This window comes from Vigna angularis, chromosome 4 (genome assembly GCF_016808095.1).
Source record: "Vigna angularis cultivar LongXiaoDou No.4 chromosome 4, ASM1680809v1, whole genome shotgun sequence".
Lineage (NCBI taxonomy): Eukaryota > Viridiplantae > Streptophyta > Magnoliopsida > Fabales > Fabaceae > Vigna > Vigna angularis.
The window spans coordinates 33,655,784-33,763,377 of NC_068973.1; the positions used below are offsets into that span (position 1 = coordinate 33,655,784).

Below are 107,594 nucleotides of genomic sequence, written 5' to 3' on the forward strand. Positions count from 1 at the left end.
ACATACGAGCATATCAACCATACCAAGATAACCATAAAATACATGCTATGACCGACCAAATAACTTGACCATCCGGATTGTATGAATATGTAGCTTGAGGCCGTTCATGCACTCGGGTGGTGTAGTAACTAGAAAACCATCAGCTGCCACCTGAGGTTAGTCCGTTATAACTCACCCAAGAACTTATGGACTAGGACCTTCTGCCATTCTCACACAATGCATTACCCATCTCTACTTGAGAATTGGTAACCATCAGAATTTCAGGATGAACTCCGTGGATTTCGTTGTCCATACTCATATTTTACCACCTTGATAACCAGCACCGAGACATCCCTCCTTGGAATTCTCTTTCATACCAATAGGAACATCATACCTTATTTGAATATCAATATAATTTCTAATACACAATAGATCAATGCAACTATAACGAGCAATCAGAACCAAACAATGAAATCAACATTTAAAGACTAAATAACCTTTCGTAGAAGAAGACCAAACGACAACAACACAAACCCTGAGTACAACCGAACGGAAACTCACTAACTATGACAAAACCGAACACCATTACAAGACTGTGTACCAGTACAAGGCCGAACGCTAGCACTAAACAAGATACTAATACGAGACCGAGCGCTATGACATAAGACGAACATCTACAACTTAGTCTGAACACTTAAGATTGATATTGAATACTATTCATAAAACCTAGCACTACTGAGAGACCGAGCGTTACAACAATATGACCGAACTGTATACAAGAATTACTATCCAATCATAACCGAATATTCACGAACATGTAAAGCCCATGAGAAGCCGAACACCTATAACTTAGACCGAACGCAATTAAGCCGAATACAAGTACAAGGTCGAGCACTAGTATAAGAATGAGCGCTAATAAGAGACCAAACACTAGTGCGAGAACGAACGCTATAAAGAAACCGTATACTAGTACGAAAACAAATGTTATGCAAGACCGAATACTACTAAAGCTGAAAGTTAACACAACACCGAGCACTAATCAAACAGAATACTTACAAGATTGAAGGTGAATACAAAGCCTAACACTTACATGAGTCCTAACACTACTAAACCGAACGTTAATACATAGTACTACTAATAACGAACGCTAATACCTAGTACGACTAAGAACGAACGATAATACCAAACCGAATACCTGACCTGACCAAGCATTCAACAACGAGCGCTCGACTTTCTGCATAATTCTGCATAACTTCTACATAATGAAATACATACTAGAATTTACTGCAACTGAATATTTTTCTCAACCCAGAATTCACCCAAGATCGGTAAAATCTACAACTCGACAATCACAACATTTAACATGTCAAACAACAATGTCGATCACCCAAACATTCAATTTCACTCACATGCAAAACCATCAAACAACATTTTCATACATCACCAACCAAACAATTAAATTAACTAGCTTCCCTTACCTCTTAACCAAACCGAACGACTTTTATCCTTCCAAAAATTTGATCACTTCCAGAAAATCCTAAGGACACCTATAACTCACTGATTGGTGAGAAGAGACCCACCAAAGTACGAAAAAGGAAGTTAGAAAGAGAAAGAAAAGACTGATGAACACATGCAAACAACAAAGTTTACTTGCATGTGCCAGAAATTCCAGAAATTCACAAGAATTAAAGGAATGAAACTTACCAGCTTTAAACAAGAGTTTGATCGGTAGAAATGGAAACTCTTGACACCACGATTCCAGAGGCACAGTCTGATTGTAGAATAAATGAAACGAGATGAAAGAAATCTAGAGAGAATGAGGAGAAAAGAAGGATTCAGAAAGTTAGAGTGAGATGATGCATGCAGAGAGTGAAACATGAAATTTAAAATTTTCATATATATATCATTGCCAAAACCGATCGGTCCAATCAATTGCATACACTTGTCCTTCTCCACTTTCTATGTATTTCTTAGTCCTTACAAAGATGATTGACAAGCGTTCAAAAGAATACAAACACTAATAAAAGTATATGTAACAATTTCTGACCTGTTATTAAGGAATATGATATTGGATGATGGTTGTTCATGATGGTATAATATAGTATAGTCACAATAAAAATGACAATTTTTATTCTCTCTACACAAATATGCATGCTATAGTTTTTTTATTTGTTAATATAATATTTGAGTTTTGTTAACGAGAGTATCAATTGTATGGAAATAATTAAGGTCAATTAAATGAAGGTTAGATATGTTTAAGTTAGAATCAGATTTAGTGCTTTGAATGATTAGTTCTTTTAAATAAAAAAAAAAATTGTAATCTAATTATTATTTATAATTTTTGTCCACTGATAAAATTTTAGTTCTTACTTTAAATTAAGTCATAACATATTTCTTACTTTAATCTAAGTTAAAATTCAATTGTAAAAATGACAATTTTGCATATAAATAATTTTAATTAATTAATTGATTAATAATTTTAGAATTTGTTTTAATTGATAAACTGATATTTTTATTGGATAAGAAGGAAATTAGAGGAAGACGTTAAAAGATATAATACTAATAAATTCTGAATTTAATTTTATATGATAATTAATATCACTTTTTATTTAAAATTTTAAAACAATATGTTAATGAGTTTTACTTTTACATACTGTTTCAATTTCTCATTTTTATCAAAGATTCATATTGGATTCACAATTTTTGAAATGGGAATTGTTTTTAACTTAAAAATAAGAAATGAAGTGATTTAAAATGTTTTATTGGGCTATAATGGTTATAGAGAGTTTCCATTAGAATGGAAGGCACGATATCGATGGTAATCCATAGTTTTATGAGATTGGGAGTGGCACTTTAAATCCTGTGGTCTGTTGGTAGTTTATTATTAGTGTGTGGATGGAATTAGGAAATGGCAACAAAAGTTGAAAAATATAATAAGCAAGCACAAAACCCTTATTATTCGTTAATTAATGCTGCTTTTCCATAAAGTTCTCCACTAACTATTATTATTATTTACGGTCCATTGAAAAGAAGTGAGTCCACTCTGAACGGTATATAATAATGTGTGTCGACCTACCCAACCAAACTCAACCTTTGTGAGTGTACATCAGTGTTAAGCACGGCTGCTTATAAAGCCATATTTTTCACATAACACTAATCTCCATTTCTAAAATCATTTACTTAAATTTATGCTAATATACAGACTAATAAGATTACAATTAGAAAAATATACTTTCACACACGTAATTTTTATATTCGTTTAACAACATTCTTTTTTTAAAAAAAAAAAACTACAAAAATTTATTCTTTTAAAATTATTTTATTCTTATTAGGAATGTTAAATGAATGTCAATGTATGTTATGCTATTTTTACTCCTATAATTATACAGTGTAAAATAAAAAAAATAATTCTTTAACATACTTAAATTTTTACGTTTATTTAACGTTATTCTTATTTATTTTTTTCTTTTTTTTTTAAATACAAAACTTTACTGTTTTATAACTATTTTAAACTTGTATCTTATATTAAATAAATATAAAAGTATCTCATAGCAGTGTTTATCAAATAAAAAGAGTGACATATTGATTCCGTACTAAACGGAAAATGTACCTCCACCAACTCATATTCTAAAGTCACATCAAACATCTATCTCTAAAAATCATGTCACACCCCACTAACCACTAAGTGCACCCGTTGTCAACGATCCAATGAAACCCTTCGCACTCTCTTTCTCTTTCTTATAAAAAAACTCATGCTTTCTGTGACTTCATTCATTCATCCATTCAGGTGAAATGACAGCAGAGAAAAAAAATGGAGATTGAGGACGCATCAAGTGGAGCATCCATTGCCTTCCCTCTTGGCTTAGCTCTTCTCATTGCCGTATTGTTCTTCTTTTGCACCTTCTTCTGCTGCTGCTTGCATTGGGAAAAGCTCAGACCTTTCTTTCCATTTTCTTCTCGGAATATCACCACTCTCCCTCATCACCCACTCACACCCATAACTCCCCCTCCTCACAAACCAGGCTTTCCCGTCTTGGTAACCATTGCTTTCTAGTTTTAATTTATCATCATATTGTTTTTCCATAAACAAAGCATGTTTTTTTTTTAGGATATAACTGATGGGATTTGTTTGGTGGTGTTCAGATGATGAAACAGAACAGTGGTGAGAGCTTTCCGGTGCTGATGCCAGGAGATGAGGTTCCAAAGTTCATAGCTTTAGCATGCCCATGTCAGCCTCCGACAAATGAAAGGATCACAATCCATGTGCACAAGGCAGAACCAAATGATTTTTGTTGAGCAAAGTAAAAAACTGTATAGCCTTGCTTAAATACCAAGTTGCAATCAGCAAACTCATCTCAAGTTCCTGCAAGAAATTTCGGCTCTACAAACTCAAACATCTGTGGATAGCTTTGTGTTGAGTTGAGAGAAATGATTAACAAAAGCTCGCGGAGTTGAAGTGATGATTGGAAAATTAAAGCTGTGCATCATCATCATCTCTAGCTGTTTATAACTTTCCTTCTGGATGGCACAGCATAGAATTTTCTCTTCTGTAGAATTTGTAAGTTGGTAGGAAGATGCTTTAAATGACAGGGTAGAGGTTGGTGACAAGATCTTGAATACGACAGGGTCCTTCTGTAAGATTGCAGAGATACGGATTGTTAGCTAAGGAAATTAATTTTTCTGAAACAATTCAAACATTTGCACGGTACAAATGTTTTGTAAATGAATAAATGTTGTGTGTTTGAACATTATAACATTTTTTTTTCTTCTCGAGTTTTGCATTAAATTGTGGAAAATCAGAAACTGGAAAAAGAGAGTAAAATATTAGATTTTTTAATTATGTGAAAAATAATGAAAATGAGATATTTTTGAATTTTTACTATTATTATAAAGAAAAATGTAAATATCAATAACATTAATTGTGTCGGATTATGTAATATATTTATGAAATAATCACACGTAAGGCAAATATTAACTTAATGAATTATGCAATTTTGTAGTTAAATTTCTTCACTTTAGAATGAAAATTTTAAGGAGTTTTTTTTCTGCCGATACATAAATTTAATAATTCAAACTTTGCCACTTATTAAGAAAGTTTTTTTTTGTTGCTTATTAATTTAATTTGTGTATTTGTGTGTATTTTAAAATGAGGGAAAAAAAAAAGAAAAAGCCAGAGATGGTTTATATAAATGAACAACAATGAGTTGTACGGTGGACATCGACATCAGTTTAATTAAGTGACGGACTTTTGATAGGAACGAGGAAAATTTATCTAACAAGGTAAAGTCGTTGTGACTTTCCTTCAAAGTTACATATCCGCATGCTTTTTCGATATGTTTGTTAAATAAAAAATAAATAAATATTTGCATATAGATTTTCTTTTTCTTTTAATTATGAACTCTAGAGAGCGCATATGGTAGAAGTTACTTACTACTTATGGATGGTAATATGTTTTCATCTAAAAAATCCCACCTACTTTACAATCTATATTAATAATAGAATAAATAATTATTTCAATATAATGAGTATTAACTAGTACAATAATTAAAAAAATTATAATTTTAATATACATTTTTTTATTTCACTAATTTAAAAAATATATATAATATGCATATGTATATCTTAAAATTTATTAAATTAAGATACACATATGCGTATTTAATATTTAATAATCATCATGTTTATAATAGAAGAAAAATTAACACTAATATACAATTAATTTTTTAAATTATTGTTTTAAAATTTCATGTTATAATTTCAATAACTTTTTTATTTCATTTTTATACATATTCCTATTAATTTATTTTAGTTTCTATAAATTTATATTACCGGAACTTAAAAATTAAAAAAAAAATTGTATTAGACTGGAGAAATTAAAATAGAATGTGTAAAAATTAAAATTCGTAACTTTTAAATATGGACACAAAAAATTGTAAAGTTTGTATAACTTGTTAAAGTTAAATGATTGGTTTTTTTTTTTAAACTCGTTCTAATTTACTTAAATAAATTATGGCTTAAAAATTCGTATTATGGTCATTGTCTTAAAAAAAATAGTGTTTTCGAAATTTCTCTTTTTGTTTTTTTTTATTCGCGGATGTCTAACTATTTTTATTTAATTAAAATATTGCGATTATTGGGCACGTGGTCTTCGAGAGGACGACATTAGCCCAATATGAAAGCCCAAGATTCAGCAGGTAGTATGAATTTGTCAAAGGAAGTGAATTAGAAGTAGGCAGTTTCTTTCTCCACCTTCCTGCACTTTCATATAAGAATATTTCCCAATTTTTCCTTTTCCAGATTATATAATGTTAAAAGAAAAATACTTTTGTATAATTTGAAATAAAAAATAACTTTTAAATAGTATCATTCAAAAGTTAACGACTTTCATAACCATTTTCAATCTTGTTGGTTGGAATTGAATTATTGTTACTCAAAAACGATAAATCTACTTGCAAAAGATTGTATGACGCTCAAGTTAGTAAGAAAACTTGAATTTTTTTTGAATATACACTCAAGTCAATAAAAAAGTTTAAATCTTTATCAATATATTAAGGATTAGTGACTATTAAGTTTGTATTTTTTAGAAAATACTAGTTGTATTTATAAGATTAATACGGGTTGTAAACTTATGTTATCATTAATACTTATCTCAAGTATGTAATAAAAGTATAATAATGACATTATGATATCTTATTATAAATAATAAGCATAATATCAAATTATCAAAATTAGTTATGATAAGTGGATATTGTTTCAATAAACATATGTTTGGATTGTTCCAAAATAAAAAGACTAAATAAACCTTATGAGGTTGTATTATTTAATATGTCTATTGAATTAGATAAAAACAAATGTTATTAACGAATTTTAAATTATGTGATTAATGAATTATTTTTATTTTTAAAAATTTTAAATTACACGATTTAAAGAGGATAAAATAAAAAGTTCTTTTTAATATGGGGGAGCATGAAGAAGCTTATGAAGGTGGTGGAAGAAAGTGCGATAGAAGTATGGTATAAGATGTAATTGTTATTTGGTCAACTGATTAAATACTATTGAAGTCCGTCTCCTTATGTCCTTACTTAAGTATCTTGAACACCAAAGTCCTTATGTCGAATTAAATTTTGAGTACAAGAACGTTATTTATTATACCTTATGTGAATAAGCACGAGGAGGGAAATAAAACTACATTTAAGGATTATGATTTTTGTGTGTTTAAATATCATGTGTGTAATATTTTATTAATGATAGGTAAGTTTGATTAATCTTAAATTCTTCACGTAATTGTTGATATAATGTGTAGAATTTTTACGTAATAGAAGTCAATAGTAAGAAATATAATTTTATTTTAGGAGGATTTCCTTTGACTGTTAGGCTTGGATATTTTGTATACTTTGGGTTGTCTGCGAATGTAACAAAAGAAAAGGTGAACTTAGTATATATTTAGAGTACCATCAGTATGGATATTGATGGTTAGGTTGAAAAGGAAAAAACGCTTAACTCAATAAAATTTATCTTTGTGTTCTTTTCACTCCTTTTTCTTAATATTATTTGGTCTAATAAATTATTAAAGAGAATGATTTTAAGTCTCTTCTATATATAATGGTTCAAACCTGTTATATTTTAATCATATTTATATATCATAATTAATATTGATACTTTAATATTATAATTATTATTTATCATTCTATTATTATTTATTACAATGTTATTATACGGATGTTAAGTAAATATTATTAGTATAATAACATAAACTCATTATTCATATTTATCCTATAAATAATATTAATACTTTTAAAAAAATATTTATTTCATAATTACTCATATTCCTAAAATCTTAAACTTTTTTACAACAACAACATAACCATTTTTTTTGGTGTTTTTCTCAATCCAAACCAACTACTCAGATTTTTTTTGAAGTTATTTTTGGCTTAATTAAGCTTTTACTTTCTCTTGATTCCAATCCACATTTTTCTTTACAGTTCTGCATGTAGTCTTTGGAGTTTCAAAATCTTAGTTTTGATGCTTAGGAATCAAACTGCTATATGACGAAGAAGCTGTTGTAAATTGTGTTTCAATCACCTATTTTCAATTCTAGCTTCTTCTTTGGAGCACAACAAAGATAAGGGATGTTAGTGTTTTGTTTGAATCTTAGATTATAATTGAAAAACCTAAAATGGTTACGAGAAAAGTGTTGCAAGTGGTGTTCTGTTATCAAATGATTGAAATTTAGAATGTTCTGTTACTGTAGGTGCTATAATGAATGGTCTGGTTGAGTAAAGAAAACTTTCTCTTATTTGATGAAAGATAAGAACATTGATTTGTATTAGCTTATAATGTAGATTCATAGAGAAGGAATTTTGATTATCGAATTGATAAGTTTTTTTACTTATATTATTATTCATATTCGATGAATTGAATTACTTGGTTTCAGAAAGAAAGTATTGTTTTAATTTTGTTGATATCAATATAATTAATTAGTTTAAGTAATAGATAAATGTACGAAATCGAAAAAAAAAAAAGGCTGTTAAATAAAACGTTTTTTTTTTTATTTTGTGAAAATGAAGGTTAAAACGTAATGAAAAGAGTCTGAGAATGGCGTGAGTGGTATGATTGAGAATGTTTAAATCCAACGGTGTTGAACAGATATCATAATTAGCATGCAGCACCTTCCAACATTGAGCATCATGCATGGTTTTATTTAACAGCAGAGCGTGCAAATGTAGCACTTCTTAATCATTCTTTCTCTTAATCATCCAACACTCTCTACTTTTTATAGTTAAACATTACTTATGATTACTGTATTTATTTCAAAATGTTTTCTTTCTTCTAAATAACATTTTTTAACTATTTCTTAAATCCCATCTCTTCAGTTATGTTTCACTTCAAAATAATAGACCAGTAACATTTCAACTACTAGCAATTTGCAATTGAGCATGATTCATTTTAATTCAATTGCTAATATTGAATTTGAATTTAAAAGATGTAATTGTCTTAAATATTTGGATATGAAGGTCTGTCATCTACAACAGCTTTATTTGTTCTAAATATATTTCTGATAATAAAAAAAGTAATATATGCGATCTCTTAAAAAACGTACTGGTGATATATGGGTATAAAGTCGAACACTTTAAAGTAAAATAAAAATAAAAGTGAATGTCTAATATAATGTGTAATTACAATTTAATGTTAACATGAACAGATGATTTTGAGAAGTTAACTATACATTCATAAATTACAATATTAATTGAATGATTATATTTATATTTATATATTGTTTATAATTTTAATAAAGATGTTCAAAAGATAGATAGTTGTTTATTTAGAAATAGTTCTAAAAAATTGTTAAAGAATGAAGGTGTTGGATTAGGGAAGAGAATGGGTGAATACATATTTTCTTTTTTACTTTTCTCTTTTAAAATGTTTTATTTCTTTACTCGTTAATTATCAATAAATCTCTTTCTAGTCATTCGTGTGATCGACAAACTATATCTATGTTGAGTCTATCGAGAAAGAGGTTCACTAAAAAGATACAATCATCAATAAAATTTAGCACAACCATATAAGAGATTGATATCATTCTCTAGCACAATAAACTAATGAGTCTTTCATCTTTATATATTGTTTAACTTTCTCATTTCTCTCCCAAACTTAGATTCACGTTTGGATTCTCAACAATAAATAGTTGTAAGAAAATAAAATAATTTAAAGTTTAAATTCAAATAAAATTTGATCCTAAAATATATTTTTAATAAAATTTCTATAAGTTAATTTTTTTAAAGTAAATTTACATAAGTTACCATTCTAAAAAATTCCATCTTTAATATTTTTCTTATAATTTATTATCTTGTAACTCATTTTCTTTCTAAAATTCAATGACTATGAATAACGAGGGTTTACATATTCGATGGGTAATATTTATGAATGATCTAATTTATTAATAATACTTATTAATGAATAGATAATAAAAATATTTTAATTATAATATTACATTTAATATAATCTTATTGGGCAGATAACTTAATATTTTTTTTTTTGAGAGGTTGGATATTGGAGAATGAAGTGTTGGAACATTGTGGTTGGAGAGTGGAAAAGAGTGACAGAAACGAGAGCGTGATAGAGAGACAGTGAAGAGAATAGGTTATATGTCGCACTCTGAACCCGACAATCCAAAATTAAAAGCCGCTTTCTTGTCTCCCAAAACATCATTTCACTTTATACTCTTTTTCCTCTGTCTCCAAACACACTCTTTCTATTTTTAATCCTTCATCCTCTTTCAACTCTCACACTCCGACTCAATTCATTTTTCTTCCTCACCAATTTATGCTCCACACCACTATTTTATTACACATATCACTCAATAAATAAAATATTACTATCATATACAATAATCTTACATGATTTAAAAGATAAAATTAAGTGTAATTTAAATATTGTTTTTACCTATACTTTTTAGAACTGTATAAACCTAAAATAAATGCAATTATATAAAGATAATGATATTTTGATAATATTTTTTGACAACATTTTAACATCATCTATGTGTCATCATGTGATTGATCCAAAATTACTTCACAATCAATAACAATAATCATAAACATCAACATAAATCACAAAATGACGCGTAAATAGTGCTAAAATGTTATTAAAAAAATGTTGTCAAAATATCATTATCCTTATGTAAAACATTTATCTATCATAATTAAATTTTAAGTGTTGGATAAAATCTGCTGATTTAAGATTATTTCTTTGTTTATAGTTTTATTGTTGATACTATATTTATATAATACTCAATTAAAAAAAACGTTTTTAGTGTTTTAAACGATGGCTAACAGATGCACCCTAGATTTATAAATGAGTTAAAAACAAGTTCAATTATGTCACATTATATTTAAGTAACTCACTCATATCTTATTTTGTTAAATCACTCGTATCTTATTTTATTAAAAGACAATCCGACATTTTTATTGATTCGTTAATCTTGTTAAATAAATATATATAAAAAAAATCTTTCTAAAAAAGATCTATATTCCAAAAAAGTAAATTACTGAGATAATAAAAGGTGTAGTTGTGACAAACTACATTGTTTTCTTTGTTTTTTCTATACAGTGAAGTATTTTTTACTGAATAAAAGGGTACTAAAATTTAGTGAAGTAGGTTGATAAATTTTGGTGTTGTATTTATGTTTCCTATTTTGGATGAAATTGTGTTGTTGGAGCACAATGCATTGAAATTTAATATGGTGGCCTAGTGATTCTTTTTCAGGTTTGCTGTATTCCTAGAGCACTATGAAGAGGGAAACAGTTTGAATAATGAAAGAATGTAGAATTAAAATACTTGATTGTTGTTTTCCTTATTTGCCCTTTTATGTAACCTAAGCGCCTTACAAGTATGACCCACAAGATGTATGAGAGACAGTAATGAGTGGGATCCATACAGTGGTGATGCTTCTGGCTTTGTGTGGACATATATGGTAATTGTATTAACTTAGCGTTTTGTTTAAGTAAAATAATATTTTTTCAACATTCTTTTATAATATTTTAACATTATTTATAATTGGTTTATATTAATGTTTATGATTATTATTATTGATTGTAAAATCATTTTGGACCAATCACATAATGATACATAGATAATATTAAAATATTGTAAAAAAATATTGTCAAAGTATCATTATCCATGGTACCTAAAACGTGGATGAACGAAGTGGGAGAATCTTACCACTTTGCTCGGTTAATGAGTGGAGTTTCTTCTTGTACAAGCATTTCAAATAATTTTTTTTATCCATTAGTTAAACCTTCGTAACTTTTATTTTATTTCCTTTTATTTCATTCCTTCAACTTATTTATCTCATTTTTACCAAACAAATTAAATATAATTTCAAATTTCAAGTGCAGACGTCCTACAAATAATTTAATAGTTTGTAAAGTTAAACTTAAATTCATATATACTTCAATTTCATATCACATCATATATTTTATATATCAAGTATTAGTTTAAGTCTTATATGAAATAAAAATAAATTAAACTCATATTTCAATGTTATTATATTTTCCAAGGGAATGATAATCAATAGAAAACTAAAATAATACATTCAAAATTTATAGGTTTAAAATTTTATTTAATATGGAATTTATTTTAAATAAGTTTTTCTAAATTCATTTCTTTGATGTTTTTATATTTGATGATCTTTTTTTTTATCACATTCTAAATAATTAATATCAAATCTTTACCTATAGTTCTTTAAATCTTTAAGAAATAACTCATCTAATTAAACAATTAGATAATTAATATCATATTTAAAAGTATATAAAGAAAATAAGTTGAATGTGTCTTGTTTTCTTCTTCACAACCAATTTTTCTTTAATCACTTTTAAAAGATAATCTATCTTTTTAAGTTTAAAATTAAAAAACTTATTATCATAATCTAATTGAAATTTCGTAATTACTAAAAAATAATCTGTAATAATTGAGCCACAACAAAAAAATGTTATGAAGAAATACATGGTATATTTATAAAAATTAAATATACAAAAACTCATGAAATAAAAAAATAATAATATGAATTATTACACTAATATTTCATATCAAGTCAAATAAAAGAGTTAATTTTTTTTCTTCAAATATGAAAAAAAGAAGACATATAAAAAATGGAACAAAAATAGTGAAATTATGTCTACTTTTTTTCTTCAAAAACAAAAAATAAATAAAATTGAAAAATAAGTATAACTTATGAAAAACTCAAAAAACAATAAAAAGCTAATTTAATTTTCATATATATTACATATAATATGAAAATTTAAATTTCTTTTAAAAGTTTCTAATTTAAAAGTTTAGAAACTTTAAAAAAAAATTGGGAAGACATGATTTTGTGTTGAAAAACTCATCCGAATACCGACTTTACCTGAATAAATGAAAACAATATTTTGCAGCAGAATGATAAAATACATGTTATTTTCTTTCTGTTTCATAAAGTTTTGCATTTTGTTATTTTGGAAGCACACAAGCATGGTTCAGAACTCTGCAGAATTTAGATCAGAAAAATACTAAATTGGGTCTTAAAATGAAGTTTTGGCATGTAGCTCTTAGTTTCCACAGATCAATTCATACAAGAAGAATAAATCAGCCGTGGTGCGCTCTCAATCATCATAAAAGCAGGGCCATTCAGGACTGAAGGTGTGTTCCATAGTATATGTTCGGCGGAATATTATTAAAAAGGTGACAGTACCTTACTCAAATTTAAATAAATTTAAATTAAAATTAAATGAAGGGATACTGCAAACAAACAAACTTTGTCTTGGACATGGGAGGAAAATTGAAAATTACAGAAAGAGAAGTTTTTTTTTTTTACAAGAGGCTTTCCTTTTTATTAAAGTCATATATTTTAATGCATGGAGTTTCACATCAGACAGCAAAAGCTTTAGTTACTTTATGCCCAATGGAGGGTCCTTAGTTCTCTCTCTCTCTCACTCTCTATCTTCTCTTCGTCTCAAAGTTTCAATCACTCTTCTTCTTCATCTTCATCCTTTCTGATCTTCTGTTTTTCTCAGGTAAAATGTTTTCATATTGCAGCTTGTGTGCTTTGCTTCCACGTTTTGTTTTCTTATGTTGGTTGGACTAAGCAATTGGACCCTGAATTTCTGGAACCTTTCTGCAACCAACCCTTTGTCTGTGTGTCTTTGTTTTTACCCTTTTTGCTTTCATGCCTCTTACTTTGCCATGGGTCTTTGTCTTTCTCATTATTAATGGCCGAAGATAGTTTTCAATCTTTCTTAATACTTTCCCAAATTCCTCTCAGACCATTCAGACAAGTATGATCTTTTCTTTCTTTCTCATCTTTTTTGAGAGTTTTTTTTTTTTTACTTAATGGTTTGTGATCTTTCCCCCATTTATCTCTCTTCAAGGTCTGCGCATAAAGAACTGATCTTTGTTTTTTTCTCTTTTTCTAAAGTTTGTTTATAGAAGATTTAAATGATTGAGTGAAGAGTATGGTTCACGAATCCAGAATTCTCCCTTAGCCATCAATTTCTCTATATATTTTTTGCTCTCAAGATTTATCCTTTTGGTTATTTTTTAGAACTTTTTAACTTTTTTTCACCAGAAAAAGTAATAATTACCCTGTTTGCACACTATGTGACCATAAAAGATTGTCGTATTTTCTGATATTTTTATTGTTTGTTTAATTATTATTATTATTTTTGTGTGTTTCTTCTAACTCCCAAAACTCAAATCCTTAGTATCTAATTTGGAATTTGCATTATTAAAACGTTATAGAAATGTATAGTTTGATGATTGTTATTAATATCATGCATTTTGGGGATAAAGCAAAGAAATTTTGAGAAGATAGGTATACTTGAGTTCAATACATTGTAGAAGTTCTGAGATGAATTGTTTGTTAGGGTTGTTTACAGATTAGAAATCAAGTGTGGCAAGCTGTTTTTCAGTGTAGCTTTTACGTTTTCTGTTTGTTTGCTTGCCGATCTTGAAGGTTGTGGCATGTAAAGTTAGATAGTTGAGATTACCGAGTTTGGTTTATGAAAAATGTGAAATGGTGTCATTGCTTGATAGGGCATACAAAAATTGAGTGCTTTGGGTTAAAGTGTGATGTCTCCACCATTGCTGGGCATAGGAGAGGAGGAGGGTAAAAGCAATGTCACTATGTTGGTTTCCTCATCAACCACCATGGAAAGTGTGTGCCTGAAGACCTTAGAATTGAAAGAACGCAACTACATGGGGTTATCTGATTGTTCTTCTGTAGACAGCTCAGTTCCGTCTTTCTCAGAAGAGACTAAAAGTAATCTGAACCTGAAAGCCACCGAGCTCAGGCTTGGGCTTCCGGGATCACAGTCCCCTGAAAGAGATTCCGATTTTTGCTTAAGAAGCTCAACTCAATTTGATGAAAAACCCTTGTTTCCTTTGCGTCCTCTCACTGACGATCACCATTCTTCAACCAAGACTGCTGTTTTGGGAAACAAGAGAGGGTTTTCAGATGCCATGAATGGCTTCTCGGAGGTAAACACCAATTCACTCGAAGGATATGTACTTTTTAAATTTTTGCCTTACCCTAATCTATCATGCAGGGGAAGTTCCTAATTGATTCTGAGAACAATCCTATACTATCTCCGAGGCCCGGTTCTAACTTGGGATTAAACCCTGGTTCTACACTTGAGAAGGCTGGGGCTCAGCAAATCAAAATGAAAGAAGCAGCAACAGCAAAGGAGCCTCATTCTGCCAATGAAACTAGACCAAGTATTAATTGTTCTGCAAATAACAGTAACAGTGCACCAGCTACCAAGTAAGTGGAAAACTATAACCGATCACATTAAGTTTGGAAGTTGGTTTTAACTGTGGGAATCACCTCTAACCATATCATGCTTGCGTTTCAGGGCTCAGGTTGTGGGGTGGCCCCCTATAAGATCATTCAGGAAGAATTCATTGGCAACTAATTCAAAGAACAATGAAGAAGTTGATGAAAAAGTAGGGGGTGGTGCACTGTTCGTCAAAGTCAGTATGGATGGTGCTCCCTATTTAAGGAAAGTGGACTTGAATAATTACTCTACATATCCAGAATTATCTTCTGCTCTTGAGAAGATGTTCAGCTGTTTTACCATAAGTAAGACTAAATTAGTTTTACGAGGAAAAATTGACCTTAAAACTTGACCTTTTTCAATTATTTACATGGACAGTCTGCTTGGATCCAGTTACTGCTTGTTTTGGTATGATAACAGGTCAGTGTGGATCTCATGGAATTCTGGGCAGGGAAATGCTGAATGAAACCAAGCTGAAGGACCTTCTTCATGGATCAGAATATGTTCTTACATATGAGGACAAAGATGGAGATTGGATGCTTGTGGGTGATGTTCCCTGGGAGTAAGTTCTAACTCATATGCACTTACTTTTCCACTGCCTTTTCTTTAAAAGAATAAAGTCCTCAGTGACAGCAACTTTATATTCGTAAAATGCGTATTCTCATGATATAGTTTTGATTCCTCTTAGCTTGTCTTGGGAAAGAAGCTAGGAAGCACTAAAACTTCAAAATGATTCCATAGTTAGATTAATATAGTATTTTACCGTGTCTATATATTTTTGTCTTAATATTAATTTAGGATTTCTTATTAATGATAATTATATTACTTTATATGGTGAATCTTAGCTGCTTCGTGTTGTAAAATTTTTAAATTTATCTTATCCGCATATCAGTTTTTAGTTCTTCTATACGTGTTTCGTGTCTCTGTTTTCTGGGAAGGAACTTTGATAAATTGTTGAAAAATGATTTGGCGTGTAAGCTTTGTGCACGAGACATTTGAGTAACTTGTAGCTTATTTTCATAAGAAACTTCAACTAACTTATGAAAGGAGCTACTAGTTACAACCTGTAGGTGTGGATCTGTGGAATGCATTTCCTGTTTTGTAGGGGACATCGAAGATTAAGTTAGATTCCCGGGAATACCATTATTACTAGGAATATTAGTCCCATCCAAATATGGTTGGTAAATACTAGGAAACATCTTCCGTTTCTATGGGAATATATGATTCTTGTTTGAGATTTTACGTCAACTAGAAATAAGACCAATTTATAATATATAATTAGGAGCAATTCTCATTTTACAAGATGGTTTTGTAAGGATGAGTTAGGTTTAAACTCATTTTCTAATATGGTATCAAAGTTTATCCATGTGAGGTTTGTTGGGAAACAAACTAGTCTACTGTTAGTCCATGCCATATGAACCTCCATATTCTTACATGCTGAGTAACTGTCCTTCCTGTGCTATTATCAGTTTATGAATTTTCAAAGGAATTTTTTGAATGCATAATGAGTTAATGAGTAGTTTAACATTAAATTTTAGTACTGGAGAAATAAATTTCAGTCTTGATAATATATTTCCAGGGATTGCCACAACTTTTATTTTTTGAGCATAGTGATAGAACTATGCAATTTTATGAGATCATGATTTACTTTTGCTGAGGTAATGGATTTTGTAGCAATGGCAACTTGTAGGAGTAAGATTGATTTTTTAACTATTTTGATATGTAAAACCATAATGTAATTTAGGTTTTCTTTTAAAGAACAATAGATACTCCTTTATTTTTTTCGGCAACTGGGCTAGCTATATTTATTTACGTTTAATTTTGGTTTAATGGCAATTCCCAAAATCTTACTCTTATCTATGAATTATATGGTGTAACGGTGCGATGGTATAAGAACATTTAAAAACTTTTGCTACAAGTGAAATGTTGTGGTTATTCAATAATGTGGTATCTCCTCGTCTTCTAATAATAATAACGTATACTTTTCCATTGATAAAAACCACTTTCATATATATTGGTCAAGCTTTTTGCATGCCTAATTTAATCTTTTCATGAAATGAAGTTGCATAATGTTTGTTTCCCAGCAAACGAATTTCAAAAATGCATCAACTCTTTGCAGGATGTTTATTGAAACATGCAAGAGGTTGAGGATCATGAAGAGTTCCGATGCCATTGGTTTAGGTATGTTTTATCGAACACATCTATCTTATAAGTATAACTTTGAACATACTTGTCTGAAAATCGTGTATGTAGGAAAGGAAAAGCAATGAAGGAACAAGCCTCGAGTTCGTCAATTCAATGCATATATAACATGGTTAAATGGTTTATCAGTCAATAAGCAAACAAAAATTTCAAATTGCCTGGTAGTTATTTCAATTGTGCAGTGGTGGTGGCAAGAATACAAGAAGAAGTTATATCTATAATCTTAGTAATAAAGTAGTCTTATGGCTACACCTACAGTGCTAAGACTTGTAGTTCAAATAAAGTTTGAAAACAAATAGCTTCTACCCAATGAGTTTATTTTGCATTGATGTCAAAAATGCTTGAACATGTTCAGAATCCAGATATGGTTAGAAGTGAGCAATTTTTTCAAATTTTACGAAAATGCTTATAAAAAAAATGAATGTGAACTATAAAAATTGTGAATCAGTAGATAATCATAGAAACACAAGTTGAAATTATTTTACTGTCACAATTGTTTGAAATCTGATTTCAACTTCTGTTAATGTCCCTGAGTTACACGTACTAGAAAATTTAGTCTATTCATATCTTGTTTGAATTTACATTTTTTTGTGCCAACTTGCAGCTCCCAGGGCTGTTGAAAAAAGCAAAAGCAGGACCTAGGAAGTGCCAGTGTTCCTCTCTATCCATCAAACTGTCTGTGGTATTAAAAGCCTCTGGGCTATTGGGGGCGAACAAATCGAGGGCGTGGTGTCTTGGAAGCGAGAACTGAAGGCGTTTTTGAGTGGATAGAATCTCATACTAAGCTGCATCAATCCTTGTATTGTTTATCATGTATGCTTTATGTTATGCTTAACAAACTTCTTTTAAGATTGTTATGTTCAAACTTACAAAACCTCCAAAGATTTGACTGTGGGAGTGAGTACCTATATTTTACGATGTTGTTGAAGGATCTGTGATGTGTAAATTTTGCAGCATACCTTCAGCAGGGTGTTCTGTGTTTGTGTGAAAGAGAAAAACAAGTTGTATGTCAGTATGTTCCTTGCCATGTACTACTGTTTACCACTTATCAAAATCATTCCCAAAAAAGCATACTGTTTGTAAGGATCTAACAAAAAACTGACACCAAAAGGCTAGAACTCCCAAGCATGTTTTCTGAAACAAATATTAAAAGATTATGCTATGTGAATCTTTGAGATTTGAGCCTTGCCATGAACTATTTAGATTTTGTCTAGACATTTCAGATATGGTTGTTGGGGAGTGTAGGATAAGCATGTGAGTCTCTGACCATTGGTTCCAGTGCATTGATCTTCTTGTTCAATCAAAAACAACACACAGCAATGGCGTGACATTATGGGCAATTTTTTAGCCATTTGTGGCTCTAGTTCTATGTTAGCGTACAAAGTGGTGTCTTTCATGCCTCAGCTAATGGGGAATTAAAGTAAGTTGAGTAATGGGCTTTTCACTATTTTGTCTCCAACTTAATGCTCCATGAAAGGAAGAGAATGTTGATTTGACGTTTTCAAATTTAGCTGTTTGTTGTTACCATGATTTACTATGTGCAAAAATGACACAGGCAATGCAAACACCCAAACAAAAGAGGGTTGATTTTAGATACCCACTTGCTTCATACCAATTTTGTCTACTTGTTTTGGGTAAAAAAAAGTGGTTTTGCTGTTTTGAAAGAGAAAAGAGAAAAAAATTATTGGCATATTTATGGTCTAAGTAAAATTATAATTAATGATTCGTTGGATTAACCAAAATTTTGACATCAAGTTTGCCGTATAGTTTCCTCATTTTAATAATTAGGTTCATCAATTGAAGGAGGTAACTGGGTTTATCAATTGAAGGATGTTTGTGATTAGAGAAATCACTCTTATATTTTTGTTTTATTTTAAGTTTTTCTTTTTCTTTTTTCTTTTTATATTTGAGAATATTGTTGTTTTGATGTATTGATTTATTATAAATATTTGTTTGTGTTTTTTTATATAACTATCTTCAAATTATAAATGATCTTAATGCAACTTGATTGTAGTAATGAGTTTTTATTTTCATTTGAAAATATTGGTGTTCTCTTTTATAGTTATTATTATTGTACTGTATAAGCGTTTAGTCAATTATGGGTCGGATGATCAACCATCCAATAACAAAGCGGGAAAATCGATCGGTTAAATTAAATTATAGTAGCTATCAAAAATAATTAGATTAATCATAATTCATGTTATGGGTACATGGATCATAATTGGATCAATCTTAATCAGAGGTCCATTATGACAGTTTATAAATACATGTTTGATATTCTAAGTAGTTGGTTATTTTTACTATGTATTTATTGTTAAAATTATCCAAATAGATATTGACTTTAACATCAGAGTGTTTTCTATAGTGACGTTCGAGAACAAAACTATAATCTAAAGTATGAGTTAGAAAATAAATGAAGATTTAACCTCAACTCCACCAACCGAAATGATTATCATTTTCTTTTGTTGTTTTTCATAGACTTTTGCAAGTTTTTCTGTTATTATTGTTTCCTCAATACCACTTTGATGCAAACATGAAGTTATGATTAGAAGATTACAAATGAGGTGTATGTAGTGAGTGTTTTGCTCTGAATTATGTTGCAAAAGTGTAGATTGAGTTGAGGTATGCATTCTTGGCATGCATGGGATTCTCTTAAACAGAAGCAAAAGAGCATGTGCCCTCTAGTCTAATCGGTTTGGTTCATCGTATTTGATGTTCCTGGAAAATATTGCAAATCTTATATATCCACGGTTTCTCTTTGCAGTTTTAACTTGTGATAAAAATCCAAGGGTGTAAGTACCAAGATATTTTAAAGTACCGATAGAAAACAAAACTTTAAATAGGAAATAAAGAATCCGGCAAAATAATCTTAATCTATCTTATCTCCTATCTCATATCCACTACTCCTTACCAATAAAAAGAATAAGAATATGCATTGGTTTAATTTACAAATGTATCACTACGAATATGTACTGTGTACGGACTTAAGAGCCTTTTACCAGAAGACAACCAAAAGAATAATTTTGAATTTTCGACTCTATAATATTCTATCAGTATATTTTGACCGAATAAAAATTACTTTTTCTAACTTTTCCTTTTTTATTCTATATTATAACATTTTAATTTCAAATTCTTTAACCTTATTGTACTATTTATTTTATAACTTTTTTCTGATCCTTATAGAGACTGCAAAAAAATAAAATATAGTATAGATAAAGAATGACAAGAACTTTTTTAAATATGAATACTAGAATTAAAATCCCGTTGACCTATAAATACCAAATACTAATTTAAACTGCTGAGAATATAATAATATAAAAATAATAAAAAAGCCTAAAAATAAAGAATTGTTTTAGTTTCATGACATTTTGTAAACCCATTTCATAGTTTAAATTTTCACAATCAAGTGTTAAATGAATTTTACAAACTAAATAGCTTATTGTTTTTCAAGTACTTCGTAGTAATCCCTGAGTTGAAATATTACTTAATATGAAACTATAAAATTAATAGTTTTTCACTAATAAAAATGAAATTTAATTTAGTTAAAATACTAGTAACTTTGAAATGAAGATATTTAAAATCCAGAGGCAATTTGCCCACATTCGTACACGTGGATCTAGCCGTGGGATTTTGGTTAATAAAGACGAAATGCAAAGTGGGTTTAGTTTGGGTTTGTTTGTTTGGTTGCATTTGCACCTTTTGGGCCCATCTCCAAACATCATCTTGGTATGGATTTTGGTGGGCCTGGTGGTCATGGCTCTTTCTTCTGGGCCTACTACTACTCTCTAAATATCAATAATTATATTTCAAATCATAGAACTCCCTACGGGTTATGTATAAATTGATATAAGCCTTGTTGAGTACTAATCATGTATGAACTCGTTCAAGTATTTTTTATTTAAAACATGTCAAATATACAGGATTTTTCACATTAAATGAATACATATATATATATATATATATATATATATATATATATATATATATATATAGGATAATACATATTATATAATACTTTGTTGATGAGCTAATTAATAATTAGTACCTGGTTTAAAAAAAAAAGGGATTTGAGAGTGATTATAATTGTGATGAGAATATAAGGTGAGTTTTTTTAGGGCTTATGGGAAAAAGACAAAAGCAATACTAGTTTGTGAAAATAAAAAAACTAAAAGATTCTCATTCAATCAAAGTAGAACATGATTTATGACAGGTTCGATATGCACTTGGTATTATTAGGCATTTATCTATTTTTCTATCTTCTGGGAACCAATCAGATTATATTGTTTTGACAATCATCCCATGTGGTTTCAAGACAGATGCAAAATGTGGTCTTCCAGCATCACACAAGTCAACTTCCTAATGCATGCACCATCATTACATCCCTTCACATTGCTCAATATATTACTAATTATATAAAATATCACAATTTATTAGCAAAAAAAGTATACATATATTTATAAATAAACTTAATGCAGCAGATTTGTCTTATTCAGGAACCCGTCAACGCTTAACAAATCCATGGAAAAAACAACCTAATCAGTTTTGGCATATCCAACTGCTGAATTTTTTTTGAAGTTTTTACACGCATAAAAAATAATTCTAAGATTTGTTGTGCTTATTTTATGACAAAGTTATGCAGTATGATTACCACAGGTTGTACCTGAACAGAATTTTCATGATTATTACTCATATTTGCCTTATTTTCTCACTGATTCACTGGTAAATAATATAAATGTAATTCAATTCATAAATAATTATGCTTCTTTATTCAATACTTGATTCTTTTCTTACCATTTATTGTCCAGCAACTAACCAAGATCTATGCCCATGCCTTCAATCATTCACATGGAAGAGCTATTGTGGTAGAGCTTGCTGCAATTCAGCAGCAGCATGGGATGGCAAAGATTAACAAACACCCATACTTTGCTGGATGTGAAGCAGTACTGTTACCAAACCAAAGGAAATTGAAAAATATTTTTTTTACATTATTTTCATACATTAACAATTTACTTTTAAAGGTATTTTTGGTTGTAAAAATAATAATACCCAAATAAATTATCTCCAAAAAGTTGATGATATGCGAAAAAAGTGCAGTCATAAAGAAGTCCAAAAGGAGAGATATTTTATTGTGATGATTCAAAGGCCTATTAAAATGACATAAAAATAAACTATTTATTTGGAAAGTAGTTTAGAATATCCTTGAATTTCAACAGCAAAGGGACCCCACCTCATCCCAATCTCTTTGTTTGAAAACTTAATCGAAATAAAGCTTGTTATAAAGAATTGAATAGGAGAAGGAATTATGTGAAAGGTGCAAAACATGGCCTAAGATGGTAGCCAAAGCCAACTATAGTTCTCTTGGACTTGCTCTACCTGCCTTATACAATGCATGATTGAAGGAAGTTGGAGTGGTTAGAAATGGTAGTTGCAATTAAAAGTCATCAACCAAGGAGATCACAGAATAAATTATTGTCACACTATTAATTAATTAATTGCCGACCTTAATCACTTCCACTACAATCTAAAAAGTGGATTACTTTTGACAAACTACAGCTACTGCACAAGTGATCTTACTGTAAAAATTATGCAGATGGAAGGCCAAAGGGTGTGTGCTTTTTTATTGACAGCAAAATAAGTGGTATCAGAGTTATGCTTATAACTTATCCTAGTGATATTTATTGTTTTGGACATATTATTTTATTTGCTTCGATCTCTCAAGTAATATTTAATTTCACGTTTGAAATGTATATTTATCGACGTGAGATAATAGGTTGAAAGTCTCTCGTCGACTAGAGATAAAATCAATTTAAAACATATAAATAAATAAAAATCTCACCTTACAAACCGATTTTGTCGGATTAAATTAGGTTTAAATTTATTTTTGCGAACCTTATTAGCCATACTATATGACCTTAAAATCTCATAAAGTTGTTTGTTAAAGAGAGTGTATAGTTGTGCACTTTACCAGACCTTGATAGTTCAAATCAGCGTTTCAAATCAGACAGTGATAGAGGAAACACAACCATGCGGGGTCGTCGCTAATTTTGTGTAGTGTGTCTTGAAATCTAACCTGCTGCCAAAGCAATGCACATGACCGACCACTAATTGCAACATTCTTAATTATGTCTTTCTGGAGTAGTGTCCTCCTCCTAATCATTACATTATGCAACACAACGTTTGAACCCCCGTTTTAAACTTTGAGTTTAAGTGTGAATAATGAATCAGTGAAAGGCTTTGCATCACTCTTAACAAATTGCAGTTCATGAAACTGTGTCTTTGACCAGACCTCAAACAAAGGAGTTCATGACAACATTAGACTAATCAATACACGGTACGAGATGGATTTGAGAGTTTCTATCACTGCCATGTTCATCACTCTTACATCTGAAATTAATGTCACTTTGAGAACTCCCCAAGCTCTTGAGCGTGCGGCCCAGAAAGCTCCTTTATCTGTGCAATTGACAAGCGACAACTTTCACTTAAATTGAAAGATGATAACACAGTATCATCATCTGCTATTATTATTATTATCATTACCATCCCAAATGTAAATGGATTTTCTTTTTCTTTTTTCTGGCTTGTTTCATAAAGCTACATAGATTATTTTCCCTGAATTAAATACAATAATTGTTTAAAATTTAAGTGTTAGTCAATATATGTATAAGAAAGTTGAACAAACAAAATTAACAAATTCTTTCATTTAAGATTTTAAATTAAAAGTAGAGTTCCTCTTTCATTTAATGTGAATAGTATTTAGGTCTCATCGTTATCGAATCTACATGATAAATCCTATTTTGAAATACTCAACATTAGTTTATTTTTCCAAGCATATTATATATTGAAAGTACACTAACACCTAAAATATTTTTTACATACGATATTTTATTTCTTTTTATATCTTACTTAAATCAAATGTAATTATGGAAGACAAAAGTTTACGTACGATGAATTTATGTATAACATACGTAAATATACGTTTGATGTTTGTACTGCAGACATAAATTTAAGTATGCTATACTTTGGTAAAACGTAAACAATGAAATCTACATATGTTAAAAGTGTATAAAACATAAATTTTAAGTAAATATTAAAAAAAATGTCAAATTTAGGTGTAATCCTTATGAATGAGACATAAATTTGATGAGGAGAAAGGTTTTTTCTGTATTAATTAATAGAAATTAATAAATATTTATTGGAATCACCATACAAAATGTTTTCAAGACAAGGATTTGCTTATATAATTTGAAGGTTGAATTACTACAAGTTGAAAAGGATTAAGATGAAAGGGAAATAAAAGATATAGAAGAAGTATATATATAAGGTGGTTTTGAGATTGATGTAGTGTGATGAATAGGGGCGAATATTTGAAACAGAAAAGCATGTCCGAGTGTTGATGAGTTTGAAATGGTGATTGTACTTAATGAGTTGCATAGTGTTACAATTTACAAACATACTTAGATAATTTGATAGGGTGTGTCGGTACGTGTGTTTGTAAGAACCTTGCAATATTCAGGACCCAACACAAAGAGTCACATCCTCATCGATGAATATCCTAACATGCTTGTTCAGAGGGTAAAATACAAAAATCACTTTCATCTCCATGCTTCTGTACTACACCATCTCGACCCTTCATTTTAAATCAATACCTCCAATGCACTGTCCAATCATACATGTGGGTCCCATCCCTTCCCTTCCTTCTTTTTTCAACTACGGAACAAAATTTCTCAGAGAATAAGCTATCAACTAACAAAGGTTAAAGTATAAGCAAACCAACTATTATTACAGTTTTTCTGCTTTCTATTTCTTTTCAAGGTTGCAAAATTATTTTTCGAATCGTTTAATTTTGTAAACTTGGCTTTTATTAAAAGTTTTTTGCAATCAAATAATTTATCTTTGCACAACTTTTTTAACTTCTTTATTTATTTATTTATTTAAAGAGAAGTTTAAAGGAAAAGAACTCCTCCTTTCAAGAATAGGACAGATTACTATTCTCAATGACAATCTCATTACATACTGCAAAAACTCTTCTATTCAAATCCGTCAACAAATGGTTCAGAAATTAAGCTAAATTAAAAAATATCGTGTGATGTTTCTCAAAATATCACGTTAATTTTCTCAAGAAATATTATATTTATAATTTATTTCCTCATTTACTTACTTTGCGTTTTGATACGTAACACAAGCACACAAAATATCGACCATATAAAGGACCTAACAATAGTGTGTATTGATTTCAACATAAATGAGAAAGTGTGTAAAAAAGAAAACGAAAAAGTAATACCAAACTCACTATTGCTAATATGACTTAGTTTTTAAATTCCTTCAACTCGAATCATTTTAGTCATATAAAACGATCTAAAAAAAATTATAATCAATAATTAGGCCATAGAATTTGCTATCAATGACTAAATTAAATAAGTTTTTCAGAGACCATTAGACCCTTTTAGTCAATGGTTTAATTCATTTAATTGATACATGTCTTTGTGTTTATTAAATATAAAGGCTCAAAATATGATAATTAAATATTTCATCCCTCTATGCCTACCTTCTCTCTAGGCAGAAAGTGGTAGTATATATCAATCAATGAATTGAAAAAAAAAATACGTGGCCTTGATAGATTATTATAAATGCCAATTATATTGTACTTTTGGCAGGAAGGCATGTTGGTTTGTGTGACATGCAACTATCTAGCGAACTTTTATATATAGGAATAATGTTATTTTAAAGAAAAGGAAATAATAATATTTGAGTATATTATCTTGTGTTTTTAGAGGAGAGAAATAATTTTAAGAAATTAGAATATATAATATTTGAATTAATTACTTGTAATTAAATATATTTATTTTTTAAATATTTTATTTGGATAAGATAATTAAAATATTTTGCATCTTTTTCATGAAGTAATTTTAATTTATCTTTAAAGATAACATTTCATTTAAAATTATAATTTACAAACAATATTAATTAAATTTAAATATTCTAAATAATATTTAACAATTTGTTTAGGTTTCATTATGTATCTGTGTATAGAGAGGAGTGATTAGTCGTGGAACTTCAAATTTGTTGCTTTTAATTTTTTTTAAAAAGTTTACTAAATGATAAAATTATACTTTTGCATAACTTATTCTTATATACAAAGTGATTTTAAACGAAAGATGCTGATATTAGTGAAGATTCATATCAATACGTTATTAAATTTAATCTTAAGGACTAAATAAGATCAAATATCAAAATTTACATATACTTGCAACATCAAATTTTTATATATAATAAGTAGAAGAGTATCAAATCATCATATATAAGAAGAGACTATGGTCTATTTACATATAAACTAAATTAATTTATAATAATCAAGATGTTCTCTTCTAAAACAAAAAATAAAAATAAAGTTGGTACAATATACTTTGCATAAACTATTAATTAAGATAAAACTAATTTACTAGACTTTGTTAATTTGCTTTCTTCAATGGAGACCACGAAGGTCTTCAGCTGTACCTATCCTATAGTCTTACAAGGCAATGATTTGGGACTACTATGCCACAATGTCAATACAAAAGAGTTGCAAGGATTCAACATGTTATTTTCAGCCCAACAAGAAACTTTATATATATACTGAATAACTTTTTTGCCATAAATTTTTTTTATCATGGTTAAAGACTCCAATTATTTTTGGAAAACGAAATTTTCCTTAAATTTCAGTGAAATCAGTATTAAAATTAACATAATTATAGCAGGTACACACACTATGTAAAAAATAAAAAAATATCATACTGTTTCTTCTACCTCTTGACAGAAGCGCAGAACGATTGAATTGGTGACAGGAAAACTTAATTTTTCTTAGGGATATGGAGCCCAAGATTCGAACCTAACAACTCTGGACCGTCTCTTCCATCTTTTATTGTACTGTTTCTCTCTTTCTTCTCTGCTTATCTGGGTAAGATGGGCTGGGTACCTGCAAAGGCACTCCGACGCTCAAGTCAGAAAGGGATATGATCAATCAGATTAGGAGTAATCTTTCTTAATTTTTCTCTGTAGGTCAAACGTACCTTTTTTCTCTTGTGTTTCGTATATTTAAAACAGTAAAACAAATTGTTACCTGAAAATCCGGACAGTTACCGAAGTGGACTGTGTAGAAGTTGTAACTGCTAGATTGTGTGTTGATACTGAGTCAACTGCTTCCGTGATTCGCGGCGTTGGTTAGCTAACATGTGTAACTGCTTCTCTGCAACCGCTAAACCGTATGCTAAGATATCGCACGCCGCATGTCGATCGTTTTGTGTGTCGACATGGATAGGCGACATGTCGTATGAGCGCTTCGCGTCGCGACATATTATTTTGGTTGTCGAGCACCAAGTGGTCGACGACAATGTGCTACTGGGTTATCGGCCGACCGTTTGGTTTAGGTGTCGTTAGGTCGCCCGGGTTACCGGTCGACCGTTGTAGGATAAGGCATAGTACAATATAACGTTTGGAGGAATCGTGCATATGAAACCTAGGTTTTGGTTTTTTGTGTTCAAAAGTATGAAGTGAAAATGTGTTGTGCTTTAGCATAACTGTGCAACACTACGACACACTGCTACTAAGCAGAGCACATGGGTTGGCAGCGTCTATCACACATGAACTTCAACTTTATTCAACAAATAGCCCTGCACTTTGCAGTCGTATGTAAAATTGTTTCATTTTTTTTTAATTATATGATTTTGTATTTTCTTTGAGTTTTTTTTTTTTTTGTGATGTTGTCAAGTATAAAAACTTATCCTCAACATAAACAAAAAAATGTTTTAGATTTAGAAAAAACAATTTGTATTATTGTATACTATTATTTAAAATACGTTAATCTGAAATAAAAGTAAAATGAATTATATGATTGTTCAATAAAATCAAATGTTCTTGTTCGAAATGTTTTTGTATAATTCTTAATATGGTCGAAAAAGTTGGATATCTATAAATATTTTGATGCTCAAGTTAAGTGAAGTAATATAGATAATATAATCTAGTAAGGATAAATTTTCAAGATTTACCTAAAAATGAATCACTTTATATATATATATATATATATATATATATATATATATATATATATATATATATATATATATATATATATATATATATATATATATATATATATATATATATAAAGATTCTGTATACTTAACTTTTTCCATTTTGTATTTATCAAAACTCACGATCCTAGACCTTTTAGAAGTCCTTGTTGGATGAAATTTAAAACAAATGTGGAGTTAGTTATTGGATGTCAACCTCCCTCTTCCATAGGATCTATGAAGATTAATTTTTATATTTTTTTTCCTTAGGGCATTAAAGATGATACCAATCCTAAGCAAAATGTATTCCCTTTATAGATTTGTGGAAATAAGCTTGATAAGTTATAGGCAATAACATTTATGTAAGTAGTATTGAATTTCAAAGTCTCCTTGCACATGAGAGTTTGCGTAAAACATAATAAAATAATAAGTATTTGGGGTACTTGATTGGTCGTTTGTATTATACTATACTAAATTGTTATATTTTGGAAGCTAAAAGTACGTGGTTGTTATGGATTGTGTGTAATTAACAAGTTCATGGCATGTGACCCAATATTGACAACATCTCAACAACCAGCCAGAAACAAAAGCTTTTCATTTCAAGCCCATCCTAACATAATAATATATGACCACTTTTTTAGTTGTTATTGCTCAAAACGTATTTTCCACTTCTCTCTTCTCAACATATCATCAACCTCACTCCACCAACCAATTTCTCTCATTAAAACCAAAGCCATTAATAATAGATAATACGTATCATCGGTTTTAGTACAACTTTTCTTTTGCTTTTTTATTCATCGCCAATTTGACTATCTAGCTACCTAAGCTTAATCACCAAAGTTGGCTACCAACAACAACAAAATTTGAACACAATTTAATAACGATCTTCAACAGAAATTAAATGATTTTTCACTTTTCTTTTTTCTGGTAGGGGCAACCATTTCAGTGCTTTTCGACTAATCAATTCCTGGGCGACAAACAAGCAAATCCAATTCATTTGCATTCAGACAAGCAAAATAAAGGTTATTTTTTTGTTTTTCTTTTTAATATATAGATATATACCTAGACACACAAAAAATTAAAAGAGATAAAACAAGGAAATACTCTCATACCATTCCTTTCAACCAGGTGATTGTTACCATGCCCATTTTTTTAATCGCTGTTTTAAAATTATCTTTATGTATCTCCATTTATTATGTTTTATTTTTATGTATACGAGCAAATACATCACATATATTATGAGAATGAACAAATTTTAAAAAATTTATAGAAATAAACAAGTTGTACAGTTTTTCCACAATTTTATATAAAGAAGTCCTACATTCTTAAAACGACTTTACTTCTGTCATATTTAAAAAGTTAAAGTCGTCTTGTTCCTTACGACTTCATTGCAATGTAATGATTTACGAAATGTGATAACCAGTTACATTATGTTAAAGTAAAAATGATTTTTTGACACGTTTAAAGTTTTTGCATTCTTTTAACTCTATCATTTCTTATTTTTTATTTTAAGAAAAATATAAAATTTTACATTTGTATGACAATTTTACTCTTATACTATATGTCAAATGAATATAAAAGTGTATTATGATACTATTACTCGATAATGGACAATCATCTACGAAAATGTTGACACTCACAAGAATTTGTTGTAACTTGAAAAGTAAATAAGTTCAAATATAATCAATATACAAAAGTGACTCATGTAGCCATCAGCTTAAACTAAATACTTGATTTAACTCAACCAGAACAAATTCTTAAGTATTTTTTACTCTTCTAGACCGTGTGTGTCTGAGGATGATTTTCTTTGAAAGATTCACACACTAGTCAAATCTTTGATACGCGATGCATATGATGAATTTTATATTTGAAAGGTGTGAAGTGGCTTTGATTAATAAAGAGTAGAAGGCATTAAATGAATGAGTTTGAATCTGCAATTTGCAGGTAGCTTATTAAATAACAGACAGGGGAAAAAATGTGACAAACTTGGAGTATGTAAAACGATGGGATCTCTTCCACAATAGTTTGTCAAGAACTCCAATTTCAGTTCTTTAAAAGACCTAAAACCTTTAAAAATGGCATCATGTGCATCAATAACTCTAAATTTAAAAGTGTCATAGCATTAAACAATCACATTAATTATATCCATTCTCCAGGCAGAGGCTACTAGACGCACCTTCGTTTCTTTTATGAACACCTGTGAGTGGGTCCAACTTTCACAATGCAACTATTAATATAGAAGAATGGTGTTTAGGATAGTGATTTTTTTAATCAGGATTCAGTTTTCTTTTTTAATTTTGTGTTTAACCTACCAGTCTTGACTGTCGTGCCACATGTCAATCATTGGCACGAATAATGCCTCTATTAATTACAGTTGCATCTCTTATTTATGATTTATTTTTTCTGTCAAATAAAAAAAAATGATAATACAGAAGGGGTGTTTGGGATCCTATGATATCCAAATTTTTTAAACAGCTTGGTATTAGTCAAAAAGGTACATGGAGTTTGGTCATGTTACTCCATCATTCAGTATTAGTTATTCTCGTTAAGATGATTAATAAATACTACATACTTAAAATATTACATTAATCAATGATTGAAGATTATACATTAGTGCTAGATGAAATATTTGATATTTCAAGAGGCATAAGTCTTCACGTAACCATGTTCGTAGAAGATATTATAAAATTTTACTAAATAATCGGATATAATGCTATAGATTTTAGTAGAAGCAATAAAGTAATAACTTTAATAAAGTGAGTGTTTTTATTTTTACTTTCTTTTTTAAATACTTGCCACACCATGAGTCACGTCTAGTTTGTATTGACCACATTCAACGTTATTGATGGTTTGACTTGTATTTGCATCATTTGTCTTAAATCTTATTGAAAAAATGGTTTTTCACATTTGCACAATTATTTATTATAATATTTAAAAATTGTAATTAGTATCAGAAATAAGTATTTATTTATTGGGATTTTTCTGATCATCTCAACTTATAATTTAATGACCAAAATCAACTATTAACATTGTCTGCGAGACAAATAACTAAAGGTAAATTGTCAGGAATATATGTATGATCTAAGTAATTAAACATCTGCCTCGAATTGATCTAATTTTAATTTATTTTTTAAAGATCATGATAAAAATAAACTTATTTCATGAACATACATTATATTTCTATTTTAAAGGTATTGTCTTATCTCATTAAGAAAGACAACTTTTTAACTTACCTTTACGAAGTCTCATTTATCATTTTTACAATAGTTTGGCTCTATTTTTTATTAATCTCCGTGTACAAGATATAAGAATGATCAGACTGAAAAAAAAAACATAATTAAAAATGCATGTATACCAAATGTCATCAAATTAAAACCATTAACTCAGCTTAACATAATTGATATTATCAAATTAAATTCAGATTCATATATATTCACTAAAAAATAAATTTTAACCTATATTATTTTTAGCTTTTTTAGTATGACATAAATGTTAAAATAGGAGACATAACTTTACAGTCCTATAAATAATCAACATAAATTTACAAGATACAATAAAACTACAATAAAATGAGCATTGAAATAGATTTGACCACTAAGAAGAAGATTAAGTTATATAAATTCAAAAGCATTAAAGTATAAGTTCATCTTTCATTTAAATATTCTTAAACATGTATAATTCAATATTCTCTTGACTTGTAAATTTAACTTTGCTAATTACTAACTTTTCTTTAACTTAATAAAAAATCATTTACATGATATCCAACACACACAAAAACTAAAACACTGTTTAAAAAAAAACTCGTTTCATCATAGCTTATTTTATTGGTTAAACAATGAATTAAGGTAAAAATCAAAGTTTAATATTAATAAATGAAATACAAAAAAAACATTTATATAAAGTCATGACTGAGTTTTCAAAAAAAAAATAAATAAATAAGTTTCACAAATATAAATAGAAACTTTAATAAACAAACTTCCATTTCGAAACTCATTAAAAATACTTATTATGAGATGTCCATCACTAAAAATAAAAATTTATTAAAAATTATCACCAAATCACCATCATTTCAACACCAAATATAAATCCTAAATGGAAAGAATCTTTCAACATATTTTTTTCACAAAAAAAAGGAGGAAAGAATATGTGAATCAAAGTATAATAATAAATTTATTCATACCACGCATGAGTCGACGGTTTTAAATTAACGTATGTTGAATTGGGTTTGATGTTAAACTCTTCAAATTATTCGCAAAAATGCCACTGTGATTTTTTATACCACTGACATGAAAATTGTGATATGGATAAATGATTTTATATTAGTGATTGAAGATTGATGCAAACAAAACTTTTTTCATATTGCGAAGTTAGGAAATGACTTTCATTACCAATGTCAAATATATATTTATAAACTGAGGATTGCTATTAATTTATATAAAATATTATCTTTTAATAGTCGAAAAAGGTTGGCTAATTTAAAAAGGTATTCCACGTATGTCTTCAACTTAACTAATTGTGTCATCCATGTCCATCCAACACTAACTATCCTAAAAGATCTAATGGGTCATGGATGTTAGAAAATCTTCTACAAAAATCTTAAAAATTTATCTGAACAAAATCTCCTCTTTTCTTTCTGATTAATTAAGACCTTATCGCTCCGTACAGTTATCATTTAAAAAAAAAAAAAACCCTTAATTGATGGGTAACTAGTAATAATTTATTTTGATGTTGTAAATTACTAATTATCTATTAATTATGTGGTGGCTTGAATGAAATCAAATAAATATAAAGAGCGGGAGCATTGTATTATAGGACAACAATATTAGTGAGGAAGGATTCAAGTTTAAAGGGAAAAGGCAAGTTTGTAATTTCTTCCCAAAATATTTTAAACGTTTTTCCGTGTTAAAAAGCTTGTAATTAAATAGCAATTTAGCACTATATTTTCTTTTTTTATTAGTTATCTAATTACAATAGAAAAAGTGGTCAAACTTATGTACAAATTATTGATCAATTTAAAATAGTTTAAATAATCTATATATAAAAAGTCTTTAATTTTTACTATGTATGTAATAGAGCCCCGTTCCAGAATAAAATTTTCATTTAGTGAAGCAATGTTGGGAAACAGCGGTACTTGTTCCCTCCTCTGTGAACCCCAAAATGGGCACTATGCGGAAGCGTAAAAATGAAAGCGTAGGAAAAGAGAAAATTAACACTGGAAATTTTAACGTGGAAAATCCTCTCGGAAAAAACCACGGGACCTAGTCCAGAAAATTATCTCCACTATGAAAGTAGGATTACAGTGTTTCTCTCACTCTCTGAGGATCTCTCAATAAATCTCACCCTCTCGGATGGTATACAAGACTCTCCCTGTATCACACACTCACAAAATAGACTCTCTCTATTTTTTTTCTCTCTCACTCAATCGTGGCTTCACTTCTGAATTTGGTGGCTTTTCTTCTTTCTGTTCGTTGCATCTTTTTGCTGCTTGGTTTGCCTTCATTTATAATAAATGAAGGAAGGAGAAGAAAACAAGAAACATGCTGAAGATGTGCACTCATTACCGTGAAACAAGGAGGAATGGGACTCATTTTCTCCCACTTTCGGTGGAGGAGAAAAACATTGACCCCTAAAGTATGGTGGATGGGTCCCAATCTTTGTTTTATTCCAACAAAACTCCCCCATAAAACAAACAAATGGGGCTTCCATCCCGTCTTCGTATCTTGACTTAGTTGGAAGGTACCACGACACCAGCACCTTGACAACAATCTTCAACCTTCTTGGTTGGTATTGACTTAGTCATCATGTCAGACCAATTCAAGTCTGTATGGATTTTCTCTATCTTCAATTTCTTCTCATCCAGCGCTTCTCGTATCCAGTGATACCGCACGTCGATATGCTTCGAGCGTGAATGGAACATGGGGTTCTTGGTTAGATGAATGGTACTTTGATTATCACAATTCACCACATAATCATCTTGATCATGTCCTAATTCACTTAGGAAATTCTTCATCCATAGCATCTCTTTAGAGGCTTCAGTCACTGCTACATACTCTGCTTCAGCGGTGGACAATGTCACACATTTCTGTAGTTTTGACTGCCAAGAAACAGCTCCCCCTGCAAAAGTAATCAGATAACCTGATGTTGACTTCCTTGAATCGACATCTCCAGCCATGTCTGAGTCTGAATATCCGATTAGCTTTAGATCTCCATTGCCAAAACACAAGCTTCTTTTGGCAGATCCTCTTAGATACCTCAGTATCCACTTAACAGCTTCCCAATGTTCCTTTCCTGGATTCGACAGGAATCTGCTCACAACTCCTACAGCATAGCCAATATCTGGCCTTGTACAAACCATTGCATACATAAGGCTACCCACGGCAGAAGAGTAGGGTACCTTGTTCATTTCTTCCTTTTCTTCTTCATTCTTTGGACATTGAGACTTACTGAGTTTGAAATGTCCAGCGATTGGAACACGAGCAGGTTTGGCATTGTGCATGTTGAACCTTTTGAGAATCTTCTCAATGTAATCTTCTTGAGATATCCATAGCATTCTTCTAGAACGATCTCTGGAGATTTTCATTCCAAGTATCTTCTTTACTGCACCCAGGTCTTTCATGGCAAAAGACTTGCTCAATGCCTTCTTGAGAGCAGCTATTTTAATTTTGTCCTTCCCTACAATCAACATATCATCAACATACAAGAGAAGTATGATGGACTCACCATTTTCATAATGCTTCACAAACACGCAATGGTCTGCGGAGGTCTTCTTGAAATTATGTTGGATCATGAAGGAATCAAATTTCTTGTACCATTGTCTTGGAGCTTGCTTCAGACCATAGAGGCTTTTCTTCAGACGACACACCAAGTGTTCTTTGCCTGGTTCTTCAAAACCCTCTGGTTGCTTCATGTAAATTTCTTCTTCTAGATCTCCATGTAAGAATGCTGTTTTGACGTCCAGTTGTTCAATCTCCAGGTCTAGTGTTGCTGCCAGACCGAGAATCGCTCTAATGGATGTCATCTTCACCACTGGTGAAAATATTTCGTCAAAGTCTATTCCTTTCTTCTGGTTGCATCCCTTCACGACAATTCGTGCTTTGTACCTTGGGCTTGGATTGTTCTCTTCATTCTTGAGCTTAAACACCCATTTGTTCTGCAATGCTCTCCTCTCTTTTGGTAATTCTACCAAATCATAAGTCTCATTTTCCTTTAAGGATTGCATCTCTTCTTCCATGGCTTGCAACCATTTGCCTTTGTCTTCCGTCTCCATTGCTTCTACAAAGCTTTGAGGTTCACCTTCATCAGTAAAATTAACATATTCATCTGAAAAATACCTTCTTGACGGTTGCTTCTGCCTTGTTGATCGTCTCAATTGGGGTTCTTGCGGAGCATCCTCAATTGATTGATCTTCTTCCGTCAAATTAGGTTGATCTTCTTCTTCATCCATTTCATCAGGTTGTAACTCTGGTTCGGCTTGATGAGTCTCTCCCCCTGAGTTGTTTATCACAATAGGGCTTTGATCACTTATCAGCTTAAGTGTTGGTTTCTCCACTTTCTTGATGTCTTGGATTGTCTGATCTTCAAAGAACACCACATCTCTGCTTCGAACAATCTTTCTGTTTGCAGGATCCCATAATCTGAAACCAAATTCATTTCTTGGAGAACCAAGGTATATGCACTCTTTCGCCTTAGCATCGATTTTTGCTCTTTCATCTTTCGGAATGTGAACTGATGCCTTACATCCGAAGACTCTCAAGTTGCGATATGAGGCATTTTTACCAGACCATACTTCTTCTGGTATCTTACCGTTTAATGGTCTTGACGGTGATAAGTTGATCAAATCAGCTGCTGTCACCACTGCCTCCCCCCAGAATGTTTTGGGAAGTTTTGCGTGAGACAACATGCTCCTGACCTTCTCAGCAATTGTTCTGTTGAATCTTTCAGCTACTCCATTCATCTGAGGTGTCTTGGGAGGTACTTTCTCATGTTTGATCCCATGAGTCTTGCAATAGTGCTCGAACGGACCTCTATACTCTCCACCATTATCACTTCTCAGACATTTCAACTTTCTACCAGTTTCACGTTCAACTGATGCGTGAAACTCCTTGAAGATTCGTAGAACTTCATCTTTTCTCTTCAATGGATAGACCCACAATTTTCTGGAGTGGTCATCAATGAAGGTAACAAAATACTGAGCACCACCAAGGGACCTTTCGGATGTTGAACAGACATCTGAATACACAAGATCCAAAATATGCTCTTTTCTTCTTCCATTTTCAGATCTACGGAAGGACACTCTACGCTGCTTACCTGCTAGGCAGTCTTCACATAATTCAAGTGGTTGTCCTTTTATACTTTGGAGATGATCTTTTGCGAGGATCTCTAATCCCTTCTCGCTCATGTGGCCTAGTCTTTTATGCCACAACTCCTTACTTTCTTCTTGAGCAACATTCGTCTCTCCTTTGTATATTTTTCCTTGCATGCAGTACAAGGAGCCTTCCTTCTTGCCTCGAGCAACAATCATGCTTCCTTGACAGAGTTTCCATCTTCCATCGCTGAATTGATTGTTCATTCCAGCATCATCTAGCTTACCGACTGAGATAAGGTTTAGACGTATCTCTGGTACATGTCTTACCTCCTTCAGCACAAGTTTGTTTCCATTTTCTGTCGTCAAAGTCACTTCTCCTATGCCCACAATTTTGCTTGTGACATGATTACCCATCTTCACTGTTCCAAAGTCTCCTTTTTGATAGGATGAGAAGAATCCCTCGTGAGGAGTAACATGGAAAGATGCTCCGGTATCTACTATCCAAGTGCAATCATCAAAAGCAATATTTAGATAGTTTACCTCAGTGATAAGGAACACATTCTCATCATTTGATACCACCGCTGTTGTAGTCTTTTCCTCCAACTTCTTTTTGGGATCTACCACATCAGGGTGTACAGTTCCATTCTTCTGATCTCTTTTCAGGAATCTACATTCTTGCTTCTTGTGACCATCTTTTCCACAATAGAAGCATGTCAGACCTTTGGAACGAGACTTGAATCTTCCTCGTGACTTTTCACGTTTTCCTTTGCTTCTGTTTTCACTCCTTCCTCTATTCTCAACAACATTGGCTTCTGAGTGACTACTCGATCCCCTTTCTTTCCTTCTGGATTCTTCATTCAGTAAACTGTCTGTGATGTTATCCAGACTGAGCTTTCCATCTGGTGCTGAGTTACTGAGAGTAACCACCAACGTGTCCCAACTCTCCGGTAGAGAACTAAGGAGTAGAAGAGCTTGTAGCTCGTCATCAATCTTCATATCCGCCTTCATTAATTGATTCACAATACCTTTGAAGGTGTTGAGGTGCTCGATCATATTCTGGTCGTCAGTGTACTCCAACTTTACGAGTCGTCTGACAAGGTGAGCTTTATTTCTGGGAGTCTTCTTTTGAATCAAAGATTCAAGCTTTGTCCATAACTCATACGCATCGGTATAAGTCGATACATGCTCAAACAAGCTTTTGTCGATGTATTTCCGAATCATAGCCACTGTTTTACGATTCAGAATCTCCCAATCTTTTTCGGCCTTCCCTTCCGGAATTTCCGAATTTGTGATCGGCTCATACAAATCCTTGCAGTATAGATGATCTTCCATCATCGGCTTCCAGTAGGAATAATTATCCGCAGTTAGCTTGAACATGTCTCCTTCCATCTTGAGTTTCACAGGACTGTGACTTTTCGAACCGGTAGCTCTGATACCACTGTTGGGAAACAGCGGTACTTGTTCCCTCCTCTGTGAACCCCAAAATGGGCACTATGCGGAAGCGTAAAAATGAAAGCGTAGGAAAAGAGAAAATTAACACTGGAAATTTTAACGTGGAAAATCCTCTCGGAAAAAACCACGGGACCTAGTCCAGAAAATTATCTCCACTATGAAAGTAGGATTACAGTGTTTCTCTCACTCTCTGAGGATCTCTCAATAAATCTCACCCTCTCGGATGGTATACAAGACTCTCCCTGTATCACACACTCACAAAATAGACTCTCTCTATTTTTTTTCTCTCTCACTCAATCGTGGCTTCACTTCTGAATTTGGTGGCTTTTCTTCTTTCTGTTCGTTGCATCTTTTTGCTGCTTGGTTTGCCTTCATTTATAATAAATGAAGGAAGGAGAAGAAAACAAGAAACATGCTGAAGATGTGCACTCATTACCGTGAAACAAGGAGGAATGGGACTCATTTTCTCCCACTTTCGGTGGAGGAGAAAAACATTGACCCCTAAAGTATGGTGGATGGGTCCCAATCTTTGTTTTATTCCAACAAGCAACTATAGACAAAAACAGATATTTATCTTATAGAATCTGTACTTTAAGTTATTATCAAAGATATCAAACTATATATTATCATCATTTGGAATAATTGACAATTAAAAAGCTTAAGAACAAAGTGTTTTAAAATTAACATGCATAGTTTGTTATGGAAAAAAGTGGTGATTTTTATATTTCAAATTTAAATTATACTTGTACGTAGTGGTTGAGAGGCCAATATATTATCGAAATTGAGAAGTATCGAACTCTTTATCTTGGTATTATGTAATAAATTTTTGTGGGTTAATAATTAAATGTGAACTCATACTCATTTAGCAAGTCATTTTCGTGTTTTCTTTTAACATATGCCCCTTTGACGGTCCAACTATTTGTGAAATCATAGAGAAAAAAAATAAATGTGCACTATAAGTAAACACTTCACGGGTCTACTATTGTATATAAAAATAAATATATTAATTAATGTCTACAGCTATAAAGATAGTTAATTGCAAAAGGAAAATGAAAGTGTTGGAACATTAAAAATGTAGCATATCTTCTCCCTAAAATTGTAGGTACCTGTAAGATGATTATGAAAGGCACAATCATAAAAGGACTAAAATACCAAGAAAAAACTGATACGTACATTAAGGGAACAAGAAGTCACAAGATTTGACATTAAAAGATGCAAATATGGACAATAAACCTCAATATCTAACAGGACTCACCAAATTATTATTCAGACATTTCCACCGAAACACAACAACCTGTTCTAAACCTATAATTTTTGTCTATTATTTTCACTTCTGTAAATAAAACTATGTTTATGTTACATATTGTCAACTGAGATTGTATATGTCTTCGAATGAGATAAAAAAACATCCAAGCTTTTCAAACTGTAATCAATCTTGCTTTGTGTAGGCTTTAGAAACTTTCTCTTTTACTTTGAAAAGGATATACAAAAAAAATAGCAGCAAATTAGTTTCAAAATTAACAAAGTGGACAATAGTATGTACCCTTTTATGAAAAAAAAAAATCTTTAATACTAATATTAGAATATATTTGTTGTAATCTTTGCAAATATATTGAGTGAATAGTATAACTAATAATTAGTTATATAACACCTAGTTATAGTCTGTTTTGTTAGAAGTTTCACGTTAATTAGAGATAGAGTTAATTTAGAGTATATAAGTGAGTGTAAATATCATCTTACACGTTGGTATTTTGAGATTAAGTTAGACTTAAAGTCTACCTCTTAACATAGATAAAAATGAGAAAAATTAATATTAATATCTTGGATAGAATATGTTTTCTATTTTCAAAAGAAAAAAAATCATTTAATAAAGAATTATTTACTATTGGAAAAACATTTCTTCCACAGTCATCAATTTGATTCTTGAATTTATAAATTTAAGAATGAAATCTTCAGAAGAGAAGTAAAAGGTACTTCTTTTAATTTTGAAGAATTAAAATTTATTTTATTGGAATAAATTTTATCTGAATTGCTTAAAAATAATGTGACAAAATAATTCCTAAACCCTAATATGAGAGTTTCACGCCATATTTTATTGTTTTAAAAAAATAAAATCCAGATTCAAAGAAAAGAAGAACTGTTATTCAATCTTTACCGATTGTGCTGCTAGACACTTGCAGTACATGTTTGACAATGAATCATCTGCAATAGTGGGAGTAGAAAAATAAAGTGTATAAAATATGGTTTGGTGAAGATGCCTAATTATTTTATTTGGAACACTTGCTTCTTTAGACAGATATTACTGTCTCCAAACCCATTACAAGTAAAATTAATTCTTTTTGTACTCATTAAAAATCATTCTTAAATTTTTTTTATGATGTTTAAAAGTAATAATATGGAATGAAATAAAAAGAAATTTAAATTTGTGAATATGATTTATTTATTTATTTACTATAGGGTAGCAGCATAGATGTAGCATTAATTGGAAACAAAAGATATGCATATCATGAGAGATCCGGTGGTGGGCACTTACGCATGATATCATATGGTCAACAAATTTAATGCATGCACATCACTACATCATTGTGAGTACCGAGGTAGTTATGTGTTCTTTCACACACATTTCTTCCTCTGTCATTTCCCCTTTCATATAAAAATAATTCTCCATTTCTAACCATTATCCATACCATCTCCATACACTGTCATTCAAAAAGTCAACAAAGTTAACCCAATTCCTAATTAATTAATCACTAATTTAAAAAATCAACCCTCCTCCGATGCTAGGCATAAATATTTTACGGAAATTAAAGAAAACAATAAAAGAATAAATTAATCTAAATAAAATTAAAAATAGAAGAGTTTTATTTAATTTTATTTTTCTCATTTCCCCTATCCACCCGCATAACACAATAAAAAAGGGAAAGCCATAAATAAAGGTGGGTTTTTAATTTTTACAGAGGGGTTTGAGTGTTGTCTCCCCAGACATGGGCAAGAACCAAAATATGGTTTAAACCAGAGCTAAAACCTACCAAACTTTATAGGTACAGCCTCGTAGCCATTCTTAAAAAGGCCATCACAACACAAACTCAAATCCTTCATTGTCCATTCTTCATCGCTTTTTTGTATTCATTTTCATCACTCTAGTTTAGTTTTCTAAACTCTTCATATTCAAATCCACCAAAGCTCTAATGTCTAATCATTATTTTGTTTTCCTTCTCATTACATTTCAATATTGAAAACAAAATAGTAATTAACTTTGAATACCCTGGAAAAAAAAATGCATAATGAAAAGCATGTATAATATGTTAATATTTAATAGTTAATCTGTGGGATATATACTTCGATTTGTGGAAAGTTGACAAATGAGATTTGACGCACGCAGTTATACGAGTGGGTTTGTTTTGTTTTTGTTTGCTATGCATTGCACGAAGGAACACGCACAGGTACTGATAGTAGCATACGAAAACGTCATCAGCTTAGGGTTTAGATGCGAAACGGCGTTGAAAGTCTCACCCTAACCTAACCTCGCGACGTGCGTGTCGAAATTATTGACTCTTTGATGATACTTGCAGTCAAATCTCTCTCTCCTTTTCTCTCTGTTATGTTCTTTTGGGAAGGTACCAACCTACCTCTGTGTGCGAGGCTGTGATTTCTCTGCCTAGGTTTCATAGCTTTAAGAAATCTACCCCTACTGGTTCATTTTGGTGGCTATATATGCATTTGTCAACAACGACTTTACCTAGTTCTTTATTTCTCAATCACACCACACTACTATACTTAACCTATAATCAAACCCCACTGATCAACACTTCACTAAACCATTAACAAACCATTCTGCTTCGTTTTCAAGGACATTTACTGTATAAACTGTTTTTTTTATCCAATTTTTAGGGTTCATCGTAAGTAAAAGTCGTGGTTTGTAAATAAAGTTTGAATCTTGTAGATGTGTGAACAAATATATGATTGATAAAGGTGTTAGTGTGAGAAAGAAGAGTAGGGGTGGGTGTGAATTATTGAATAATGTTGAAATAATATAGAAGAAGTAACTGGGTAAATGTAAGTGAGTGACATTGTAGGGCAAGGCCCATGCACAGAGAAAAGGGAGGGTATGGGGTTTGTATGTAGGGTCTGTGTGGAAGGGGGGGCTTTCTGCGTAGGTCTCCAAACTACTGACACACCAAGAAAGGACGGGTCATGTGGATGTCTGATGAGTGAGTGTTTTATTATACAATGTAGTAGTAATAGTAATTCTGACTTTTTTATGGCAATTAATGTTTTCACCTTTCTGTACTCTATTCTACGTTCTCCTAGCTCCTGCTCAAAAAAACATTGCATGGAGTAGAATTAGCAGCAGTAGTACTGGTGTACTCCAAAAGTTGGGGTGACATCTAGGTTTTACTGTTTATGAAAATTACCACACTGTAATCCGAGGTTAATGTCAGGGTAAATTTGGAGTTGTACACGTCCTCATACCTTTCACACCAAACCCCACGAATAATTCAAACACTGTACTGTGTCGTGTGCAGCAGCAAGGTATATGCATTGTTACGGTGAGTAGTAAAAATTAGAATTGGCTTTTGTGGCAGTGTGGCTGTGTGGCTGTGGCTGGAACACACTGAATCTTCTCTCGGTGGTCCCACTTTGATGCCCTTGATGGTGATGCATCAAACGGCCAACATTGCATGAGAGGTGGGAGTAGAAGTAGATTGGAGTAGGAAGGGTGTTTTTGAGTCGAAGGGTTGTGTTGTGTGTGAGCAGTGTATGGCACGTGTTGGTGTGTGTGGAGGTGTCACAACACTACACAACTAACAAGGTGGTGTGCATGGGAACTGCGTCATCTGTTCGGTTATCAACTTCCCCTCTCACCTATGACTGCCATCTCACATACATCATCAACAATATCTTCAAAACAATTACTGCTTAACCACAAATTATTATAACTTTTTCTATATCTTTTCTTGGACTCCAAATGTTTTCTTTGATTATTATGTATTGTGAAAGGAATATTCTGAATATTAACGCTCCAACCAACTTTACCTCAAACTCAAATCCCTTCGATTCAAGCATGATTTTAAGATTAATGAATTGGTCTTGTCAATAATTTATACTTATCCGAAACTCCTAAAAGAATGTTATCTTTTTTTAACTTACGAGGTTTACATATGCCGAATTTAGCATATAAAAAGATTTCGGAAATTATAAGTAGGTAAAATTTGAAAACTTTGGAAGAAGAAAAATAAGGTGAAGTCTGAGATTGAAGCATGGAAATCTTAGATTACTACTATTTGTCTGATTTGAAAATACTAATAAGCATCTACTTTAAAAATTAATGATGAAAAGTATAAATAAGACGGAGATTTGAGTTAGCGAAAGATTTTTATGATTTAAAAAAAATGTTTATGAAAGAGTTGATTTTTGAGTTTTAAAAGTGTAATTTTGAAATGGGCGAAGGTCTGAAGGAGGAATGAGGTTTGTTGTTTAGTGGATGATGTTGAGTAGCTTTGGCAATTGTGAGTGATAGGTTAAAGAATAATAGAAATGATTAATGATTAGTTAGATAGTTAGGGAGGGCGGGGAAGAAAGAGGTGGCAGTTATGGTGGTAAAAAGTGTGTAGTAAATGATGGGTTTAGGTTTGATTTGTTTAATTATTGGAAGTAGATGTAGATGTAGATGGTAATTTGCGTCACTGTTCTCCTTCCAAAAGCACCACCATATATAAATATGCAGACGAAGCGGGCCTTCCCTTTTTGTACAAATTACACATATACAGACACATAGAAAGAGAAAGAGAAAGAGAGACAGATCTCTCTCAAGGCGTTTAATTGCAGAGATCTTTTGGGTTTCTCGATATAAGAGAGAGAGAGAGAGAAGTGAAGATCGAAAGAGCCATCCCTGCCTCTCTCTGAATATCTCCTTTTATCTGAATCCATCCCTTTAGTTTGTCTCTTAGCCTTATTTTCGTTTGATCCCATGCCCCTCAACCAAAATTCGTTTGTCTTCTGTGCCACCTTCAGATTCATCAGAACAAACAAAACTTGTTTTTTCCCCATCTTTCTCTCCCTTTGAGAAAAGCGAAAGGGATCCATTCTCTGTAGATATATATATTCCTCAGGTGTAGCCATCACTGTAAACATGGGTACTGGTTGGAGGAGAGCCTTCTGCACCCGCGACCCAGCTTCTACCATATCGGATAAACAGCCCGGAAGCCCAAGCCCAAGCCCCAGCCCGAGAAGCTGTGCCCGCTTGGGTTTTCTCTCCGGAGGGAGCAACCCTTCCACCCCACGCTTGCGGTGCACAACTACACCAGAATCTGCTTCTCAAACAGTTACTGTAAACGAAAGCCCCAGAGTTCAAAGCAAGAACACCTCCAGAACAACCAAGTCTCCCAAAACGCTTGCTGTCTCAAATCCATCTTCACCGCGTTCTCCTCTCAAGCTCTCCCTCTTCAAGAACAGTTTCAAATTCAGGGTATGTTACGTTCTCTCTGCCTATGCGGTGATTGATGATGATGATAATAACAATAATAATAAAGTATTTGAATGTTGTTGTTGAACAGAGTAGCTGTGGAATTTGCTTGAACAGCGTGAAGACGGGACAGGGTACGGCTATTTACACTGCGGAATGTGGTCACGCGTTTCATTTCCCGTGTATCGCAGCGCATGTGCGCAAACATGGTAGCCTGGTGTGCCCCGTCTGCAACGCCACGTGGAAGGACGTCCCACTACTCGCGGCGCACAAGAACCTCGCTGCGCAATCCGCCACGAAAAATGACGTCGCTCAGAGGACCACCGAAAACACCAATGCCAACGTCAAAAAGCCAACAGAAAACACATCCCCCGTTTTCAAGACCTACAGCCAGGTGGAGACCCCACCCAAACATACAGATTCGGTTCGGTCCTACGACGACGACGAGCCACTCCTCTCTCCCACCTCGGGCGGAAGGATCATTCCTATTCCCGAAGCCGACGAGAATGTCGAAGAAGACGACGAAGAAGAAGACGCCGGGGAGTTCCAGGGCTTTTTCGTCAACACCAAGAACTCGTCCTCCTCCAAATCATACTCCGATTCCTTCCAAACAACTGACGGAGATTCCAGAACGGTTCAGGTGAAACTCATGCCGGAGTGCGCCGTTATCTCGGCTTCCCGAACGCACGAGACCTACGCGTTGGTGTTGAAAGTCAAGGCTCCGCCTCCACCATCTCCACCGCGGAGCAGCACGGCGCCATCGCAACGTGCGCCGATAGATCTCGTCACTGTGCTGGACGTTGGTGGAAACATGACCGGAGCGAAGCTGCACATGCTAAAGCGCGCGATGCGTTTGGTTGTCTCATCGCTTGGCCCCGCCGACAGGCTCTCAATCGTCGCTTTCTCAGCCACTTCGAAACGGCTATTGCCTCTGCGCAGAATGACGGCCCAAGGACAGCGCGTGGCTCGACGCATAGTTGACCGGCTCGTGGTAGGTCAAGGCTCGAGCGTAGGCGAGGCGTTGAGGAAGGCGACGAGAGTGTTAGAGGATCGCAGAGAGAGAAACCCGGTGGCGAGCGTGATGCTGTTATCGGACGGTCAAGAAGAGAGGGTTCAGAATCAGAGGGGTAACAGTAGTGGTCAGAGGAAGGCTTCGAGTCACGTGTCGTCGACGCGGTTCGCGCATATCGAGATTCCGGTTCACGCTTTCGGGTTCGGGGCGAAAAGCGGTTTCAGCCAGGAACCGGGGGAGGAGGCGTTCGCGAAGTGCGTGGGTGGGCTTCTGAGCGTGGTGGTGCAGGATTTGAGGATTCAAGTGGGCTTTGAGTCAGAGGCGGTGGAGATGAGCGCGATTTACTCGTGCAGTGGAAGGCCCAGTCTGCTGAGCTCAGGGGCGGTGCGGCTGGGCGACTTGTACGCGGAGGAAGAGAGGGAGCTGTTGGTGGAGTTGAGAGTTCCCGCGTCGTCAGGACATGGGACCCACCACGTGATGGCTGTACGGTGCCTCTATAAGGACCCTGCTAGCCAGGAGATCGTATACGGTAGGGAGCAGGGTCTTCTGGTGCCGCCGCCTCAGAGCCTGCGTTGTTCCGGTACTAGGATCCAGAGGCTCAGGAATCTCTTCATAACTACCCGAGCCATTGCAGAGTCCAGGAGGCTTCTTGAGCATAACGCTGACTTCACCAGCGCGCATCATTTGCTTGCCTCAGCGCGTGCACTTCTCATGCACTCCAACGCCGCTTCGGCGGATGACTACATGCGCGCCTTGGAGGCTGAGCTGGCAGAGCTTCATTGGCGAAGACAGCACGAGCAGGTTCAGGTTCAGGTTCAGCAACAGCAGCAAAGTGTGCAACAGCGGAGAAGAGGGAGTGAGAGAGAGGTGACTTTGGTGGACGAGAATGGCGAGCCGCTTACACCGACGTCGGCTTGGAGAGCCGCCGAGAAGCTGGCTAAGGTGGCGATGATGAAGAAGTCTTTGAACAGAGTCAGCGACTTGCACGGCTTCGAAAACGCTAGGTTTTAATTTTATTTATTAAATTATGTTTTGTTTTTATTGTTTTAAAATGTGGAGGCATATGAGAGAGAGAAAAAGGGATGGGGCATGGTAGTAGAATGGAATGGGGACAAGGTGGTAGCAGACGGCGCGGCCCTTTCTGCATTGGAAGATGACCAGAGAGAAAAGGGCATGGCCCACCCTAAAATGGGAGAAATTCATTGGATGCATCCTCCGTCATGTCTTTCTGTCTTGTGCCTTTTACATACACTCTTGTTTTCCCATTTTAATCATTTGCTTTTCAACCACACAACACAACCCAACCCAGAACAAATCTAAACTCCGCCGCTGCCATCTTCAGATTGGTAGTTTATGATATGAAAGGGTAGTAGTAAGAGTAGTAGTAGTAGACACTAGAAAGTTGTAAATGCCATTCTACTAGTAATCTATAAAGTCTCTCTCTTTATGCTTGCCTTTTCGGAAGTCGATATTGTCATTTTAAGATTTTGGTTGTCGCTTTAAGGTAGTGGGTTTGTGCGGCTAATAATTAACAAGCGGACTACCAACGAGGCTAAAATCATCTTTTGGATGAAAAACATGGCAGAAGACAGAACTTAATGATGAACAAATGATTACGTTCCATGGCAACATGCTGCTTTTTCAGTTTCTTTCATCTTTCATACAAGTACCCTTACCTTGGCAATTCAGAAATGAAATTTGAAGGGGGCCCAAAGTTAAATGCAATCATAAGCGTTACATTGAGCTACGTGACGTGACAAAATAAAATAAACCGTGTTCGAAGGTAGTAAAAGGAGGGGGGAAATAAGTTGTAGGTCCATATCCCTTGGAGATGAGATTTCCAAAGCACACAGTAGGCACATGAGATACATACACCTAATCCGCGAGTGACGGAGAATTTATTTATACATACATGCGCTTATTGGTAGTGAATTTTATAGCTGAAAATTTTAAACTTGTTTAACAAGTAGCCGGAAAAAGTGATGGCCGGGGAGTCCAAAATTAAAAATGGTATGTGTCAGGAAGCTTAGCTTGGTGGGATGGACAATAAGTTTCCAGCTAGTTGGTGGGCTCAGAAGTATAAATTGAGTAGGGATGGATGGATGAGTGATGGATATGATAAATGGAGAGAAGAGATGAGAGGGCAATTTTAATTAGTTAGCATGAGAGGAGGATCTGGAACAGAGATGTCAGGTGTGGAGCCCAGATAGGAGTCTCATCAGTCATATCCATCACCATCTCCCCGTCTTGTTCTTGGCCCAGTGCTCTTATGGTTTATTCTTGGTAGTGTTAATGGGAGTATAGGAGTATAGGAGTATAGGAGGAGGAAGAGGAGCACGACGAGGTCCCAAAAACAACACCACCAACAACGCCAATTCTGTTTTAGCTTTGGTCTGCTCCAGGCCTACTCAACAAAGGACCTGCTTTTTATGTCAGTTTGTGTTGCGCTATAAATAACCCATGGGCTACTCCACTCTAGGCTAGGGATCCACACTTTATATCTTATCTATCAACTGATCTAATTTTAGTACCACTGTTTCTTTACACTGCTTCAGTTAAAAAATACTGTATAAACCATTTTCATTCTTTAAAATCCTCAATTCTCTCTCAAATGCCCCATAAAATAAAGTATTACATATTCTTCACGATTTCCAGATATAAAGGCCTTTACTTATTTTTGCTGACTACGTACATTGTGAGAAAATTTATTAGAGATGCTTAATCATTGAGTTAAAAAATGTGTAGAATAAAAAAGTGGGGAAATGCAGGTAGAGAAAACCTAAAGAAATAAGTGTTTGGTTGGGTGAATTTAACGTGGTATTTGTAGGGGGGTGACCACCATTCTCTTTGTACAAAACACGATGGAGATTGAACTTGCATGACAACATGGCATCGCTTTTGAATTATTGTTGTGGCAAATTTTAAGCCCACGTTTCACAATTCAAAGGGTTGGTTTTTTTCGTCCATGGACCCAAAATGAAAACAAGAGGACAGGGGAATACCCTTTACGTTTCACAATCCGGCTGTGATGTCCGTCACCATCTGCCAAATATTCAATGATTTCATTTCAGAAATCATAAAAAGTAAATTGGATAAAATTTGACACCGTATCTCATAATCTTGTAGCAATATGAAACATTTATATAAAATCATAAGATTGCCATAAAATAAACTATAATCTTGTTTAATAATTATAATAAAGTCACCATATATTTTCCAGTTCACTAACAGATACTCTAATATTATTTTTGTAAAAGAAAATCATCTAAAATCATTTATGTACATTAATTTATTAATTTTGTTGCATTTGTTCCATCTTAATTATAATTAATGTAAATGAGCATTACAAATGTTGAGAGTACTGCTATTCATTTTCCATTTTTCTCCAGTTGAAGGTCTGGGAATGGGAAAATGTGAATTGATTATTTGGTCACAAGAATACAAAGTAAACATATGACAATTGAGTTCATTTAATAGATCTTTTAGCTGTCCCTGTTGCTCTATCACGCCAATTACCAATGCAACGTTCCTTTCTCTAACACTTACATGTGGTGTCTATTAGTTGAGTCACGAGAATTTAAGACGATTTAAGATGTAGAAGGATGGTAGTGACACGCCAAGGTTTCTGTCCGAAGCATTCATTCTAACAACACTGCAATTTCAGTAGTTTTGAGCAAGTCTGCCTTGTGTGTGAGTTGTACTCTTATCTTCTCAATCTGTTTCGACTAAAAGATCTTCTTTAAATGTATGTGTGTTGGGCTACCCTTGATGAGATTTTCCTGTCTGCTTTTAGATATTTATTTCATTTTTAAAAATATTTTTTGCTTTATTTTTTTTTACTCTTTCAAAGGTAATAAATATTATTTTTATGTTTTCAATTTATAAGTTATATTGTCTTTTTTTCACTCTGTAAAATCAAGGTTTTGACAAACCAAAAAAACTTTAAATATTCAATGGGTAATTTATTAAAACACCACTATGTTTTCGTGTAATTGATGTTATGTAATAAATTTATCAATTCTTATAAAATTACTTCAAACAATACACATTCTACAACATGAGAGCACACAACTTTTGTTCTTTTTCTACAGATTTCTAGGGAAATAAGGCAAAACTAACAAATAATCTCTTTTATTAACTTCTCTCTAATTTATTACAGCATTTCCTCTTATTTCACTTTCATATAAGATAAGTGTATGAATAAAATATTTAAAAATATATGATATTTGAGAATATGATAATATGATAATATTAAATATATACAAATAAAGTAATAAAACAAAAATGTATCTTTCAAATAGGCAAACAAAAAGGAAAAGAATATTAGTAAAGAGGAAATATTACTAACATTTTTTAATACAGCTTTCGTATTCATCAGAATTGGAGTTCTGCAGTGACCTACCTGATTTGCTGAATTGCTGATGGAGCGATCGAGTGATTCGTTTGTCTAGCTTTTTCACCGGCGTTTTTGTCTTAACATATCTCATCTCGTTTTAATCAACTTTCCTAATTTCACTGCTTTGACTGGCCAATGCTAGCACGCGCAGTCTTCAAATTAGAGGTAAAATAACAGAGCTCAGTGTCATAATCCCTCCTCCGAGTCGAGATTGCTATTCTAAACCTGTTACAACACTTAGAAGAAACACTCCAAGAACAATGCTTGTAGATAAACTAGTGATTGGTTCCAAATATATTGTTTAAAAAATCTAAAACACTGAAAAGTGTAAATAAACCCGGACCAAGACGCGGGAAGTGCAAAACCAACCCTCTCTATACTGTAGAAACTCGGCACTTACACTTAACATTCTCGATACAGGGGCACATTTTAGAAAATATTATTCGAGGTAAATACAAAGCTCAACAAAACACTTCATTTTGTATAATACAAAGCCAGATGGCTGGCTGCGGAAAAACAGGGTGAAAGCACATGACCCAAGAAACACGGACGATTTGATGTTAGGCCATGCAGACGAAGGACCACATGGACACTTTAGGTGTTTTAACTATGCAACTAAGTTCCTAACAGGTGAGGATGTTTCCTCTTATTCTAATGGAGAGAATAAATCATTATGATCAATGAAATTGGTGTTGGATTTCATTTCTGGTTTTGTTCTACCTTCGCTCGAATCTTTTGCTCCAAAACAGATATCTCAGTATCAAGGTTGAACATCCTATTCAAAGCATGCATGTTCTCGAGTGTCTCACTAAGAGTCCGACTGTCATTCCCATCGCACCTTAAATGTTGCATTGGACCATGAAGCAACTTATTCACTATACCCCGACTAAGATCATCCACAGCCCTCCGTGTTTTTTTTGGTATATCATCACCCATCTTACCTAAGCATTTCTCCAGCTCAGCAAGCCTGATTCTTTCTGCATAAGCCCTCAATTTTTTTATAGTAGGGACAGTTTCCAGCGAGTCCCTCCAAGCTTCAAATTGCTTAGATTCTTCAGCAATGATTGTCTGTGCTTCCATTGCTTTTCTTAGGCGATCCTCTTTATTGGCAGCCACAACCTCTTTAAGGTCATCAACGTTGTAAACTCGCACATACTCAAGGTCTGAGACACATGAACCCACATTCCGGGGAACAGAAATGTCAACGAAAATGCGACGGCCTCCAACATCTTGACTTGCAGGAGGAAGATCTTTGACATTACTTTTCAAGAATAATGGGGTTTCTGATGCAGTACTGGTGAAAACTACATCAGCTTCACCAGCACAGGTGAGCATTTCTGAAAGGGGTTTGTAGATTATTTCAATATCCTTCAGTTCTTCTCGTATTGCAGCAACTCTCTCCTCGGTTCTATTGACAACAACCATCTTTTTGCAACCTTTAGCCACCAAATGTTTGATCACGAGCTTCCCCATCTTCCCAGCTCCAATAACCAACATTCTGGCATTGTCAAGTGAGGCTTCAGGTAGCTTCATAAAGGCCAACTCCACAGCAGCTGAGCTCACAGAAACTGCTCCGGAAGCAATGTTAGTCTCAGTTCTAACCCTTTTACCAACAGTAATTGCATGCTTGAATAGCCCACTGATGTTTCTCCCAAAGCCGTTAACTCCTTGTCCAACCTTGACAACTTGCTTTACTTGGGCAAGGATTTGACCTTCTCCCAAAACAAGAGAATCAAGACCTGCTGATACTTCAAAAAGATGTTGTGTGGCATCATTGTTGTAAAGTAAAAATCGGTGCTGGCTTAGCTCTGAAACAGGGACAGAACTTGTCTGCAAAACAGAACAGGCATGTAAATATTTAATAAAGCGCTTTAGATACCATCTGGCTAATAAACTTAACGCATACTGATTCAGTGACTTTTTTCCGAGAATATTTAATGTAACTTTAGTTAATTTTCATGTGTTGAATGACCAACTTCATTTTTCCGAAAGAAACCAGTTAAAAATTGAACAAAGTTAACTAAAGTTATGTGGAAAAGTCACTGGATCCGTTCCCTAAACTTTACACATACTTTTGACATCCATTCCATGACTTCTTTGACACCACGATGTTGGGACAGTGCCAGAACATATATCTCCATTCGGTTGCAGGTGCTGAGAACAGCTGCTTCTTCAATATGATTAAGACTACACAGCTCTGCAATAGCTCTAGGCCATTCCGCTTCTGGAATTGCAAGTTTTTCACGCATTTCCACGGGTGCCGTGTGCACACTTAGCCCAATGACAATAATGCTGCTCCTTTCCTTTGTATACCCTGTCAAGGTTAATTACAAATTATTTAAAAGCTGCAATAAAAAAACATCAGATAAATAACCGGTACAAATCCAATGAAAGCCTTTGGTGTAAACATTGCCCTGGATCTTCACCTCAAGTCCCAATTCCCGAAAGCTACAAGTCTACATAGAATATAATTTAGGCGTACAACTCCATTCACGAAGTACAAAAGCCCAATCACTTGGAACATTCCAATTCCATTTCGTTTTTTCCCTTTTCAACATTAACAGAAAGGACCCGTAATCAAATTGAATACACCAATGAAAAAATCATCAACGCAAATAATAAAAAAGGGAAGATGCTACGGTGCAAAACTCAATCCTTGAATCCTGATCGAACAGCGATTATATGGTTCCAAGTATTGTTGCAATTGTTTAATATTTCAAGCACCCAATATACTATTCCACATTCAGATCAAACAGTAAAATCGCCCAACAAAGATAATTGAAGAGAAGAATATGCGAAGAAATTCTCCACAGACGTACGACTAATGCCCATGCTTAACATGATCTTAAATAAAAGACCAAGTATAAATAACACGAGTGTTTTTATTCAACAAAGGAAAGATACAAAACGACAAACTCAAGCGTAATTCCGGGGGGAAAAGATCGAAACCATGGGGAGAAACGGGAATACCGAATTAACGAGATTACGAAGGCAATAAAAGAAAATGTAAAGTTATCTGGACTTACTATCAGCAGCAGAAGTCTTGAGCTGCTCAAGAGCGGAGAGAGAGATAGCATTGTTGGGACCAACGGATGCATCAGAGAGCTTAGAGTCGCAGCGAACAACCCCTCTCCGGACGAAGGTCGTTCTGTTATGGCCAAGAAAAGCAGTGGGTAATGCCTTTGAAGGAAATTGCGAGGAAGAGGAAGATGAGGATTTGAGGTACAAAACATCAAATTTTGCAGCCGAGAATGTGGATGAAAGTGCCATTGTGGCGCGAGAACCCTAACCCTAAAAAAGAAGGGAAGGGGAATTGAGGTGGAAGATGTTAGAGAGGAGGGGCAGTCGCACAAGAGAAGGAAAATTAGAACAGTTATGCAAACTTTGACCCTCCTCTCTCTGATTTGGTCTAAGGCGTGTGGCTTTGTTACGAAAAAGAGAGCCTTTGTAGGTTTCATTCATATAAGAGATTTCTCTGACTTCTCATTGGAGGCCGCTCACCATGCTTTATCCACACTCCTTCCTCTTCGACATACTTATTTGACATGTGTTAAATCACTGTAAAAATATCTCAAACGTAATTTTTTATTTTTTATTTTGTCTTTTCTTTAATTACTGCAACACTTCAATTTATCAAACTCCTTAATATTATTCATTTTCAGATAAAAAAGAATTCATTTTCCTTTTGTTGTTTTCTTGTTTTCTTTTACCACCTTATACACTATGATGTCCCTTACCATTTTCACTGCTACTGTCTCCATCTTACTGTTGTCGTTCAAGACTTTGTAACTGACCAATAATTCCACCATCATTTCCATCGCATTTGCTACTGTAATTTTCTTTTATCATTTTAATATTTGATATTTTACATACTTCTAAAGATATTATGAAATATCTTTACAGATATATTACGATCATAATCGCTACGTAACAAATAAATAATATTTAATTACACAATTTATTTAATATATTTTATTAATTATGGTGATGGAAGCTTATTATTATTCATACTTCATATTCATACATTTTATTTATTATCATATATTATTTAGATTCTTTAATCTCTTATTAATTAAAGTGTGAGTGAGTATTTTCTACAGTAAATTTTTCTTCTAAGTGTATGATACGTCGATCTCTAGTTAACTTGGACTTGGATTATGAACATCCAATTTTAACATTTTGTAAACTAGACAGCTTCTCAATAACTCATCAGTCATTACACTCGTTACAAATCTAACTTATTTATAAATAAAACATAATTATTGATAACTTTTGGGTTGTAATTAGGCCAGTTCTAATTAAAATTTCACTTGATAAAGTAAGAAGATAAATAACTGTATTTATTGTGAATTTAAGACTTATTATAACAACCAATGAGACATATATAACTAATTTAAGTGTGGAAGTATCTTTCACAAATATTTATATGTTTATTTTAGAGTTTGAAGATAGATAACTGAAAATAAGTTTATAAGAAAAATTTAAGATAGGAATAGAGAATTGAAAAAAAAAAGTGTGAAAAAATATTAATTGTGATTTTCGACCTTGAAACATATATTATTGTTTTTTTATAAATAATTCTCTAAATGATTTTCATATTTAGACCATGCTATTATTTAGAAAAGGATGTGGTTGGTCTTCCCAATAAGCTACAATATCACCGATTACAATATCACCAATTATATATATATATATATATATATATATATATATATATATATATATATATATATATATATATATATATATATATATATGCATTATTTAACAGATTTGTACAATGTCTTGTCATTTAATTTTGATTTGAAGGCACCTAAAATGTTTGGTAAGAAGTAATTAAGAATATATTGCTTGGAGTGATGATATTGAATTGGCAGGAACAGCAATGAGTTTCCATTTTTAGGAAAAATAGGACATAGATAGAAAATATTAAATAGGAAAATAGGCAGGCATGAAGTATGAAACCCCAGCAAGTTGATTCAGACAAATGAGTCCAACTAGTGCACTAGGCTATGGAAGCCCAACATCTGTTTATAAACAAACTTTAAGCATTTATGTCTGCTTTATACAGACCCCATCAGATATGCTTCTCTACACATGTCTTTCACAGCTTCTCACTCGTGCTCTGTGCTTCTCAACTTGTATCAGTTTATCATTATCAGATGTCTTTAGCTTGAAATTACCTTCATTCCATTTATGTGCATCCCAGGATATTTCTTCACCTTTCAGTTTACTTCTTATGCTGTCTACAACAATGTCCTCGCCAGCTACTTCCACCTACGAACTCTGCACCACCTATAATTTCCTACGCCAACTCAAATATTATTATACTCACAAAATTTCCTCAGCTTCTTCGGATTAATAATTTCTTTAGATAATCCGAACCAGACAACATTTCTACTCCTAATTAATTAAAATTGCACTCTCTTAAGGGCTGAACTAATTAGTAATTTGTTCACGCCAAAGAAAACCGCTTAGTAATTTGTTTGTTTTATATCCCATTCACCACAAAAGAGCAGAGAGAAAGTTAAAATTTTCATTTTCGTTGTAAATGTGAGAAAATTACGCCAAGATCAATTCTGGTTTTTTCGTTCCACATCAGAATGCCACGATGATTATAGGCATCCAGAAACAAAATTATCTATAGCAAGTAAACCAACTCTTCTAAGACCAATCAGTCACACGAGTATGGGGCTACAAGTTTCTAGTAAACACTAGTTGTAGAGTTGGTGAATGCAAAGGCAACACAGGTTTATGTATTATTCTTGAAAATAATTTTCCAAGGGAGAAGGGTTTTTTAAATATTAACAGCTGATTATGGATGTTCTGACCCCATACAATTTATCAGAACAATATGGAGTTTACCGACAAGCTGTGTCGCCGATATCAGAAAATGAGAACACTGGCATTATGGTAATAATTGTGAACAAGGGATAACTTGAACCCACAAAATAAGTTTTTTTAACAAGGAATTGCAGTTATAACAAAGATTTAGAAGATACAAGGGGAAGAGGGCTACAAGAGCAGGAACGAAGTCAAACGAGGCCGGTCTATATATTTAATCACGTAGACGAGGCCAATCTCACGCTGTATCAGATTTTTTGCGTACAAATCAGAACATTAAGACACCTCTCTAGACTTTACATTGCAGGATAAAATATGGTTATAGAAAAAGTCTGCAATCTGAATTATGAAATAACAAACTTAAGCGTGTAGAACAGTTCTTGGTGAGGGATGGAGAGAAAAATCAAAGGCTTAAGCAAGATGAGAAATCCAAGTGAATAAAATTTAGAAAGAATATTAAAAGCGATCAGCAAAAAGCTTTGACCAAGTTGACCCAAGCTTCATTTTCTTTTTGATTGCCATCATATCTAGTGTTTAGACAAACGTTGTCCTTTCAGGAAAGTTTCAAATAAACCTTCATTTAGCCCATAAATTTATCATCAACACAGAGGAGAAAACTTTTTCAACCGAAAGCTTGACTGAAAATGAAGCTCGGATAAAAATCACTCATTTTGCATATGCAATATATATTAATTTGCCAGACTACGTCAATATCTGCAGTTACATAAAGAAAATCCTGTGGTCATACAGCTCATTTTATTTCCCTCGACCAATCAGGCAAGAAAAAAAAAACCTGAGTTCTACTTTTACAGTTTCAGCAAGACATGTGATTAACTAAGATTCAGTTGATGTGGTTGCATCATCTTTGTGCTTAATCATACCAGAATCCACAAGAATGGGAACCTCAGCTGCAAGCCATGGTGCAAGACCTAAGCAAAGTGCATGAGCAATACCAAATCTGGGGCTGTAAGAAAAGCCAAGAACAAGAAACACATCGTTATTTAAATTCAGAAAACATGAAGAGGATGCTTACTAAAATCTCCAGAAAAAAAAATGTCACTTTATCTACAAAAAGGATTTCACAGTTTTAAATCATTGTTAAGTCAGTCAAAACGAAACAGCCGTAAGACGAAATAATCTCAAATCACTACTAGAACCCCGGTCTTGAAACAGAAACATTAAGCCCCGTATCAATATTCTGCTAAAGTAAAATCAAGTGTCATATTAAGCTACCTTAATCTGCACTTGCAATAAAAAACTCCAGAAAAAAAAATGCCATTTGATCCCAAAAAGCAGGTTATTTATCTACATAAAAGATTTTACAGCTGTAAATCATTGTTAGGCCAGTCATTACGAAACAGCCCTAAAACGAAAAAAACTCAAATCACTATTGGAACACCAGTCTTGAAACAGAAACATTAAGCCCCACATCAGTATTCTGCTAGAGCTAAATCAAGTGTCATATTAAGCTATCTTAAAATGCACTTGCATTAAACAACTCCAGATGTTCAGTGACGTGAATGAAGCAGAACAGATACCTTCTAGTTACCTTATCCAGCTTTAGATATTGATTAATCAACAATATCATTTGACCAAGGATCCTAAATGATTCTTGTTGGAATCTAAACAATCCTAACTATTGCAATCACAATAGTTCCTAGTCTTAAATTTGGGCTTGACTCTAATTCAACACCAAAGTTAGCTCGTATTGTGAGGATTGCCCCTCACTTAAATGCATTATTTAGGCCCTATCTTTACTCAACATGAAAATCAGGTCTTTTTCAGTACACTCCCTCCCACTTAACACTACTGTGTTTGGTGAATGGATAATATGATACAGAAAAATCAATCAGGTCTTTTTCAATACACACCCTCCCACTAAACACTATTGTGTTTGGTGCATGGATGGATAATATGAAAGGTGGCACAATAACAAATTTATATCAGACTTTAGCATGGAATTTGAGTGAGACCTTACGAAACCACAAAAACTAACTCCTAAGATGAGAGTTTTACCTACTAATATACACAATTCAGGTACTTCAGTCAATGTGAAACTTAGGTTTTCCAGATACTCAATTCTTGTTGGTTCATTCAACATCACTTCCACGTTGAGAGCAGGTATTGTTAACACTTTGTCAACTTCTACCTAAAGCACTTAAACTATATATGTGAAAAAATAGCACAACAGTCCCTCATAAACTAAGATCTAGTTTAGCGAAAAATCCTTTATTTTCATTGGCAACTATGTAGTTCAGTCCCCACAAACATATCACAATCTCAATCACAAATAGGTTGAAGTTAATTTTATATAGTTAGTTGAGAAGAAAACGTACCAATTTTTGGCCCAAAGAGGTTTGAAGTGCACAGTCAAGCAGATCTTCCCACCCCTGTACATCTATAAAATAAAAAAGGAGGGAGCAATTAAAACTTTGCTGTCAAAGGTAAAAAAACTAAGGAGGAGGAAAGGGAAAAGGGAAAAGAAGGAACCTTTTGGGTCTTTCCGTCCAATTGAGGGAGTTCGAGTTCGGGGGCGGTGGAAGGGTAAGTGACGGGGATATCGAATTGGAGGTCGAATTCATACTTGAGGAGGTTGTAGACGTACCAGCATTTACCGGTCCAACGAGTGCCTTCGGGATTGGCGGCGGAGATGCGAAACCAATCGTTGTCGTTGGACTTGTTCATCTGCGTGTAGGCTATGAGAGCCTTGTACTCTTCCTTCAACCTCTGCGTCCATGCCGCGCCGTCTCGAGGACCCGCCTTCGTCGCAAGCAAAGGGATCTGTGTCAGAGTCGACTTCGTGTTCGGGTCCCAACCTTCCATCTCTCTCTCTCTGTCTGCTTCAAACGCACGCTCAATTGCCTTCAAATGACGATGCTGCTCCTTCGCTCTTTTATACTAGTCAGTGAAAGATTATTAGGAGTTATTATTTTTTATTCAAATTAAAATATAATTATTTTAAATAAAAATATATTTAGTTGTCATTTTTCTGAGTAGTATTTGTAACATTGTTTTAAATATCTTTTCGGTGATACATGTCTTCAACGTCTTATACATTGAATTGAGTTTAAGTTTTTTAAAATAATATTCAATAACTAAAACAGGAATAATCATGATATAAATTGTTATTACAATACTAAAATACACTTTATTTATTTATTGTTTATTATAGTTATAATATAATTTCAGTTATTTTGAAAAGTTTACAATAACATCTAAATTGCAGTACGTTGTATAATATAATGTTAGAATGAACCAAAGAATACAAAATACAATAATTATCAATAATTGAGTGTATTTGTTTTCTAACCTGGATTTGAGGAATGTGGATGGATGAATTTGAGATAATTTAAATGTGAAGTTTATGATGTTTATTTAAAAGGATTTAAAAGTAATAATAAAGACATAAAATTTATGAAAAATTGTTAATAATTTGATGAATGTAATTTATAAAAAATAGAAAGTTTGAATAGATTAAATTGGAAGTTTATGTTTTAATTTAATTGAATATAAATAAAATTAATTAATTTAATTTTAAATAAATTGAATAATTATTTTTTGTACAACTCATTTTATATATCATGTACAGTTATTACATTAATTTTAAATACTCTAATTTTTCACTTCCTAAACTCTATAATTAACTCAGATTATATAATTAAAATAAAATTTTATTTCTTTTTATTAGAAATCTCTATAAAAAATATCATTTTACAACACATAAACTTTGTTAAAGAAAAAACTTAATGCTAAAATATTGTCCCAAATATCCTTCATATTAACCAATTTGTTTAGTATTATACATTTTCTACGAATTCTAATATAAAAATACAATAATCTTAATTACATGCAGAAAAAATAAGAATGAATTAATATACAAACAATAGATCTTACAAACCGTTCATAACTAAAATATAAAAAAATCACACCATATTCCTTAATCAACATTTTAGTCTGATCCATGATCATGTCCTGACTTAAAACATGTTATCATTCGCTCACCATAAGATTACTCAACCCTACAAAATCGGCTTGTAAGGTGAGGTTTGCACCTCACTTACGTGATAGTAGAAATTGAGTGGTCCGATAACGGACCGATAGCGGGTGGAATAGAAGAATAGAATGCCCACATAGAACTCGCTATGATAGGCTCTAACTATGGCTTTGATACCATATTAGAAAGTGGGTTTTTAATCCTAACTCAACCTCACAAAACCAGCTTATAGGGTGAGGTTTGCACCCACTTATAAACTATGAATTGACCTTATCTCTAGTCGATGTGGGACTTCCAACACATCCCCTCACGCCGAGGTATATACATCTCGAGCGTGAGATTATCAGGTGGAACAATATGCCTAGTAAACAACAAATATCGCTGGGATATGCTCTAACCATGGTTTTGATACCATGTTAGAAAGTGGGTTTTAAGCCTAACTCAACCCTACAAACCCAGCTTGTAAGGTGAGGTTTGCACCTCACTTATATATTATAAATTGGTTTTATTTCTAGTTGATCTAGTACTTCCAACACTGCCATCTCATGGAGACTTATAGACAAAGTTCACCAATTCTACCATCATGCAAAGTTTACCATTTATTCGCTCCTGCATAGTTAAAACATCTCATACTCACCAAGAGTCTTATAGCATAGCTCCTCCCTCCTAGGGTGGAATCCTCAAGTTTTACTTTTTACCGCTCTCCCATAAAGTTTTATAGACAAAATTCCCCACCTTTTGTTGAGTCAAACCACACTTCTAATTCAACAACCAACACACATATCAACTTATACAATAACATTGAATATATAATATCAATCAACGAAACTTTACTGAAATAAACTAAAACACCTCATGTTTAACAATAAAGATATAAATAAAAATATTTAATTTTTGTTATTTCTTTATTTATTTTATATATTAGTAATCCTCTCGGATTTTAAATTAAATTATCAAAATCATACCTATTATCTTTTATATTATATATACTCAGTAACGAAACATAAATCTATGTTTATGTGTAATTTAATTTTACTACACATAATAAAACCAAATTCACCACAGTATCATTCAAAATTTTAATCACATGCCAAAGCTTAACAATTCTACTCTCAAAATTTGCACAACACAATTGATGTCATTTCATATAATAAAATAATGATTTAATAGCCTATTTTTTCTCCAGTTTTGCTGAATAATGTCAATTCAATCTCTCATTTTAAAAGTGTGTGAAATTAGTCTTCACTTAGTAAATTTTGCACCAACGCCACTTCCGTTAAATACACACAAACGGAATTAACTTTTTCTTTCTCTCTCTTTTGCTCCTCTGAATTCCTCAAAACACAACAGCTTTTTCTATTTGCTAAACACATTTTAAATTTAAAAATCAAATTGTATTGTTTCAAAAAAATTCATTTTTTTCTTAAAATTTAAGAATTAAAAATATATTTTAACTTTAAAAATAACATAATAAAAGAAACAAATTACGCTAAAATAATCAAAAATAAAATGACGGTAAAATATGCTAACATGTATTGCTACTAACATATATTTCTTAACACGGACAAATTATCAACATAATAGTAATACTTTCACGAAAAGTTTGTTGTCTTAAAAAAAATCAGATTTTAAGTCTTGCCTTTTATGCTTCTTTAATTACTTGAGTTTTTAAAATAATAAATGTTATTTCTTATAAATATTGTATTATTTTTATTTTATTTATTTGTTTAATAACTTTTCAAATAAAAGAAATCAAGGACACGAAAAATTAAGTGATCATTATAAGAACTTATAAAATAAAATATTATAGTTGGTAGGTGTTTTAAAATAATGAGATATATTATTTCATTTTAAAATAATTTACTAATATAAATATAATTTCTTAAACTCGTCTTATTACTTAAAATATTGTTTGTCTCTGTAAAACTCTTTCTCTTTGTTTTCTCTAACATCTCTCTGAGATTTCTCATCCCTTGATCATCTTTTTGATGATGATGAAGTTCCTAGATTTATAATTAATTATTGGGTTGTTTATGGTACTTTGGTGCATGATCAATTATTATATATGTTGGTATTCAAATGTGAAAGTGTATGGACATGTGTATATGGTTTCAAATGGTTTTAAGGTTTGTAACGTTGGTTCCAAGGTGGAACTTCTTGGTGTGGTTCAAGTGTGTTAGAATGAATGTAAGTAGCTTAGTCTTGGGGTTTTCCTGACACTCTAATGGTCATACATTATCACATAAAGAGGTTTGACGCATGTGGTGAGAGTAGTAGGAGGTCTTAGTCTAGGTGCTTCCAGTATGGTCTATGATGCGGTACAAACTAATCTTGTGATGTGTGGTAGGGTAAAACCCAATTGACAAGAGCTTTGCAAAGCAATGATGATCACCACAAGTGTATAACTCGCCATAGCTCGACATCATTCTAAGTCTGGGCAGTCAGTTTAAGTTTTTGCATATTAAGATGTTTGGATTGATGTATGTTATATATATATAATTCAAGCCTGATATGTTATAAATGATTTTTAACTTGTTTTGTAATATAGCTTTGTTGGTACCAGCGAGCACGCAACGGAGTAGAAAAAGCGATCAAAGAGTGTTAAACGCGTAGCTGTCAATAAACAAGATAAAATAATCCGTTTAAAAATCTTGATTTTCTTAAAGAACTTTTATCAAATAGTTGATGTGCAGAAAATGTAAAGAGTGTAGAGAGTAGAAAAAATCACACAGAGGATTTTTATCCTGGTTCGAATAAAAAGATTTTACGTTCAGTTGTTAATCACTAACGATTTCACTAAAAACAGTTTTACAGATTACAAAATAGTTAAGAATGATAAAACCTTCATTCGACGAACGAACTGGAAGGAAACTTCTTCGACAAACGAACCGGAAGCAAGCAGCGAACACTTTCCTTCGATAGACGAACCGGAACAGTGCAACAGAAAATCTTCATTCGACTAACGAATCGGAAGAAAACAGCTCTGCCAACTTGAAGAGAACCGCTCCGACCTTTGACACACAAAGCGCGAGCTTCTCCTATTCACAAGACTTGACAAGAGCAATGAATTAACACTTTAGAACTTCCTCAGATCACACTGTATTCTTAAATGACTTAGATTCCTTTTCACTCACAGAGAGCTTCCCTTAGGCACACATCTCTAATACTCTCAAATGAAAAGTTACTTTCTAAGAGCTCTGGAAAACACTATTTATAACCCAAGGTTCATAAAATGAAAAGACAACTCTCAACTACCAAATATAATCTATTATCATAAGTGATAATCGATTATTTGTGTCCATTATGGGGTTTTCAAAAACTAATAATCGATTATCCTGAATGATAATCGATTATTTGCGCGACTTGGACAATATTGACTCAGACTGAAATAATCGATTATTTGCGCGAGGAACTCTTTTCCAAACAGGCTCGTAATAATCGATTATTATACTAAATAATCGATTATATGCGCAAAGACTCTCTAAACAGGAAAACTTCTAAAAGTTCTTACATCAATAAAGTAATTCCTATACAATTAATTCTACAAAATGCTTTTAAATAAATACAACAAAAGTCTCCATGTTCTTCATCTTGTAGCATCATCAAAACCATAATATCTTCAAGACACCAATGCTCCTCATTGGTAACAAGCTTATCCTTTTGTTTTTGTTTGTGTTTGTTGTTATGTTTTTTGGTTTGGTTTGGCTATGATCATCCAATGGATATGAGCAGAGGGTGATGAAATTTCAGTTGAGCAGACCCTTGGTAGAGATGTTTCTGATTGTCTGTTGTAGTAGTAGTAGATTTATCTGTTTTAGTTTTTCTTTATTGTGGTTGAGATCACCATTTTTTGTATATAGTTTTGATACAACTATATTGTATATAAAATTTTAAATTTATGATTATTCTAGATGAATGTAAATTATACTTTATAATTATTTTTCTAAGTTGATCGTTTATATTAAACATGTGATAATGTAATAATTATTATATAGTTTTATGTTATATTTTGGAATGTTACCGTCATTATTCAGTTTGTTAGTATTCAATGAATGAATAAAATTAAAGTCGCTTAAGATTTTTTTTTCTCTAAAAATTTTTTTATGTAAATAATAAATTAAAAGTTAACTTTATATATATATATATATATATATAACTATTTTTTATATTTGGTATGTGAGATGAACTTTATTTGATACATAATATCTACATGCAAATAAATAATTTTTTTAACGATTTATATATAATTTTTTTAGCAAGAACCTATTAATCAATACTCATCTCTCATAGATTCAATAAAAAATAACGATAAGATGATTTGATAGATATTATAATAATAAAATAATCATAAAAACTAATTTTTTTATTTTTAAGAAAGACACTTAAGTAAAAATAATAATATAAAATAAATATAAAAAATGAATATACAAATTTTGTATGTCAAATATAATTTCTCCTCAATGTAATTAACCTATTTGTATTAATCATGTCGTGACAAGTCTCTGTTCATATATGGAATTTGTTGAGATCATGTTTTTTTATTTTTGAATTGGTCGATGAAGAAAAAAAAATTCAGAAAAGAATAAAAAAGAAAGAGATATTGATATGTGTTTGATTTTATACCAAAAAAGTTAAAAATTAGGTTAGAGTTATTTATTTGTTTATTATATATTATTTAGTTGTTTATCTTTGGTGGATTTTTGATTTAATTTGATATATTTTATTATTTACAGAAAAAAGACAAATTTGTGTTGATAATAATAATAATATGTGTAGAACACAATGGATGGATAAATTTGTTACTGACCATCCCAATGAGCAATTCCTCATCGTTGCAATCAGGGAGTGACTGGGATTTAGATTCAGCCCGCCGAGTTTTTGCTTCAATCCAATTCGAATATCAATCCTTTGTTTTCTTCTTCCTCGTTGTTCCCAACATTACATAAACCTTCTTCATCCATTCTTCGCTCTTTCAAAACCCTAAAACATACAGACATCCATGGCCGCTCCTACCAAGGACCAAGCCCTCTCTCTTCTCGCTACGGCCAACAACCACGGCGACCTTGCCGTTAAAACCTCGTCGCTCAAACAAGCAAAGGACCTTCTTCTCTCCATCGACCCCTCTCTCGCCGCCGACCTCTTCCCTTACTTGCTTGGGCTTCAGTCTTCTCCCGAAAGCCTCGTTCGCAAATTGCTCATTCAGTTAGTTCCTCACTCTATTTTTAATTTTAAACATTTTCTTTCTTTATTTGATTTCTAACCCTGTGTGGGTGCGGCTTTTAAGTTGTTTATGCATTTTCTTGAATCCACAATTCGTTCTGTCATGTTTGCTCTTTGAATTTGGCGTTTTAGGGTAATGCTGCAGGGCTACATTTCTGCCTTTTCATTTTAAATTTTTCTCGTGTGCATTTTTTTATTACTTTCTTGAAGTGATATCCTCTGTTTATTGAGTTATGCTGTGAGAGTTTGTTCGTTGGGTGCAATTTGTCTCTCTGGAGTTTTGTAGCTTTCTTGTTTCCATCCATAATTTCTGCCACCTTTGCCTTCAGCTCTCCAAATGCAGCAGCTTCTGGCGCGCGCGCGCGTGTTTGAATGATATATATATATATATATATATATATATATATATATATATATATATATATATATATATATATATATATATATATATGTATGTATGCATGTATATATATGTATGTATGTATGTATTTACTTTTAATTTGATTCCTTCGCTGCATTTCAGGATAATCGAGGAGATTGGTTTTAGAGCAGTTGAGCACTCTCCTACGCTGATATCTGTACTATTAACATTTTTACGAGACAGTGATGTAATTGTTGTAAAGCAGTCTATTGTTAGTGGCACAAATATCTTTGGTAGTGTTTTTGAGGAGTTGATTGTGCAGGTACTTTCTCCAGTCCCGCTGCCTATCTTCATAATTGCGTGCTGATACGTTAAAATACATGCACGGATTTTTTTTCTTTAATTATCTATGTAGATTAAATTTGTTTTAAGGAATGAGTCTTGCTATTTATCTGATTGCTTTGTGTACATGTTTATTCTGGTGATTCTCCCCCTCTTTAACCCTTAACTTTCTTTGGTCTTGTATGAATTAGCATGATATACATGCATATTAACTATGGAAATGATACGAGGTTATCCATTTCTGTTGTTTCTATGGTGTCATTATTAAAATATGATTTTATACCAGATTTGTTCTGTGTTAGAGCATATTGATTATTTCCAGTGGTTCATCTAATTGCTGGTCATTGTTAGATGGATTTTTCACCTCCTTTAATGCCTGTAGCCCATATGTTTCTTAAATAAAGAAACACATCTCACTCCCATTTCATTAATTAATTGTCATAAATTTTATGTATTATAAGCATATGATTATAATATTAATCTGGAAAACCAGTTTAGTTAAGACGAAGAACTGAACTATTATTTTTAAGAAGATGAAATTCATTAATACGAAGAGACTCTGCCCATCTCAACTTCTCTATTGTATATGCTTTGGTGTACATAGTATGATACTGACCCAGTGATACTAATCTGGAAAACAAACAGTTTCAACAAAATGGTAAAGTTGAGAGGTGGCTAGAAGATACTTGGATCTCAATGCTTAAGTTTAAGGATGCTGTTTTTGGGATTGCTGTGGAGGTAATTAGCTTCTAGTTTTTAATCCATTGTTGTTGCCATAATTGTTTGGAGGACCATTGCACTTGTATGTCACTTTTAAGTTTTACTATCTTGTGCAATTGTTACTTTCTAGTAGGTGGTATATTGGTGTGGAATATACTAACAAGCTATATTCAGCATATTGAACCATGAGATTATTTAATATTTGAAATACAATTGAAGTTTAGCTAAGAGGTCTCTGTTTTAGAAGCTTTGTTAGACTTTTGTGCAATCATAGGCAATTATTGAGGGGAATCCTCATTCTACGGGTTTTGATCATTGAATGCATGTTGTCAGGTCTGTTTGAGTATTCTCTTTTCTGTGGCGCTTTTCCTTGGATGGAACCTATGAGTCGCAAACATTTCATCAGACTGGTTTTTCCTTTGTGAAAACATTTCCGACTTTGACCCTCTCAGACCTTCCTTGGACTTGTGTCACACAATCCTTTGCAAGTGTCTATAGTAAAAAACAGGCTTAGATATATATTTAGTCTTTGTAAAAGTAGTGAGTTTTGATTTTTTTTTTTGTATAAATTATTTTCTTTGTTTTTCATCCTGTAAAATTTGAAATCTAAATTTTTAGTTCTTATAAAATGAATGAAATTTGGTTTTAGTCCCTTTTAAACAGTTTCTTTAATTTTCATCCCTCTAAACTTTGAAGTCACTATTTTTGTTCCCTAACATTGATTTTAAGACAAATAAAATTCATTTATTTTATGGATCCTAATCTTTTTAAAGGTGTCACATGCTGACATAGTATTGTAAACATTAGTGGGGCGTCCCTTGAAATAATCACACTTGATCTTTTGTTCAGCAAATAAGCTATTAACAAGTGTCACATAATACTAGAGATCAATAACAGTGATTTCAATTTTAGAGGGACTAAAGTTTAAAGAATTTTTTAATAGGAGCCAAAATAAAAGCTTGTTCATTTAAGGACTAGAAGCATATTTAAACCTAAAACTATTATTTTTTCTTTACTGTAACTTTTTTAAATATAAACAGTCAATGAATTATACTAAAATATCTAGTAATTTTAACATCTATAGGAGAGTACCGTTGTTTCTTTGACCCATATGAAGCAGAGTCTTTCTTAGTTCATCCTGCATGCCCCTGATTTTGTCCTGGTTATCCTGCAGCGTGGTTTCCATATGATCCTCCAGCACAGTTTTTCCGCAGTACCATCATTGTTTTTTACTCACTCTTGTTTTGGTCTTGTGGTTTTGTTTTCAGCTTTGGTTACTCTCCAGCAACTCTCAATTTAGATTTTTGTCATGTTGATATATTTAATTTGTTAAGTGTGAGAGGGAGACCAAGAAGGAAGATGGGAGAAGCTGTTAAGGATTCATGGTGAATAATATAATATCTATGAAAATCTGGTCTTTAACCAAGCCTATCAGTGTTGTGTCATCCATTGGCTAACATCATGCAGTGGGAGGAAGGCTTTTGTTGTTGGTGGTCAATTTTTATTTGTCAATCATTTAAAAAAGGCTCTTCCATTATATGTATATATATATATGTGTGTGTGTGTGTGTGTGTGTGTGTAGATGAATGACATAACATTTGTGTAAGCTATACCTACTATTTCACTATCAATGGTTTCACGTATAGTGTTGCACTTTGTTTTTCAATTCAACTATTGAGTTCTAACTATTGTACCTTGATTGATTGTGTTCAATTATTTAAAAATGAAAGAAAATGATCAAATAAATCAAAATTTTATATTTTAAAAGTTTCTTTTACGACAATTTCGACATATGAATGAGGTATCTAAATAATTTTGGATAAATATATAATTTTGTAGTCATGATTGATATGAAAAGAAGGTATCATCTAACGGTGAATTTTAAGATAAACTTATCAAGTGAAGTAATAATTGGTGTAACTTATACGGGTGTAGTTTGATTCCTTTATGCATAGGGTGTTCAAGCATACTATGGGACTGTTGAGATCTTTCGAAGGGGTTTGTGGGTTTGTAGGTTTAGGTTTTCTTCTTTATATGTTCCTCGACTTTCTCAGTGTGAGACTTAAACTTACTTGGATTCTAACATGGGCTCTATCTGTGTCTATGTTGTATCTTGTGTTTTTGTTAGAGTTGGTACTTCCGAGAAATGAGCCAAAGCAATTAGCTACAAATTAATGATAATTATTTGACACCTATAGGGGGTATTTTTGTGAAGTTTTCTCTGGTGGAGGCAAGGTGCTTGATGTGTAGAAGTTATAGTTTGATCATATAAGAGGCATTTGCAATATATGAAATAGGATAGTAATTTTATTGCAATTTTGGCTGAGCAAAGTGGCATTTGAGCAATGTACTTGTGGCAAGCGATATTGGAGTTCTCGTGTTTGTTGGCTGTCATCGTCAATAGCCTCTTTCAGTCTGAAATAATACTTGTATGTGTTTTTGAAGTACATATTATCCTGTTTACTAGCTTTTGGGTCTCACACTAATCCTAATCCATATACAACTTCTTCAGTTTAGACCTTGTTTCGAATCTTATGTCATTCTTTTTAACTTGAACTTGTAGTGGCTACAACAATGGGCTTTAATTTTTTTCTGATTTCTGACTGAAATTAATTTGCTTGCTATTGTAGCCTGGTTCTGTTGGAATAAAGTTGCTGGCACTGAAATTCCTTGAAATGTTTGTATTACTATTTGCATCTGACATCAGTGATTCTGAGAAATTAGCCACAAAAGGTACTGCTCTTCACATTTAACAAGTTTAATGTATGTGTGAGTTTAATGGCTTGAGTTCTAGTTCTTACAACACAATTTTTACTTAAAGTTCCAGTTTAGAATAGGGAATTAATAGCTTAATAATCATCTAGTCATATGTTATTGCTAAAACCAATCTAAATGCAGGAGGTAGACAAGCTTTTAATGTGTTGTGGTTGGTTGGTGGTCATCCTCACCCTGTTCTTGATCCAGTGGTGCTCATGTCAGAAGGAAATAGGACTCTTGGCATTCTATTAAATTTATTGCAGTCTGTTGGCACTCTTCCTGGTTGCTTGACTATTACTGTTGTAAATTGGTGAGTTTTGATGTGGTAGCAGCCAATGGCTTGTGTTTAAATATCATTAGCATTTCTCTGTATTCTTTTTCAGACAATAGATCCTATGGAAATTGTGTGGTAGGCAACTCTTTTTGAATATATATGTGGTTGCATGTTAAGGCTTGTTTTCCTTTATTGCTTGAAAAGTAGGCTGATTAACATTCTATTTCATTTATTTGCATGTTGGTTTTTAAACCCCCTTTAAATCAATTCATGTTCTCTTTGTATATTGCTCTTCTCAAAGGTGTACTCTTCTAATAAAGGCAACAGGAATGTGAGAAACATTCAATACTCACTTTTTATTTTTAAACTAGCTAGAAGCATTTCGTGGGGTGTATTTAATGTTCCTTGACCGATAACCTTGACACACTGGTCACCAGGACCCTTTATTAAACTCGTGGGTAGATTTATGAATATAGAAAACGAGATAAAGTTACAAAAACAGTGAGAGGGAGAGACATTTGATCTGAAAACAGATGCTAAAACTTGTATTGAATTGAATAAATGTCCTGAGTTCAAACACCATAACCAACTGAAACTGATGGCTAGTCTTTGTCAACTGAAACAGAATTCAAACAGATTAGTGGACTAGTTGGATGTGCATGATATGATGATATTAGCTGTTATGAAATTTAGTTGTTTTCTGACCATATTTTTTCATTGCCTTGTAAAAAAGATAGAAATGCATATCTAGGCACCTACCAGGCCCGTTTTTAAAATTGGCTCTTTTAGGAATTTAATAGTCTAATTTGATATGCTTTAAATATTTGTTTCTATACTTTTTATTGGTACACACTTTGAATTTGTGTCGTCTGCTTCACTTTTCATTATGCCATCGTATTGAATTTCAATGGCTCTAGATGAATTTTCATTTTTTATTATTCTTTTACTGTTTTTTTATATATAAAATAAAGAGCAGTTATATGCATACACCTTCATTTTATCTACACCTGTTATACACTTGTTTTTTCTTTCTATCTCTCTCTTCTTATCACATCATATAACCTATAAACCTATCATTTTTACTCCCTCTCTAGGTGTATATTAAGTGTTGATGCACCTTTCTGGTGTACATAAATTATTTTTCTAAAATAAATGACTCATGGCATTAAGTTTATATCTACGTGAAATTATATTTCCAATGATCTTTCATCTTACAGATGGCATCACTGCAGTAAGTTTATAATTTTTGTCCCGAGCATATCTTCTGTTGTCTGGTAAATTCCTTGTAGCAAATTTTCCGTTGTCCATGGTATGATTTAAGTTTTGGAAAGTTTTCTTCTTCAAACTAAGAACTGATTTGTGTGCATTCTGTTTGATGTCTACCATCTGCCATGGGAGTAATTAATATTTTTGTCTGTTCTGTTTGTTAGTTTTTGTCCTTTGCTCAGCGGTGTTGCTTAAAAAATCCAATTTTTTTGTGTAGAGTGCTTCTGATACTGTTTGTTTCTTGAAACATGCAAGAAATAGTTTTTGGTATTGATTCTTCTATGAATTAAAAACCACCTTTTCATTTCCTCATTGGTAGTTATAGAGTGCTTTATACAACGGGTGTGTGTGTGGTGGCGGGGGGAAGGGGTTAATTTTTCAGGCTTTGAACACGGGCAGTAAACATAATATAATTATGTATTATAATTGGTCCCAAGAATAACAGTGAAACTGAAAATAACATCAGAGGACATTTGTTATTGCTTGGGCATTTCTTTAAGAGTAAAAGAATAAATTAAGACAAGATGGCTACATGGTTAATATTACAGAGGTGTTGGGGACAGGAAAATACATAAGGTCAAATCCAGTTACCTCAAAATATATGGCTATGCCTTTCTGGTCAACTATTTTTTCTCTCTTATCCCTCTTTTATTTGATTTGTCTCGTATTTATGTATTTACTGTGCATGTATTTGAGTTCACTATTCATGTGGTTGGCAACCTGTAAATGAGTTCACTATTTATGTGTTGTTTCCAAACACAATGGTCCTAAAGTTTAATAGTTTAAAGTTGTATGCATATTTTCTTAGAAACCTTTGTTGCAGCTGCAATATATTCAATGTAATGTTTATTTTGAGTTTGAAGTACTGTAGTGTTTCTGTTCTGCCTTACTCATTTCTATGCAGGAAGGCTGCAAGTGTATTTCTTAAGATTCTAGTATATCTTTTTGTATTGGGATTTCACGTCAATACCATTACATGATATACTCAGTCCTTAATCATTACTGATTACGTTCTTAAATAATGAAATTCATTAAAAATTGAGCGTATAACTGCATTTTGCCCTGGTTTTACTATGTTGAAAATGGAGTGATCACTGAAGCAGGACCTCATCGATCGAATAAGTTCAACTACTTGTTATTTTAGTAACATTGCAGCATGCCGACCAGTTCTTTATGGGAAGTTATTGGCCTTGGATACTTCTGCATTGGTGGTTCATAAGTTGGAAGTTACCTTGATAAGGCTGTGTAAGATGGTTCATTATTTATACCATGGAGTGCCAGTTGGCTGGGTGTTAGAAATCGAAAGTGATGCACTATAATGGACATCTAGTGAACCGAGGAAACATGGTCGTCAAGTGATGCAGTTTATTATTGTAAACTGTTTAGAGACCATTTACCATTTAAAAATTTCATGCTGTAACACATTTAATGTATTTATTATTTTATAACAGCTGATACACAGTTAATGCCTCAATAATTCAATATATATATTGTTGTTTTTGTGTTATATATTTGTTTTGGCATTTTTATGGATTTTCCATTCCATTTGTTAGCATATCAATAATGCTAGAACCATTTCATAGTGAACCCATTAAACTTCTATTCAGCTGATCCTTAGATTGTTCTGGCAAAATCAGGTTCTAATGTGCAAGTGTTGTGTTTATCCCTCTTCATTTTTGCAGCTGGTGTGCAGTTTAAACCCGCCTTTGAAATTAATCTTACGACATGGATATTCAATATGGAGTTTCATCCAAGCTAACAATTCTTCCCCCCTTCAAAAATATCAGCAAGCAAGGAATATGATAAATGATGGAATGAATACCAACAATTTGTCAATGCTACATAACAAAAATTACACTACTATTAGCCTTTTGTTTTGAAAACTAGATTCTTAAAAACTTCGCAATAAATATTAAATAATATAACATGATTTCATTAACTCTAATCAGTTTTTAAGCAAGCTGAGGGGGTTCATTTTCACTTATGCCAGCTTCTCCATGGTAATGCACAATGCATTTTAAGTGACTATGATTAATGTATAAACATCAAAGGAGTATGACAGTCGATATGAAAAATTTATCTTTGCTCTGCAGCTGCATGCATGTTGTTATTTCAAAACTGTGACAACATAAGACTTTACTTCTAAAGTTTTAGAAGAAACCTTTTTAGCATTTCAACATGAGATGGCTTGGGTTATTTGATTTTGTCTAGCAGTTGGCTTATAAAGGTTCTAGTGATAGCTACAGTTCAGTTGAGTATGTGTGTGCTGTTCAAACCCTTGTGATTGTTTCAATCACTTGTAATCTATAGAGGTTTATTTCATTATTTTACCCTTATTTGTTTGGTTATCCTGAAACTATGGATGGTTTTATTCTTGGTAACTCATATTATGCCCTATGTTGAACTGTTTAGTTGCCTGTGATGTGGCTTTTAGCCTATGTGTGAAAATAATATGAATTTTACAGAAACAAGAGAACAGGTTTTATTGGATTTTAGTTTTGCTTGTTTTATTATTTTAATTTTAATTTCTCCTGGCGATAGAAATGTAATTGTCATCTGCAGCATATTTTTCTATAAAACGCAATTACTTATCACTTTATTTTCTGCATTTTCTTCTTGTTCTATGTTTTGGGTTCTTGGTACCTGTTTTGTCTGGTTTTTGAAATCCTTATGTGTCTAATATTAATATGAAAAATTGCACTTCATTGCCTTTGAAGATAAGTACAGCTATCTGTTTAGTCATACTTCATATTTTACAGATTTGGTTGAATGAAATGTCCCACTAAAACTGCTTTAGTAATCTTTATTTTTGCCATTGTGTTCACCCTTTGTTTTTTTCTCTACATAGTGGCATACCTCCATTTGTTAACGTGGAACAATTTTGTAAAGATAATGTGTTGTGTACTTATTTATTAGTTTGCATCTTATAAGAAGTTCATGCTGAATTATTCTTCATCACTGCTTTATTTTTGGTAATATTGTGTTGTAGTCAAACACTGACAAAGGTTTGACTTAATTTTGGATATTTCTTATGTTCTTTAAGTTTCTGCATGCAAACATTTTTTAAAGGATACATAAATTTAGTATACAGACAATTGAGTTTTTGATTGTGATATTAAATTTTGAATCATGAGCCACTGGGGTTCTTTTCTTGTGCAATGACATGGTTATCCGACTGTCTTTTCATGGTAATTTATTTGTTGTCATTTCAAATTATAATAAAGTTTCATTTTAATAGTTGGCTACCAGCTTTTGCCCCCAAAATTGACTAAAGAAATATATAATGTTCTCACATATCATCACATGACATGGTATATAATTTTTCGCAATGTATCTCTGATATCCATTTCGTTCCTGTCTGATTTTATTTTTAGTAATGGTTAGGTATTCTTATATTCTGACCAGCCACAGCAGCTTCTTAAAGTCTTTAGCTTTAGCTCTTTCCCCTTTAATTGCCTTGTTCATATTATTTTACCAATGATACAAGTTAGGCAAATTTTAAACCTGGTTTTTGATAAATACGGAAGTTTGACAAAACAAGTTTTAAGTTTCTTAAGTGACAACGGTTCAGTTTAGTATTGAGGCATACTTTTCTTTAGCTTCTTGTATTGTGTTTTAGTTTAGCTATGTTACATGATTCATAACAGTGTTCCTTTAGCTTGGTTTATATGGAATGAATAGAAGATGGAGTTCCAGTAAGCTGTAGGTCGCCTTATTTTGAATGACTTTATTCAGATGACCAAATAAGACTGATAGGGATGCCAAAAAGATTTAGTGTTGCTCTCAGTTTGTGGTTCTCTAGCGTATTTTGTCTGAAAGAAATGCTAGAGTTTTCTGTTCTGTAGGCTTTTTTCAAGCACATTTGGGATGTAAGTAGTTTATCTAGGTTCTTTGTGATGCTCTGCCAATGGTCATTTTAGGGGATTTTAGTATCTTATACTTTACTCTTGCATCTTTCTTTTCCTTGATAAATTCTTAAAAGATCCTTAGATATGGTAAAAGTTATCTAGGTTCTTAAGCTAATAGTCCAGCATTCATTTTTCTTCAAAATGCGTTGGTCTAAAAGTGCTCTAGCAATTTGGAAACAGGAAGAAAGGAATATCTCCGCAATGCCTATTGCTTGAGTCTGATTCCAGTTGCTACTAAACTTTCTATGTTTTCCAGCAAGTATTGGCTCAATAACTAAATTCCTTGATCAGATCATGATAGATGAATTCTTTGTTTATCTTAAGCAGTGATAACCAAACTTTTATTTAGAGCTTTTGAACATCTGACAGGCAGTTCGGCCAGGTTGTTTCTAACATTCTTTGAAAGTAGTTGCCCGCCACTTAAGCAGGCAGACATTCACTAGGTTGTTAAATACGAATTTGAAATAAAATGTAATCAATGCGACACAATTTTAGGACAATTGTGCATAGGATGCTGTTTGTTATATGTACTAAAAGAATACCCTGTTAATGGTTGGTTTATTTGTTTGTAGCTAGAATTATGAATGAATATGCCTATGGTGACATGTTTTTTCCATAAGTTCTTGGATTTAAATTTTCTTGGTTTTTTCTTAAACTATTATGTTGCTCCATAGCATAATTTGTAGTTGCTGTTGTTTTTATAATGTTTCACTTCTATTGCCTCCATTCATAGTCATGTCAAACCTAATCCTCTGAAGTATTTGTTTTGACAGTTTAGCAGCCATTGCAAGAAAAAGGCCACAGCACTATGATACTATTCTTTTAGCATTGCATGAATTTGATCCAAATGTTCAAACAGCGAAGGGATGTCACGTTGCTAGTATTCAGTACTCCTTAAGAACAGCTTTTCTGGGATTTCTTAGGTGCACTTATTCACCAATACTAGAGGTAAATGTGCTTGCCTTTTATATTTTTGCCTCTAACTTAAACCTCTGACATAGTTCTTGGATTAACGTACTGTAAGAATTATTTGGCCTCAGAAGACTGTATATACATGAAAAGTTGCTCAAAAGGAATAATGATACGTTGTATATTTTTATTGTTAAAAAATGTTCAGGTTTTTACTTTTGCTTATTTATCATCACACTCCAAATTACATATCTGTACTAAGTATGGAATCTGTGGTCCTACTTTTCTCAGATATTTCTCAATCTCTCATTTTATTGTTGAGAAACTATACCTCAATGATGGTAAATGCTTTATTTTCATGTTCGCTTGTTGATGGGATCCTAGAATATGCCATGGAGGAATTGACTACAATTTTTTCTGTGCAATTACTGTTTTCCTACGTTTCAAGAATTGTGCCATTTTCTTCTCAAGTTTTTGTAATTAAGCATTTATAATTAAGAACAAATTGCATACTGGCTAGTGCAGGTATAAAGAATACAGTGATGAACTTTTTTGTTAGGAACTCTTGATTATTGCTTTAGAGGACAGGGACTGGCATTTTGTGGCTAACCATGATTAGATTGATTTTCTTAAATAACTGTTTTATTCATATTTTTGCAGTCAAGAGAAAGACTAACAAGGAGCCTGCGAGCTATGAATGCAGGGGATGCTGCAGATCAGGTGCTTAGGCAAGTTGACAAAATGATTAAAAATGGTGATCGTCCTACTCGTGATGCACGAGTTAACAAGGTATGTGGTGATTTGCTATCTTTTTGCTGCCAAGTAAACTGCTGATACTGAGCAGAAGTTTTTATTTTTTTTCCCTCCATTTATATCACATTATATTTGACTTTTAACTTTCAGGATGAACAACCATCAATTCAGTCATCTGTTTCAGGGGAATTATCTAGAAAAAGACCTGTTCCTCTAGATAATGAACAAATGACCAATGGTCATGAAACCATATCTAAACGGATTCGTTCTGGTGCTGACTCTCAGTCTACTTTACCAGCTAAAATAAATGATCCTGGACAAGATCCTAACTCTGTTAATGGAGTATCACCTAATGTTCCTTTGCTAGATAGTGAAATGACTGCTGTAGAGCAAATGATTGCTATAATTGGTGCTTTACTTGCTGAAGGAGAGAGAGGTGCCGAATCTCTTGAGATCCTCATTTCAAAGATTCATCCTGATCTACTGGCTGATATTGTCATAACTAATATGAAGCATTTGCCTAAGACTCCCCCACCACTGTCAAGGATTGGGAATTTACCAGCAACACGACAATTAAACTCCCAAGTCAGTCAATCACATGTTATAGCAACTTCTGTTCCAATAAATTCTGTCCAATCCGTGTCTGGTACTGGCCAAGCTGTGTTGCCTTCAACTACGGCCACTGTTATTGGCACTAGTTCATTGCCGTCTGACACTTCTATCTTCAGTAACCTGCCTGCTGATTCTAAACGTGATCCTCGGCGGGTAAATCTTGCTTTTTTTTTTGTTCAAATTGGCTTTTGGTAGTCCATATTTCCAAATAGATATTTTTTACAATACAGCCTGTGTTACTTTGAACCATCTGGTTCAAATTTTCAGGATCCCCGTCGCCTTGATCCCCGGCGTGTTGTGGTAGCTCCTGGAGGAGCAACTGTATCAGTTACAGATGATAATGGGGCCACAAAAATTGAGTTTGATGAACCTGTTTCTTCAATTAAACCTGTTTCACTTCCTGTCGTTACTGCTGATGACAATACTCCATCAGATTTAACAGTCAAAATAAAAAATGATGATATGATCTCTAAAGGTGCAGCTGATCAGGTAACTCCTAAAACAGAGGTTCAGGAAAGGCCTGGAGATATTCATCAGATTGCAGAAGCAGATACTTCCTTTGGTCCTTCAGTCTCATCCACTGATTTAAGAGAGGAGGATCCGAGTTCAGTGAATATGTCAGATGAAATTGAAGCAATTGGTACAGATTCATCATCTATTTCAGAGTTTGATCAGTTTTCTCTTGATGTTCAAGTTGAACCCACATTGGAAGATACCTGTCTGGAGTTACCACAGCTTCCACCTTATGTTGAACTATCCAAAGAACAGCGACGTATAGTGAAAAACATGGCTGTTAGGCACATAATCAATTCATACAAACATTTACATGGAACATATTGTCAGCAGTTTTGGATGCCACTACTTGCTCGACTAGTTGCTCAGGTAGAAAACTGTTTCAAGGTTTTATTTCTATCAAAGTGCTGTTTTTTTTTTCTCTTTTTCTTTTTATATCTTTCACATCATATTCAAATGATTCTTTTCATGGTGTTTAGTTTATGAGCATTTATACACTACTATAGAAATCCAATAGCTAACCTTCACCATTACAAATTCAGAGGTACAACTAATAATATTTATATTGTAAGTTTATATAAGAAAGAAGATTTATATTAAAGTGTTTGTTTATCTCTTAAATTTCTTTTGCAAAAGTTTTTAAAAGAAACGGATACACATTTTAATTTTTTTTATCTTTAATAAAGAAAAATTGGAGGAATGTATAATGTATTTACTTATATGAAGCACTAAACTTTGGCTGTATTCCGACCTTTATGAGCAAATTTTATTCAGCACAAGGAACAATGGAGCATGTGTTCACTTTAATTATTTCTTGCCCTTCCCCTTGTAGATTGACGATGACGAAGAGTTTATTATGATGCTGCAAAAACACATCTTGGAAGACCACTGGATAAAGGTGTCTGCTTTTTAAAATCTGTTGTAATTTGTTAACAAAATTTATTTTTAATTTTTTTACCTGTCACGTATAGAGTAACCTAAATTTGTTGAATATTTTTCAATTACAGTTGTTGCTATAATTTGCTGATGTGTTTTTATCCTTTTAGTATCTTAAAATGTGTACTTTGCAATTACAAAGATTCATCATCATTCTTGAATCAGAGTCAGAATTGCATATCGTTTTCCATTATAAAATGGACTAGACGTACACACATTCATAGAAGGAGGTGTAAAATGCATATGATGGTACTTTATAAGTAATGAATGATATTATATTAGTGTAATGATTTATGTGTAAGAAATCACTGTGTTGCTTGTAAATTTCCACTACATATGTGAAGTAGGTTATCTTGTCAACTTTGGTTTTTGTGAATCTAGACATTTCTAAGATACATCATAGATTGTAAACAGGAGTGGCACAGTGCACAAGGCTCCCACCTAGTGGGGTTTAGGAAGAGTGTATGTTTGCATTAACCCTGTGAGTGGATTTGAATGGCTAGCCTTGAATCAAGAAACAATTAACCATTCAATTCCTTGAAGGCTCAACCTCATACCATAGATTAACCATGGAATAATTGTCAGTGCTTGTGCCACTCAAGGTTTGTACTACCAAGCAAAATCATATATAGTATTGTATTTGAAGCTCATGAATAGGATTTTACTTGGTGTAAAATGTGCTGTAAAGTATGTTTGGGAACATGATAAATAGATATAGTCTATTCTTCAAATCTGCATACTGTAGGGTGGTGTGAATCTTGCTATTGTTCCAATGTATAAAGAATTTATAAGGGGAGACTAGTTGGTAAAGTAGAGTTCTGTTTTATCACCTCGGATGTTTTTATAAGTATTGCTTAGATACAAAACTGATCTTAATTCTTGACTCAACTTTTTTAAGTACTTTTTCTAACATTTTACAGACGTTTTTCTGAAAATTTGTTTCTGTTGTTTAATTTCTTTTATAGACTAATTGATCACTTACTGATGGATTTTCAGGGACATGAACTTGTACTGCATGTTTTGTACCATCTGCACTCCCTGATGATATTCGATTCAGTTGAAAATGCTTCATCTTCTGCTGTTTTATATGAAAAATTTCTCTTGGGAGTGGTATGCTCAAAATTAGTTATTTGGTCGTAATGAACAATACTTTTCTATCTTTTTCTTGTAAATGTGGGATATACTACTTCCTTGTAGGCCAAAACTTTATTGGACTCTTTTCCAGCTTCAGACAAGTCTTTTAGTAGACTTCTTGGTGAAGTTCCACTTTTGCCTGAGTCGTCCTTGAAGATTTTGAATGATCTCTGCTATTCTGATGTTATTGGTCATGATGGAAAAGTTATCCGTGACATTGAACGTGTGACTCAAGGCCTTGGTGCTATCTGGAGTTTAATTTTGGGGTGTCCACAAAATCGCCAAGCCTGCTTGGGAATAGCATTGAAGGTAAGCTGTCATTCATGAGACTCTAAATGCAAAATATATCATTTTGATAGTGTATGATATCTTAGCTATTTATTTATAGTCATCATCTGTGGCGTATTGGAGGCTGGCACTTAGTCTCATGGAGTTCCACAGTAATAATTTGAAATGAAAATACTTGAAGGACTAAATAATTTGGAATGAAAGCAATATGCTAAAAGTACGATAATATTATTTAGCGCTTAAAGAATTTAAAGTGATAGTATTCACTATACTGCTTCCATGCAACCATCTAGCAACCATCTAAGACAACTTTTCAGCTAGCTTAATTAATTGTGTGCCATGCGTACACTATATATATGTTAAATGCTAGGAAAAGTAAACATTGAGTTGAAGGTGTGTAGACAACTAGGATGCTTTATTTATACTGAGAAAAATGAATCAATATAATAAATAGAGGAAATTTGATATCCTCTAATAACAAATATATGATACAAAAATAAATAAAAAACATATCTAATATTGCATATATAATCTAGATATTTGTAATTATATAGGATCAATTCCTTATTTCTCTGACTATAGCACTCCCTCTCAAGTTGAAGCATATGAGTCATATGTGCGCATCTTGTAGCAAATATAATTGATCCTTGGTCCTCACATTGACTTTGTGAATATGTCAACCAACTTATCATTAGAGTTGACTGATGTAGTGGTGTTGTCTCGCGACTCCAGCTTTACTCTTATGAAGTGACAATCCACCTCAATATGTTTGATCCTTCCTTGAAAGACAGAATTAGAGGCCATGTGTAATGCTTCTAGTTGTCACATACAGGGTGTTTTGGGAACTTTTTTCAAATTTGAGCTTTTTGAGGAAATGTTTGTGCCATGAGTAATGCCATTGCCCTCTATTCTGAAACTGTACTTGATTTTGCCACAACCTTTTATTTCTTACTTTCTCGCAATATTTAATTACCTATGCAAGAGAAAATTACCCTGAAGTGGAATGCCTGTTGCTTGGTGACTTTGCTTAGTCCCATTAGAGTACCCAACATTAAGTATTTCCCTTATCTTCATAAATGTGGTCTTTTCCAAGAGCCTTATTAGAATACTTTAGGATCTGTATGCCTGCATTCCAATGGCCTTGACAATGAGAGTTTAAAAATTGACTTATTACGGTGATTGCGAAGGTGATGTCAGTAGATGCTTGGGCAATATTGTGTGAATGAGGGGGTGTTTCCATGCACTTCCATCACCTATTAATTGTATGTCTAATGCAGTGATAATGTTCACATTTTGGACACTTTTAGAATTATTTGTGTGAGAGCATCCAAAACTATTACTAACACAAAGTCGGTGTTTTCCCCAGCAGACACAGTATGTGTGTCTGTATTTATTTTCTGAGGAACCCGGAGGAGTGTTAATGATGTGGAAGTCATGTTAGGGTTTATTGATAATCCTAAAATTTGATGAAGGCATGGGTTTGAAAATTAGTCTGAGTGAGCTGTGCATAGTGGATTTAATAGCACTACAGAGTTGAACATCTGTCTTTATCCATTGTTCTCAATTTTCTGTAGGAATGAACTCACTAGTGGTAGTGAAATTGATTTATACACAACTCACTTAACCATAACCTGATATTGGAAGCCCATGTGGATTAGTTAGACGTCCTTCTCAATACTAACTATATGGTTAGGAAAGATCAGAGAATCTGTTCTGGAGGTTGATACGGTGTTGGAAGAAATTTTTTTTCCTAGAGAGTTGGAGAAAAGGCAATAATAACCTAAGGATAGGGAAAACTAGCTGGTAGAGAGAATGCGAACCTGGGAGAAAAAAAAATCTTTTGGAGATAGTGGCTCTATATACCATGTTAAAGAGAGAAACATTAAGCTGAAATTGTGTTTCCGAGATAGCACAAGTACTTTATTTATATTAAGAAAAATGAGTCAATATTATAAGTAGAGGGGACCTGATATGCTCTGATAACAAAAATATGATAAAGGAATAAATAGGAATTTTCATAATAATATATATATAATTTAGATATTTTTTATTACATATGATTAGCTATTTATTTCTATAATTTTAGCAATATCTTGAGATATATACATATATATACATACATATATATATATACATACATACATATATACATACATACATATATATATACATATATATACACATACATATATATACACATACATACATATATATATATATATATATATATATATATATATTGTAAAATCCCTATTGAACAAAGTCTCGAACAGTGAATGATCTGGGTGTTAGTAATTATTCCTTTTGCTCTTGCAACTCCACTGTAATTTGCTATCTGTTTTTTGGAGTGGGTCCATTCAACACATGTTTCTCACAACACGCATAGTTTTTATCATATTTTTACTTGTTATTCCAATCCTTGGCATTTCATATAAGGTAGACAAATAAGTTAGATGTCTAGAATCTTCTTGGAATGTTCTTTGGGGGTGGTTTACTACTCATTAAGATTTCTATTTGTATGTCATTACCTGGTAGAGGCAGTGTTACGTTTTAGTTTACTACTCCAAGGAAAAACACAAGAACCGTATAAATCTTATTTCACATCTACTGGGTACTCCTCTAATAGGTGCTTCTAGTGGCCTCCTCTGTGTGTCCAGATTATGTTAGGATTCACGGAGAAAAGAGATTAGTTAAGATAGTTAGAATATTTATGACTTATTACTTGAGGTGTTAGGTAGATATATATATATATATATATATATATATATATATATATATATATATATATATATATATATATATATATATATATATATATATATATATATATATATATATATATATATATATATATATATATATATATATATATATATATATAGGAAAGAAGGAGAGGGGAAGGAGGTGAATTTTGTAGATTGAGTTTTAGTTCTTTGTGAAGGGCAAGCCCTTGAAGGATAGAGTGCTCTCCTATTTCTTGTTCTTTCCATTATATTCAATAAAAGCAATTCTTGGTTCCTAGCATATTACCTTCACTAATTTTCTTGTTTCTTTATCAATTGGTAATATACGAATATCTCATCAATTTTGAGCCAAGAAAACAAAAAGCAACAATCATCCAAATACATTCAGTACGTTTTTGGTTTGACAATTGGAATTTTGATCCACAGTCTGGTGTAAACAATGGGTCATGCATGGCTTGAATTGATCCAACGAGAAACTAAACACGCACTCAATCCAAAGTCCAAATTGCCACATATTGCATTGTAGCCTTTTAAAGATAGTTCAGTGAAAGTTGAGGTTTCTAGTTGTTAGCTTGTGTGTAGAACCCCTGGAGGATTGTTTTAGTGATTAATGATTAATTTGTTGTAACCTTCAGATGCATTATTTTTTTTTGTTTGCATGTTTTATAAACTTGGTTTAACATTTTCCATAAATATTACCAATAAAATGGGTGATTGTGCGTGAGACTCCCACCAGGTGGGGTATGAGGAAGAAGATATGCAGTGTGATGCTTGCAAGTAGTTGCTGTTTCTGGGTTGAGACCTGGTGAAAAGGAACCAACTTTACTGTTATGTCAAGGCTTGCTCATCACCCACCATTACTTTTTTTTTTTGTCTTCAATACATTTTTTAAAATTTATCGCTCTTGTATTTGAGTACCGAGTCCCCCTGTGTTTTGTAAAATGACCAATATTATTTGTTTGCCTGTTTTCTTAACCTTGACTTTCCTTTTCCTCTGATGTAATCCTTTTATGGTAACATTTTTCCGATGTCTAATTTATTGATTTACTATGGCAGTGTGCTGTCCACCCACAGGATGAGATTCGAGCTAAAGCTATTCGGCTGGTATATGCTGTAAAAGATTTTATGGAGTCTGCCAAACTGTTAATTGACGATGAAGCTGAATGTTCTTGCTTATGTTGAACAGGTTACAAACAAGCTCTTTCAGCTTAGTTACATATCAGGAGATGTTGAAAAGTTTGCAACAAAGATGCTGCTTTCTGCTGTAGAACATGAAGTTTCAGATACGGGTCTTTTGCAACCTGGACCTGGACCTACTGAACATAGAGCTGAGGCAGAGGTGCATTGCTATTTTTCTTGTGTCCCTTTAGTGTATCTTCTTTGTGATGAACCTTCGAAGAATTCTGTAATATATATGTTTATATATTAATTCTGATTTTGTTATATATTCTACCTTGGATTTGTCAGATTCATTCTTATGCGTAAAACGTTTCGAAATTATTTTTTTCAAATTTTTTCTGGTATCCTTTTGTTTATGGCTTTGAGACACGAGCAATGGAACTTCATGTAATATGGCTTTGAAATCAGGCTTAAGTATCCTTTTTTCCTAATTATTTATCTTTTCTTTTGTGTTTTTCTGTGCATAAACTGCTTCCCACATAATGGCTCAAGGCTCGGTCACTTTTGTTCTTGATAAACTGATTATTGGTAGCGTGTACTTAATTTTATAGGTTGAAGGCCCTGAAATAAGTACTTCCGAGGTTTCAGAGTCTACAATTTCTGAAGATGAATCTGCTAGAAGGGCTAAACCATTGATTCAAAATGTTCCATCTATATCATTTTCTGAAGCTCAACGTCTCATTTCTTTGTTTTTTGCCTTATGTACTAAGGTTAGTTTATGAATACTTCTTGCAATATTGAAATGACTACAATACTCTTCATCTGTTTTAGTAACATTGATGTAGTTTTTTTATATCTTTGCAGAAACCCGGTCTTCTTCAGATTGTATTTAATGTGTACGGGCAAGCCCCGAAAATTGTTAAACAGGTCTTATTTTGTTGATTATGTTAGTTTACTAGTTTTATTGTTGTAGTATTCAGTGAGTTAGGTTAATCCACCTGTTTCTTTGGTCATGTAGCAGCTGATAAAATATGGGATTGATAGAGTTTGCTCCCATCTCATCTTTGTAGCATAGTAAATAGATTTTTATATAAAAAATTGTGGTATGGGATTGAGAGTATGTGCCGGAATTGACATCTCTCTGAATCAATTGCTCATGTGATTGTGGAACAGTATGTGAATGTAACTATTTTCTGCATAACGAAAACATGAATTTTCCACAAAAGGTTATGACTGAATCATGTACCAGTGCTACCAGGAAGTTCACTTTTTCACCTTTTTGCATTGTGATTTTCTTTTAGCTATTATTGGCAGTAACAGTTCTTTGTTTGACACTTCTGACTTTTCCTACTCATCCTTTTGTAGGCTTTTCATCGCCACATTCCTATTGTTGTCAGGGCACTTGGGCAATCTTATTCTGAACTGCTCCGTATCATATCTGATCCACCTCAAGGAAGTGAAAATCTTCTGACACTGGTAGCTTACTGTTCTCATTGCTCACTATGGCTTATTTAATCATTTAAGGATTATCACCAGGATGTGAAAAGAGACATTAATGTTGATCTTGTTTTTTTGAAGGTACTGCAAATATTGACTCAGGACACGTCGCCATCTTCTGATTTAATATCTACGGTTAAACGTTTGTATGAAACAAAATTTAGAGTATGTATAGCAGTCAAAATAATTGTAAAATTTTTCACCAATGATTAGATTTTTTGTTTCTTTTTCTTATCTGTGCTGGTTCTCCATTGCAGGATGTTACAATTCTTGTTCCATTATTGTCTTCGCTTTCCAAACAGGAGGTTATATTGATATTTTCTTTTATTACCTTTCTATTTATATTCTTGCTTAGTTTCCTTTGAAATTTGTTTTTTCATTTGTAGGTGCTCTTTTGTTCTGGCTTATAAAATATATTTGAGGAAATTTCATACTAGACCCAAAACCATTTTATGAGTGCAAGGAGCTTAAAACCCATTTGTATTAATGTTTAGGGTGTTCTATTTTGCATCTCATTTTTGCTATTTCTCTGTATAGACAATATTCCACTTTCCTCTATCATAGACTGGGAAATTTGGATCAGCAATTTAATAATGCTGGCAACCACCATCACAAATTACGTGCTGCTGACATAAAATTGGAAAGAGATCTAATGATTCAGGATCTTATCCAAAGCATTTGTTGGTACTTATAAGATAAAATATATTTGGTATTCTTATTCATAACACTTGCCAGATGATAAGGTTCTCATCAATATGCTTACTTGCATTTGTTCTTTAATTTATTTAAAGTATCTATCCAAAGTCAAATCTAGATTCAGTAGTAAATATTATTCTAGAACTAGAATTTATATCAATGTCTTTGTGACTAGGAAATTAAGTTGATTCTGGCTTGCCTGAAGATACCATTTCCATCTGTTTCAGCAATTTCTCCATAAATAGTACTGATCATTTTTAGCACACCATGCTCTTGCTGTTTAATAGTAGATATTTTTCGTAATCAGCTTGATTTCAAACTTTGATGGTGACAGGTTTTACCAATATTCCCAAGGCTTGTTGGTCTTCCATTGGAAAAGTTTCAAAGAGCACTTGCTCACATACTACAGGTATATGTGAATTCTAATACTGGATTTCATATTTGTATGTCTCTTATGCTTTTTATTCTTGGATGCCTTGTGCTTGGAAAATTGACTGCGCTTTCATTCATAGTCCATGTTTCCTTATAGCTATTCCTTTTAGTGGATGAGGATTTATGTTCGATTTAACCTCAATATTTCTTACAAGTTATTTCTTTATCTTTTTTCTTCCTTTCTAGATAGGCTAAGCATTTAATGCTGTTCATGGCAGGGTTCAGCTCATACAGGTCCAGCTTTAACTCCTGTAGAAGTGTTGGTTGCAATGCATGGAATTGTTCCGGAGAAGGATGGCCTTGCACTTAAGAAGGCATGTCTTCTATTATCTACGCTTATGCTTCAATTACCCTTACCAATTAAATGTTGTTTGTAAAAGAGTTTTTCTGTCGATTATTGATGATCTATGAACATCTGATGTATTAATGCTTTTGGAAGATGTCACATCTTATGAGTTTTTGTAATAAGTAAATAAAAAATATTAGTGCCATATAATCAGGAAGTAAGCTTGATCTTTGCTATTAAAAAAATTAAGCTTATTATTTCTTAACCTGATTGATATTTAGTGGAACTAGATTTGGTAGGTTGTATTTGATTTGATTTACAACTCTTTTTAGCTGTAATCCAAGTCCATATATTTCTTAAGAATGTTGTTGATCAAATCATATATAACTGTTTTGGTATATTGTTGAAATAAGTAATAAATAGTGCATTGGGAACTTTTTTCCTGCTGTACTGATAATTAGTACCTAGTCATGTATCTAGGAGTCTAGTGCACTCTATGAGTTGTACCTAAGAGTCTAGGGTGGTCTTTTGATCTTTCGTCTTCCCATTGTATCAGATTTCTATCATTATAAATAGAAAATCACAAGAAGGATCTTGGAAGCCCTCCAATTTTATATTTTCTCTCATATTAATCTCATGTTTCTTTTTCGTTTTATTTAGGGTCATTTGTAATTCTGATCTACTTCTCACCCTCCTGGTTTCATCATTTTTCATTTTTGGGGAAGGCGTGGTGTTTTGTGTACATATTCTAAAATGAAAATAAAATGTTTGTTGTAATATGGTATCAGAGCACAAATAGGAAATAATTGATACAAAATGAAGAGCAAGCAACACATCAAAATCTCAATAAGGATAGTTGTTGTGTCTTGATGCAGCTTACTGTATGTTGTTTTTTCCTGATTGCCCCCTCCCCCAATAAGAAATAAATAAACTATTTTGTTAAACTAACAAAATACCAAATAACCACTGTTGTGTCTTAGTGCAATGAGCAGTTCACTACTTTTTTAGATGTATTTTTTCCTATGAACTGTTTCAATACCTCGCGCCTCTTTTTACCTGGCTTCAATTTGTCATGGTAGTGTTGTTTAGAAATAATTTATTGTTATTTGTCTTGTGCGTGAAAAGCTTGTTTAGATGCAAATCACTATTATGGTCTTGTGCATAAAAAAGTTCCAGCCTAATTGGATTGTCGTGTAATGTTGCCTTCTATCTGGAATGTAGAAAAAGTTATCCAAATATTTTTTCCAAAGGCTAATACTAGTTACCAAACCCATGTCTGATTTGTATAATCTTTTTCATCAATGTTAGTTGAACTAGTTCTTCTGTGTCAACTATTGAAAAGCCTTAAAAACTTTGGACGTGAATTCTGAATTATTTTTTTGCACCATCAGATAACAGATGCTTGCTCGGCTTGTTTTGAGCAACGTACTGTGTTCACACAACAGGTTCTAGCAAAGGCATTGAACCAAATGGTAAGGAGATTCAGTGTTTTGGTCAATTATACTGGATTTACTTCAAATCTTCATGGCTCTATTGTTTAAATTTTCAGGTTGATCAAACTCCTCTGCCTCTACTTTTCATGAGAACAGTTATTCAGGCAATTGATGCTTTTCCTGCACTGGTAAATTTCTTTTCAGATTTTTTTCATGCATATCTGTTTTTGCTAATGCATTTTTGTTTGTTAAGATATTATGTTGATGTTGAATTCTTTAGATGATATATAGCGTACTGGTATTATAGGGAATGGGATTATGAATACGTTACATTAAGCGATTTTGCTGACAGAGCTATATATTGATTTTCTGCCTTTTTCTTTTGAAAATATTGGGTTAACCAAAGTTTCAAACATAATGGTCAGATCAATTTCCTGAAAATTGGCTTAATTATTTTTCAAGTAATTCATGAAATGCAAAATTATGAAGTAGTTAATACATCAGTAATAACAATGGCATCTGTGTGGTGCTTCTAGTGTTGTTACAAGGATTCTGCTCAATTTCGATCTTTTTTTTCAAAGGAAGTCCTGCCATGTAGAAAACATAAACCCAATACTTCTAATGTCAATATTCTGTTTTTAGGTTGATTTTGTTATGGAGATACTCTCAAAACTTGTGACAAGACAGGTATGCTTCTCTGGAACACATTTTACTCTGATCTATGGACTTTGAACTGCTGATGTTTAACTTTAAATTACTAAATGCAGGTGTGGCGTATGCCTAAACTTTGGGTTGGTTTCTTAAAATGTGTATATCAGACACAGCCACGTTCTTTTCATGTTCTATTGCAGGTACTGCATTCTGAACTTGCCTTAAATCATAACTGTTGTGGAGAAACGAGGAAATATGTGCTTCTAAACTACACAGCAAAGCTGAATTATAGACAAATCAGTTATATTAATTACTGTAGTTATTATGATTTGATTGGCCTATACGATGTACTTAAACACTATTTTGCATACTTTTTAATAAACACTATCAAACTGGGGCATATAAGCCGTGAGGACCAGGCTTTATTATGTATCTAACTTATCTTAGGTCCCCTTAATGATTTGGTGAAAACGTTCACTTGCTTGTCATTTGAATTAGTGAGTGGTGTAGGTAAGATCATTTCTATGTTGAAAGGAATCTACTCATTTGTTCCTCATGAAATACTAGATTTGATATGTAGTGAAGCTTAGCTATCACAAATTAGTTCACTGCAATCTGATGGCATGGCTTAAACCCTAACCCTTGACCTTGCAAGCTTCAACTACATTCTGTTGTTTTACTTTTCTGATGTCCAATGACTGTGCAACTGCATCTCCAATCAGTTGGTAAATCTGTCCAATGATCCAGTCAACATTTTATTGTCCAATTATCTGAATGTAACCTTTATCCTCATAGATAAAAGTCCAAAGTACTACCTCCCAGTCACAAGCTGAATTTAGGATCCAACTTACAATGCCGACTGCAGAAGGATGTCGTATTTACCAAAATAAAACATGCACAACTAAATTTTAACCACACGCATTGTGTTGAAAGTCACAATGCAGCATCAATTTTCCTTGGTACACTTAATAATTAGGCAGTTTTGAATTGCATTTAAGAAACCAGACAAAAAAGAGTAACTGTTATGAACAAAATTAGTTGCCTACTGGAAGAAATTCAAACTCTCTCCAATCGTATGTAATCACATATCTGAAAAAAAATAATGGTAGAAACTTAGAAATCTTAAAAAGATAGACAACAAAATCCAACATAGAAAAAATAAGGGAATGAATTCTTTCCTCGATGAGTGGGAATGCCAAATTGTCTCTCAGTGGTGACCGTGCAAGTGGGAATGAATATGAGAACCAAGGAATGAAATTGCAAGTTTCAAGAGAAATGGTGTGTATGAATGTTTGATTCAACTGCAGTAGAACTTTGACCTGAAGGAAAAGGAGGCACAGGTTCAATTATATGTGGAAGCACTGGAAGGGCGTGCCCTCCAGTTGTACCAAAAACGGAAATTTAAGATCCTCTGGTTTGTGCTCAATGATGGAACCTTAATTGGGAGAGCATGACAACATAGGAAAAAATTAAAGTTCTAGATCAAGAAAATAAAGAAGGTTCTCTGGTCAAAAGGCCAAAGCAAAATGAACTCTTTAATGATGATGTAGGAACTGAACTGAAGGAGCAAAGGAAGGGGGCTGATGGGAAGCCAATAATGGGGGACAATAATGAAAGGTAAAACGTTCCTTGTGAATGGGTTCATAAATGAGCCCGATGTGGATGTTGTAGGGAACAACTGTAGACAGTGGGGTGGGGTGGGGTGGAGGGGTTCAATGAATAGTAAATTGTGTTTAATCACACATGTAAATCCTTTATTTATAATCAAAGTATAATATAGGATCATTTGATTGAGTACAGTACTCTGGTTCTTCCACGTTAGGGATGGTCATTGATTGTAGATTTCTAGCGATCATGCATATTAAATAAGCTTCCGCTCTAGAAATTCTAGACATTGTTGCTTTTGTAGAGGTAGAAGCAACTCCAATGACAGTGACAAGGATGGTGTTGGTTGCTTCCCTCCAACTCTAATTAAGAAGGCCTGTTCACTAGTCATGAAGCTACGACAGCAAGAGCAGGAAGGTAATCCCAGAAATAAGTCAAATTCCAACCCTTGTGAGCAAATATTGGAATTTCAAAATATAGTCAATTTCTTGAATCAATTTCCTTGACTTTAACCAACAGAAGCAAATTTACTTCCAGCAGCACCATGGCCAGGCTCTCCTGTAGCAAGGAAATGGGTGGAAATGATGAGTAAATGGAATCTCGGGCAGTAGACTTGTGGAGGCATTGGTGCTGTCTCACGGCTAAAAGTACAGCAGAAAATAGAGAATCGAAATATATTGGAGATGGCATTTGTCTACAGTTGACCTAGGAGGGTTTTGAGCTATTTTGGTGCTGCTTTGGTGGGGTTGGTTTGACAATGACGCTTAATGGGTTGAAACTCGGGCATTATTTTAGCAGTTAGAAGCCAAACCTTTAGGGATGAAGCTTCATGGAAAGATTTTTTTAATATCGTAGTTGTGAGTATCTGTTAGATTTTAGCGAATTAGTTAGTTGTTGATAAAGAAAAAGAAGTTAAGTTGCTAATAAATTTGAGGAGAGGTCGAGAGTGTTGTCACTCAGTTCTGCAGAGTTCTATCTTCTAATTGGGGTTTGTTTTAGAGGGGCTAAAGGGTATGATGCTGAATGATAAGAGTAGTGCTGATGCCAGTTGTGGTCTAAAACTTCTGGAGTTTTTTCATGCTTAGCAGAGTATCCAAGGTTCGGGTGGAAAAGACTCATGAGATGTAGCATACCCAAAAAAGATACTAATCAATGAATAACGGGTCCACTGGTTATGCATAGGGAGGGTTGACTCTAGGCTCTAAATCTAAATACCCTCTTATGAAAGAAGAAACCTGAGACTTCTGAAATGCTTGTCTAAACTAAATAACGTTTTCCTGACAATATGGCCCAAAAGTAAAAAATGCAAATTAAAGCTATCACGTTTTCCGAAATTATATGTTGCTATTTTTAACTTTTGCATTTGATCTTGATACCATTTAGGTTCTAACAATAACCTTTTTCGTCCTCCTCACAGTTGCCACCTCAACAACTTGAAAGTGCACTCAACAGGCATGCTAATCTCAGAGGTCCCCTTGCTTCATATGCCAGTCAACCAACTATAAAATCAACACTTAGTAGGTAAGTTTTTCTATATGTGAGTATTTGAAAGGCTTAATTACATATTTTATTCCTGTCTGTGATGTTGGACTCAGAATATTTTTTTGCTCTAATAATGCCCCCCTAACTTTTCTAATTAAATAAATTCTGGCCAGCTGTCAATCTGCCATCCAATTACTAGGGAAATAACTGACAGTGGTCTTATCGCATGACACATGATTCTCAGATGTTGCAGCATAACAGCATGCTTCTGAGTTCAGTTGGACATACTGTGACATGTTTGATCGAACGCAAAATAATGCATCATTACCATGCGTTGTAATTTATCTATTCTACAAGTCATACTGGGTTCTATTAAGTGATTACTTCTGCAATATAATACCCTCATCCAAAAATTGTATGCTGTCAGTTATTTCTCTGAGCAATTGATTGGCAAAATTAATCCAATCTTACACCCGTTAACAACGTTTTATGATTATTTAAAAATTCTAGCAGTTGGAAAAGCATATACGAACGTTCTATATTTTCTAGTTGCAGTTTCTCCTTCGCATTCTAGTATTATTGTTGTAGTCAACTAAATTATGTATAACCATGTGCAGATCAATTTTAGCAGTTCTTGGTCTTGCAAATGAAACTCATGTGCAGCAAAATTTGTCAACTTCGTTGCACCCTTCTGACACAAGTTCATCAGTTCATGGAGCAACACTTACGTGATGGTTAAGTTACTGACTACAGGAAATTAGTAACTGGGCCAATTGATAATTGTTGTCGATAAGATTGATCGACTTCTGGATTTCTTGGCATCCAAAGATGCAGAGAAACAAATTTATACGGCGTCTTGGAGCCCCAAATGCAGCCTTTTCAGAGTCTGTGACCATCCCGACATTGGGGCATGCACCCGATCATATCTTAGTTTCCATGAAATCCACCGCGCCTTCTAGGAAATGTATCATAGTTTTCTTTTTGTGTTTATTTTATTTTTTTCATTGTAATATTATTCATTCAATTTTGATGTTATATTCCTGCCTTTTCTGGGGTAAGAACTATGGACTATCCTCGTGTATGTGATTGCATAGTCATCACCATAGTCCTCTCCAGACGCTATGATAATGCTAAAAATGAAATCATGTCTCTGAAACCCCTTTTCTACCGTCCATTCCTCGCTTCGGGAAGACTTCCTAAAGAGAAAATTATACCATGGACTAGTCAGATCAGATTATTCCAAAATTCAAACACTAAACATGTAGGCTTTCTATAAAAATACCAAAACTATTTATGTGATGATTATACTAAGGGTGAAATTGTTGACACGTCATTTTCATGTGATACATTACCGACCCATGTGCTGTTATGCTATTTGTACACACATGTTTATATTTTTTTAAATCATTAAATGATATATCAGATATGCAATCACGATTCAATTGTTATGATCTATTATACGGTAACTTAAGCTGCTACATGTTATCATCTGCTTTTCAATATTTTTTGGATATTCGAGTTAGAAATAGTATTTTCTTTACGTAAAAATTGGGACTTCTTCCGGTAAATTTGTAAACAAAATCCTATATAACTTGTTAGTTTGATGACATTGAAGATATCCTGTCATTACTCTTGCTTTAGGTCAGAAAGGTACATGATCGTTTGAAGTTGTAGGTGTATGTTAAAGCTATTAAACTCTAATTTTTTAAACATTTATGAATAATTCGTAAAAGGATAACAGCTGAAATTGAAATGTTTGAAGTGAGAGAAGCGAAAGGAAGCACAAGCTTTAAAATGATTTTTCTCTCTCATTTATTCTGGTTCCATATAACGTAGAAAGCAATACGAAGAAAAAGGAATTTTAAGAACATTTATTGGATCTTTCAGTTCTTGATTGTTTTCATTTGATCTCTTGATTGTGAAAGAAAGAAGTTATATATGACAAATGTCATTTTGATGTGTGGAAATTTCATGTTGATTCCTAAATGTTCTATTTACGTGAATTTTAAAAAGGTCAAAGAAATATCGTTATCATTTTGATTCATTTAACATGAATATCACGTGGTGGACATCGAGGATTTGGGCTAACTTCACCGTCAAACACGTATTTATTAATAATTTTATAATCTATTCTTTCAAATAATAACTAGCTACGACTTCACTTTTAAAAACGAACAGTGGTTAACCGAAACGTTTTTCTCGTCCATTGGTTGCTCGTCAATAGTCATCAAATTTTTCAAATGTGCTATAGCTACTGTTTCATAGCACTGTGAATTAAAATTGATTAAAAATTAAGCAATCGTCAATTTATCATTTTGTCACATATCAATGAGTTTTTTCTCTTAAGCAAGGAGGTTTTTTCAAATTAAACTTTTTTATGTAGTTTTTTTGTATCAAGCATGTCATCCTTTAATTATATTTCTATACTTTATAAATACTATCATAAACTTAGTTAATCTAATTTTCAACATTGAATCTTAATATTACCTTTTAAACAGACAAACATGAATTGAATTTTAGAATAGTTATAATCTGACCATTCTAATATAAAGTTTTAAAAATGTGAAATTAAAACACTCATCGAATTATTAGAGATTCAATTGGAACAACTTGTGTATAGTATCTTCCACAATTTTAAAAGTTTAATCCTTTTTAGGAATATTTAATTTTATCTGGTGAACTTTTTATTGTTAATAGTGATCAATTTGATGTTATAATTCGTTCTTCATATATATATATATATATATATATATATATATATATATATATATATATATATATATATTAATCGTAATTTAGTAATTTGAGTAAACCTTTCTTCTTGTTTTTAAAGTTGTGAAACATTGTCATAGTAATTTCTAATAATAGAAAAAGTCAAATGAATATTCAAAATTGAAATATGCCATTCAAGATACTGTAGATTTAGTAACTTTTGTTTTAGAAACTAATTCGCATGGTGATTAATGACAGAGATTAACTTCAGTGCAGAATTCAATTTTAGATATCTAGTTATCATTTTAAAATTTCAAACACTAGTTTATATATATATATATATATATATATATATATATATATATATATATATATATATATATATATATATATATAAATAATATGCTAACTTGAATAAGTTAATTTTATATGATCTTTGGAAAGTTCTGAATTTTTAATATATCATTATTCTCTTCCCCACATAGTAAAGTTTGCTGGTTTAGTTTATAATAATTTTTTATAAAAGAACCTGTCAAGAGTTTAAGAAAAAAGATTGATAAATTAAAAATATATATTAATAGTATTTAATTTTATAAAGGATACTATAAATACTAGTTTGACGCAAAATTTTAATTATTTTATATTACTTCTCAATTTAAAGTTGATTAGTCTTAAACATTTACCACTTCAGAAAGTAAGTACATTGACTTGGAAATTTTATCTTTATTTTTATATAGTGTGAATACTAAGATACTAACGGAATAAATAACTTATCTAGTTCAACATTATTACGCACTTATTTAAAATTAAGAATATATAAAATAATCTTTCACGCATAAAATTTAAAACGATAATTATGTTTAAACAGTAAAATAAGAGGGGAAAATGCTTCGTGTAGACTGATAGACTTGAAATATATTGAAGATTTAACAGGGCAATTAAGCAAGTGGTGAGAAGAATTGCATGAATTGAAAGAATAAGAGGAAAAGAGTGTACATTTGAGACATTACCCTCTGTAGATTTTGATGTACGGCCTAAATCAGAAACAGTATGGGACGCCATTAATTGGCCCCAGATGATATCCACCTATACATAGCTGTGTATAATATTGAAATCCAACAATCGATTAAAAGTTCTTTTTTTTTTCTTCTCAAAGAATCTATTTCTCCCAAAGAAATAAGGTACACATACTTTACAACAGCAAAAATTTTCCCTTGCAAACATTTTTGTGCAAGAGACTTCGGGAACAAAATCAATAGCCTGTTCCAGTGTGGCCCGGCGACACAATGCATTAGTGCCAATGGTGGCTAACTCATGCATCCATATATTCTGTGATGAACCAATACCAAATATGGGCTAACTGTCATGAACAAAAAGCCAAGTTAATTTTGTCTCGCATGAGGTTAAAGCTATTATTAAACCTTTTAAGATTTTCTCAAACTAAATGAATTTCAAGTTGATGTGAGGCCCGAGAGGAGCAAAATTTCTCAAGTATTCTTGTTTCTTCAGTATCACTTTAAAATGCATCATGCATTCGCTTTGAGAATTACAGATAAGTTTCTATATGCACATTACAAATCAGATCATACCTATCACACACTCACAATAGAATTGGTGGAGGATTACTTGACAGGTATGATAGCATCTAGGTTTTTCTGAAGCACCCAAGCTTTTGGGTAAACTGTATTATGAGCACTTAAATGAAGATGCCAATTCATTATTTTGGAACAGCCATGAGGTGAGCCTTCCATTTGACTTTCATCTTCCACCAATTGTTCTATAAAGGTGGTCTCCTGTCAAACCAAAAGTCTCATGAGTTTAATGACTATAAGAATTGCTGATGATATTAAATGGCTAAAACGATAGTAAATAGTAAGACCAACCGAATGTCAGATTAAAGACATAGAACATAAATCATACTTGAAAACCTTCCTTCACTGTGTCTAACTGTCTAATGGGATTTAAAGAAGGGCGCCTCCATCGTTTTGGATCCCACAAGATTGTGCTGTTGAATGCAAATCCAGACATATCAACATGAAATCTACGAAGTCTTTTACTTTTCTCATTTGTATGCCATCCGATCACTTGGCTTGCATTGCATACAGGACCCTCCAAAATGGCCTTGTTCTTGCTTGGCGCAAGCATGGCAACAGGCCAAGTGCCAAAGCGGCTACAAAATCAGTTCAACATTAGAACGTAGGAATACAAATTTACAAGAGAGGACATAATTCATTATTACATGTTGCACAAACATAAAACCAACAGATATGACTCAAAGAAAGCTTAACGTTATTCCAAATACTTGAATTCATTTAGGTAATAGGTAGCTTTTGACCTGGCTTTTCGTATTTGGTGACTAAAATATAGAATGAGTAGGCACCCCCAACACTAGTGGGCAGGGCGCTTATGACATTTTGGGACTACCGGAAGATTTCACCTATGGGATTAGGACACAAGTCCAAACCACAAGCGGTTTGACCTAGTTGCAACTACTCAACTAGTTCCTAGGCACCACCATGGGATCTCACTTAAAAGGAAATTGCTCACCAAGCAGGAAGAGTGGCTACAAACGAAGTTTAAGTTAAATCTCTTTCTCTAATCTTAAAGTTACTTTGAAGTTGAAGGTAAAATGGAATCTTCATAAATAAAGATAAAGATGCGTGGGAATTCTTTAATTTCATATTTACATAAAAACTATTTTTAAACCATACGGATGAGAATAGCACCAACAAAGCTCCGTTTTTGGGACAGAAGCTCGTTATTAGAACAATTGAGGCTTGTGACTAGCTCTAACCTTGGAATGGAACTTCCACTCCCCAAAACTTTAAGTCAACAAAAAAAAGGAGAATGTAAAGCAAGATTTGGTTAGATTTTGGTTTTCATTCAGTAAACATGTTTTCTCGAATGATTCCATAAACGTCACCTTACTTAGTTCTCTGTTTTCAAGAATTAGCAAAGAAAATAGTGAAAACAAGGTTTTTGTTGTTTTCTCCCTTTCCCTTGTAAATTCTTGAAGACAAAAAACAAAGACATTATAACATTACTGCTATTACGAGTAAAAACATATCAATTGGGGGGGGGGGGAAGCTACATGACTATCAAAGATGCACAAATGGCAAAAGTCCCACAAGAAGAAACGACATTAGAATACTACTTAAAATAATAAAAAGAATAGCTCGTGCCTTCAAGAAACCACAAACCAAGAACCATTGTTTTCCACTCTACTGAAAATTTGGAACATAGCAGATTTTGGTGCAAGAATAGAATAAAGAAAAACTCAAGTATATTAAAAGTTGTGTTAAGTCTATAAAAAGACAAATGTACATCAAAAAAGGTTCATTGCGATCTAGCTTGAATAAACTTCTCACTTGTAAAAGAAAATAAGGAAGTTTCATAAATCAATATTAAACATTTTTCACGAGTTAAAATCAACTTTTCCACTTTAGCTATTTTAGACACTGTCTCATCTAATTCAAAAGTTGAATCACTTGCCTTCCTAGTTCTTCCCTTATAAAATGCTTATTACGAAGTTTATATGAATTGGGCCTATATATTTTTAAAAGTAAAAGAAAGTATGAATCAACACCACAAAAAAGGACAGTTGTATCATCTTTATTGCCGAGATGCCATATATCCTAAAGCTAAATATACAAATATAGTAGTGTAATTATTTAAATCAAACCTAAACAAAATAAGAGTAATTTCTCAAATGCGTTCCCCAAAACACATTAGACCCCAAGAATGGAATCCCACGGTCGCTTCCCTCAGTTAACCTCCAAAGTCAATCATACTTCAATTATCTAAATTGATGTTTACATTAAGCGAAACCTAAAGGCCAAATGCTACCAAAAAGCAGGCGTGCCAACCGCTTAGAGCCAGTGGTAAGTAACTTGAGGCAACTAACAAAGAAGTGGTAAAAACTCAGTTTCATACTAGCAACAATAACAATTACCACTCCAGAAATGCAAGATAACATGGATCAAATGCAAACACAACACCATGATACCAACTAATTAGAAAGCCCAAGAAGATTAAAAAAACAAAACAAAAACCGATAGTCCAATCAACTAGAAGCAAAGTAAGCAAGCACCTGATGTCTCTCAAGGAGTCAAACAACTCAAGAGAATACACATTATCATCGTCCGCAAAGTAAACAATCCCATCGAGCCTATGACGCTCAATGTGTTCCAACGCTGTGTTCCTCTGATGAACCCCCCTGTCCTTCACATCCGTCAAATTCTTATTGCACACCAAATGCCTATACATCACTCCCGTCTTCCTCAGTACCTCCGCCGTCTCCATCGACGCCGCCTTCATCTCCACCACAATCCACACCACCGGCGGCGGCACCAGCCGCAACACCTGCCCCAACCGGTTCAGGAAATACGCCTGAAAAGCTCGGCCGTACGTCGGCGTCACCACAATCAGCGGCTTCCTCGGCACAAGATCGAACCCATCACCCTGCCTCTCCCTCTCCGCGCTTAGGCTCACCGGATCGATCACGAAACCCTCATCGACGCGATTCCGCAGAACGCGATCTTCCTGGAGAAGCTGCTGCGCGTTGTTCGAATGCGGCAGCGGCGGCTTCATCTCGAACGAGATTTCGTGCGACCGAATGTCCTCCGCCATGTGGCCGAAGGGAAACATGCCTAGCAAGAACCCTACGAAGAAACACAGAACGCACCTGAACGCCGCTCGTCTCCACTGCCCTTTCCGACCGTGCCGGCGCGTGAAAACACCGCCGACGAGTCGCCGAAACGCCGCCGCAAGAGCCGGTAACGGCGACGAGTACTTGGCGTTCCCGGAAGCGAGCTTATGCGTTGGAGAGGAAACCGGAAACGAACCGTTTAGGTACTGGCGATCGGGATACGCCGGCGACAGTGTCCGCCGAAACGAGGCCATTAATTTAACGTCGACGCAGAAAAAATTGAAGAAAAAAAAAGAAAAATGAATTTATGGCGGTAACTGAAATTGAAAAAACACTACATGAGGGAGAGAGAGGGAAGGATCAGAGATTGAAAAGAATGGGATAAAGATCCAGAACCCTATGAGATTAGGGATTGAATTAGAGAGAAAGTATTTGAAGAGAGAATTTAGTGAAACCAGAAAGAACGAGACGAGAGATCTATTGCTAAATACAGAGTTATGAGTCGCTTCTATGCAGAGAACACGAGACAAAGAAACATCCGGGTCGGGTTCGGGTACCATTTAAAGACCAGGTGCACCTCCGGGCAAAAACGAAATACGTCTCAAAGGTCACACTGGGCAACTCGTAAAAACAACCAAACCTCATTACATACATTAAAATAAATCAAAAATATTAATTTCTCAAAGTTTTTTATTTTTAAATTGAACAACTTTTAGTACCCTTAAGTTTTATTAAAAAACATGACCTTTACCTTTTATTAAATTATAATCAATAATAAAATGTGTTAAAAAATTATTGTCAACATTGAATAATATATTCTCTAATTTAAAAAACATGAAAATTAATTTTTATTAATTACTATATTATTTGTTTAAAATAGAAAAGAGAAATGTTTCGCACTCTTACAATTTCACGCTACTATTCAACTATAAACTATCGATATATAAAAAGTTCAGTTTTGAAAATCATTAATAATATATTTCTTTTAGTACATTTTTTCTTTTAAAGAATAATCATTAAATTAAGGCTAAAAATATTAAATGAAAGGTCAGATTGACTAAATTGTAATTTTTTAATGAATTTTAAGGAATATAAAAAGAATGTGGTTAAGAAATTGAACTTTTAGTATCTAATTAAAGATGCATATTTACTAAGACCAGAGCTTGTTTAGTTGAGATCAGGTACAAAAAGGGTAGAGAATTAATTTGTTTGATTGAAAAGAAGGAGAGTTAATTTTAGGAAAATGATGAAACATATTTTATTATTTTTTTTATCTATGTTAATTATTTATCTTTCTACTTGTTTTTTTTTATGAACTTACTACTTTAAAAAATATTTTTATTCTACAAAATAATTAAACATTCAAACTTATTTTTCACGTATTTTTTTCAACTTATTTTTTATCTATTTCCGTGGTCTATATTTTCTTTTATCAAAATAATACACAGCATTAAAATATATATTATATTTTAAATGAATAGGCTTTTAACTTTGTCTACAATAATAATTTTTAATTTATTTTTCAATAATATAATTAAATGTATAATATTACTTTTATTATAAAGAGACGGAAAAGTTATTAAAAATTACTTTTAATAAAGATATATATATATATATATATATATATATATATATATATATATATATTAGTTAAATATTTCTTATCCAGTATTTTATGAATGACAAAAATTATAATTGAATACCCTTTTTCTTTTAGAATCCTTCTACTTATAAATGTAAACTAAATAAAAAAAAATCCTTCTATTTGTATTTCTGGCATATTTTCATCTCGTGCCGTTTGTTTTTGTTAAAATTATATGCATTGACAGCAGAAAAACACGTAAAAAGCACCTGAAGAAATCGTGTGTATTTAACAAACTATATATTAATAGTAAAAGCGACAGATAATTTATTTAAAAAATAGTAATGTATTATTCAATTTAATGATCCAAAAATAGAAAATGAAAATATAAAAGAAAATATTGAGTGAACGTCAAATCTTTAACAACCGGCGAAGAGCTTAAAATAAAAATCTCGTACACTTCGTGTCTAAAATTATAACAAAAAGCACGTGTTAAATTGAGGTAATGATAGATTTTCTTTGAGTCAATATTTGGGTTAGTAGGATATAAAATACGAATCATGTACATTGAACATGGCATATAAAAAAACGTTTTTTTACTAGTAATATATAGGAGACAATGTTCGATGTTCATAAATCTCCTGGCTCTGTGTTTTTAATACTAACATAGGTTGATGGTTGTCTGTACTGTAGAGATGATAGTCAAAAGGCATTAGTTGTTGATAGTGAATCTCTCCAACTCGGTTATTAGCGTTATGAAATCAATTTATGATATAATCTTATAAAAAGTACGATAGTTTTTTACTTTTAATTTTAAAATAAACAATTGTCCTATGATAAAAAAGTGTAATTTTTTTTCATTAAACTTTCACTTAATTTTTGTTCATTTGAATGGATTTGAAAAAGAGTAATTGAATGAATTTGAGAGGATTTGAAAATAAATTTTTTTATTGTTTATTTGAGTGTATTTGAAAGTAAGTGAGAGTGGATTTGAAAGTAAATTTTTTAATCTATCATGTCGCAACCGGGATCGCGACGGGACGACGATCCGTGGAAAAATATAATAAGAATTTTGAGAAAAAGAGATTGGAGTCGCCACCATAGTTTATTCTGGAAAACTACGGAAAAACCATAAAATGATAAGGCATGGTCTATTAGAACCAGATTCTTGGTTCGGGAGTCGGTTACGTGTAGGGAAGGTATTAGCACCCTACAACGTCTGCCTTAAGGCAGTACCTTTAATTAAATATGCGAATATGGATGTGATTTTCAAAATGTTTAACTTTCCCTTGAAATAAAACTCGAAAGAAACAAACAATATTTTTTAGGTTTTTGGGCCCGACAAGGATTGACCTTGCTCCTACGTATTCTCATTCAGAATGAGAAATCAGGGTTCCGTAGTTCGTTTAGAAGCTGTTTGAGAAATTTGTTGAGAAATTGTTTGAAAATTTTGTTAGGAAAATGATTTTGGATTTTTGGGGAAATGAACCTGACAAGGACTAGCCTTGCTCCTACGTATCTCCACTTTTGATGGAGAATCAAGGATCACGTAGTTCTGGCAAGGCGATATTGTTTGTTGTTTTGAAAATGGATATTTTGGTTTTTGAAGATTTTTATATTTTTTTTGGTATTTTTATTGTTTAGGAGAAAAGGTTTTTTAGCACAAGGACGATGCGTGCGATCACACATGTGCCTAAACCTTTAAAACATATTTTTTGGATTTTTAATTTTAGAAAAGAGAAAAGGTTTTTAGCACAAGGACGATGCGTGTGATCACACATGTGCCTAAACCTTTGAAACATATATTTTTTTTGCGTAATGAGTACTAGGCTGATGCGTACGATCGCACGAGTACTCACACGGCTTTTTTTCCTTTTATTGTTTTACGTAATGAGTACTAGGCTGATGCGTACGATCGCACGAGCACTCACACGGCTTTTTTTCGTTTATTTTATATTTTGGGCAATAAGTACTAGGCTGATGCGTACGATCGCACGAGTACTCATACCGATATTTATATCATTAAATGTTTTTTAAGTTTTATGTTTTTTATTATTTTTTATTATTTTTTATGAACAAACCCGACAAAATACAATATACAAGAGTGTAGTTATCACACAAAGGGCTACATACAATAAAAGAAATAAAAAAAATAAAAACTTTAAAAATAAAGCGTGACCAATAAAAAAAAGGGTGCAAAGATAAAAACCAGGGGTGCCGAGTGAAATTGAAGTTCCTTTGTTTGGGCCAATACTCTCTTCTTCAACTTGGTGTCTGTCAGCGGTATCCGGGTGAAAAATGGAGGTGCATCTGGTGAATGTGGCCCAAGATCGAGGCCCATTTCTTCTCTTTTTTTCTTTTTTAATTATTGACATAAACACATGGACTTAACCTTTAACAGAATGGGGTGTGGATGGAAAATACGTGTGGCAGGCAGAAAAGGTTATTTTTTATTTTATTTTTTTTATATTTTTGTTTAGAAAAGAAACCGGCCCAGCAAATAGGACCAAGGGTTTGCTTTGTTTTAGAAATTCTCTACTCCATTTGATGAAACCCAACTCTGATGCACACCCACGTTGCAGCCTCTGCCGATTCCAACGTTGATAGCCAACTCCCACCTCGCGACCTTGCCGCCGGCGATGCGGGTCGCCATCGCGGTCTCAGCCAGCCGCCGTGTCCTGGAGGCCAACACCGTCTGCCACAGTGCCAGGTTCTCTCCCTTATTTCTTCACGCACAGCCCCGATTCACTGCCGGTGCACGCGACCCACGCCGGCAACCGCTCTGATTCCACCACCAACGGGCTGGAATGCTAACTCCGACTTTTCTCTTTCGAGTTGGGGAAATGATTTCTTTCTTGTGAAGATGGTAGGGGAAATGAGTATTGTGTTGTTCTGTTAGAAGTGCAGGTGATGAAAGGATGTTGTTGGGTGATGAAGATGGAAGAAGAAGGTGAGGCGTGATTGGGTCACGGTGGAGGCAGGATGATGATGCTTTTGGGTGGTGGGTTTGGTAAGAGATGAATGATGGATATCCTCGGTATAAGGTGTTGGAGGTAAAACAATGGAAATATGGTTGGGATGTTACGGATGAGGGTGATGGTCGTGAGATGAGGGAGCCACCGTGTGCGCTGTGAGAGTTGAAGATTTTGAATTTTAATTTGAAGTTGGATGATGAAAACGGAGGGAAGGGATGAAGATTAAGGTGCTGCCATGAAATGGTATAAGGACGAAGAAAGATGGCCGTGAGGTATGTTGGAGATGAAGGTGATGATATTGGCTGTGTGAATATGGAGGATGCGTGTTTGGCCGTGTCAAAATGGCTGTGGCAGTGGGTGAATATGGAGGATGGGCAGTCCCTAATAGCTGTGTTTGGATTGTTTTGAATGGATGAAGATTGGGTGATGGATAATGGAAGTTTGAGGTTAGGCCGTGATCACGCAGTATTGGAGGTTGATGATAGAGGTAAAGGATCAGAAGGAGCCAATGCCCCTCGGCTGTCGTCCCCTGTTTGGGTTGGGGAGGATCCAGAGTTTGGAGTTCGGCCATGGTATCATCATCACAGGTGTCCTCCCCCCATTGATGGAGGCCAGTACACTCCTTAAATTGGCAGAAGACTCAAAATTGTCGGCAAGCCTAATTGGATAAAACTGTCGGCAGCTCTCATTGGAGGATTGTTAATGGTGGTCATTTTCAGTTATTGAAGGTGGGAATATTGGTGTAATGCACTCAGACCACCGTCGGCAGGTTTCATTGGTGCAAAAACAATAGTGGTTGTGGGAATAATTAGGGAATAATTGAAACGTATGGACCCCTTTTTTATTTTTATTAAAACAAATAAAAACAATAAAATATGATTACAATAAAACGAACGACTCATACTGTTTGGACGAGTGGTAGACGAAGTGAGGACGAGCGGCAGAAAAGGGCACTGACCTGAACGAGCGGTAGAAGACGGAGAACGAGTGGTAGATGAGGGATAGCGAACGGGACGAGCGGTCGCACAAGGACAAGGACGAGCGTTCAAAACCGAACGCCGGAAGAAAATAAGCACCAAAAGTACGAACGCTGAAGGAGACCGAACGTCCAAATGAAAAGCGAACGTTCAAATGAAGACCGAACGTTCACTAACACATCAAAACCGAACGTTCACTAAGAATAAACATGACCGAACGCTATATGCTGAAAACCACAATGGGCCGAACGTCCAAAACCGAACGCTGAAGACATATATCATTGAGCCCGAACGTTCATCAAATCATTATGACCGAACGGTTGAAGATGAGGACGAACGTCCTAAAGAACCGAAATGCCGAACGGCTGAACAGTGCACAGGACGAACGTCCTCAAGGACCGGGACGAACGTCTGTGATATTATTCAATAATGAACGAACGTTTCCATGTAGAGGGAAGGAACCGATCATCAAAAAGATTTGGAGCAGAGAAACGAACGCGTCCGAAAGGCAGAGGACGAACGGTCACATAAGGGCGAGGACGAACGGTCACATAAAGGCGAGGACGAACGTTCGCACTAGTCATATGACGAGCGCTCAAAACCAAACGCTCGGAGAAAATGAGCACGAACGCTGAACACAAATATCATGGAGACCGAACGTTCATCAAAACATTATGACCGAACGGTTGAAGATGAGGACGAACGTCCTAAAGAACCGAAATGCCGAACGGTCGAACATAGCAAAGGACGGGCGATTGAGGCTGACGACGAACGTTCTAAATTAAACAAAAGCCGAACGGTCGAATAGTGGACTCTTGAGAACGACCGAACGGTTGAAGCTGAAAATTGCCGAACGTCCTAAAGGTCAGTATGGACGAACGGTCGCATAAAGGCGAGGACGAACGTTTCAAGTTGGAATGATCAGGACGAGCGCTTGGGGCTGAGAAATGCCGAACGTCCTAAAGGATCCGGTTTGAGGACGAACGGTCAAGCGAGAGGACGGAGCCGAACGTCATTGGAAAGGGGAGAAAACGAACGCCCACGGTGCAGGACGAACGCTTATGATCACGCAAGGGCAAGGACGAACGCTCTTCTTTTCTTTTTCCTCTTTTTTTTTTATTTATTATTTTTTTATTATTATTTTTTTTTACTCTCTTCTCTTTTTTTTATTTTTATTTGACACTGATGATGAAAATAAAATAAATCTATTAGTCAATCCGGACGAAATTGGGTGTTGACATATCATATCAATCAAATTTTTTTAATTTATCATATTAATCAATTTCAAATTCATTCTCACTTATTTTCAAATTCATTCAAATAAACAATAAAAAAAATTATTTTCAAATTCACTCAATTACTTTTCCCCAAATATATTCAAGTGTACAGATAGTTAAGATTATTCAAACGATATTAGCCACTGAAACCCAAAAGTAGTCAACTTACTTTAACTTTGTAGTATTTTTTTAAACGAGAGAAAAAATCACCAGGACTGTTGCTCTCGTTTAAACAATTTAATGTAAAATAATGCTTTTTTATTTTTCAAATCCTTTTATTAAAGTTTAATGATTACGCATGGGTAATATAGAATAAATTTACATTGTTTAATAATAATTTAGCATTGATATGATTTTAAGATAATTATTATCAAAATATACATCGTTAAGTATCCTATAAATTCTTAATGTAACATCCCAAAAATATAGCGTAAAATTATATAATATAGAATCATCACATATATAATAATCTAGAACAGTCATCCAACTATAATATAAAGTATTATCTTTTACAGTTATCCCAAAATAACCATAGAATTTAAAACTTTATATACAAACAGACTACTACAAAACTATATACAATACTAAAAACAACTAGTCTAAGCTGTCGCGTCATCTTCATCCAACACCTGCTCCAGAGACATCCCATCTCCCTCTGCTCACACCCATAAGATGATCATTGCAGAAGAAATAATACCAATACATACCAAACAAAAACACACAACAGGATAAGCTGGTTTAAACAAGATTAATCATATATTAATTTACTAAGTTTCATACAATTATACATAATCATTCACATCACATAAACTCTTCATACATGACACTACACTGACTTTGACTGTCCGGACTTAGAATGATTGTTGAGCTATGGCGGGTCGTGCACTCGTGGTGGCTTCTACTGTTTTGCAAAGCCATTGCCAATGGGTTTCACCCTACCACACTCACGAGGTTAGTTTGTACCACGCCTTGGAGCATACTGGAAGCCCCCAAGACTAAGACCTCAGGCTACTCCTCACGACATGGATCAATTATCTCTATTTGAGAATGAAAGACCATTGGAGTTTCAGGATAACCCCCAAGACTGAGCTCATGCATTTATTCTAAACATACTTAAATCTCAACAAGAGAATTCACTTTGGATCACAACATAGGGCACCACCATGTAACTTCTCCATGAGGATCATGAAATTACGTCAATCAACCATACTTTGAAATCACATACTTTCACTTTATAACATAACTCATGACTACTACAAAACTATATACAATACTAAAAATAGCTAGTCTAAGCTGTCGCGTCATCTTCATCCAACACATGCTCTAGAGACACCCCATCTCCCTCTGCTCACACCCATAGGATGATCATTGTAAAAGAAAGAATACCAATACATACAAAACACAAACACACAATAGGATAAGCTAGTTTAAACAAGATTAATCATATATTAATTTACTAAGTTTCATACAATTATACATAAT

The 107,594-nt window shown here is 33.2% G+C and overlaps 7 protein-coding genes across 13 annotated transcripts; 4 read left to right on the forward strand and 3 right to left on the reverse strand.

The window, feature by feature from the left end:
• Window positions 1-3,704: 3,704 nt before the first annotated feature.
• Window positions 3,705-4,735, forward strand: LOC108331244 (uncharacterized protein At5g65660). Its single transcript, XM_017565890.2, has 2 exons — window positions 3,705-4,015; window positions 4,123-4,735. The coding sequence occupies exons 1-2, from the start codon at window positions 3,791-3,793 to the stop codon at window positions 4,273-4,275; spliced, it is 378 nt and encodes a 125-aa protein (XP_017421379.1). The 5' UTR covers window positions 3,705-3,790; the 3' UTR covers window positions 4,276-4,735.
• Window positions 4,736-13,370: 8,635 nt separating this feature from the next.
• On the forward strand, window positions 13,371-18,501 carry LOC108331749 (auxin-responsive protein IAA9). 3 transcript variants are annotated; one of them, XM_017566655.2, is made up of 7 exons: window positions 13,371-13,529; window positions 14,548-14,991; window positions 15,060-15,274; window positions 15,366-15,592; window positions 15,666-15,849; window positions 17,407-17,468; window positions 18,094-18,501. In XM_017566655.2, the coding sequence occupies exons 2-7, from the start codon at window positions 14,584-14,586 to the stop codon at window positions 18,129-18,131; spliced, it is 1,134 nt and encodes a 377-aa protein (XP_017422144.1). In that variant the 5' UTR covers window positions 13,371-13,529; window positions 14,548-14,583; the 3' UTR covers window positions 18,132-18,501. The 3 variants fall into 3 exon arrangements, with proteins under 3 accessions (XP_017422144.1, XP_017422147.1, XP_017422145.1); XM_017566658.2 differs by having other exon boundaries at window positions 15,708-15,849; XM_017566656.2 differs by lacking the exon at window positions 13,371-13,529 and adding an exon at window positions 13,642-13,790.
• Window positions 18,502-44,032: 25,531 nt separating this feature from the next.
• LOC108331847 (E3 ubiquitin-protein ligase WAV3) lies at window positions 44,033-47,233 on the forward strand. The gene is made up of 2 exons (XM_017566823.2): window positions 44,033-44,760; window positions 44,849-47,233. Exons 1-2 carry the CDS (start codon window positions 44,425-44,427, stop codon window positions 46,778-46,780), a joined length of 2,268 nt encoding a protein of 755 aa, XP_017422312.1. The 5' UTR covers window positions 44,033-44,424; the 3' UTR covers window positions 46,781-47,233.
• A 3,309-nt stretch (window positions 47,234-50,542) lies between these two features.
• Window positions 50,543-53,662, reverse strand: LOC108331868 (glutamyl-tRNA reductase 1, chloroplastic). Its single transcript, XM_017566855.2, has 3 exons — window positions 53,192-53,662; window positions 52,238-52,479; window positions 50,543-51,995 (listed from the first exon to the last, which is right to left on the reverse strand). The coding sequence occupies exons 1-3, from the start codon at window positions 53,433-53,435 to the stop codon at window positions 50,865-50,867; spliced, it is 1,617 nt and encodes a 538-aa protein (XP_017422344.2). The 5' UTR covers window positions 53,436-53,662; the 3' UTR covers window positions 50,543-50,864.
• A 3,016-nt stretch (window positions 53,663-56,678) lies between these two features.
• LOC108329946 (ubiquitin-fold modifier-conjugating enzyme 1) lies at window positions 56,679-58,892 on the reverse strand. Its single transcript, XM_017564347.2, has 3 exons — window positions 58,500-58,892; window positions 58,346-58,407; window positions 56,679-56,973 (listed from the first exon to the last, which is right to left on the reverse strand). The coding sequence occupies exons 1-3, from the start codon at window positions 58,830-58,832 to the stop codon at window positions 56,844-56,846; spliced, it is 525 nt and encodes a 174-aa protein (XP_017419836.1). The 5' UTR covers window positions 58,833-58,892; the 3' UTR covers window positions 56,679-56,843.
• A 5,894-nt stretch (window positions 58,893-64,786) lies between these two features.
• On the forward strand, window positions 64,787-93,289 carry LOC108330478 (uncharacterized). 4 transcript variants are annotated; one of them, XM_052875766.1, is made up of 27 exons: window positions 64,787-65,205; window positions 65,747-65,906; window positions 66,572-66,664; window positions 69,277-69,379; window positions 69,545-69,713; window positions 75,625-75,799; window positions 76,421-76,549; window positions 76,664-77,278; window positions 77,393-78,007; window positions 78,471-78,536; window positions 79,571-79,684; window positions 79,772-80,017; window positions 83,797-83,844; window positions 83,927-84,079; window positions 84,471-84,629; window positions 84,724-84,786; window positions 85,225-85,335; window positions 85,438-85,521; window positions 85,614-85,661; window positions 86,387-86,461; window positions 86,703-86,798; window positions 88,162-88,242; window positions 88,320-88,391; window positions 88,846-88,890; window positions 88,971-89,054; window positions 91,877-91,980; window positions 92,559-93,289. In XM_052875766.1, exons 1-27 carry the CDS (start codon window positions 65,003-65,005, stop codon window positions 92,671-92,673), a joined length of 4,026 nt encoding a protein of 1,341 aa, XP_052731726.1. In that variant the 5' UTR covers window positions 64,787-65,002; the 3' UTR covers window positions 92,674-93,289. The 4 variants fall into 4 exon arrangements, with proteins under 4 accessions (XP_052731726.1, XP_052731728.1, XP_052731727.1 ...); XM_052875768.1 differs by having other exon boundaries at window positions 65,747-65,774; XM_052875767.1 differs by lacking the exon at window positions 92,559-93,289 and adding an exon at window positions 92,115-92,457.
• Window positions 93,290-95,594: 2,305 nt separating this feature from the next.
• On the reverse strand, window positions 95,595-99,914 carry LOC108331935 (probable beta-1,4-xylosyltransferase IRX9H). Of its 2 annotated transcripts, none has more exons than XM_017566963.2 (4): window positions 98,744-99,914; window positions 96,574-96,823; window positions 96,258-96,446; window positions 95,595-96,013 (listed from the first exon to the last, which is right to left on the reverse strand). In XM_017566963.2, exons 1-3 carry the CDS (start codon window positions 99,553-99,555, stop codon window positions 96,276-96,278), a joined length of 1,233 nt encoding a protein of 410 aa, XP_017422452.1. In that variant the 5' UTR covers window positions 99,556-99,914; the 3' UTR covers window positions 95,595-96,013; window positions 96,258-96,275. The 2 variants fall into 2 exon arrangements, with proteins under 2 accessions (XP_017422452.1, XP_017422451.1); XM_017566962.2 differs by having other exon boundaries at window positions 96,243-96,446.
• Between the last annotated feature and the right edge of the window lie 7,680 nt (window positions 99,915-107,594).

Excerpts from the sequence above, each read along its gene's own strand:
- LOC108331244 (XM_017565890.2), top strand. The coding sequence starts at position 3,791 with ATGGAGATTGAGGACGCATCAAGTGGAGCATCCATTGCCTTCCCTCTT. Across the intron at positions 4,016-4,122 it reads AACCAGGCTTTCCCGTCTTG|ATGATGAAACAGAACAGTGG; the intron begins GTAACCATTGCT and ends GGTGGTGTTCAG.
- LOC108331749 (XM_017566655.2), top strand. The coding sequence starts at position 14,584 with ATGTCTCCACCATTGCTGGGCATAGGAGAGGAGGAGGGTAAAAGCAAT. Across the intron at positions 14,992-15,059 it reads CCATGAATGGCTTCTCGGAG|GGGAAGTTCCTAATTGATTC; the intron begins GTAAACACCAAT and ends TCTATCATGCAG. Across the intron at positions 15,850-17,406 it reads GTGGGTGATGTTCCCTGGGA|GATGTTTATTGAAACATGCA; the intron begins GTAAGTTCTAAC and ends AACTCTTTGCAG.
- LOC108331847 (XM_017566823.2), top strand. The coding sequence starts at position 44,425 with ATGGGTACTGGTTGGAGGAGAGCCTTCTGCACCCGCGACCCAGCTTCT. Across the intron at positions 44,761-44,848 it reads AGAACAGTTTCAAATTCAGG|AGTAGCTGTGGAATTTGCTT; the intron begins GTATGTTACGTT and ends GTTGTTGAACAG.
- LOC108331868 (XM_017566855.2), bottom strand. The coding sequence starts at position 53,435 with ATGGCACTTTCATCCACATTCTCGGCTGCAAAATTTGATGTTTTGTAC. Across the intron at positions 52,480-53,191 it reads CAAGACTTCTGCTGCTGATA|GGTATACAAAGGAAAGGAGC; the intron begins GTAAGTCCAGAT and ends TAACCTTGACAG. Across the intron at positions 51,996-52,237 it reads TCATGGAATGGATGTCAAAA|ACAAGTTCTGTCCCTGTTTC; the intron begins GTATGTGTAAAG and ends TCTGTTTTGCAG.
- LOC108329946 (XM_017564347.2), bottom strand. The coding sequence starts at position 58,832 with ATGGAAGGTTGGGACCCGAACACGAAGTCGACTCTGACACAGATCCCT. Across the intron at positions 58,408-58,499 it reads TGGACGGAAAGACCCAAAAG|ATGTACAGGGGTGGGAAGAT; the intron begins GTTCCTTCTTTT and ends TTTATTTTATAG. Across the intron at positions 56,974-58,345 it reads CCTCTTTGGGCCAAAAATTG|CCCCAGATTTGGTATTGCTC; the intron begins GTACGTTTTCTT and ends CTTTTCTTACAG.
- LOC108330478 (XM_052875766.1), top strand. The coding sequence starts at position 65,003 with ATGGCCGCTCCTACCAAGGACCAAGCCCTCTCTCTTCTCGCTACGGCC. Across the intron at positions 69,714-75,624 it reads ACTATTACTGTTGTAAATTG|TTTAGCAGCCATTGCAAGAA; the intron begins GTGAGTTTTGAT and ends TTGTTTTGACAG. Across the intron at positions 88,243-88,319 it reads CAAAGGCATTGAACCAAATG|GTTGATCAAACTCCTCTGCC; the intron begins GTAAGGAGATTC and ends TTAAATTTTCAG.
- LOC108331935 (XM_017566963.2), bottom strand. The coding sequence starts at position 99,555 with ATGGCCTCGTTTCGGCGGACACTGTCGCCGGCGTATCCCGATCGCCAG. Across the intron at positions 96,824-98,743 it reads GACTCCTTGAGAGACATCAG|CCGCTTTGGCACTTGGCCTG; the intron begins GTGCTTGCTTAC and ends CTGATTTTGTAG. Across the intron at positions 96,447-96,573 it reads CAGTGAAGGAAGGTTTTCAA|GAGACCACCTTTATAGAACA; the intron begins GTATGATTTATG and ends TTGGTTTGACAG.